Source organism: Scyliorhinus torazame, chromosome 2, assembly GCF_047496885.1.
Source record: "Scyliorhinus torazame isolate Kashiwa2021f chromosome 2, sScyTor2.1, whole genome shotgun sequence".
In the NCBI taxonomy this organism is placed as follows: domain Eukaryota; kingdom Metazoa; phylum Chordata; class Chondrichthyes; order Carcharhiniformes; family Scyliorhinidae; genus Scyliorhinus; species Scyliorhinus torazame.
This window is the reverse complement of record NC_092708.1, coordinates 182046837-182191015: the sequence shown is the minus strand read 5'-3', so window position 1 is coordinate 182191015 and position 144179 is coordinate 182046837. Positions and strand designations below refer to the sequence as shown.

Here is a 144179-nt window from a genome sequence, read left to right as displayed (position 1 = left end):
TTTGGGTTGTGGGGGTGAGACGCAAGCAGACATGGGGGAATGTGCAAACTCCACACGGATAGTGACCCGGAGCCGGGATTGAACCTTGTCTTTGGTGGCATAAGGCAGTAGTGTTAACTACTGTGCCACCATGCTGCCCCTATGAACACAGTTTAAGCTTTGCTTAACATTGCATCTGAAAAATGGCACTCCTGACAGTGCAGCATTCCCTCAGTACTGCAGTGGAGTAACAGTCTGGGCTATTGTGCTTAAGGTCTGGAGTTGGACTTGAACCCAGAACCTTGCGACTGGAGTCAGGAGTTCTACCAGTTGAGCCACACTGGCACACAGTTGCCGGTCAATTAACTGCTTCATCAAAATGTCATCAATACTGTAATGTTCACTCTGCAACTTTACTCTGATTCCAGTGTCAGGGACCCATACTATGAGGAAACACTGAAGACAGCGGATCCTATCAGCCTGGAAAGAAGACTTTGAGAGGTGACTTTAAAGAGGATGGAAGATTGTTAAGGGACTGGGAAAATTATAAGCCCAGAATATTACCTGAAATTTAACTGCAGGAAGAGAATGGGTGGTTGGGGGGTGGGGGGCACACAGTTTCAAACTAGATAAAGTCATCTCAGAACTTAGGTCAGGAAATGAATCCAATGCATGAGAGAACTCTGTGGAACAAATTTCCAGATTCAGCACTGGAGGCAGGGAAACCCAGGAAGGGTTTGAAGTGTTGGGTACTCTGATACACAGACGAACCAACACGGTTGCGTATGGTACAACGCAGTTTTATTTCATCGAACTATAAACATAGTAAACTCTGGTATTCTGCACATGGGGAACCTCTGAGTGGCTGGCAATGAGGTCTGTGCCCTGAGCTCTCTCCTGCTCGAGTGCCCAGGATGTGTCGTGTTTCCTGTTTTGTACTGTGTATGCTCTTGTCCGTGATTGACTGTCGTGTTGTGTGTGTTGATTGGTCCATTGATCTGTCCATCATTATGTGTGTATGTATGTGCTGTGATGTTCACCTGAATATCATGACAGGGTTGAAGACTGTGAATGAGAATGTGCATGGTAGCATGGTGGTTAGCACAATTGCTTCACAGCTCCAGGATCCCAGGTTCGATTCACGGCTTGGGTCACTGTGCGGAGTCTGCACGTTCTCCTCGTGTGTGTGTGGGTTTCCTCCGGGTGCTCCGGTTTCCTCCCACAGTCCAAAGATGTGCAGGTTAGGTGGATTGGCCATGCTAAGTTGCCCTTAGTGTCCAAAATTGCCGTTAGTGTTGAGTGGGGTTACTGGGTTATGGGGATGGGGTGGAGGTGTGGACTTGGGTAGGGTGCTCTTTCAAAGAGCTGGTGCAGACTCGATGGGCCGAATGGCCTCCTTCTGCACTGTAAATTCTATGAGAGAGGGGGGATTTTATTATCTCTCCCAGAGGGATGAGTGACAGTGGTTCATGATCTCCCTGATCCTTAATTATTTTTGTTCAGAGAATACTAAAGTGCGGTTCTTTTTGTGCATGTGTTGAATGCCTTCCAAAGTGCTGGAAAGAACACTAATTAAAATGTCAAAAAATTGCAATTGAAACTTCCCAAGGGCACATCCTTAAAAAATATACCCAATGCTCGCTGTATAACATGCCTCACTTGGAATATTCACCACTTATCCGACTGCCGTCGACTCCCCTCCCCCTCCTCCCCAATTGGATGTGAAAATACAATCAATAAGGACTGATTCCGGATTCAACCCATGTCCTAAAGGCAGTGCCACCCTACTGTTACAATAATAGCTTTCAGGTTGAGCGGTAGCTTTGATATTTTCCTCTCTCTATTTCTGCAGTACTGTAAGCCCCTTCTATTCATTAGGCAATTATTTTAACTGGTATTAGCTGCCGTTGCTCATATCCTTTCAGTGCTGCAACCAAACTGGGACACAATGAGAAACAGGAGTGTATTTTCATACATATTAGTGCCTTGCACAGGAAGCTTGGGTATTTTTGTTTTTTATGGGCAGCATTTCACCTCGGGTGGATAAAACCCCTGAGCTCCTGTTTTTTGCTGATTTTGCACAGAGAATGGTTGGAATTCCCTCGGAGGACTGTGAAGAAAGATCAGGAAATTCTGTTGGAATGATGCCTCAGCCCTGGGTCTGCTTGCCATTTACTCACAGGCTGCCAAAATCTCCGAATGTAAGAGTGGGAAAATCGCAGTGTAGCGGCTGTGAGCGGGAGAGGTTCATGAAACCTATTTCTTCCTGATCAGTGGACTGCCAGGCCAGGGAGGGAGGAAGTGGTCCTGGGCCCGATTCCAGTGAGTGATTTGGGACAAATGGAGTACAGCACAATAAGACAAGAATTAAGAGCAGGTGGAGGCCATTCAGCCCCTCGAGCCTGCTCTACCTTTCGATACGATCATGGCTGATCTCATTGTGGGCTCAACTCCACTTTCCCATCTGCTCCCCCATAACCATTAACTCCCTTCTCAAAGAACAGTGGAGAATTCCACAGACTGTCAACCCTTTAAGAGCAAAAGTTTATCTTTATCTTAGTCTTAAATGGGAGACCCCTAATTTTGAAACTGTGTCCCTAGTTCTAGACTCCCCCACGGGAAACATCCTCTCAGCACCCACCCTGTCAAACTTTCCCAGAATCTTCCATCTTTCTGAAAGGTCACCTCTTATTCATCTAAACTCGAATGGATACAGGTCCAATCTTTCTAATTTTCATAAGATAACCCTTAGTCCGAGGATACAGTCAAGTGAATCTTCCCTGATCTACTTCTAATGCAATTATGTCCTTTTTTAAGTAAGGGGATTGTGAGGTGTCAGGGCGGCGTGGTGGTTAGCACTGCTATCTCACAGTACCAGAGGCCTGGTTTCAATTCTGGCCTTGGGTGACTGTGTGGAGTTTACGCTTTCTCCCTGTGTCTGCGTGGGTTTCCTCCGGGTGCTCTGGTTTCCTCCCACAGTCCAAAGATGTGCAGGTTAGGGGGATTGGCCATGCTGAATTGACCCTTAGTGTCCAAAGGTTAGGTGGGGTTACTGGGTTATGGGGATAGGGTGGAGGCATGGGCTTAAGTAGGGTGCTCTTTCCAAGGGGTGGTGTAGACTCAATGGGCCGAATGGCCTCCATCTGCACTGTAAATTCTATGATAAAGAGCCAACGTACAGCGACGCGAGCCCCCAAACGCCAGCCCGGGACACCCCGGAGCACATTTCCGGGGAACGACACAGACTTCCTGTCGCAGCCGTCTCCAACACCCTCCACCACACCAGAGAAACTCACTCAATTGGGCATGTTAGTGAGCAGGCTCCTGGGCACTATCTGGTGTTCATCACACACATACTGCGGTACATCAGGTGGAGGTAGGAACCCGGCCGGAGGACGACCGACCTCAGGGACTGCCTGCCGTCCCGACAGGTCTCGGACTTCTGTAAAAGCTGTTCCCATCAATTATGGAGATGCAGACACAGAGCCGGAGATTACATGTGGGGCTGTCAGCAACTGTCCAGTGCCTGCAGGTGCAATTGGAGGAGTCCAACACCTGCAGGGGCAGGAGATGAATAAAGTACAGCACAGGAACAGACCCTTCAGGCCTCCAAGCCCGTGCCGACCATGCTGCCCGTCTAAACTACAATCTTCTACACTTCCTGGGTCCATATCCCTCTATTCCCATCCTATTCATGTATTTGTCAAGATGCCCCTTAAATGTCACTATCGCCCTGCTTCCACCACCTCCTCCGGCAGCGAGTTCCTACCCTCTGTGTAAAAAACTTGCCTCGTACATCTCCTCTAAACCTTGCCCCTCGCATCTTAAACCTATGCCTCATAGTAATTGACCCCTCTACCTTGCGGAAAAGCCTCTGAATATCCACTCTGTCTATGCCCCTCATAATTTTATAGACCTCTTTCAAGTCGCCCCTCAACCTCCGTCGTTCCAGTGAGAACAAACCAAGTTTATTCAACCGCTCCTCATAGCTAATGCCCTCCATACCAGGCAACACTCTGGTAAATCTCTTCTGCACCCTCTCTAAAGCCTCCACATCCTTCTGGTAGTGTGGTGACCAGAATTGAACACTATACTCCAAGTGTGGCCTAACGAAGGTTCTATACAGCTGCAACATGACTTGCCAATTCTTATACTCAATGCCCCTGCCAATGAAGGCAAGCATGCTGTATGTCTTCTTGACTACCTTCTCCACCTGTGTTGCCCCTTTCAGTGACCTGTGGACCTGTACACCTAGATCTCTCTGACTTTCAATACTCTTGAGGGTTCTACCATTCACTGTATATTCGCTACCTGCATTAGACCTTCCAAAATGCATGACCTCACATTTGTCTGGATTAAACTCCATCTGCCATCTCTCCGCCCAAGTCTCCAGACAATCTAAATCCTGCTGTATCCTCTGACAGTCCTCATCGCTATCCGCAATTCCACCAACCTTTGTGTCGTCTGCAAACTTACTAATCAGACCGGTTACATTTTCCTCCAAATCATTTATGTATACTACGAACAGCAAAGGTCCCAGCACTGATCCCTGCGGAGCACTACAAGTCACAGCCCTCCAATTAGAAAAGCACCCTTCCATTGCTACTCTCTGCCTTCTATGACCTAGCCAGTTCTGTATCCACCTTGCCAGCTCACCCCTGACCCCGTGTGACTTCACCTTTTGTACCAGTCTACCATGAGGGACCTTGTCAAAGGCCTTACTGAAGTCCATATAGACAACATCCACTGCCCTACCTGCATCAATCCTCTTTGTGACCTCTTCGAAAAACTCTATCAAGTTAGTGAGACACGACCTCACCTTCACAAAACCATGCTGCCTCTCACTAATACGTCCATTTGCTTCCAAATGGGAGTAGATCCTGTCTCGAAGAATTCTCTCTAGTAATTTCCCTACCACTGATGTAAGGCTCACCGGCCTGTAGTTCCCTGGATTATCCTTGCTACCCTTCTTAAACAAAGGAACAACATTGGGTATTCTCCAGTCCTCCAGAACATCACCTGAAGACAGTGAGGATCCAAAGATTTCTGTCAAGGCCTTAGCAATTTCCTCTCTCGCCTCCTTCAGTATTCTGGGGTAGATCCCATCCGGCCCTGGGGACTTATCTATCTTAATATTTTTCAAGACGCCCAACACCTCGTCTTTTTGGATCTCAATGTGACCCAGGCTATCTCCAAACCCTTCTCCAGACTCAACATCCACCAATTCCTTCTCTTTGGTGAATACTGCTGCAAAGTATTCATTTAGTACCTTGCCCATTTCCTCTAGCTCCACACATAGATTCCCTTGCCTATCCTTCAGTGGGCCAACACTTTCCCTGGCTACCCTCTTGCTTTTTATGTATGTATAAAAAGCCTTGGGATTTTCCTTAACCCTATTTGCCAATGACTTTTCACGACCTCTTCTAGCCCTCCTGACTCCTTGCTTAAGTTCCTTCCTACTTTCCTTATATTCCACACAGGCTTCGTCTGTTCCCAGCCTTCTAGCCCTGACAAATGCCTTCTTTTTCCTCGTGGATTCCTGGATCCTCCGACACTCCGAAAATCGCCACCTCTGGACTCGGTGCCCCCCTTGTTTTTACACCTTGGACATGACATCCGCAAACCCCTGTCAGAATCCCCTAAGCTTCGGGCATGCCCAGAACATATGGACATGGTTCGCTGACCCTCCCGCACACCTTGCGCACCTGTCTTCTACCCCAAAGAACCTGCTCATCCGGGCCACTGTCATGTGAGCCAGAACGACCTTAAACTGTATCAGGCTGAGCCTGGCACATGTTGTGGACGTATTGACTCTACTCAATGCATCCGCCCAGAGACCATCCTCTATCTCTTCTCCCAGCTCCTCCTCCCATTTGTGTTTCAGCTCCTCGGTCTGCGTTTCCTCTGACCCCATGAGTTCCTTGTAAATGTCCGAAACACTCCCTTCCCCCACCCACATTCTGGAAACTATCCTGTCCTGTATCCCCCTTGGCAGTGGGAGCTGGAGTTGAGATCTGCCTGCGTAGGAAGTCCCGCGCCTGCAGGTACCTAAACTCATTTCCACCCGTCAGTTCAAATTTCTTCTCCAATTCCCTCAGACTGGGAAAGCTCCCTCTGTAAACATATCTCCCAACCTCTCAATCCCTGCTCTCTGCCATCTCCGGAACCCTCCATCCAGCCTCCCCGGGGCAAACTGATGGTTATTGTAGATTGGATACCAGACCGATGCTCCCTCTGCTCCCACATGTCTCCTCTATTGCCCCCAGACTCTCAGGGCCGCCACCACCACGGGGCTGGTGGAGTACCGTGCCGGCGGGGATGGCAGAGGTGCCATTACCAATGCCCCCAAACTCATGCTCTTACATGATGCCGCCTCTACTCGCTCCCACATCGACCCCCCCCCCCCCCCCCCCCCCCCCACCACCTACTTCCTCATCATGGCTATATTTGCCGCCCAATAATATTTACCAAAGTTCAGCAGCGCCAGCCCGCGCTCCCCCCGGCTCCGCTCCAGCATCCCCATTTTTACTCGTGGGGTCTTACTCGCCCATACAAAGCCAGAGATCACCTTGTTGATCCGTTTAAAGAAGGACCGTGGAATAAATATGGGGAGACACTGAGACACAAACAGGAATCTCGGGAGGACCATAATCTTCACGGTCTGTACCCTCCCAGCCAGTGATAGCGGGAGTATGTCCCACCTTCGAAAATCCTCCTTCATTTGGTCTACTAGTCGGGTCAAACTTAACTTATGGAGCCGTTCCCATTCCCATGCCACCTGGATGCCTAAATACCAAAATCTTTCCCCTACCCCTCTAAACGGCAGCTCCCCCAAGCGCCTCTCCTGCCCCCTTGCCTGGATTGCGAACATTTAACTTTTCCCCATGTTCAATTTGTAACCCGAAGACCGGCTAAAATCCCCCAGAATCCCCATAATTTCTTCCATCCCTTGTAGTGGGTCCGAAACATATAGGAGCAGGACATTTGTGTATAGCGAGACCCTGTGTTCCACCCCTCCCCGAAGCAGCCCCTTCCAGACTCTTGAAGCTCTCAGCGCAATTGCCAGCAGCTCTATGGCCAGCGCAAACAGCAGTGGGGAAAGAGGGCATCCCTGCTTCATTCCTCGGTGCAGCCTAAAATAGCCCGATGTCAACCATTTTTTCCGTACACTCACCACGGGCACCTGATATAGCAGCCTAACCCAGTCGATGAAGCCCCGTCCAAACCCAAACTGCCCCAGCACCTCCCACAGATAGGTCCATTCCACCCGATCAAAGGCCTTCTCCCCATCCATTGCGACCACTACCTCTACGTCCCTACCCTCTGGTGGCATCATGATCACATTCAGCAACCTTCTTACGTTGGCCGCCAACTGGTACTCCCCAATCACGTCCGGAACGCAGTCTTCGATCCGAGAGGACAAGGTTTTGGCCAACAGTTTGTCGTCCACAGTTAATAAGGAGATCGGACTGTAGGACCCATATAGCTCCGGGTCCTTGTCCCGCTTCAGGATCAGCAACGTCGGGGGAAGCGCCTCTCTCTCCCTTGCCTCATTAAATGTCCTCATCAGCAGCGACCCCAGCATCCCAGAGAACTTTTTATAGAACTCCACTGGGTACCCGTCCAGTCCCGGGGCTTTACCCAACTGCATGGCCTTCAGCCCATCTGCTGTTTCTTCCAACCCGATCGAGGCCCCCAGCCCTTCTACCAACCCTTTGTCCATCTTTGGGAACCTCAGCCCCCCTAAGAATTGCCTCATCCCCTCTGACCCAGCTGGGGGTTCCGACTCATTCAGCGTGCTGTAGAATTCCTTAAACGCCTTATTAACCCCTGCTGAATCTCTGACCAGGTTCCCATCCTTATCCCATACTTTCCCAATCTCCCTGGCTGCCTCCCTCTTTCTAAGCTGCTGTGCAAGCATTCTGCTGGCCTTCTCTCCATACTCATAAATCGCCCCCCTCGCCTTCCTCAGCTGCTCCACCGCCTTCCCTGTAGCTAGCAAGCCAAACTCCGCCTGTAAGCTCCATCGTTCCCTTAAAAGCCCTGCCTCTGGGGTCTCCGCATAACTCCTGTCAACCTGCAGTATTTCCCTTATCAATCGGTCCGTTTCTGCTCTGTCTACGTTTTCGCTGTGGGTCCGTATCGAGATCAGCTCCCCTCTGACCACTGTCTTCAACGCCTCCCAGACCATTGAAGCCGAGACTTTCCCCGTATCATTAACTCCCTGATAGTTCTGAATACATTTCCTCACTCGCCCGCATACCTCATCATCCGCTAACAGTCCGACATCCAATCTCCAATGCGGGCGTTGTCCACACTCCTTGCTCACCTGTAAGTCCACCCAGTGCGTGGCATGATCCAAGACCGTGATCACTGAGTACTCAGTGTCCACGACCCCCGTCAGTAAAGCCCTGTTCAAGATGAAAAAGTCAATCCGGGAGTACACTTTATGCACGTGTGAGTAGAAAGAGAACTCCTTCACTCTCGGCCGCCCAAACCTCCATGGGTCCACCCCCCCATCTGCTCCATAAAATCCCATTAGCTCCTTTGCCATTGCTGGCACCCTACCTGTCCTTGAGCTCGACCAGTCTAGCCTTGGGTCAATGACTGTGTTGAAGTCCCCCACTATGACCAACTTATGCGAATCCAGGTCCGGGATCTTCCCCAACATCCTCCTTATAAATTCCACATCATCACAATTTGGCGCGTACATATTCATGAGTACCACCGGCAGCCCTTCCAGCTTCCCACTAACCATGATGTAACGGCCTCCCACATCCGCAACTATTCTTCCCGCCTCGAATGATACTCGCTTATTAATCAGGATCGAGGCCCCTCCAGTCTTAGAGTCCAGCCCCAAGTGAGATACCTGTCTAACCCATCCCTTCCTTAATCTAATCTGATCGGTTACCCTAAGGTGCGTCTCCTGTAACATTGCCACGTCCGCCTTCAACCCCTTCAAATGCGCAAACACGCATTAACTGGCCTATTTAGCCCTCTGACGTTCCATGTGATCAGCCTGGTTGGGAGATTTCTCCCCCCCCCCCCCCTCCCTCTGCCAATCAGCCATCACCTTTCTTGGGCCAGTCACTAGCTCGCGCTGCATCCGCAGGCCCGCCCCCAGGCAGCCTCCGTTCCCGACCTCCCTTTTGTCCCCCAGCAAAAGTCCCTCCCCCATCAGCAGAAGAGTTCCCCCCCCCCCCCCCCCAGTAACAGCGCAGTACACACATCCCCCATCAACAAACATAACATCTGCTCACCCCCCCCACTGTGCTTCTGTGAGCCAGTCCTCTCAGCTAGCTTGGTAGCCCCCGCCCATGGCGCCAGACATGTTCCCACCTCTTGTTTTCCCCCCCTCCCCCGCTCAGCCACACATATGCAAAAGAAAACAATCCCAGCCCAGTTGACCGAAAGAAACACAAAGAAAAGCAAAAACCCCACATCGGAAATTCACACTTCCATCCCCCATCAGTACAAATGCAAACTTTAACTCACACAAATATGCGGCAGCCCCAGGATCAATACAGAAGGCATTACAGATATAGCCCAAAAACAAAAACTTTTTTAACGTGAACGCTGCAGCAAAGTTCAAACATCTCAGCCCTTTCCTTCTGGCAAAGTCCATCGCTTCCTCGGGCGACTCAAAGTAGAAATGTTGCTCCTCATAAGTGACCCAAAGACGGGCCGGATACAGCAGTCCAAACGTCACATTCTTCTTGAAAAGGGTCGACTTTATCTGATTGAACCCTGCTCTTCTCCTGGCTACATCTGCGCTCAGATCTTGGTATATACGCAGGATGCTATTTTCCCACTTACAGCTCTGTGTCTGCCTGGTCCACCGTAAAATACATTCCTTGCCCAGGTACCTGTGGAATCTCACCACCATCGCCCTCGGCTTCCTCACATGCCCTCTGTGAGCCCTGTCCATCTCCAAAGGCCGTGTGAACGTCCCATCCCCCATTAGCTTCTCGAGCATACCCACTACATATGCCCCTGCGTCCGCTCCTTCGGACACCTCCGGGAGACCAACAATTCTCAAGTTCTGCCGGCGGGACCTATTCTCCAGGTCCTCCACCTTCTCCTGGAGCATTTCTGCTGGTCTCTCAGCTTCCCACCTCCAACTTCTTTGCTGTTTGGTGTCCCTCCTGCTCAGTCAGTGCCTTCTCCACTTTCTGGACTGCCCAATCTTGAGCATCCAGTCTATGTTCCAGCGGAGCGATCGATTCCTTAATTGGGTCCAAGCATTCCTGTTTCTGCTTGGCGAAGCTCTCTTGTATGAACTGCATCAGCTGCTCCGTCGACCGCTGGGTCGTCGAGCCAGGACTCCGGTCGTCCGTCGTGTTTTCTCCCGCTGCAGCTTCATCCCAGGCCTTCTCTGTTCTCCTATTTCTTCCTTTGCGAGCACTCCTGGTCCGCCTCTCCATGCATGGATGTACGATTCTTCCTCACAATTACGTCCACCATCAATTTTCCAAGTAAAATCCGAGAACAAAAATCAGGGAAAAGGTCCAAAGATCCGACCTGAGCGGGAGCCGCCAAATGTGCGACCTGCTCCTTCATGGCCTCCACCGGAAGTCAACCTTTCAACTGATTGGAAATTGTGCAATTTGAAATGACGCAGAACAAACTACTTAAAAATGCACGGCCACTTTCCAAGGTGAAGGGACAAGACACCCTCAGGGGAGTGTGGAGAGGCATGTTCTATAATTCAAAGACCCATCAAAACTCATCACTGTCTAAGGACCAGACATTAAAATGAAAAGTGCTGGATATTGAAACAATGGTTGTCACAGACAGACCCATCCAAGGCCACTTGAAATACACAATGGGTGAAGTATAACAGGCTTGTCTGCAGCAACTGCAAGGAGATTGCAAGAAAGCCTTCAGCTGAGGAAACAGGCTGAAAACTGCTCTCTCCTGGTGAACAAGTGAATTACCCCATTGAAAGTCAATTTTACTAGAAATCTACCAATGAACCAAGATCCCATAATAATTGCAGTAACTTCTACATAGGGCTGCATCGAAGAAACCAGCTAATCCAGATCGGCAACAACATTTAAAAATCCAGACCTCAAGGACAATTAAAGGACATTTAACCGTATATTCTTTTAACTTTTTTTATTGGGCTCTAAATTCCCTTATTTCTGATACTTGTGTGTGTCAGACGTTATGTTTATATTATTTTTTCTCTTGGGTTTAATGGTAAATAAATTGATCTCTCTTCAACTCAAGAAAACCTTCTTGAGTTGAAGGAACAGGCTTCCATTTTTAATATTAATTTACCCAATTCATTTTTTCCAATTAAGGGGCAATTTAGTCTGGCCAATCCACCTGCCCTGCACATCTTTGGGTTGTGGAGGCGAAACCCACGCAAACACGGGGAGAATGTGCAAACTCCACACGGATTGTGACCCAGAGCCGGGATCGAAACTGGGACCTCGGCACCGTGAGGCAGCAATGCTAACCTTTTGATTGCCGTCTTATTACTTAACTGTCTAAATAGTTTAAAATATTTGGATTTGGAAAAGGCATATCTTTGTGAAAAATAAACTTCGACCTTTCTTTTGACCAACTGAGGAGGTTGAATAGACCTCACCTGGTCATACCAGAGGGAAGATGAAAGGGAACCCAGAAGTCTTTTATAACCATTAAACTAGCAAAAGGTAAAACAGAGATAGACAGGGCTGCCTAAGGATCAAAACAGATCTTCCTGTGAAGGCAGCGAATATGAGCTGGGGTACCGGTACATCACTCTCACAGCAAAAGAGGTAGTAGAGGGACTGGATCGATGAAAAATTGATATACAAGGAGGTATTTAAAAAGTCGTCAGCATTCAAATTAGGTATTTGCTGCTTGGGTTGGTGGTGGAGGCAGAGACCCAAACTCTTAAAAGGTACCTGGATCTGAACCTCAAGTGCAGTAAGCTACAGGGCTTTGGACAGGGTGTAGAAATGGCATCTGGGTGTCCTCGGGCTGGCATGGACAAGCTGGGTTGTGAAATGGGAAATGATTCAGAAGGGCACTTGGCACAGAAGATGGCTGCCTGACACACAAGATGGCGACACAGAGAATAAAGCAGACATAACTGATGCCTGGAGTCCAGCGGGGTGCCAGTAGGACAGATAGGAACAGATCCAGGACAAAGGGAGCCAGACAGGAAGATTAAGAAATACATAAATGCAGGACACCACTTGAATAAAGCTGACTTCAGCCAAGGTGTACACAATGATATGCTAATACAAATGTCTTGGGCCATTACCTAAAACAAAGGGATAATCGATACTGCTTTCCTGCTGCTACCTGTAACCTGTTAAACCTCTTTAACTATAACCATGTGTAAATGGCAAAACGCTTATAAAATGGCGATGTACAATCTATAAAATGTTTAAAGATAACAAGGTGATAATTGTTTTGTATCTGGGCTCATTGTGAACCCGAAGTATAAAATGAATGACTGCCATTCAAACCACGAGAAAGGTTGGCTACCGTACCGCGGGGTACATACGCTTTCTCCCAAAGCTTCGTGTAGCAATAAACTGCACTGATTTGAACACAGCAAGTCTGACTCCTGAAGTGGTTGATTTTTCCCACAACAGGTTGAATGGCCTCCTTTTGTTCTGCAATATTTCTATGATTCTATGAAAATCACCTTGAGTGGACTGTAGCGTTCCGATGGAAGTAAGGGTGGTGATTGCGGGTACTCTTTCAAAGAGCCGGTGCAAACTCGATGGGCCGAATGGCCTCCTATTGCACTGTAAATTCTATGATTCTCTGATTCAAAAAAGTGAAGAGGTGTAAAGCTGGCACCTACAGGCCTCTGTCTATGTAAATGGCAGAGGAACATTTAGATATGGTATTCTGGGACAATATTCGTTGTCATTTGGAAAGAAAATACCTGTTAATAAATGAAAACCGAGAGGATTTGTTCAAGAAAAATTATGTTTGAGTAATTTAGAACATAGAACATAGAACAGTACAGCACAGTACAGGCCCTTCGGCCCATGATGTTGTGCCGTCCATTTATCCTAATCTAAGATCAACCTAACCTACACCCCTTCAATTTACTGCTGTGCATGTGCCCGTCCAAGAGTCGTTTAAATATCCCTAATGACTCTGACTCCACCACCTCTACTGGGAGTGCATTCCACACACCCACCACTCTCTGTGTAAAGAACCTACCTCTGACATCTCCCCTAAACCTTCCTCCAATCATCTTAAAATTATGTCCCCTCGTGACATAATTGATATACAAGGAGCGGCCAGTAGGCGAACGTACGGCCAGTGGGCGCTGCCATCTTCCTCTCCTCAGACTACGTGCGGCCTGTGGACGCCGCCATCTTGCTCCACTCACAACACGTGTGGCCCGTGGGCGCCGCCATCTTGCTTGCTTCAGAACCAATGGGTGCCGCCATCTTGCCTGCCCCAGGACACATGCGGCCTGTGGGCGCCGCCATCTTACCCGCCTCAGGACCCCTACCCGTCGGGCACCTCATCGGGCCGCTCATTGCCTGCAACCGCCGACGACCAGCCGCGCCTCGCCTCGGTCACGATCGACAACCTCGCGACCGCTTCGACAAAGGTGAAGGTCGATGGGCACGAGATATCCTGCCTTCTGGACTCCGGGAGCACTGAGAAGTTCATCCATCCCAATACGGTAAGGCGCTGCTTCCTCGCGGTACACCCCGCTAACCAAAGAATCTCCCTGGCCTCCAGATCCCACTCCGTGGCAATCCGGGGGTACTGCATCGCCACCTTCACTGTCCAGGGCGTAGAGTTCAGCAGCTTCCGGCTCTACGTCCTCCCCAACCTCTGTGCTGACTTGTTACTCAACTTGGACTTCCAGTGCAACCTCCAGAGCCTAACCCTGAAATTTGGCGGGCCCCTACCACCCCTTACTGTTTGCGGCCTCACGGCCCTTAAGGTCGACCCGCCTTCCCTTTTTGCAAACCTCACCCCGGATTGCAAACCCGTCGCCACCAGGAGCAGATGGTACAGCGCCTAGGACAGGACCTTCATCAGGTCTGAGGTCCAGCGGCTGCTGCGGGAAGGTATCATCGAGGCCAGCAACAGTCCCTGGAGAGCCCAAGTGGTAGTGGTGAAAACCAGGGAGAAAAACAAGATGGTCGTTGACTACAGTCAGACCATCAATCGGTACACGCAGCTCGACGCGTACCCCCTCCCACGCATATCTGATATGGTCAATCAGATTGCACAGTACCGGGTCTTCTCGACAGTGGACCTGAAATCTGCCTACCGCCAGATCCCCAATCCGTAAGGCCTGTACACCGCGTTTGAAGCAGACGGCCGCCTTTACCATTTCCTTAGGGTTCCCTTCGGCGTCACCAACGGGGTCTCGGTCTTCCAACGGGAGATGGATCGAATGGTTGACCAGTACAGGCTGCGGGCCACTTTCCCGTATCTCGATAACGTCATCATCTGCGGCCATGACCAGCAGGACCGCGGCGCTAACCGTTCCAAATTTCTCCACACCGCCACACTCCTCAACCTAACTTACAACAAGGAGAAGTGTATGTTCAGCATGAACCGATTAGCCATCCTCGGCTATGTGGTTCAGAACGGAGTTCTAGGGCCCGACTCCGACTGCAGTGCTGGTGGCGACTCAGGTGCCGGCTTGGTCTTCGGTGACTCCGGGTGCGTGTCAAAATCCTCTTCATCCCCGGGTGGGAGCAAGGGGAGGACGGGTTGTCCTGGAGCGGGGGATGCGGTGGGGTGCGCTGGGGGGAGGGAGGGTGGTGCCGGGGCAGTGTGTGGGGACCCAGCTGGTGCCAGGTCCCTGAGGGAGACTGTGTCTTGGCGGCCGTCGGGGTACGTTACGTAGGCGTACTGCGGGTTTGCGTGGAGTAGCTGTACACTCTCAACCAACGGGTCCACCTTGTGCAGCCGCACGTGCTTGCGGAGGAGAACGGGTCCTGGAGCTGCCAGTCACGTTGGGAGCGAAACCCCGGAGATGGACTTCCTGGGGAAGGCAAAGAGACGTTCATGGGGAGTTTCGTTAGCCGCGGTGCACAGGAGTGACCGAATGGAGTGAAGTACATTGGGGAGGACCTCCTGCCAGCTGCCCCGATATGACGTCCGCCACCGTCATCAAAGCCCTCAACACCATCTTCGCTCTGTTCGGTTTCCCCGCCTACGTCCACAGCGACCGGGGATCCTCATTTATGAGCGATGAGCTGCGCCAGTACCTGCTCAACAGGGGCACTGCCTCGAGCAGGACGACCAGCTGCAACCCCCGGGGAAATGGGCAGGTGGAGCAGGAGAATGGCACGGTCTGGAGGGCCATCCAGCTGGCCCAACGGTCCAGAAATCTCCCATCCTCCCGCTGGCAGGAGGTCCTCCCCAATGCACTTCACTCCATTCGGTCACTCCTGTGCACCGCAACTAATGAAACCGCCCATTGACGTCTCTTTGCCTTCCCCAGGAGGTCCACCTCCGGGGTTTCGCTCCCAACATGGCTGGCAGCTCCAGGACCCGTTCTCCTCCGCAAGCACGTGCGGCTCCACAAGGTGGACCCATTGGTTGAGAGGCTACAGCTACTCCACGCAAACCTGCAGTACGCCTACGTAACGTACCTTGATGGCCGCCAAGACACAGTCTCCCTCAGGGACCTGGCACCAGGTCCCCACACACTGCCACGGCGCCACCCTCCCTCCCCCTAGCACACCCCACCGCAGCCCCCACTCCAGGACAACCCGTCCTCCCCTTGCTCCCACCCGGGGATGAAGAGGATTTCGACACGCTCCCGGAGTCACCGAAGACCAAGCCGATGCCTCAGTCGCCACCAGCACTGCGGCGCTCTCAATGACAGATCATGCGCCCAATCTCTAAATTTGTAACCTTCTCTGTAATTTTAAAACCAATCTGTACGTATATAGTTTTCCACCACCCCCGCTGGACTCATTTTTAACAGGGGGTGAATGTGGTAGTCACCACTGTTGTGTTATACTGTATATATGGGTATTACGGTAAGGCCCCTAGACTACAGGTACGGGGGTAGATCCCTGCCTGCTGGCTCCGCCCAGTAGGTGGAGTATAAATGTGTGTGCTCTCCGAACAGCACCCATTTAGTCAGCTGCTGTAGGAGGCCACACATCTCTGTGTAATAAAGCCTTGATTACATTCTACTCGCGTCTCGTCATAATTGATAGTGCATCATCTGCTAACTTAGATGATTGCAGTGCACAGCCAGTGTTCTTGATTTGATGCTTGTCTGAACAACGGACACAAAGTCATGAGACGTTCAGGCTGGTCTGCACCTTTTAATAAGTAGGGATTTACATTGCGACTGCCCCCCCCCCCCTTTTTGTTCATCGATGTGAGAAATTCAGGCACCTCAGTCAGTGAAACACTGGTCTATCCATTTCCCTGACTGATGCCACATGACTAGGTGACATTGCACTCGCTATTGGTTATTGGAAGTCATTCTGCAACTGATTCTAAACTAATAAACATTCGCCAACGGACAGCATTGAAGATTTTGCAATGTTGGACTGGAAGCCCTGGTCAAGGAAGTGCAGGGGAGGGGAGGAGAGGAGTGCACAGAGGCTACCATTATACCCAGTGGGATAGAGGGAGGATGGAGGAAAGAATCCAGAAAGGGTGGAATCCAGAGAGTGGGGGGGGGGGTACTTAGAGAGGAGTGGGGGGGGGGGAGCCAGAGAGAGGGGGGAGCCAGGGGAAGGGGGGGGGGGAAGCCAGGGAGAGGAGGGGAGCCAAAGAGAGGGGGGAGCCAGAAAGAGGGGGGGTGGGACTCAGAGAGAGAGGGGGGGGGGAGCCGGAGAGAGGGAGGGGGCAGAGAGAGGTAGGGGGGAGCAGAGAGAGTTGTGGGAGCTAGAGAGAGGGGCAGCCAGAGAGAGGGTGGGGGGTACAGAGAGAGAGGGGGGGAGCCAGAGAGAGGGGCAAGGTGAATCCAGAGAGCGGGGGGGGGGGGGGGGGGGGGGGGAGGAGGAGGAGGAGGAGAGGATGGGGAGCCAGAGAGAGGGGGATCCAGAGACGGGGGGTTGAGCCACAGAGAGGGGAGGGAGCCAGAGAGAGGGGTGGGATCCAGAGCTTAGCAGAGCCAGCAATGTGAGAGCTATGTAAGTTGGGAATGCACAGAGGCTAACATTTTGCAGCTGAAACCATTAGCATTTATTGTAATCCATTTACTTTCACTGATAAAACTACAGAGGAGTATGGAAGAACTGCGTTCCTACAACTTCCTTGCCCTTACCTGGAGGGGTACATGTGCATCTGTATTAAATGAGTGCCTTGAATGAACAGCGAGTGCTATGTTACCTGGCCATGTGGCATCAGTCAGGGAGATGGACAGACCAGTGTTTCACTGACTGAGATGTCTGAATTACTCACATCGACGAACAAAAGATCCAAAGTATAATTCAAACATGAACAAAACAGATGTTCGCATTTGATAAGGGGTTGGGAGGAAATTGAGTGTTCACAATCTGCTCAATGGCTTACATTTGTTTTCACTATTATGCAGTAGTAGTCGCCTGACCAGCTGTGAGCAAATCACCCCAGTGATACACAGGGAAGATGAGAATTTGCTTTACTTTAGATCCATAATTATCACTTCACACAACACAATACAGCCAGCAGGGGCTCAGGGTTTCAAAACCTTATTTAAAAGGAGTCCTGCTGTGAGACGTTTGTCCCACTTCCAGTGACTCAATTTGTTTTGCGATTCGAATGAATGAGCTCTTCAGGATTCGAAGAGAGAGAAATTACATTTCTTATCTCATCTTCCGTGACCTCGGGACATCGCAGAGTGCTTTTTATCTTCACAATCCTATTTAATAAAACCAATGACCAGCTACAAATTTTAACAGGGCAACCGGATGATGCAACAGACAAGGCGGGGGTGGGGTGGGTGGGGTCATTTGTAAAAAGTGTGAGTTCCAATCCAGCTCACATTGATGAGATGACATGTCTTGGGGCCCACTATTCGGCTCCGAATGGCTATTGCTCCGGAAAATTGTTGGTGCCGGAAAACAAGAATATCACTGAAAGAACAGCAGCTCATATTTCTAAGGTCTTTGCACTGTTGCCTCACAGCGCCAAGGACCTGGGTTCGATTCCCGGCGTGGGTCACTGTCTGTGTGGTGTTTGCACATTCTCCCCGTGTCTGCGTGGGTTTCCTCCGGGTGCTCCGGTTTCTTCCCACAGTCCAAAGATGTGCAGGTTAGGTGGATTGGCCGTTCTAAATTGCCCTTAGCATCCAAAATGATTAGGTGGGGTTCTTTGGTTTCAGGGATCGGGGTGGAGGTGTGGGCTTAAGTGGGGGAGCTCATTCCAAGGGCCGGTGCAGACTCAATGGGCCGAATGGCCTCCTTCTGCACTGTAAGTTCTATTAGCGAAGTGAACAAAGATTTGTATTTATATCGTGATTTTCCAAATCACTGGATGTCTCAAAGCTCTTACAGCAGTATTCACTGTGGTAATGTAGGAAACACAGCAGCCAATCTGTCTGCAGCAAGATCCCACCCACAGTCTTGTGGAGATGACCAGATCATTTGGTTTGTGTGATGTTGATGGAAGGATAAATATTAGCCCCATGACACCAGGGTGTACTCTCCCACTCCTCTTCAAAATAGCCTTGGGAGATCTTTAACGTCTGCCCAAGTGGGCAGGCAGGACTTCAATCTAACAGCTCATCTGAAAGTCAGCACCTCTGACAGTGCAGCACTCCCTCAATTCTGCACTGGATTGTCAACCTTGGTTTTTGTGCTTCAGACCTGGAAGGGGATTTGAACCCAGCAGCTTAGTATTCAGAGGCAAGGGCTCTGCCAACTGACAGTGCCATACTCCTCCAATACTTATAGGGCTGGAGATTGCAGAGATCTGGGGCGGGATGCTCCGTTGCCCGACACCGATATCGTAACCGGCGATCGGGCGGAGAATCCCTTCCAGTGCCCAAATTGGGGGCGGCGGCGGATTGGCGCTGGTTTTCGAGTCACCACCTCCTCCAAAATGGCATCTTCGCGTCACACGCCGCACACTGTTGGAACGGTGTTGACACGTCATCAAAAGGCCCCCCCTGGTAGCACGATGGCGCAGTGGGTTAGCATTGCTGCCTCACGGCGCCGAGGTCCCAGGTTCGATCCCGGCTCTGGGTCACTGTCCGTGCGGAGTTTGCACATTCTCCCCGTGTCTGCGTGGGTTTCACCCCCACAACCCAAAGATGTGCAGGGTAGGTGGATTGGTCACGCTAAATTGCCCCTTAATTGGAAAAAATGAATTGGGTACTCTAAATTTTTAAAAAAACGCCCTCCCTGATGGGCTGAGTTCCCGCCCGCATGGTTGACGTGTGGTCTGAGCGGTCGGGAACCCGACGTGGCGTCCGCGGACTGTGGATCCAGCGCTGTCACAGCTGGCCGGGAGCCATGCCACTGGCCAGGTAGCTACCGCGAGGGCTGGAGGGATTGGTGAGGGGTGCCATATTTGGCAGGTCGATTCCGCGCACGGGCGGCTCCATGTTTTATGGCGCGACTGCTGCAGGTCATCGCCGTGCGCATGCGCGGCCACGGACCCAGCCATTCTCCGGCCATTTTTGGCACAGGTGCCGGGAGTTTTACCCGGCTCCGCTGCTAGCCCCTCACCAGTCCCAGAATTGGTGGGGGTTCAGCGCCGATTTTGCCGTCGTAAAACGCCCAGGAATTCTCCAATTCAGTCGGCACTTAGCCGCTGAAACGGAGAATCCAGCCCAGGGACTACAGCGCACAGCATATTCACACATATTTACAATTATGGATTTCATCTAATGTGCAATTATTGTTGTTATGTTTATCAAAGCCCAGGCAGGATCCCAAAAACAAGTAATGAGATGAATGACACATTCTGGTGAAAGGTCACTGACCTGCAAACGTAACTCAGTTTCTCTCTCTGCAGAAGCTGTCTTATTTGCTGAGTATTTCCAGTATTTCCTTTTTGTATTTCAGATTTCCAGTATCTGCATATTTTGATTTTGTATTAAAGCAGACACTGAATTGGAACAGATAGCTAACAAGTTTAGCCATGAATCCCCACAAAGTTATTATCGGGTTTCTATTCAACCTTTGGGCTCACTGCAGTTGCTCCGATATTGAATGTGTAAAGGCAGATTTCGCTGTGTAGGGTGTAAGGGCAGACATGTATAGTGATGTTTAGAAATTAGCACAAGGAAAGTTGAACATTGTAACATCTTGCTGGTATTAAATGTAAGAAACTTATTGACCTCTTTGTCTCTAACATCTGAGCTCCCTGTTCTACTGCCTCTATCCCCACTGCTCTTTTTTTCACTTTTTAAAAATTCATTCACGAGATGTTGGCATTGCTGGCTCGGCCAGCATTTATTCTCCATCCCCAATTGCCCTTTGAGAAGGTGGTGCTGAGCTGCCTTCTTGAACCACTATAGTCTGTCTGGTGTAGGTATGCCCACAGTGTGGTTAGTGAGGGAGATCCAGGATTTTGACCCAGCGATAGTAAAAGAACAACCAATATATTTCCAAGTCAAATTACCTAACAGCATGTCTTTCGAGACTTGTGGGAGGAAACCGGAGCACCCGGAGGAAACCCACGCAGACACAAGGAGAACGTGCAGATTCCACACAGACAGTGACCCAAGCCGGGAATCGAACCTGGGACCCTGGAGTTGTGAAGCAACAGTACTGACCACTGTGCTACCGTGCTGCCCCAGTTTGGGCTTATACTCGCTGGAGTTTAGAAGGATGAGGGGGGATCTGATCGAGGTGTATAAAATACTAAAAGGGAATGATACAGTAAACTTAGACCAAATGTTCCCCCTTGTCGGGCAATCTAGAATGAGAGGTCAGAGATATAGGTTGAGATGCGGTAGATTTAGAACTGAGGGGGAGGAACTACTTCTCACAGAGGGTGGTGAATTTGTGGATCTTGCTACCTATCGTGCGGTGGAATCTGAGTCATTAAATGGTTTCAAGAAAGAGATAGATATATTTCTGATTTTTAAAATGGGTTAAGGGGATATGGGGTACAGGTAGGGAGGTGGATTTGAGACCAGGAAGAGATCAGCCATGAGCTAACTGAATGGCGGAGCATGCCGAATTGCCTATTTCTGCTCCTAATTCCTAAGTTCATATGAGGGTATTCCATCACACTGCTGTCTTGTGCCTTGTGGATGGTGAATAGGCTCTGGGGAGTCAGGAGATGAGTTACTCTCTGCAGGAATCCCAGTCTCTGGCCTGGTCTTGTAGCCACAGTATTTATATGGCTGGTCCAGTTCAGTTTTTACATTCCATACGAGTCATCTGGCAATATTCTTTGTTTAAATAGCACACAGCAGCACATGGCATAGAGCTAAGCTCTCCACCCATCAATTTATTTTCACAAGTGTCTTGTTTTAAACATAAAAGCTACAGCTGTGGAATAACTTAAACATGTGCCATGCATAGTAGATCATTTTCCTTGCAATGAAGTAAAATTCCTCCACTCACACCTTTGGGATTCATAGCTCTTCCATACTTGCCAAACATCCAGTTCCTCCCTCTTTGCTGTAACGTCTGTTATTATTTAATTGAACTTCAGCTGTAAAATGAAAGAATAAGATACATCCTACAGTGCTGCACTACATTGTCATCAACAACAACTTGCATTTATTTAGTACCTCGCACATAGTAAAATGTCCCAATTAAGACACTTCAAAGGAGCATTATAAAACAAAAAACAACACCAAGCTACATATAGAGATATTAGATCAGATAACCAAAAGCTTGGTCAAAGCAGTAGCTTTTTAGAAAAAGAGATGGGAGAAGTTTATGGAGGGAGTTCCTGGGTGAAGGGACTAAAATCAGGGAATTAGAGGAACAGAGATATCTCGGAGGGGTGGAGGAGATTGAAGACACCTGCTTCCCATCCATTGCCTCCATCTACACCTACCGCTGCCTGGGGAAAGCGGGCAGCATAATCAAAGACCCCTCCCACCCAGCTTACAATCTCTTCCAACTTCTTCCATTGGGCAGGAGATACAAAAGTCTGAGAAACAGCTTCTTCCCCTCTCAAATGACCCTCTTATGGACTAACCTCATTAACACTACACCCCTGTATGCTTTCGGTGTTCATGTAGTTACATTGTGTACCTTGTGTTGCCCTATTATGTATTTTCTTTTATTTCCTTTTCTTTTCATGTACTTAATGATCTGTTGAGCTGCTCGCAGAAAAATACTTTTCACTGTACCTCGGTACACGTGACAATAAACAAAATCCAATCCAATCCAGATAGGGAGGGGCAGGGTCATGAAGGCATTGGAAATCAAGGGTGAGAATTTTAATTGTTTAGCTGGGAACCAATGGTGATGAGTGAGCACAGGAGTGACAGGGGGATAGGGTGGTGCAAGTTAAGAGACGGGCAGTCAAGTTTTGGAAGACCACAAGTTTACGGAGGTTAGAATATGGAAGAACAGCCAGGGGTGTGTTGGAACACTCGAGTCTGGAGGCAGTGAAGGCACGATTGAGGGTTTCAGCAGCAGATGAACTGAGACAAGGGCAAAGCTGGGTGATATTACAGAGGTGGGATTGCACAGTATTAGAGATGGCACAAATATGAAGCCAGAGGCTTACCTTGGAGTCCAATATGATGCCACGGTTGTGAACTGCCTGCTTTGACCTGAGACCTTTTCCTGAGGGTGGGATGAAGACAATAGCTAGAGAATGGAGTTTGGAGTGAGGATTCCAAGGAGTCAGTCTTTCCAGTCCTTAATTAGAAGAGATTTCTGCTCATCCACCACTGGCGATAAGAGTGGAGGAATTGAGGGAGATCATGGTGGTGGTGAGCTGGGTGTTGCCAGTGTACATGTGAAAACGAATATAGCACTTTCAGAGGATGTCACCGAGGGACAGCGTGTAGACAAGACATAGGAGGGGGAAGGGGGCAAGTTTACATTCTTGGGGGATACCAGAGGTGACAGAACAGAAGCTGGAAGACAAGACACTGCAGCTCACACTGTTTTGATTCAAGGTCGAGGGGAGTTGGGTGATCTCTCAAATAAAAATTTAGAGTGCCCAATTCTTTTTTTCCTAGTTAAGGGGCAATTTAGCGTGGCCTATCCACCTACCCTGCACATCTTTGGGTTATGTGAGTGAGACCCCACGGAGACATGGGGAGAATGTGTAAACTCCACAGGGGCAGTGACCTGGGCCTGGGATGGAAACCGGGTCCTCAGCGCCGTGAGGCAGCAGTGCTAAACACTGCGCCACCCTGCCACCCGATAGATCAGAAATAATCTTGTTTTTGAAAATGTCGAATCGTGTTATCAACAAATGTTCAGGAAAACAAACCAAGCAAAATAACATCTGAGTGAGCTTGGCCTAGAACAGGCAACGCTTTAAAATAAGCCCCAAATTGTATCCTTGCACACTATGCATTAACATACCTGCATAGTGCATTACATGTTTTATTTTGGAATGAGGTTTTGTTTTGAAAAGTTAGTGAATGACACTGTAGATCTTAAGGACAATTATATACTTAAAATAATGTGATCTGAGGTCCAAACTAAAAGCTCCTCTCGTATCTCAGGGTGAAGCATTGAAAGGGAGGTGTTAACCTAACACACCATTAAATCCAGCATCATTCACTTCAATCCTGCCCCTAGGCATAGCTGGCACTTCCTTGAACAGTGCGCAGTGCACGCCTAATAGCTGAGGTTTAATGATGGGTCACAAACAAAGAGTTGTGACATTAATATGCTGTGGGTGAAGCTTTCCTGAACAGAACCTAAGATGTTTAGTGCAAAATTATTGCATGATTGATGGATTCTGGAAATTCCTCCAATTCGGGAGCAAAGAACTCATTCACTTTGCCTGGTACTTAAACAAACACTTCTTTGATAATAATAATATTTATTTATGTCACAAGTAGACTTACATTAACACTGCAATGAAGTTACTGTGAAAAGCCCCTAGTCGCCACATTCCGGTGCCTGTTCGGGTACACTGAGGGAGAATTCAGAATGTCCAATTCACCCAACAAGCACGTCTTTTGGATTTTGTTTATTGTCACGTGTACCGAGGTACAGTGAAAAGTATTTTTCTGCGAGCTGTTCAAAAGATCATTAAGTACATGAAAAGAAAAGAAATACATAATAAGGCACAATAAGGTACACAATGTAACTACATAAACACCGGCATCGGGTGAAGCATACAGGGGTGTGGTGTTAATCAGGCCAGTCCATAAGACGGTCATTTAGGAGTCTGGTGACAGCGGGGAGGAAGCTGTTTTTGAGTCTGTTCGTGTGAATTCTCAGACTTTTGTATCTCCTGCCCACTGGAAGAAGTTGTAAGAGTGAGTAAACCGGATTTAGGACTTGTGGGAGGAAACCGGAGCACCCGGAGGAAACCCACGCAGGCACGAGGAGAACATGCAGCTCTGCAGTGACCCAAGCTGGGAATCGAACCGGGCTCCCTGGCGCTGTGAAGCAACAGTGCTAGCCACTGTGCTACCGTGCCACCTTAGCCTCAGTGGCAGGTTATGCTGTGGCCCTGGTTCTTGAACCAGCACTTTTATTTGTCAGGAAAATGGAGGATCCCCTGCTCATTTTTAGAAAGACTTTCTTTGTAGATTTTCTTCGAAGATTGTGTTCATAGTGGCACGCTACGAACACAATGTTGGAGGGTTGCGTTACATTCAGAACAATACTCTCATTTTTCCAAATGCACCTTACACCCGCAATGCTGCAGGCGCTCCCAATTTCTTAGAATCCCTACAATGTAGGAGGCCATTCAGCCCATCAAGTCTGTACCGACCCTCTGAAACAGCACTCCACCCAGGTCCACTCAAGACATGTTCCAGGGAGAAGGACTGTGATAAAATTAAAGAGATTAATATAGGCAGAGAGGAGGTTCTCAGTGGTCTAGCACACTTAAAAGTAGACCAATCCCCAGGGTCAGATGAAATGTATCCCAGGCTGTTGAGTGAGGCAAGGGAGGAAATAACAGGAGTACTGGCAATAATTTTCAATTCCTTGCTGGCCACAGGAGAGGTCCCATAGGACTGGAGGATAGCCAATGTGGTACCATTATTCAAGAAGGGAGGAAGGGATAAACTAGGAAACTATAGACCAGTCAGTCTAACCTTAGTGGTAGGAAAATTATTGGAAGCAATTCTGAGAGACAGAATTAGCCTGCATTTGGAGAGACAGGGATTAATCAAGTACAGTCAGCATGGTTTAGTTAAGGGAAGGTCATGTCTGAACACCTTGATTGAATTTTTCAAAGAGGTGACTAGGTGTGTAGATGAGGGAAATGTATTTGACATAATCAATTTTGACTTCTGCCAAGGCTTTTGATGAGGTCCCACATGGAGACTGATAGCGAAGATAAGAGCCCATGGAATCCAAGGAAATTTGGCAAATTGGATTCAGAATTGGCTGAGTGGCAGGAAGCAGAGGATGATGGTTGAGCGGTGTTTTTCTGACTGGAAGCCTGTGTCCAATGGGGTCCTGCAGGGATCAGTGTTGGGGCCCTTGCTTTTGGCTTTTATAAATGATTTTTTTTAAATTAAGGGACAATTTAGCATGTAGGATTTAGTAGGATTTCGCACTACTTGCCTTCAAACAACCGCGCAACCTCAACCAAACCATTGTTTGCAGCAAACTACCCAGCCTTCAGAACAGTGACCACGACACCACACAACCCTGCCATGGCAATCGCTGTAAGATGTGCCAGATCATCGACATGGGTACCACCATTACACGTGAGAACACCACTCACCAGGTACGCGGTACATACTCGTGCGACTCGGCCAACGTTGTCTACCTCATACGCTGCAGGAAAGGATGTCCCGAAGCGTGGTACATTGGCGAGACCAGCCAGACGCTGCGACAACGAATGGACGGACATCGCGCGACAATCACCAGGCAGGAATGTTCCCTTCCAGTCGGGGAACACTCCAGCAGTCAAGGGCATTCAGCCTCTGATGTCCGGGTAAGCGTTCTCCAAGGCGGCCTTCAGGACGCACGACAACGCAGTATCGCCGAGCAGAAACTTATAGCCAAGTTCCGCACACATGAGTGCGGCCTCAACCGGGACCTGGGATTCATGGCGCATTACATTCATCCCCCACCATCTGGCCTGCAAAATCCTACCAACTGTCCTTGCTTGACATAATTCACACCTCTTTAACCTGGGGTTACCCCATCTCTGGATCTGTAACGATTGAATCACCTGCTAATGCTCGCATTCCAAGCATTGTCTGGCATCTTTGAATCTGTATATATGTATGTTTCTGGAACATACCTCTTCATTCACCTGAGGAAGGAGCAGCGCTCCGAAAGCTAGTGACATCGAAACAAACCTGTTGGACTTTAACCTGGCGTTGTAAGACTTCTTACTGTGCTCACCCCAGTCCAACGCCGGCATCTCCATATCATTTATTAACCAAGGCATAGAGTTTAGAAGTTGGGAGGTTATGCTGGAACTGTGTGGAGTTCTGGAATCCTCTTTATAGGAAGGGTGTAATAGCACTTGGAAAGGGTACAGAGGTGATTTACCAGGGCTGGACGGTTTGAGCTTTGAAAGACTGGGGTTGTTTTCCTTGGAGCAGAGCAGAGGACAGGAAACTTGGGGGGTGGGTGGGGGTGATTGAGATGTATAAAGATATGAGCATAGATAGACAGGAAGAAACCTTTACCCGAGGTGCAGAGATTGATGACCAGGGGCGATTGATTTAAGGTAAGGAGCAGGTTTAGAGAGGATGTGAGGAAAACCTTTTTCACCCAGAGGGTGCTGGGAGTCTGGAACTCACTACCTGAAAGGGTGGTGGAGGTAGGGGCAGCACGGTGGGACAGTGGTTAGCACTGCAGCCTCATGGCGCCGAGGTCCCAGGTTCGATCCCGACTCTGGGTCACTGTCTGTGTGGAGTTTGCACATTCTCCCCGTGTTTGCGTGGGTTTCGCCCCCACAACACAAAGATGTGCAGGGTAGGTGGATTGGCCACGCTAAATTGCCCCTTAATTGGAAACAATTAAGTGATTAATCTAAATGTATTTTAAAAAAGAAAGGGTGCTGGAGGCAGAGACCTCTATAACCTTTAAGAAGTATTTAGATGACTTCTGGTGGCGGCTATGAAGGAGTAGGTCGCACATTTGGTGGCTCCTGCTTCGGTCGGACTTTTGGACCTTTTCCCCCGACATTTTTACGCTTTTGAGCGCGGAACTGGAAAGCAATAGCACTCAGGCACAGGACCCATACAGAATTGCATGGACCAAAGAAGCCGGCGGGACCGTAAACAGCAGAAGTGGTCGAGTAAGGGCACAGTGGAGGGTGTGAGAGAGACGAGCATGGCTGATGTGCAGAGCAAGGCGTCGACAGTCCAGCCCACAATGGAGCAGCTGCTGCAGACTATGCAGGAGGGCTTGTTGGCTCTGAAGCGTGACAACATGGAGCCGCTACAGAAGTCGATTGACCGGATGGGAAAAAGGCTGGATGATCAGGCTGAGAAGCTCCAGCAGTTGGAGAAGTCAGTGGAGGAGCAGGCTGACTTTCAAACGGTGGTGGATATGGAGATTCAGAGGTTGAGGGACCAGCAAGAAATGCTTCTGGAAAGGCTGGAAGACCTGGACAACAGATCTCGCCGGCAGAATGTGAGAATCGTGGGCCTCCCGGAGGGATCAGAGGGGCTGGACGCTGTTGTGTATGTGGAGGGTATGTTTCAGAAGTTGCTGGGGAACGAGGTGTTCCTATGCCCGTCGGTGGTGGACAGGTGAGGCAGCCACGACGAGGGGGTCCCCCACGAGCAATGGTGGTACACTTTCACAGGTACCCGGACAAGGAACGGGTGCTGCAATGGGCAAAGAGCACACAAAGCTGTATTTGGGACAATACCACCCTGCGTGTTTACCAAGATCTGAGCACTAAGGTGGCCAGGAGGAGGGGAGGCTACAGACCGGTGAAGGAGATACTGTATAAAAACAAGGTGAAATTCGGGCTGCTTTTTCCGGCGCGACTGTGGGTTACGTATGAGGGTCAGCACCACTATTTCGAGGAACCCGGAGAGGCGATGGACTTCGTGAAGAAGCAAGGGCTGGCCCTGAGCTGAGGAGGTTTTGACTCATGTCAGAACTTTTAAGTATATGTGGTGTCTCTCCCGTTTTGCAAATTGCTGCATGTCTGGGTCCGTTTTTGTCGTTCTTTTTTTCGACCTTTTTAGGGTGTTGGAAGGTGGTAGAGATGTGTTTTGTTTTTATGTGTTTTTTGCGTGGTTTACCTGAATGTTTCCTTTTTGGGCTCTTTGATTAGTTGGAGTTTGGCTGGGAGGAAAATAATAAAGAAAACAGTTAAAAGGGTTGGGTTAAGATGGATGCTTCAGGGGAACTTTGTACCTTTTTCTGTGTCTGTATGGGAAGGACTGAGAGTGTCTGTTATTTATCTCCTTTTTTTTTCTTGTTTAACTTGAATTGTGCTATTATGGGAGTTGCTTATGACTTGTATCGCGTGTTTGCTCAAGTAGGGCTGATCTGGGGAAGTGGCATGGATGGGCCGGGGGGAGGGGTGACTAGGAACAATGGGTGGGAGACATGCTGCCGCCGAGGCTGGGAGCCCCAGGCTAGTTGAGTGGGGCTAGTCAACGGAGGCTGAAGTGGGGGGGGTGTACATATAGTTAGATTAGAGCAGGGGTTAGGTGATAGGATGGTGTTGCTAGGGGGGCGGGGGAGGGGGGGGGGGGGGAGTCGTTCTGCTGACGGGGATGGAAACTGGGCATGGCAGCAGTGAGGGGTCATGGGTGGAGCCGGCCAGGAGGCGGGCCAGGTGAAGCGCGACACATGGCTGGGGGACTGGCCAAAGGGGATGGCTGATCGGCAAAGAGAGGGGGGGCGAAGTGCCGCCCAACCAGGCTGATCACCTGGAATGTGAGAGGGTTAAAAGGGCCAGTGAAGAGGGCATGTGTGTTTGCGCATCTGTGGGTTCTGAAGGCGGACATAGTCTTGCTACAGGAGACGCACCTGAAAGTGGCAGACCAGGTTAGGTTAAGGAAGGGCTGGGTCAGTCAGGTCTTTCATTCGGGGCTTGATTCTAAGATGAGGGGGGGTTGCGATCCTGATTAATAAAAGGGTACAATTTGAGGCGGACGGCACAGTCGTGGATGGGGGTGGCAGGTTCGTTATGGTGAGGGGTAAGCTCGAAGGGGTGAGAGTAGTCCTGGTCAGTGTGTATGCCCCTAATTGGGACGATGTGGATTTTATTAGGACAATGCTAGGGAAGATCCGCGACTTGGACTCACGTAAGCTGATCATGGGCGGGTAGTTTAATACAGTCCTGGACCCGAGACTGGACCGGTCATGTTCAAGAACGGGCAGGTTGCCAGCGATGGCAAAGGAACTGAGAGGGTTCCTGGAGCAAACGGGGGGAGCAGATCCGTGGAGATTTAGCCGGCCGACGGCGAGGGAGTTCTCGTACTACTCCCACGTCCACAAGGTGTATTCCCGAATTGACTACTTTATTGTGAGTAGGAACCTGCTGGCCGGAATGGTGGGAGCAGAATATTCGGCAATTGCCATATCGGACCATGCTTCGCACTGGGTAGACCTGCAGTTTTGTAAGGACAGCTTTCAGCGCCCACCATGGAGGCTGGAAGTTAGATTACTCGCGGACGAGGCGGTGTGCGCGAGGCTGAGGAAGTGCATGCAGAATTACCTGCAGGTGAACGATACTGGAGAAGTCTCGGCAGCGGTGCTCCGGGAGGCACTGAAGGCAGGGGTGAAAGGTGAGCTGATTTCAATCCGGGCGTACAGGGACAGGGCAGATAGGGCAGAGACGGACAGGCTGATTATGGAAATTCTACGGACGGACAGGAGTTACGTGGAATCCCCGAGGCCAGAGTTACTCAGGAAACGACAAAGGCTGCAGGCCGAATTTGGGATGCTGACTACAGGCAAGGCTGTAGAGCAGCTTAGAAAGGTAAAAGGTGCGATTTATGAGCATGGGGAGAAGGCCAGTAGAATGCTTGCGCAACAACTAAGGAAGAGGGAAGCGGCTAGGGAAATAGGGAGGGTAGTGGATGGGAAGGTAATCGAGTGGGTGACCCAACAGGGCTGAACAAGGTCTTTAGGGACTTTTATAGGAAGTTGTACACTTCGGAAGCCCCCCGGGGGACCGGGGGGGATGAGGCGATTCCTGGACGGACTGACCTTCCCAAGAGTGGGGAGTGGGGTTGGTGGACGGACTGGGGGCCCTGACAGGATCAAAGAGGTATTGGTGGGGCCAGTGCTGGTCGGGGTCTTTAGCGAGGCAAAAGACAGAGGGCGTTTACCCCCGACAATATCGCAGGCCACCATCTCGTTTATTCTGAAACGGGATAAGGACCCTGTGGCTTGTGGGTCATACAGGCCGATCTCTTTGATCAACGGAGACGCCAAGTTACTGGCCAAGATTTGGGCGACCAGACTCGAGGACCGTGTACCGGATGTAATTGGGGAGGACCAAACCGGGTTTGTAAAGGGGAGGCAGCTGGTGGCCAACATAAGAAGGCTGCTTAACGTGATTATGTTGCCCCCGGAGAGTAGGGAGGTAGAGATAGTGGTAGCCATGCATGCTGAAAAGGCTTTTGGCCGGGTCGAGTGGGATTATCTGTTGGAGGTACCAGGACGGTTCGGGTTCGGGGCGGGGTTCATCGACTGGGTTAGGCTATTATATCAGGCCCCGGAGGCGAGTGTAAGGACGAACAGGACATCGGACTACTTTAGATTGCACCATGGGACAAGACAGGGCTGCCCTCTCTCCCCACTGCTGTTTGCACTGGCAATAGAGCCGCTGGCAATTGCACAGAGCTTCTAGGGGCTGGAAAGGGCTGATCCGCTGGGGGCGGAGGGGGGGGGGGGGGGGGGGGGGGGTGGAGAGGAACATAGAGTCTTCTTATACGCAGACAATCTGCTGTTATATGTATCGGGCCCAATGGTGGGGATGGACGGTATCATGGCAACCCTGAGGGACTTTGGCCGGTTCTCCGGATACAAACTGAACATGGCTAAGAGCGAGTTGTTTGTAATTCAGGCGAGGGGGCAGGAGAGTAGGCTGAAGGGGTTGCCGCTCAGGCTAGTGGGGGAGAGTTTCCGATATTTGGGGATTCAGGTGGCACGGGACTGGGGCACGTTGCATAAGCTCAACCTGTCCCGACGAGTGAGGGAGAAGGTCTGGAGGTGGGATGCACTCCCGCTGTCATTGGCGGGGAGGGTGCAGACTGTTAAGATGACGGTTCTGGTTTGTTTTTCAGTGTCTCCCCTTCTTTATCCCCGCTCATACAAATCCCAGAATAATTTTATTCAGCCTCTTAAAGAGGCTGAATAAAATTATTCTGGGATTTGTATGGGTGGGGAAGTCCCCGTGGGTGAAGAGGGTGATGCTTGAAAGGAACAGAGAAGGGGGGCTGGCGTTGCCGAACTTCAGCAACTATTACTGGGCAGCCAGCATAGCGATGATAAGGAAATGGATGGTGGGTGCGGGGTCGGTTTGGGAGCGGGTGGAGGCTGCTTCGTGCAGGGGCATTAGCTTAGCAGCCCTGGTCACGGCGCCTCTGCCGCTTCAGCCGGCACGGTACTCCACCAGCCTGATAGTGGTGGCGGCTCTTCGGATCTGGAGCCAGTGGAGGAGGCATGTAAGGGAGGCAAGAGCATCGGTGTGGACCCCAATCTGCAGCAACCATCGATTTGCCCCGGGGGACATGAACGGGGGATATCGACTGTGGAGGATGGCAGGGATTGGGAGGATGGGGGATCTGTTCCTGGAAGGGTGCTTTCCGAGCATGAGGACGCTGGAGAAGTTTGGGCTGGTGAGGGGGAACAAATTTAGATACTTGAGCGGGATTTTGTACGAGACTTTCCGTCCTTTGTATGCTGTCCTTCCCACGTCTCCCGCTGAAGGGGAGGCAGGACAGGGTAGTTTCTATGGGAGAGGGTAGAGGCTCAGACGTCTACAAGGAACTAATGGGAGCTGAGGATACACAGACAGAGGACCTGAAGCTTAAGTGGGAAGAGGAGCTCGGCTGGGGGGGGGGGGGGGGGGGCGGGTAAGAAGGACGGTATCTGGGCAGAAGCCCTGAGTAGAGTAAACACGACCGCAACATGCGCCAGGCTCAGCTTGATCCAGTTCAAGGTCGTGCATCGGGCCCATATGGCGGTGGCCCGGATGAGCAAATTCTTCGGGCTGGAGGACAAGTGTGCTAGATGCGCCGGCTAACCATGTACACATGTTCTGGTCGTGCCCTAAACTCAGGGGGTATTGACAGGGATTCGCAGATGTCATGTCCCGGGTATTCAAAACTGGGGTGGTAATGAGCCCCGAGGTGGCAATCTTTGGGGTTCCGGAAGACCTGGGAGTCCAGGGAGAGGCCGACGTTCTGGCCTTTGCTTCCCTGGTAGCCCGGCGACGAATACTGTTAGCATGGAGGGACTCAAAGCCCCCGAGGGCTGAGATATGGCTATCGGACATGGCGAGCTTTCTTGGCTTAGAGAAAGCCAAGTTCACCTCGAGAGGTTCGCTATTAGGGTTTGCCCGAAGGTGGCAGCCATTTATTGACTTCTTCGCAGAGGAGTAAGCGTCAGCAGGGGGGGGGGGCTAGCGTAGAGTAGAGTAGGGGGATATTGAGGCAGGTCCTTGCATGAACAGAGCCGTGGTTTGCACTATGTTTAATTTGTGTCTTGACTTTTTTTTGTATTGTACAATGTCACTTTTTCTATATGCCTAAAATACCTCAATAAAATTGTATGTTAAAAAAAAAAGTATTTAGATGTGCACTTGCGATCCCAAGTCAATGGGCCAAGTGCTGAAAAATGGGATTAGAATAGTTTGGTGGTTGTGTTTGATTGGCGCAGATGCAATAGGCCTTTCCTCCTCTGTAGGACTCTAGAACACTCCCCGCCCACTCCACCCTATCCCCGTAACCTAACCTATACCTTCTGGACACTAAGGGGCAATTCATTATGGCCAATCCACCTAACCTTGCCCACCTTTTGGGAGGAAATTGGAGCACCCGGAGGAAACCCACACAGACACGGGCAAAACGTACAAACTCCACAGTTACCCAAGGCCAGACTCAAACTCAGGTCCCTGCCATTGAGGCAGCAATGCTAATCACTGTGCCACCTGAAGGTAGTGAAAGCAGAGTCTTTATTGTATTATTTCAGTAGGTAAAGTGGACATTTCGTAGTTGTGGGTCTGAGCAATGTTGTTTTTTGATAATGATCCTGACTATAGGTATAACTTACAGTATCATTGGCAGTAATAACTGTTGTTGTGATCTTCCAGATATTTACCAACATCTGCAGTCGAGCGGCAGCTCTCCAGCACAAAGTGGGAAAGTCACCTGTAAAAGTTTATTGCCCATTAATCCCCAGTGCCTTCCGTTGTTAATAGTTTTTCAGCAACCTGCTCACTGGGCTTGTCCTGAGGAAGTTGTAAAAAGTAAATCATGCTGCAAAATGTAATGAGGAGCTTCCCAGCCAGAATGAAAGCAAGCTTCCCAGCCGGAATGGTCCCTCAGTAGGTCATCGCAGAGCCTGCGGGGGCAGCCCTGCTACTCATCAAGTCTGTTATACCATGCAGCTGCAGCCGTGTGGCAGTGCGATGTGACTGGAAATGGTCACCTCAAAAATACAAAGAGCGCTTCTGGTAACCCTTCTTGACGGCAGTGCATAGTTAAAAATAGAGAAGACTAGTCCATCCTTTATTTTATAAGATAACCCAAGATGCAAGTTAATTCTGAACAAATAGCCGTTTGGTAGCACAGAACCTGAGCAGTGCTGAAAAAGAGAGACATGTTGTCAAAGCTTTTCATCTTGGACTCATCAGGACAGACGCAAGAATACCAAATTTCAAAGGGAACAACAATTTATACTGCATAAGAAAAAGGGTGCTGATTGGTTGGGAAGTGCACTCTTAATTGGTCAAAGTGTTGCTATGGTGAATGCTCAAGCCATCAATTATTGAAATGGTTGGGTTTTCTGACAGCGATATTTTCCAGAAAACACAAATGCATGAATGCCTGTTGTGAGCAAGATTAGAAAGCATAAATATGTCGCAATAGGGAAGACCACATGGAGTCAGTCACTATTAGACTACCACTGGATTCTAGAACAATAGAATTTAGAATACCCAATTCTTTTTTTCCAATTAAGGGGCAATATTAGCGTGGCCAATTCACCGACCGTGCACATCTTTGGCTGTGGGGGTGAGACCCACACAGACATGGGGAGAATGTGCAAACTCCACACAGACAGTGACCCGGGGCCGGGATCGAACCCGGTCCTCGGCGCAGTGAGGTAGGAATCTAACCACTGCGCCACTGTGTTGCCCTCGACACACTCTTCTCTTAAGCTTGGCATTCAGTGGCACACTGGTGTTCCAACTGCCCCACATTTGGAATCTTTGTCCCAGGTCCGCTACATGTTGTCACGTTTTGCTTCATTTAAATCAACAGGACACAGCAAGTTCAATATCGAGTTTTATTAGATACATACAGCCGATTAGTAAAGTGCTCAAAATTCTACACAGGTGGAGGGTAACTCCAGACAGATTTATCACACCCAAGCTTGATGGGAAGCCTGCCATTTCACCTCAAGAACACAGTTCACTTTCCCTTCTTTTTACATCAATTTCCATTGTTCTTCTGGAAGTCATACGGTTATTTTAACCAGATCCACTTATCCCCAACATCGGCATTGAAACCGTCCGCATACTTTCGACCCGGGAGCTGAAAGGAGACAGAACGCAGAGCCCTGATAAGTTCAGATTGCAAGCAGACCTGAAATTCTTTCATGTCGCTTGGCATCAACATGCACTCAAGTTCCCAGTTAACGAGCACAAAGATAATTGTTATTCATTAAGTACTGCACCCCATATGGTTCTGGTTAGAACAGTTGTTCATTTAAAAAAAATATTCAATCCTGTAAAAATCTTTCACTAAGATGCAATCCATTCGCTCACAACTCTGAAAGCAGATCACCAATTCACATTAATATTGTGTCCTTCACAGAAGTAAAAGTGCCAAAGAACTGTAAGGGTTCGAACCAGGCAGGAAATGGGAGAAAATGTGTTAAAATGTTTTAAGGCAGAACGAGGTAATGAGTGAGGCAACAAGGGCGAAACGGAACAGGGTACAGGGAGCGAGTGATGTCTACTGCACCATTGCGAAAAAGTTGCCCACAAAATTTATCCTCCAAATTGCAATCTTACTTTGACAACTTTCAAAGATTAACTGGGGCAACAATTCACTGCAGCATTAACTAATTTGGACCAAATCACCAGAGCTATCAAGCAATCCAGGCACCAGGCCAGGTATAGAATGGTTACTTAAAGAAAAGCTATCTCTACTAGTCCCCAAACAGTTTCCTCAGCCCCCACCCTTAAAGGTACATTGACTCCCACACACCCCCACCCTATTACCCACAGCAACCACAAGGCAGCTTGAAGCTAAATCACTTGTTTCAATGTTTATGAGCAATATCCGGTGCCCACAAGGAACTGATTTGAGTTTGAGCAAAGACACTGCACATGGGATTATTTACAGCCAGGGACTAGTCCAAACCATTTTAAGCACAGATTTTTATTATGACAAGAGTCCTGAGGAGAAAGCTTTGGGAGGTGAGAGGCAGAAAGGGCAAGAGGGTTCATAGCAATAAGCTCAGAGCTCCCTTCATGACTAAGATAGCTGATTTAACCAGACAAAGAGCCTTGTGTAAAATACATATGGAGGGTGAGAAGGTAAAATCAAACACGAGTGTTTTGTGCTTAAACAAAGGAGATGACAATGGGATGAGAGAAGAGCTGGCTAAGGTAGGCTGGGAGCAAAGACTTTATGGTGAAACAGTTGTGGAACAGTGGAGAACCATCCATTTTTCACAGTGCTCAGCAAAAGTTTATATCAACAAAATGGAAGGACGGTAGAAAGAGGGAAAATCGACCGTGGATATCTAAGGAAATAAGGGAGAGTACCAAATTGAAGGAAAAAGGATACAAAGTGGCAAAGATTAGTGGAAGACTAGAGGATCCTTTTTTAAAATAAATTTAGAGTACCCAATTAATTTTTTCCAATTAAGGGGCAATTTAGTGTGTTCAATCCATCTACCCTGCACATCTTTTGGGTTGTGGGGGCGAAACTCACGCAAACACGGGGAGAATGTGCAAACTCCACACGGACAGTGACCCAGAGCCGGGATCGAACCTGGGACCTCGGCACCAGGATTGGGAAATCTTTAGGGGGCAACAGAAAGCTACTAAAAAAGCTATAATAATAATAATCGCTTATTGTCACAAGTAGGCTTCAATGGAGTTACTGTGAAAAGCCCCTAGTCACCACATTCCGGCACCTGCTCGGGGAGACCGGTACGGGGATTGAACCCACGCTGCTGGCCTTGTTCTGCATTACAAGTCAGCTGTTTAGCTCACTGTGCTAAACCAGTCCCACCAGCCACCAGAAGAGCAAGATAGATTATGAGAGTAAACTTACTCAGAATAAAACAGATAGTAAAAGTTTCTACAAATATATAAAACAAAAAAGAGTGGCTAAGGTAAATATTGGTCCTTTAGAGGATGAGAAGGAAGATTTAATAATGGGAGATGAGGAAATGGCTGAGGAACTGAACAGGTTTTTGGGGTCGGTCTTCACAGTGGAAGACACAAATAACTTGCCAGTGACTGATAGAAATTAGGTTATGACAGGTGAGGACCTTGAGACGATTGAAGGAGTTAGTGATGGGCAAGCTAATGGGGCTAAAGGTAGACAAGTCTCCTGGCCCTAATGGAATGCATCCCAGTGTACTAAAAGGGATGGCTAAGGAAATTGCAAATGCACTAGTGATAATTTACCAAAATTCACTAGACTCTGGGGTGGTCGCGTCGGATTGAAAATTAGCAAATGTGACACCACTGTTTAAAAAGGAGGTAGGCAGAAAGCGGGTAATTATAGGTCAGTTAGCTTAACTTCGGTAGTAGGGAAGATGCTGGAATCTATCATCAAGGAAGAAATAGCGAGGTATCTGGATGGAAATTGTCCCATTGGGCAGACGCAGCATGGGTTCATAAAGGGCAGGTCGTGCCTAACTAATTTAGTGGAATTTTTTGAGGACATTACCAGTGCAGTAGACAACGGGAAGCTAATGGATGTGGTATATCTGGATTTCCAGAAAACTTTTGACAAGGTGCCACACAAAAGGTTGCTGCATAAGATAAAGACACATGGCGTTAAGCATAAAGTAGTGGCATGGATAGAGGATTGGTTAATTAATAGAAAGCAGAGTGGGGATTAATGGGTGTTTCTCTGGTTGGCAATCAGTAGCTAGTGGTGTCCCTCGGGGATCAGTGTTGGCCCATAATTGTTCACAATTTACAGAGATGATTTGGAATTGGGGACCAAGGGCAATGTGTTCAAGTTTGCAGACGACACTCAGATAAGTGGTAAAGCAAAAAGTGTAGAGGATACTGGAAGCCTGCAGAGGGATTTGGATAGATTAAGTGAATGGGCTAGGGTCCGCCAGATGAAATACAATGTTGACAAATGTGAGGTTATCCATTTTGGTAGTAATAACAGCAAAAGGGATTATTATTTAAATGATAAAATATTAAAACATGCTGCTATGCAGAGGGACCTGGGTGTCCTAGTGCGTGAATCTCAAAAAGTTGGTTTACAGGTGCAACAGGAGATTAAGAAGGCGAATGGAGTTTTGTCCTTCATTGCTAGAGGGATGGAATTTAAAATTAGGGAGGTTATGCTGCAACTGTACAAGGTATTAGTGAGGCCACACCTGGAGTATCGTGTTCAGTTTTGGTCTCCTTACCTGAGACAGGACGTACTGGCGCTGGAGGGTGTGAAGAGGAGATTCACTAGGTTAATCCCAGATCTGAAGGGGTTGGATTATGAGGAGAGGTTGAGTAGACTGGGACTGTACTCGTTGGAATTTAGAAGGATGTGGGGGGACCTTATAGAAACATATAAAATTATGAAGGGACTAGATAGGATAGATGCGGGAGTTTGTTTCCACTGGCGGGTGAAAGCAGAACTAGGGGACATAGCCTCAAAATAAGGGGAAGTAGATTTAGGACTGAGCTTAGGAGGAACTTCTTCACCCAAAGGGTTGTGAATCTATGGAATTCTCTGCCCAGTGAAGTAATTGAGGCTCCTTCATTAAATGTTTTCAAGGTAAAGATAGATAGTTTTTTGAAGAATAAAGGAATAAAGGGTTATGGTGTTCGGGTGGGAAAGTGAAGCCGAGTCCACAAAAGATCAGCCATGATCTCAATGAATGGCGGAGCAGGCTCGAAGGGCCAGATGGTCTCCTCCTGCTCCTAGTTCTTATGTGTACCTCGTAGGTACATTCTCTGGGAAAGTTGAGAGGGAAGGCCCACCCTCATGGCACATCAGAGTTCAGAAGTTAAAGGTGCAACAAGCCCCTCTGACCCTTTTACTCCACAATAGCCTTACTTAGTTCATCAAGCCTTTGTCTTCCAAGTAGAGCATTTCACCAACTTGGGTCACCAGCTGCATAAACTAAATCCACAATAGACAGTTCTGACCCAAAGCCAGGCAAGACTGGATTTGAAATTTGCAGTGGCTCAGTGGGCAATACTCTCACCTCTGGTCACAAAGCTCTGGGTTCCAGTGGTATTGATATTCCAGTGCTGCACTGCGAGTCATTCCCTCTTTTGGACAAGACATTAAACCAAAACCCCACCTGCTTTGGCGGATGGATATAAAAGATCACATGGCGCTCCGTTGAAGAGCAGCAGGGAAATTCTCCCTGGTGTCCTGGTCAATATTTTTCCCTCAACTATCATAAAGTGGATATTCTGGTTATCACATTGGGAGCTTGCTGTGAGCAAATCAGCAAACGGGTTTCCAACTTTTCGACAGTGAATGCACTTCACAAAGTAATTAACTGGCTGTAACCCAGTGGTTGTGAATTATCAATGAAATTTGCTCCCTTTTTAAAAAACATTTGAGTTCCCAATTCATTTTCTTTCCAATTAAGGCGCAATTTATGGTGGCCAATTCACCTACCCCGCACATCTTTTTGGGTTGTGGGGCGAGACCCATGCAAACCCCACACAGAGTGATCCAGGCCGGGATCAAACCTGGGTCCTCAGCGCCGTGAGGCAGCAGCACTCCCTTTTTATTTATTGGTAACAGGATCGGAATAATCAGGTTATCATTACCAAGTTTTTCATCTTTTGAAGGATCCTTAACACAAACGTCTTACTAGTGTCATGCCACTCATGTGGAAGCGAAATGAAAGCCGCCACAGTTTCTAAGGATCAGAGGCTGATTTCCCCTTTGAGGGGGGGGGTTATTTAACCCGAAGGTCACCACACCTCAGACAGGGGGCAAGGTTGAGAAGGCCGGCCCTTCATGGATAACCTCAGCCGGTATGGGAATTGAGACACCAAACGCGGACTGTGTGATTGCTTTGCTGAGCATCTTCGGTCTGTGCGCATTCAGGACCCTGACCTTCGCGTTGCTTGCCATTTTAACAAAAGACCCTGCTTCCATGCCCATATGTCTGTCCTTGGCCTGCTGCAATGTTCCAGTGAAGCTCAACGCAAACTGGAGGAACAACATCTCATCTTCCAGTTAGGCACGCTACAGAATTCCGGCCTGAACATCGAATTCAACAACTTCAGATGATTAGCTCTACCCAACTCGACCCATTTGTTTTCATTTCATTTTAACTGTCTTTTACCATTTTCTTCTTTCTTAATATATATTTAATTCAACCCCCTCCCAATCTTATCCACCTTTCCTTAACCTTTCTCCTCTTTGCTTCCCCCTTCCCCCACATCTACAGTTCATCCTCTGATGTTAGTTTCCCTGCAGTTTGACCTTTCACATCTTTTGTCCTCTCTGGGGACTGCCATTAGCACTCTTTCCCCTTGTTTCTGTGGCCATTAGCAGCTGGTTTTCCTGGGTTTCTGTGGCAATGACTCCTCTTTCGTTCTCACTCCACAGAGTAAATATTTCCCACTTTCTCTGTCTGTTAGCTTTGACAGAGTCATCGGACTCGAAACATTAGCTCTTTTCTCTCCCCACAGATGCTGCCAGACTTGCTGAGATTTTCCAGCATTTTCTCTTTCGGCATGGGAATTCTACCGTGCTGTTGGTGTCGCTCTGCATCGCAAACCAGCCAACTGAGCTAAACCGGCCCCCATAACTATAGTGGCAAAGGTAGTTTCAAAATATAAGTAACAGCAGCATGATGAGACTGCTAATGGAGGATATTCTGTGGCATTTTGCTTCATCTTCATTGTTGATGTTCCTGCAATGCTTCGCAGTGCTGGTTAGGGAATCTAAAACACTCTCAGAATAGGGTGATCATTTAGGACTGAGATGAGGAGAAAATACTTCACTCAAAGGAATGTGAATCTTTGGAATTTTCTACTCGAGGGTTGTGGATGCTCCATCGTTCAATACATTTAAGGCTATGGGGACAGGCAGATTTTTGGTCTCTCAGGGAATTAAGGGATATGGGTAGCGGGTGGGAAAATGGAGCTGAAGCCCAAGGTCAGCCATAACCATATTGAATGGAGGAGCAGGGTCAATGGGTCGAGTGGTCTACTCCAGCTCCTATTTCGTATGTTGTAACTGTAACTCCTCAGTTTAAGGCCAAACTATATACAGTAAACTTTGAACAGCATCACCAAATTAAATTGACTTGCTTGAACTCGAGAGGCTGACCTTGTGAAACAGTTGTGGTTTGCAGCCAGGACTGAAACATGCACAGATCCTGTCCGTCCCGCACATTGTGACTGACTCAAAATATTATTTTCCATGCAAGCTTTTCATTACATCCATCCTGATAACTCATCCCTAACCGAGCCCGTTTGTGTTCACTGCACTGATCCAGTGTACTTTTTGGCAATGGTTCTTTCAACTGAGACCTTCAGCAGCTTCAGGATACTTTTTTTTAAATCAACAGAAATTTATATTCGTGCTTGGAACAGTTTTACAATAGAGTCATAGAACCATTTGTGGCGCAGGCAGTGGCCATTTGGCCCATTGACTCCATGCCGACTCTGTGAAGCAATCCGGTTAGTTAGTGCCACAAACAGAAAGCTCCTGAAACAGGAACCCACTGTACAATTGGTGCATGATTCAACATTCACTGCACAATTAAATTAACCAAAGTTTATTGCGTCTTGCATTCAACTGCCAAAGTGAAGTTGTTTGTAAACAGCAGTAAGCTCACACTTGTGTATAAACGTGCACGTAGCAAGGTCTGGAGGGCCTAGGTCATGCATTGAGCTGTGGGAGCAGCTCTGGAACCTGCTGCTGAACCCAGCACAGACTGATGGCCCAAGAGGGGAAAACCAGCCAACCTGCCATTTTCCCCAGGAGCACAGTCTTAACCAGGCTTTCTGGTGGCCACAGCCACACAACATAAGCCCGAGACCCAAATGAAAGGGTCAGGATTGTGAAGTGGAAATTCGACATTCAGCTTTGGCAAAGAGTCATCCAGATTTGAAACGTTAGCTCCCTTCTCTCTCTCCACAGATACTGATGATGTGGAGATGCCGGCGTTGGACTGGGGTGAGCACAGTAAGAAGTCTTACAACACCAGGTTAAAGTCCAACAGGTTCGTTCCGTTGTCACGCGCCTGAATGAATGGACATCGTGCGACAATCACCAGGCAGGAATGTTCCCTTCCAGTCGGGGAATACTTCAGCAGTCAAGGGCATTCAGCCTCTGATCTCCGGGTAAGCGTTCTCCAAGGCGGCCTTCGGGACTCGCGACAACGCAGAATCGCCGAGCAGAAACTTATAGCCAAGTTCCGCACACATGAGTGCGGCCTCAACCGGGACCTGGGATTCATGTCGCATTACATTCATCCCCCACCATCTGGCCTGCAAAATCCTACCAACTGTCCTGGCTGGACACAATTCACACCTCTTTAACCTGGGGGTTACCCCATCTCTGGATCTGTAAAGATTTAATCACCTGCTAATGCTTGTATTCCAAGCATTGTCTGGCATCTTTGAATCTGTCTATATACATGTTTCTGGAACATACCTCTTCATTCACCTGAGGAAGGAGCAGCGCTCCGAAAGCTAGTGATATCGAAACAAACCTGTTGGACTTTAACCTGGTGTTGTAAGACTTCTTACTGTCCACAGATACTGTCAGACCTGCTGAAATTGTCCAGCTGTTCCTGTTCCACATTCAGGTTGGGAGCTTACAGGTGCTGGCATGCACTTTCCTAACCAACACTTATTACTGACCAGAGGTGCTTGACGTTAGATGTCCCACTTTCAAGAAATATATCAATAAATATGAAGTCACCAGGAGTTTTTTAAAAATCCCTCCACCCCCAAAATCTTAAATGCTCACAAATTTGAATTGCTGCAGTGAAAAATCAACAAGTTGTGATTCTAAAGGGCAGAAAGATGCTAACTGTATACGGCACAACAGTGACTTCGCCAACACTCGCTCCCCACGCACACATGTCTGGTTTTGCTCACTGCTAACGTCACTATGGGCGGACAATATGCAAACAGAAGCTTCACGCAGTCCACTGAAGGCTGTTAGGTGATTTGGGGGGGGGGGGGGGGGGGGGGGGGGGGGGGGGGGGGAGTGGAAAGAGTGGAGAGAGTGAAGAGAGAGAGAGTGGGGAGAGAGAGAGAGAGAGAAGGGCATCCCCTGATAACTCGTGAGCAATAGCGATTTGATGGAGCCAAGATGCTGGAAAGGTTCCAGAAACAACATGATGCATTACAGGGTGACACAGAGGGAAGCAGCACGATAAGATCAAACCTACTCTGCAGATTTTAGGATCAGCAGTGTGGAAATGGACTTAACATATCACCTGTGCTGACCCTGATCTGGGAGTGCTTCACACTGCCTATACAAGGAAGGAAAAAACACTGCGATTCACAGAAAAAGCACCTGATCAGACACTATTAAGCCTGCAAATGATCTCTAAATCCATCAATATTTAAAAACATAAACACAGAACGCAGAGAAGTGAAACACTGCAAATGCTGAAAATCAAACAAAGGCAGAAAATGCGGAGTAGCCTTGCTCAGTATGTCCAGCATTTTGTGTTTTTAATGTAGAATGTTGGCTGGTTTCCAGTTCCTTACCAGTCTGTAGGCATGAGAGATTTGATCAAGCTCGTGAGCGCCAACTGTGATTTCTGGAAGGAATCTGGGGAACGATGTCATGTCAGCTACACGCTGCTTGTCCTCAACCCTACACAAGGAAAAAAGTTAATTTGAGTTGGTATTGTTCCATTGACCGATCAATACATTAGTAAAGGCACTTTTCTAAAATACATTGAACCTGGGTCACGTTCACTTTAGTGCTATAGTCGGAATCGTACTGAGGAACTACTACTGGACTAGAAACCATCACAGGAGTTTTCACGTCTTGCCGAATTATAACATCCATTAATTTCCCCAGAAGCAACATTGCTATGCATTAGCGAGTAATGGTACACACAACAATCTGGTATAGCAATGGGGTAACTTTGCACTCAACTTATTCAGTGTAACAATAGCACCCTCTACTGCTTTTCTCTGGTGCAGCAAACAATTCACTGATAATAGCAGAGGTCAAACCTTTACAATTCATCATGGGCAATGAATTTTCTGGCAGCTGGTGTCTTCTCAATCAAAACCTATAGTTAAAAGGTTTCAATTGCCTTGACACATCCTGCACAGTTGTCTGTCAGACTTGTGCGTTTGTTCTTCTTTCAAGTGAAACTGTTCCACTGGGCCCTGCCTCAACACAGAGGTGATCCAAGATTGACAGCACTAATGTAATAAGAGATCACAAACTGGGTGGGATGATTGAAAGGGGCATTTTTCACTCTCGATGAAATTCAAGTGCAGAGCAAGATTTATGGTTGTCCTGACTCGTTCCGTACTCTGCGGCACACAAATATTTCATAAAAAGACACAAATGAATAAAAGACCGATAATTTGACATGGTTTTGCTGCAAATTTTATGATACAACAAATTCAGAATTAGCCTACACACATCAAATTCCCCTCTTTTCTTTTTAAAAGAACTCCTATATTAACCCACTTACTTCAATATATGTTGTGAAAATGAGGCTAACCTTCGGTAAAAAGCAGAGGTCAGGAACTACCAGGTCCCGACAGACCGGAGTTTTTGCGCATGCGTAATCTGCACTTGCACAATGCCGCACTTTTAAGTTCTTTGGGCCGAGGAGTAGCCCAGCATGCGTGCACATGAAGAAAAACTCTCAAAAAACCAGGAGCCGAGTGCCATTGAAAGCAAGTGAGATGGGCAGAGGACAGGAAGAGGTCCTTAAAGAAGAGTTCCAGGCAGGGGACAGGGACAGGACGAGATCCCAGTTCTGTTGAGTTGAAAAGCAGGAAAAGGACTGCGGACTTCAAGTGAAGAGGGCTCAGGAGGAGTCCTGAAGATCCAAGGTGATAGAAGGTCGGTGACTCCATGCTGTGGGACTTTGAGCAGCATTGTACTGCTCAGTGCAGCTGAAGAAGTGAAGTTGTGTTTGTGTGTTGGTGATCCAGTGCAGATTGAGGAATCCAGGTGAACAGCTCACCCATGGAGACTAGATTAAAACCCTGCTATGTGGGCAATGATTGAGGCTGTCCAAGTTGGGTCAACCTTTGGAGAGAATTCGAAGGTGAAATTTTCAACAGTGAAGACAGGAATCCCTTGTGAGGGAGACAGAGTTTCAGTGAGATTGGTTAACTGAATGTTTACTGACGGCTGCATGCGTTGTTGAGAAATCTGTGGACTGTTTTGGTCGCATTTGCCATTTAGTGTGCAGAGTATGTTCGACCACAGTTTGTCGGTTTGTTATCAGGAGCGTCATTCTCCGACCACCCAGCGGGTCGGAGAATGGCCGTTGGCCGCTGTGAATCCCGCCCCCGCTGGTTGCCGAAGTCTCCGGTACCGGAGATTGGGCGGGGGCGGGAATCGGGCCGCGCCGGTTGGCGCCCCCCCCCCCCGCTCAATTCTCCGGCCCGGATGGGCCGAAGTCCCGCCGAGAAATTGCCTGTCCCGCCGGCATAAATTAAAGCACCTATTTACCGGCGGACAAGGCGGCGCGGGCGGGCTCCGGGGTCCTGGGGGGGGGCGCGGGGCGATCTGGCCCCGGGGGGTGCCCCCACGGCGGCCGGGCCCACGATCGGGGCCCACCGATCCGCGGGTGGGCCTGTGCCATGGGGGCACTCTTTCCCTTCCGCCTCCGCCACAGTCTCCACCATGGCGGAGGCGGAAGAGACTCTCCCCACTGCGCATGCGCGGGAAACTGTCAGCGGCCGCTGACACTCCCGCGCATGCGCCGCCCGGGGATGTCATTTCCGCGCCAGATTGCGGGGCGCCAAAGGCCGTTTCCGCCAGCTGGCGGGGCGGAAATCCCTCCGGCGTCGGCCTAGCCCCTCAATGTCGGGGCTCGGCCCCCAAAGATGCGGAGCATTCCGCACCTTTGGGGCGGCGCGATGCCCATCTGATTGGCGCCATTTTGGGCGCCAGTCGACGGACATCGCGCCGTTGGGGGAGAATTTCGCCCCAGGTATCACATATTAACCCTGAATGTTAAGAATATAACATAGATATTGTAAATTGTTTTATCTTCCCGATCTTCGATATTGTAAATTGCTTTATCTTTCTGATCGTGTACACTGAACTTTATTTTTGTTTATCCCTAACAGCGACTTATTCACTGAGCAAGTGTCTTAAATCTTAAACTTTGCCTATTTTAAACAAAACATTATTCGGCCTTAATCAGATCCTACCAAGAGATTGGGGATCTGGTCTAACATCATAACATGCATCATTAAAATAGAGAGAAATACCAGCACGTGAAGATTTTGTACAATAGCATCACCAACATCAATATCTAACCATATGGCTGGACAGTTTCACAATAGACCCATTAGCTTTTAAAATTCTGCATTACTAATAAATCTTGGCTGATTTGAATTTCCTTAACTCATTTCAACCACTTCTCCAGATACCAGTGGCTCCTGAAGTTAGCTATTTCAATGCAGCCCGATAATCTGACTGCCAATGCCCACGGCTTTCTGGGCAATGCCTAAAAGACTTAAAGACATTTGTTTAAAGTTAGGCAAAAGAGTGACTGATCATGTAAACCCCTCGCAAATGAGTGGCACTATTGTATTTTAATATAAGTGCCCTGCTGTTTATCAGACTCTAAAGTCTTTGATGCTTCTGCCCATTAAAGCAACATAGAGTCTTTGAAAGCAGAAAAATCACAGAACAACAGCAACATTTCTTACAGAGCAGAAAACGATTCAAACAAAGGACATACTGGTGCCATTTCCAATGAGTTGACATCACATTATTACTAACAACAGATTACCCCAGCACAAGGCAAAACTTTCTGATCAAGAGAAAACACACTGCCAAGCATGCAACCCATTTTGTAATTTAATTAAATAGGCCAGAATTTGCTGGCAAAATAACAGAGAGGTCACACACAGTTATTAACATACAAAACATTTTTAACTGTTATCACAAAAACAAGGGATTATTAATAACACCGAGAGTTTCAAAAACTCGCTGGATCCGTATTATAATTATGAATTAGAGCAGAGAAGGCAGAGAAGACATGCACAAAATTAGGAGAGACAGGTCGGGTAGACAGGAAGGAAAGCAGGGGTAGCGGGGTCATTAACCAGGGGGCACAGATTTAAGATAAAGGGCAGGAGATTGAGAGGGGATTTGAGAAAAAACATTTTGCTCAACATTTAAGAAGCATTTAGATGAGCACAAGAAACATAATAGCATACAAGGTTAGGGACCAAGTGCTGGAGAATGGGATTACAATAGATTGATGGCCAGCGCAGACAGGATGGGTCAAAAGGCCTTTCTGTGCTGTAAAACATTTGACTCTAATTAAACATGCTGCACAAAGTTAGGGCTGGTACTTAACATATGGACTCTTTCAATGAGTTTAGTGTTCCCAGGAAGGAAACATTCAAACTGCGGAGTGTCATTGCTGCAATTCGCTCTTGGGAGGTTTAATATTTAATTATCTTCTCACTTTTCCTTTATCTCTCTCTCTCTGTGGTGGAAACAAATGGGTTAACTTAATTTGAATCTAATTCACTTTATTTCCTTTTCATTGTTCATATGGTACTCATTCTCCAAGATAGATTGCTGGTCCCGCTGTTCTCCCCAATGCCATTATCAGCTCACATTTCCAATAATTTGAGGCACTAAAAGTTTTGAACTGAAGACTGCGACATTAACAAACATTCCAGCCTGCAGTGCACACGGATAAGAGTACAAACAGCAAATGCAGAACATAGGCTATTCAGCCCAACAGGCCAGTGTCTATATGCCACCCTGTAGGATATTCCACATGCTAACCCCCCTTCAAGTAAAGAACGGTCCCACAGCACAATTGTTAAGAAGAGCAAGGGAGTTTGCCCCAGTGCCTTGACCAATATTTCTCCCTCAAGCTCCCTGACTAAACAAAAAATTCATTATCACATTGCTGAGTGGGATCTTGCTGGGCACACATCCGCTGCTGCATTTCCTACATGACAGCAGTCACTGCTCCGAAAATTCTGGTCCAATGAGTCCAGCAACCACGAAACCTACAGACGAGATGTTGCAGTCGCAAGATTGGTTATTTTAATATTGCAGGCTGCCTTTACTTTGCCTATCCTGCCACTGGTGAGGAATGATGTTAACACTGACCGATTAAATGACCATGATGGCATTTCTATTAACGGAATTCCCATTTAGTGCTAAATTAAGGTAAGTGCAAGTTAATTTCAAACTGGTGATGGGTTGTAAGCAAGCCAGCCATTGCTGTAACTTGCAATGGATAACACAATGCTAAATCCCGTACACAAAAATATTCAGGGAAGAGCAGAGATCAGAAATCGAGACTGGTCTTGTAAAACTCCAAGTAAACGGAGAATCATAAAACAGTGAACCTTTGAACTCGGATTGCCAACAAATCATTGGGAATAGACCATAAGACATAGGAGCAGAATTAGGCCACTCAGCCCATCGAGTTCTCCGCCATTTAATCATGGCTGATATTTTTCTTATCCCCATTCTCCTGCCTTCCCCCATAACCCGATCCCCTTATTAATCAAGAACCCATCTATCTCTGTCTTAAAGACACTCAGTGATTTGGCCTCCACAGCCTTCTGCAGCAAAGAATTCCACAGCTTCACCACCCTCTGGCTGAAGAAATTCCTCCTCATCGCTGTTTTAAAGGATCGTCCCTTTAGTCTGAGATGGTGTCCTCTGGTTCTAGTTTGTCCTACAAATGGAACATCTCTCCACATCCACTCTATCCAGGCCTCAGTATCCTGTACATTTTAGTAAGATTCCCCCCTCATCCTTCTGAACTCCGAGTACAGACCCAGAGTCCTCAACCATTCCTCATACGACAAGCTCCTCATTCCAGGGATCATTCTTGTGAACCTCCTCTGGACCCTTTCGGAGGCCAGCACATCTTTCCTTAGATACGGGCCCAAAACTGCTCATTATACTCCAAATGGGGTCTGACCAGAGCCTTATACAGCCTCAGAAGTACATCCCTGGTCTTGTACTCCAGCCCTCTTGACATGAATGCTGACATTGCATTTGCCTTCCTAACTACCGGCTGAACCTGCACATTAACCTGAAGTGAATCATGTACAAGGATTCCCAAGTCCCTTCGTGCTTCTGATTTCCCAAGTATTTCCCCATTTAGAAAATAGTCTATACCCCCATTCCTCCTTCCGAAGTGCATAACCTCACACTTTTCTACATTGTATTCCACCTGCCACTTCTCCTCTCCAAATCCTTCTGCAGCCACCCGCTTCCTCAATACTACCTGTCCCTCTACAGATCTTTGTATCACCTGCAAACTTAGCAACAGTGCCTTCAGTTCCTTCCTCCAGATCATTAATGTATATTGTGAAATGTTGTGGTCCCAGCACAGACCCATGAGGCACACCACTAGTCACCGGCTGCCATCCTGAAAAAGTCCCCTTTATCCCCACACTCCCTTCTGCCAGCCAGCCAATTCTCTATCCATGCCTTGGGCTCTTAATTTATTTAACAGTCTCCTATGTGGCACCTTGTCAAAGGCCTTCTGGAAACCCAAATAAATCATGTCCACTAGTTTTCCTTTGTCTAACCTCCTTGTTACCGCCTCAAACAACTAACAGATTTGTCAGGCATTACCTCCCTTTGACAAAGCTGTGCTGACTCAATCCTATTTTATCATGCACTTCCAAGTACTCCGCGATCTCATCTTTAATAATGGACTCTAAAATCTTACCAATGACCAAAGTCAGGCTAACTGGCCTATAATGTCCCGTCTTCAGTCTCCCTTCTTCAACAGTCCTCTGGGACCCTTCCTGCCTCCAGTGATTCCTGAAAGAACACCACCAATGCTTCCACAATCTCCTACGCCATCTCTTTCAGAACCCTGGGGTGCAGTCCATCCAGTCCGGGTGCTTAATTCACCTTCAGACCTTTCAGTTTCCCCAGATCCTTCTCCTCAGTAATGGTCACTGCACTCACCTCTGCCCCCGGATTCTCCTGGAGCTCTGGCATCCCACTGGTGTCTTCCATCGTGAAGACTGATGCAAAGTAACTATTCAGTTCCTCTGCCATTTCTTTGTTTCCTATTATTACTTCTCCAGCCACATTTTCCAGTGGCCCAATATTTATTTTTGCCTCTGTCTTACCTTTCATATATTGAAAAAACTCTTCCTATTTTCTTTTATATGACTAGCTAGCTTGCACTCATATTTCATCTTCTCCCCCCCTTATTGCTTTTTTAGTTGTCCTCTGCTCGCTTTTAAAGGCTTCCAATCCTCTGGCTTCCCACTAATACTCGCCACTTTGTATGCTTTTTCTTTTGCTTTTATGCTGTCCTCGATTTCCCTCGTCAGCCATGGATGTCTTGTCCTCCACTTAGCATGTTTCCTCCTCCTTGGGATGAATTTCTGTTCTGCCTCCCTAATAACCCCCAAAAACTCCTGCCATTGCTGTTCCACTGTCTTCCCTGCTAGGCTCCTTTTCCAATTAACTCTGGCCAGCTCCTCCCTCATGTCTTTGTAGTTACCCTTATTTAATTGTAATACAGTTACATCTGATTCCAGCGTCCCCCTCTCAAACTGCAGGGTAAATTCTATCATATTGTGGTCACTGCTCCCCAAGGGTTCCTTCACCTGATGTTCCCTAATCAAGTCTGTCTCATTACGCATCACCAAATCCAGAATTGACTGTTCCCCAGTAGCTCTGTCACAAGCTGATCTAAAAAAACATCTTTGCAATTCCACAAATTCCTTTTCTTGGGGATCCACTACCAACCTGATTTTCCCAGCCCTCCTGCATATTGAAGTCCCTCATGATTGCCTTTTTCACAAGCCTTTTCAATCTCCTGATTTATTTTCTGCCCCACATCCTGACTACCGCTAAGGAGCCTATACATAACTCCCATCAGCGTCTTTTTACCATTGTGATTCCTCAACTCTACCCACAGAGATTCAATGCCTTCTGATCCTATATCGTTCCTTGCTATCGATTTAACTTCACTCCTAACTAACAATGCAACCCCACCCCCTTTGCCCGTCTGCCTGTCCTTTCGATAAGACACATATCCTTGTGTATTTAGATCCCAGCCCTGATCCCCTTGCAGCCACGTCTCTGTGATGCCCACAACATCGTACCAACCAATTTCTATGTGTGCATCAAGCTCATTTACCTTGTTCCATATACTGCGCGGATTTAGGTACAACACCTTCAGTCCTGGATTGACCATCTCCCTTCTCACACTTATCACCTTTTTTGTTCTGCCGGAGGGTGATGGTGTTCTTTTATTTTGGTTCTCTATTTCCCTATCAGTTCTTATCTCTTTTAACCGAACGCTCTGGTTCCCACCCCCGCCATACTAAAATCCTTCTGAGTGACTCTAGCAAACCTCCCAGCCAGGATATTGATGCCCCTCCATTTAGATGCAACCCATCCTTCTTGTACAGGTCCCACCTGCCCCGGAAGAGATCCCTATGGTCCAGAAATCTATAACCATCCCTCCTACCACCTGTTTAGCCATGTGTTTAGCTGCACTATCCTCCTCTTTCTAGCCTCATTGGCACGTGGCACAGGGAGCAATCTGGAGATTGCAACCCTCGAGGTCCTGCTTTTTAGTTTACTGCCCAATTCCCTGAATTCCTTCTGCAGGACCTCATCACTCTTCCTACCTATGTTATCAGTTCCCATGTGTACTACGACCTCTGGCTGTTCACCCTCTCCCTTCAGGGTGGCCTGTGTTCGTTTAGAGACATCCTTGACCCTGGCACCAGGGAGGCAACACACCATCCTGGAGTCTCTTTCACGCCCTCAGGAGCGTCTCTCTGTGCCTTACTGTTGAGTCCCCTATAACTATCGCTCTCCTGCACAATTGTGGTGCCACTGTTCTGGCCGCTGTTGTTTCCCCCGATAGGCTATCCCAACAGTAGCCAAAACGGAATACCTGTTAGAGAGGGGGACAGCCACAGAGGATTCCTGCACTGACTGCCTGCCCTTTCTAGCGGTCATCCATCTGTCTGCGTGGGAATGGGGAAACAACTTTTTTTGGTTGTTGAAGCTTTTCATATAGCGTTCACTGGGACAATTTACAAGAATACCAAATGCAAATGGAACAAAAACCTATAGTGCACGAGTATAGCTTGGCAGTTATCCGTCAGTCACCATCAACTACGGCATCTCCATGGCAACTCCTCTACCAACCATAGTCCACTTGCCAACCGATCAGCACACTCTCCTCATGAAGTGTAAATTCCCTTCATATTTGACATGCTTGCAAATTGTCTCAACTTGTGTGCTAGGACGAAAAGCTTCAGAAAAAAGGACCCTTCTACTTAAGTTCTACAAAACAACTATTAATTTGTTTTCTAGTAAACATCAGAAATATTCAGCCTATTCTTTCCTCAAAATGGACCAGGCTGTGAAATCACAGCTTGAGCTCTCACCCTGACTCTCACTAAGAGTAGCCATTGAACATTTGCAGGGAAATTGTACACAAACTCTCAATACCATAGCTTTACCGAAGTAAAATGCAACAGATGCTGAAGATCTGAAATGAAAACAGAGAATGCTGGAAAAACCCAGCAGGTCTGACAATGTCTGTGGAGAAACAGCCAGTCTCGAGCTGTGCTTTCAGTCTGTTCCATTTTAAAGAAAGAATAGGTTATTTCTAAAGTTTGCTAAAAATAAGACCTTTTTTCCCCCCCACTCCCGATGATTTGAAGAAAAAAGAAAATCCTTTCCCCAATCCCGATGATTTGCTGGCACAGAGAGTTCAACGGTTCTTTGTTTTATGGTTCTCAGTTTTCCTGGAGGTTCACAAGACTAGCACAGATTTCTGATCACTGTTCTGCCCGGAATATCTTGGAGCGTGGAAAGTAACATTGTGCTGTCCATTGCAAGTTGCGACCATGGCAACCTCACTTACAGCCCATCACCAATTATAATGTTTCAGGTTTGTGATCTGTCATCACAACTCCTGATCTTCTGATGCTCACATCACATCAACGAATAAAAAGAACATTGTTGCAGAGAAGTGAACCTTGGTGCCAAGAGCCTCATGCACGCAGCGGAGTTGGGGATGAGGGGGAGAACTGGCACTGTGGTAAAACTTCATATGGGAGGCTACACGCACTTCTGCCTGTCTGCACTTTCACCTGCTCACAATCTGCCAAACCAGTCCTCCAGTGACAGCAAGGTGCAGAATGAATAATATCTCAATTATTCCACCTTGTCAACATTATGCGCCAATTTAACAAAAGCAGGGATACAGTGTTGCTAACTTTCCCGTTGCTTCAATTGCTCTGTTTTATTACCTTTGTTCTCGAGTCGCCAGGTATCTTTATACCGCCATGAGGTTCAAGTCCAAGTAATGATCAATAATCCAATACACCGATTAGTAAGATTCAAATCAAAGCACATTTATTATACACAGTAATCGCTACTCATGCACAAATTCTACGCCTAAGCTACTTCTACAACTAACAGGCCTATACTTAACTTCGGACTGGCCCACCAGGTCAGGGGAACAAATGGCCTTTCGTTCGGGTTCTGAGTCTGCGGGATTCAAAGTTGGTATGGATTGGTAGCTAGGAGCGCCTATCTTGTAGCGAGCGTTGAATTAAGACTTACTTCTGTCGGCGGTCACTGCACCGGTCACGGTCAATGTTGGTTCGTGTTGCTGGGTGACCCGGGCAGGACGAATAGAGCGAGATTTGAACTTGGGGCTTGACTCTTATAGTCCCCAGGGGCTTCCCGCCTTTCGGGGCGGACCCTGTACCTGGTCCCAAGTGATTGGACTTTGTCCCAATCGCTTAGTTCGATTTCTCCAATACTGGAGCGGTTCCCTGATCGATGGGCGGTCTTGAGGTTTTCGTTCACCTCCTTTGTGTTGGCTCCTGCTGGCGCCGGGGAGTTTGGCTTTGCTTTGTGTGTCCCAAATGTTACTTATTGTTTCCGGGGATTGCTCATCAGTATGTAGATGGCTGCTACATTGTTATGCTGATGGTCGCTGGTATCGATGTTGTCTGGACTTTTGCAGAGTTAAATACACAGCAAACCTGCACCTGCTGGTTTCTGTCTGTGCTGGCTGACTTTCCCATCAGCCTTTGCCGTGCGCCATTTTAAATCGGGAGTTGGCCAATTTAGGTGCTCCACTCTCTCCTTGTGATCCTAACGCGAAGCGCGAAGGATCACATAACTACGTTGCTTTCATTCCCTGACGCGGTGAGCACTTCTTTCATGGCCTCTACACTGACCATAACTATGCAAACATTTTTTAACTGACAATTCTAAGGGGCGCTATGCCAAACAGGGACATGGATTACAAAACAAGAAAATGGGAACCTCTAACTATCCTTAATACACTACGCTCACTTAAACATTTCATCACTCTAACTTCTTCAACCATACAAACAAAATCATAGCAGTTTTATACACATTATTCCTGGCTTGGCAGTCAAGCTTAGAATCATACAATTGCTCATGAACATTTCTTTATTTACAACAAAATCGCAAACGAATGCTCTTTATTATAGATCGCGGGGGTCGGGGATCTGGTCGTATCCGAAAATAGGGGAACTGATCCTATATACCGGGGTGCGAGCGCGGTAGGCTCTCCTTCTCCATTTTCTCAGACGCATAGTCTGCACGATGCAGCAGAGTAGCGCCAATACTAGTCGGGATTCTGTCAAGTAGGACAGGGAGTACCAGGTTATAAACCTGGCACACCAAGATGGTGTGGTGTCGCTGGTGACTGGGCTCTGGGTACTGTGGGGAAGTGAGTCATTAATGGCTGGGGGGCTTGAGATCATGGGATTCGCATTCACGCGCAACCAAATGTCCATTATCACGATGAACCACGCGGAGGATGTCCTCATGGTTCTTCTTCTTTCACTTCTCTTCTCTACTCTTCCCTTCTCTTCTCTGGTCCTGGAGCTTCTGGAGTTTTGTGGAAACAAGCATAGTGTCTGTTACTATCTTGGTTTAATATCTCGTATGATAGCCTGTCTTTCCTTTAGTGCCAATTACTCCCTTTATAATTGGTCACTATGTGTGACTCCGTCATTTTTTTCAAAAAACGAATTTTAGGACAAGACACTTTCAAATAATGAACCAGTGCGAGCCGTCTCGCAGACTGTGCGGTTTACCATCCAAATGTTTCAGGATGTAAATAGCATATGGTTGGCAACCTAAGGGTTACCTGAAACAAAACAAAACTTTTTGAACTGAAAGTGCCAAAATGAGGTGCGTATGGGCCGCGACGCGTAAGAGTTGGATGGAGTCCCCGGGTAGGACGGCTACCAATGCCGTGTCTCTCCTACCCGAGCGTAGCTGACCAGAGGGGGGTTCCCAGGTAGGGCGGGTCCCAAGCCGTTTCTCCACTGCCTGAGCAACCGACAAGAATGGGCAAGAAATGTAGTCATTGTGGTGGGGGGCTGCCGTATTGGTTCTACCTTCGAACCAGAAGGGCAGTTACGAACGGGTGTCTGGTATCTGTCGACAGACGAGTTCCGCTGAACTGGCGTCTGGGACCTTAACAAGTCTCTGCAGACAAACTAGTTCCTCTGAACTAGCGTCTGGCGAATAGCAAGTCTCTGTGGGTAAGTCCTCAGAGGTTTCGGCCGAAAAGGTGTGGGGCCGTGAAAATTTTTTTCCCCCGGTCTGACATACAACATTTAACAAAACACTACAAACAACATAAAACATGCTGCAGGTTCCATCAGAAAGGACACCGTTTCTCCTTTAAAAAGCGGTTCCTTTAAAATATCATCTGGACACCTCAGTTATCGGTTGCGAACAGGGTCGCAAAGGGGTTCTCGTTTTCGGAGTCAGACTCAAGGTCGTTATCTTCTCCCGGATGCCAAACTCTCAAGTGTATCAGGGCTGAAAGGGCTGCTTGGTATGATTTCGGATCGCTCTCGTCATTCCGGACAAGTCTGTATGAGTTATCTCTGTGCCAATAGGTGGTGTCTAGTTGTGTGGGGACGGAATCGGGGTTGTCATTGTGGGTCGGTGGTGGGGTTTGATTAGGAAAGTGATCATGAAGGGATCACTTGAATAGTGGTCAGATGCGCTGGGTGTGGGTCCTGTTGAATGGGGATAGTAGGGAGGCGTGCTGTGGCTATCGTCCGAGTCACAGTCGCTGTCTCTGCTGCTGCAGTCTGTGGGCGTTCCGGGGCGGAGTGTATATTTTGGGGGTGGAGTCGAGGTTGAGTCCTGGCTGGGCTGGACGTGTTGGGGGAGGGTAGGGTTACGTTGGCTGTGGGCAGGGCGTGGTGTGCTGCGTCGAGCATGACGTGGTCTGAGTGGTTAGACTGTGTTCCATATGCCTTCAGCTGGTTGATATGGAACCACGCAGTCTTTCCGTTGGGATACTTTATCTTGTAGGCGGAAGGGCTTACTTTGTCCGCAATGGAGTACGGACTCGAGTACTTTGGTGACAGGAATGTGCTGGAGACAAATATATGGAGAGCATGACTTGCTGTCCTACACTGTACTCAGTCGCATGCACTGTCTTGTCGAAACAAGCCTTGCTCTGTTTCTTCCTTGTGCCCAATTTCACTGCGGCTGCGAGCTGAGCCGTTTTAACATTATCCGCTAATTGCTCTACTGCTTTCTCGTGTGTGAGGGCCGTCACTTCGGGGCTGGTCAAGTCTAAACCTAATAAAAATTCTGTGCCTTTCATGGGGCGTCCGGTCATGAGAGTGTGTGGGGTGTAATCTGTGGAAGTTGAAACTGTATTACGCAGAAACATCAGCGCAAAAGGGAGGACTGAGTCCCAAGTGGTGTTGTTTTGCTGGACCATTTTTCGGAGGGTGGATTTTAGGGTCCGATTCATGCGCTCCACGATACCACCCGACTGTGGGTGGTATGCCATGTGGAATTTTTGGGTGATGCCAAATATCGTGAGGACGTTCTTCATGACACGTCCCGTAAAATGGGAACCTTGGTCGGATTCAATGCTGCGGGGAGTGCCCATCTTGTAAAGATGTGGTGGGTCAAAATCTTGGCTGTGGTCTTTGCCGTGTTAGTTCTGGATGGGACTGCTTCCACCCATTTTGTAAACGTGTCTATCACCACGAGTACATATTTATAACCATTCCTGCAAGGGGGCAATGGGCCTATAAAATCAATCTGGAGGTTAGTCCAGGGGCCATTAACGGGTCGGGTGTGACTAAGCTCAGCCTTTTTGGCATATCTGTCTGGATTATTCTGGGCACAGATAAGACAATTCTCGATGTAGTGATTTACATCGTCCTTTAAATTCGGCCACCAACAAAGCTGCTTGAGGGAGGCTGTAGTGGGATTGATTCCCTGATGTCCATGACCGTCATGGAACAAACAAATCAGTTGATTCCTGTCCTGTTCAGGAACTACATAAAGGGTGTTTTTTAACACCACACCGTCATGTGTGGTCAGAGCATTTTTAAATCTCTCGTAGGGTGTTGGATAGTTTCCTTTTAAAATCTCCCTGAGATTGCTGTACTGCTTCTGGGCCTGCACTAGATTCTCGATCCTAGTCTGTGAGACCTGAACTGCAGTCACTGGTGCGCTTTCGGTGGGGGGGGGGGGGGGGGGGGGGGGGGGGGGGGGGGGGGGGGGGGGCTGGAACCTGCTTTAGCCAGTGCGTCGGCTTTTACGTTTCCAGGGAGGGAGGAACGATGGTGACTTCGAACTTTGACTATCCCAAAAGTCCTGTTCTGTGCTCTCTCTAAAATGTGACGGAGCAATGGGGCTGAGGGGAGGGGTTTTCCGTCTACGGAAACAAATTCTCTTGCTTTCCACAGGGGCAGGAATTCCGTAAGGCTGTTGCAGACATAGAGACTGTCCGAGTATATGTCTGCTGGGCTGGGGAAGGAATCTGGGTGTTCCACTATATATGCGATGGCCGCAAGCTCTGCTGCCTGCGCGCCCAAGTGTCCTGGAAGTTTTATTGCTATTTCTTCTAGGGCGCGTCCCTGACATATATACAGCAACCTGTTATGCGCTTCCCATCCAATACTGTGGAAGATCAAGTGAAGGCAAATTTGCATTGGCACGCCTTTGCCAATGGAATGGACCAGAATCCATTACTGACATCCAAAACCGTAAAGAATCGGGAATGGAGTCCCTGCTTGAGCATGGTCTCGGGACTTGTGGCTACTGTGGGGGCTGCTGCGGGGTGATTTTGTTGAGTTCCCGGTAATCGATGGTCAGTCGCCATGATCCATCGGGCTTTCTCACTGGCCAAATCGGGGCATTATTAGTGGAGGCTACTGATCTCAGTACGCCCTGCTCTAATAAGCTTTCGATTACTTTAGCGATTTCGCCCTCTGCCACTTGGGGAAATCCATATTGTTTTTGGGGTCTAGGGTCAGGTCCTGTGATCTGTCCGGAGACAGTCATCCGGCCACAGTCATGTTTGTGGGTCGCGAATGCTGCCTTGTTCTTTTGCAGAACTGCCCTAACCTGCTTGTCCTCACTAAGCGTGGTCGGGTTGAACCAAAATTCGCCTACTGCGCTAATTTTGTTTGCGTATTCTCCTATGTTGAGTGTTGCGGGGGCTCTTGCGGATTTTGCCATTTTCCAGACACACTGGTTGACTGGATCAAATGATAAGTTGTGGGAATTCATAAAATCGATTCCCAGAATGTGTTCTGCTGTGTGGGGCAGATCGACTAAAACCACGGGGTGCTTCGTGGTGATGTTGCCGATTTGAATGGGTACAGGGGCTGTGATGTGTCCCTGCTGTGAGTGGCCTGTAAAGCCGCTGAGGGTGATGGTGGCTGTAGTGGGCCACGTGTCTTTTTGAAACAGGGTGGAGGAATTTATTGTGGTGTGGGACCCTCCTGTGTCCCATAGAAATTCGATGGGTTGTCCCCGAACTTTCGCTGCAACTACCGGTCGTCTGGACGTAACCCAAAGGGTCGCAGACCCAACTGGGGGAGCCTGTATACCGTCAGTCCATTCTGGTCAGGTCTGTCTGATCTGAACAGGCGCCAACACTATGAATGGGCTCTGTCTTTTTCTTACTCAGAGTGCCCGTCTGCTGGGCTCTCTGTGGCTTTCTAGGGGCATTGCACTCTCTTGCTAAGTGTCCCAACTGTCCACAGTTGTAACACTAATGTGACTTGGGTGGGGGGGCTGTTCTTTCCTTCATTTTCCCATGCGGGGTTCTGGTGTGTTGTAACTGCCTGTATATCTGCGTCGGCCTGCTTTCCCTCAGGAATTTTAACTGCGGGTTTGCTTTGTACAGACTGCTCCCAGGCGCAGGACAATCTTTTTACTACCCACTCCTCGTTATGAGCCTCCTCTGAGGGATCATAATTTTCGCACGCTTTCTGTCCTGTTTCTGTGGCATGGGAGATAAGGGTGCAGGTCCATTTGGCCATATTGTCTGGGGACAAATGGGCACGGTCTAAGTCTCCAAAGACTGCTGCAAATTGGATCCACAGGCGTTCAGCGAACGCTGTGGGGTGCTCGGCTTTCTTTTGCCTGCATTTGTTGAGGCCATCTACGGGGTCACCCCGGTTATACCCGATCGCATCCAGGATCGCGGTATGCATTTCTGCAAGGGTGCCTCCTCCTACATTCTGTGGGTCGGGAAGGGCTGCTGCTACTGAAGGGTCTAAACTTAAAACTGTGATCTTTACATGCTCTCGCTCATCCAGCCCGTACATGGTCGCCTGCTGCTTTACTCTGGCAAAGAAATGGTGGGGGTCTGAGGTGGGGAGGAACGGTGTGATCTTATCGCACGCGTCCCGTAATTGGGTCACTGTTAAGGGGGTGGAATATAGAAATCCTGCATCGTCAGATGTGGCTGTGCGGTGGGTGGTTACTGGGTTCATTGGAGCCTGAACTATCTGCTCTGTGGGGCGTTGGGGCGCTTTTCTCTTTTGCGGCCTTCCCGGCGCACATGTTACCTGAACATATCTCTGCGCTGTCTCGTTTAATTCTTCCCAATCAGGGCCGTCTTCCTCATCTAATTTTGCTCCAAAGGTTTCCTGGAATCCTTTTTGAACTGAAAGCAGAGATTGCAGCTCTGCAATCTGCTTCCGGCACTTTGCGTGGTCTAGTGAGCTTTGTCTTTGCTCTGTGGTGGCAGCATGGAGTGCTCTTAACGCTGCCTTCAGGTCACCACACTGTCTCTGCAATGCTTCTACCTGCTTCTCTGTTTCTTCACGTACCAGGACTGCACGTTGCGTGTCCTAATAGGCCTTTTCATATTGGGACTGGAAGCTGCTTAAGTGCGCCAGACAAGACTGGTGTGCCCTTTTGGCATCCTCCACCTCTCCATCTTTTGCTGCCAACTTCCTTCTCAATTCTAAGTTCTCTCTTTCTACCTCGCTTACATCAACCTTACTCATTTGATGTATGCCTTCTACTTCTTTCCGGAGCGTCCTAACGACCTCCTCTGTGCCTCGCAATTGTGCCAAGCAGGACATGATTGCCATCGGCTTTCGAGCTTTCCCTAAGCTCTTTTTGTGGATCTCGCTCAGCGTCTCCCACCAAGTATGTCCTATACTCCCGGGGCCTGATTCCTCGTTGTCACAGAATTCACTCCAAAGGGGCCATCCTTTCCCTTTGAGGCACTTCCTGATTTCTTCCTCCCAAATGGGACATTGTCCCACTCTACTGCTGCTGGTCGCTGCGACCGCAAATTCCTCGGGGTTCATGAGGCGTTGCATTGCCTGCATTGCCATCTTTCCTATCCGAATGCTACTCTTCAAATTTGGGACAGGGGTATTAAGGTGGTGCTGTAAATACGGGTACGGCTTTCGCTACTTTCCGAAGTACAAACCCCCGACAGTTTTGTCGCAACAAAAAATCTATCAGTTTTACCTTATCGCCCTGTTAGTTACGCATGCATACGCACACTTCCGAATTATGAGTATTGATCAGAACTGCTTGAACACTTGTGGTTTTCTGTTCCCAATTGGGTCTCTCATTCAAATTCTTGGGTTCTCCCGGAGTGGTTATGCCACTTCTAGATCGGGTCCCATCAGGATGTCGCCAAATAAGGTTGGTAACTTTCCCGTTGGTTCAATTACTCTGTTTTATTACCTTTGTTCTCGAGTCGCCAGGTATCTTTATGATACCGCCACGAGGTTCAAGTCCAAGTAATGATCAATAACCCAATACACCGATTAGTAAGATTCAAATCAAAGCACATTTATTATACACAGTAATCTATACTCATGCACAAATTCTACGTCTAAGCTACTTCTACAACTAACAGGCCTATACTTAACTTCGGACTGGCCCACCAGGTCAGGGGAACAAATGGCCTTTCGTTCGGGTTCTGAGTCTGCGGGATTCGAAGTTGGTACGGATTGGTAGCAAGGAGCGCCTATCTCGTAGCGAGCGTTGAATTAAGACTTACGGCGGTCACTGCACCGGTCACGGTCAAAGTTGGTTCGTGTTGCTGGGTGACCCAGGCAGGACGAAGAGAGAGAGATTTGAACTTGGGGCTTAACTCTTATAGTCCCCAAGGGCTTCCCGCCTTTCGGGGCGGACCCTGTACCTGGTCCCAAGTGATTGGACTTTGTCCCAATCGCTTGGTTCGATTTCTCCAATACTGGAGCGGTTCCCTGATCGATGGGCGGTCTGGAGGTGTTCGTTCACCTCCTTTGTGTTGGCTTCTGCTGGCGCCGGGGAGTCTGGCTTTGCTTTGTGTGTCCCAAATGTTACTTATTGTTCCTGGGGATTGCTCATCAGTATGTAGATGGCTGCTACATTGTTATGCTGGTATCAATGTTGTCTGGCATTTTGCGGAGTTAAATACACAGCAAACCTGCACCTGCTGGTTTCTGTCTGTGTTGGCTGACTTTCCCATCAGCCTTTGCCGTCCGCCATCTTAAATCGGGAGTTGGCCAATTTAGGTGGCTACAACAGTCCCTTCAATGCTCCCCCAGATGGAACTGGTCTGAAGCCACGGGTAGCATTTCCAATTTTATCAGCTTTGCTGGTATTATAAGCTAGATTTGATCTTTAGAGGGGCCCATTACACAGCAGTTGACCTTTTCGCTTGAAAAAGTTACTCCTTAATATCTGCTTTCAGTACATTCGCAACATGGAATTCAGAAAAAAAAAAACAGAGACGTGGTTTATGTTGGAACAACAGAATCCTGCAAAAGCCAACAAAGAATACCAGACTGACATTTATGTTGTGCTGGATTTACTAGTTTCTAAAGGGCACTTTGCTGATTTTCTTTTATATCGACATTTTTTGGAGTGCCTTGGACCATTCCCAAACCAAAAGAAGCAAAGCAGCCTGCTGCTGATGCTTTGACAATGGCAGCCTGCTCTCAGACAGGCTGAGCGAGGAACAATACTCCCCCTAAGCATATAGCAAAAATAAATTTCCTTCATGCAGAACAGAGGGACAGTAATGACTGGAATATAAAAATATATGAAAAGACAGACAGGGAAAGGCAGGCTGATTTAACGGGTTTGCCTCAGCCACAATGCACCAAGCATCATAACATTCAACACAGAAAAGGTCACCAAGGTGACTCACTGAGGCCATGTCTTTTTCCTCAGGTTGTTGTAAAAGATCCTGAGACACTATTTTGAAGAACGAGACTCTATTTTGAAGAAGAGCGGGGTGGGGGTGTTCCCTGTCATTTGGCATTCATCCCTCAATCAATAACACAAAAAATAAACCTGGTCAGAATTACATTGCTGTTTAACTGTGCAGAAAGTGGCTTCTGTGTTGCCTACATTATAACAGTGACTGTCCATCACTAGTATCAGGTATTCTGATGAAAGCTTATCAACATTGAACATTAACTCACTTTCTACACAAAAATGCTGCCTTATTTGTTCTTTATACTTGCTAATATATTAACCCCAAACCCATAAACCTTTACGCTGTGCAGAAAAATAATCACATGGCACCTAACCAAATGCCTTTGTAAATCCAAACAAACTATATCCACCAGTTTCCTTTCATTGACCCTGCTAGTTACACCTCAAAAATCTCTTACGATAACATCCTCCAGCAGACAGCCTACGTAGCAGGATAAGAGCCATGCTCGCATTAGCCTGATCTTCACCGCACCGGATAACATGACCACTTGTGGGACTGTCAATTCCAACTGAACGGCAGCGGCAAGCATACCAGCACCCCTCATACACTGAACACAAGCTTTACAGCACTCCCACAACAGAATGTCAAGAGGCTGTTGCAAAAGTATACAGTGCATCTAGCAGGCCAGTGTCCATAACACATGACTGGAACCTGAGCATCTACATCAAAGCACAAAAATCTGTAAATGCATAACATCAGTAACTATGCAGAGAAAAGACAGGGTTAATATCTCAGGTGTATACTCTTGGCTAGGATTTCAACAAACAGGAACCTGTCTTTCTCTTTACAGATGCTGACAGGCTTGTTGTACATTTGCTGCATTTTTATTGAATTTTCTTTCAGTCATTTGATTTTATCTACATCTTTGTACTGGTCTTGAGGTTAACTTCACAGTTTAGACAACTTATTCCGAAAGTATTATCCAATAATTAAGTGCGACCCATATACTCACAGCAGCCTGAGTAAATGGAAGGAAACGTCACTTTGTTCCAGCCACGGTCCTTTGTCCCATTTCAAGAGCCCAAAGTCCTCAGCAACCTGTAATTACAGTAGTTTGGTCAGAGACTGCATATCAAAGTTTATTTTTCTACTGGGAAGAGATGGGGAGGTTTGATCAGGGTACATTTACTGGCATGAACACATACACTAAATGGCCTGCTCCAAGGTAGCAGTGTTATCCCAACAATAACTTGCACCTCAAAGGTGGCAAAATGTCTAAAGATGCTCCACAGGAGTGGTTTCAAAGATAGGTTTTAAAGGGAGTCTTAAAAAGAGAACGGTGGATAGTTTTTTTTTATTAAGGGGCAATTTAACGTGGCCAATCCACCGAGCCTGCACATCTTTGGGTTGTGGGGGCGAAACCCACGCAAACACAGGGAGAACGTGCACACTCCACAAGGACAGTGACCCAGAGCCGGGATCGAACCTGGGACCTCGGCGCCAAGAGGCCACAATGCTAACCAGGGTGCCACCGTGCTGCCCGAACGGTGGATGGGTTTAGAGACGGAATTCCTGAGCCAAGGAATCAAGGATCTGACAGTACAGCCACCAACGGTGGAGCAATTAGCAAAATTCACGCTGGTGTTCTGACCACTCATTAAACCGCACAAAAACAAATCTCTTGACTATACATTACATTGCAGCTTGTGGGATCTTACTATGTGTAAATGTCTACCACACAACGGTGGCGTCAACTCACAAGCCATTGGCATAAAGCACTTTGAGGTGTCTAGAGGATGTAATAGGTGCTACATAAAGGCAAGCCTTTTCCTTTCTTCTGTACAGTGGCTAGGATGCCACTGGAGGAAGGACAAATGGTCAAAGTGTGTCACAGCTGAACTCAAGACCCAGTCTGAGACAGTGCTTCAAATCAGATTAAATTTCTCACCTGCACATTGCTCAATAAAGGAACAAGGATAACACTGAAAGATCTGAGCAAACCCAACCAGCCATCTTAAAAAAAGTCACTCGTTTAGTAAAGGTGTTATGGCTCAGATCTGTGGATCACCATTATAATGAGACTTCTGTACTTTATGAATCCAATATCACCAAGCGATTAAAGTAAAGTAACTTAGTAAGTTAATAACTTATTTATAGGGGTCTGGAGAACTGTGTACAGTTTTGGTCTCCTCATTTAAGGAAACATATACCTGCCTTAGACGGGATGAACAATAAATTAACTCTTGGGGTAAGGGAGATTGAGTACCAGAGTCCCGACAGTGCAGAAGGAGGCTATTTGATCCATCGAGTCTGCATTGACCCTCTGAAAGAGCACCCCATCTAGCCCTATCCCCGTAACCCTACCTAACTTGCACATGATCGGACACTAAGGGGCAATTTAGCATGGCCAATCCACCTAACCTGCACATCTTTGGCCTGTGGGAGGAAACCGGAGAACCCAGAGGAAACCCACGCACACACGGGCAAATGTGCAAACACTACATGGTCACCGAAGGTCGGAATTGAATCCATATCCCTGGCTCTGTAAGGCAGCAGTGCTAACCACCATGCTGCCAAGGGAGTAGAACAGGGCTCACCCTTCCTACCATTTAGAAGGGCAAGAGGTGATTTCATTGACACATCAAATTCTTCTGGGAATGAAATAGTTTGAGCTGGATGGAGTGTCTACAGCATGGGCCCACAGTCTCAGAATAAGGGGTCAGCCATCTTGGAGTGAGATAAGCAGAAACATCTTCATTCAGGGAGTAGTAAACCTGTGAAATTCTCTACCCCAGCGAGCTATGGATGTTCAGTCACTGAATATATTCAAGACCGAAGACATTCCTTTATTTGGATATGAAGGATATTAAGGGATAGTACAAGATGCAGTTGATGTAGAATATCATCCATGATCTTACTGAATAGCAGACAGACTGGAGAGATCATATGGTCTATTCTTGCTTTTATTTCGTATGGTTCTTATGTAGCCAGCTAATATATTACAGGGAGCAACAACAGTTAACCTGCAGATTCCATTTAACAGCCAAAGAATAAAGCATGCTGCTTGAACATTACAAGCTTCTCTTCAACAGGTTATCGCCACTGATTAGCATTGCAGAGACTAACAGACTAACCATACATTGAGCAAAAAGAGAGAGAGATGCCCTTCAACACTAGAGCAGTTTAAGTTTGCAAACACAAAGTTTAATATCAGTGTATTAATCATAAATTAAAATATTTTTAAGGCTCACCTGCCTTAATGTTAAAATCTAGCTTCTTCTACATTCAAATTGGAAAGGAAATTCCTATTTTATAACTCAGTGCGCACAAATATTGAACTGCCATGGTGGTCCACGAATCTTTAAGTGGCCGAGTTGATGGGAGGAGAAAGGAAAATGTTCACTAACAGCTTGCAGATGACATCCGAGCTGGCTGCTAAGTACAGACACTGAAGTAAAGCATTAGAGATCACGCAATTCATGGCTTGGCTCTGCTTAAAAGTGGATCTGTCAGCACTCTAGATTCCGAATGGAAACTATGACACCGACATTGTATTTAACACGCAAGCTTGGACTTTTGATAGGGGATTCGCACACGGGGGTAACTACATGATGAGTAACTCCATCCAATCCAACACCTATAATTAAATGATAGAATAGCTATAACTACACCATTAGACAGCTGTATCAATTAGACAGTTAACACTATATCCACACATTGTGACCATATGCTTTTAATAATGGAGTTGGCAAATTTCAGAACAATTACTTCCAAAATCAACAGAATTATTATTTTTTGGGGGGGGGGGGGGGGGGGAAACGTGAAAAAGAGTGTGGGGTGGGGTGATGGTTATATACATCAATGATGTATATCACTGAGCACATCACTGAGAAATCTGCACAGGTGGTGTCCCTAAAACCTGGATTCAAATCCTGCAGATTTCTCCCTTCACTGTAAAGGTTGGACACAAAATATGTTTGGCTGTTCATAGCCTAGTTCTGGGACTTGCCACCTAAAATTGACCAAAACTGAGGGAAAAGTTGGCAGCTTCATTTCACAGGATCATAGAATGGTTACAACACAGAGGGAGACCTTTCAATACATTGTGTCTGTGCCGGTTCTGCAAGAGCTACCGCCTGAGACACACCCCCTGCCCTTTTCCTACAGCCTTGCAAATTCTTTCTCCTCAAACAATTATCCAATTCCCTTTTGCAAGCCTGAAATGAATCTGCATCCACCGCATTCTCAGGCAGAACAGAGGAGACAGTGGCGTAGTGGTATTGACACTGGACTAGGAATCCAGGTTCTGGGAACCCAGGTTCGAATTCAATAAAAAATCTGCAGTTCAAAGTAATTATGACCATGAAACCATCTGGTCCACTAATGTTCTTTAGGGAAGGGAATCTGCTGCTTTATTAAAAATTGTATTTTATTATAAACATGTATCAAAGCAGGTTACAGCCAATAAACACACCGGGAAACATATTTCTCACCGACGAACAGCTCCTCAAACACGGTCACAAACATACCCCACCTTTTCTCAAACTCCCCTGTTGAGTCCCTTAACTTGTACCTTACCTGCTCCAACCGTAGGAAGTCGTACAGGTCACCCAACCATGCCGCTATCGCCCTTGCTGACCGCCACTCCTGCAAAATTCGCCACAACATCGGCCTTCCTCTTCTCCAGGAGCTCCGGCTTCTCTGAGACCCCAAATATTGCCACCAAAGGGTCCAGGTCCACCTCCTCCTCCACTATCCTGGCTAAGACCGCGAATACTCCCGCCCAGAATCTTCCCAATTTTTCACAACCCCAAAACATGTGCGCATGATTCGCTGGCCCCACCTCTCACACTCATCTGCTCCCCCCTGAAAGAACCCACTCATTCTCGCCCGAGTCATATGCACCCTGTGCACCACCTCAAACTGCATCAGGCTCATCCTTGCACAAGAGAAGGTCCCGTTTTCCCTTCGCAGTGCCTCACTCCATACTCCCCAATTGCTCTCCCCTCCCAACTGATGTTCCCATTTCTCCTTGATCTTCACCTTCCTGCTCCCCGAGCCACTGTATATATCCCAATTCTTCCCAGACTTTCCACATCCGGAAGAAGCAGTCGCTCCAGCAGGGTGTATCTGGCAACCTAGGGAAACCCCTCCAGATCTTTCGCGCAAAGTCCCTTATCTGCAGACACCTGAACTCACTCCCCCTCGCAGCTCTACCCTCTCCCTTAGCTCCTCCATCCTAACCCACTCTACCCCTTCGCCTTCCCACCACCGCCGCACCTTGTCCACACTTGCCGTCCAATAATAATGAAGCAAGTTCAGCAAAGCCAAATCTTCCTGCTGCCTCTGCCTTTATCGCAGGGTCCTCCCCGCCCTCGGCACCTTCCCCGCCCATACAAAGTCAGAGATGATCGTGTCCACTTTCCGAAAAAAGGCCTTTGATATAAAGATCGGGAGAGCCTGAAAGATAAACAAGAACCTGAGCAGAATATTCATTTTCACTACTTGGACCCTCCCCGCCTACATTAAGTGCTGGGTATTCCACCTCCTAAGATCCTTCCTAGCCTCCCCCACCAGCTTCATCAAGTTCCACTTATGGAGCCACGTCCATTCCCTCGCTACCTGAATCCCCAATTACCTAAACCTATCCCTCGCTACCGTAAATGGCATCCCCCCTTGATTAGCCCGCTATGCCAGCTCATTTACCAGGAATACCTCACTTTTCCCCGCATTCAGCTTGTATCCCGAAAACCCTCCAAACCTCCCCAGCAGGCCCATAATCCTTCCCATACTCTCCAACGGATCAGAAACATGCAGCAAGAGGTGATCAGCATAGAGCGATACCGTGCTTCCTCTGTCCCCCTCATAATCCCTTGCCACTCCGCCGACCCAGAGAATCACCGCCAACGGCTCTATAGCCAGCGCAAACAGCAACGGCGACCGTGGGCACCCCTGCCTCGTACCCCTGTGTAAGTCAAAGCTTTGTGAGTTCATATCATTCGCCCTCGCCCTTGGTGCCACATACAGCAACCGCACCCATGCCACAAATCTCAGCTCAAACCCAAATGTAAACCTTCCCAAAACCTTCGAACAAGTACCACCACTCCACCCGATCAAACGCCTTCTCCGCGTCCATGGACACCACCACCTCCCGTACCAGAGCCCCCGATGGATTCATCACCACATTCAACAGCCGTCTTATATTACTCGCAAGCTGCCTGCCCTTCACAAAGCTAGTTTGATCTTCCGCAACCACCCCCAAGTTACAGTCCTCCATTCTCCCCGCCAACAACTTAGCCAATACTTTCACATCAGTGTTCAGTAGTGATATGGGTTTATACGACCCACATTCCACCGGGTCCATCCCCTTTTTCGGAATTAGTGTGATTACTGCCTGCGTCATTGTCTCCGGCAACTCCCTCTTCTCCAGTGCTTCATTAAACGCCCCCAACAGATGTGGTGCCAGGTCCGTCACGCATTCCTTACAAAATTCCACCGGGTGCCCATCCGACCCAGGGGCCTTTCCCCACTTCATACCCCTGATACTATCCAGCACCTCCCTCAGCCCCAGGGGCTCCTCCAACACCTGCCTCTTTGATTCCTCCACCCGGGGAAATTCCAGCTCGTCCAGAAACCGCCCCATGTCCCCTTGCTCTCCCCCCCGGGTCCGCCTCGCAATGTCTGCGTGGGTTTCCGCCCACAGTCCAAAGATGTGCAGGTTAGGTGGATTGGCCATGCTAAATTGCCCTTACTGTCCAAAATTGAGGTTAGGTGGGATTACTAGGTTACGGGGATCGGGTGGAGGTGTGGGGTGATCTTTCCAATGGCCAGTGCAGGCTCGATGGGCCGAATCATAGAATTTACAGTGCAGAAGGAGGCCATTCGGCTCATCGAGTGTGTACTGGCCCTTGGAAAGAGCACCCCACATCTCCACCCTATCCCTGTAACCCCACATAACCTTTTTTTTTGGATACTAAGGGCAATTTAGCATGGCCAAACCACCTAATCCGCATATCTTTGGACTGTGGGAGGAAACCAGAGCACCCGGAGGAAACCCACGCAGACACGGGGAGAACGTGCAGACTCCGCACAGACAGTGACGCAAGCCGGGAATCGAAGCCGGGCCCGGACGGGGTACCTGGTTGCACTCAAGAGCCTGTGCGGACCAACTGGCAGATGTGTTCACAGACATCTTTAACCTGTCCCTACTCCACTCCGAGATCCCCACCTGCTTCAAGAAGACCACCATCATACCAGTGCTGATGAAGAACCAGGCAATGTGCCTCAACGACTACCGTCCGGTGGCCCTGACTTCAGTCGTAATGAAGTGCTTCGAAAAGTTGGTCACGAAGTCCATCACCTCCATACTCCCAGAACGCCTTGATCCATTGCAATTCGCATACCGTCGCAACCGGTCCACAGCAGACACCATTTCCCTGGACCTACACTCATCCCCAGAGCATCTTGACAACAGAGACTCCTACATCAGACTCCTATTTATTGACTACAGCTCCACCTTCAACGCCATAATCCCAGCTAAGTTCATATCAAAGCTCCAAAACCCAGGACTTGGCTCCTCACTCTGCAACTGGATCCTCAACTTACTGACCCACAGACTACAATCAGTAAGAATAAACAACAACACTTCCTCCACAATAGTCCTCAATACTGGGGCCCCGCAAGGCTGCGTACTTAGCCCCCTACTCTACTTCCTGTACACACATGACTGCGTGGCAAAATTTGGTTCCAACTCCATCTACAGGTTTGCTGACGATATGACCATAGTGGGCCAGATCGCGAATAACGACGAGTCAGAATACAGGAGGGTGAATGAAAACCTAGTGGAATAGTGCTGCGACAACAATTCCTCCCTCAATGTCAGCAAAACTAAAGAGCTGGTCACTGACTTCAGGAGACAAAGTGCACACCCCTGTCAGCATCAATGTGGCTGAGGTGGAGATGGTTAGCAGTTTCAAATTCCTTGGGGGCGCACATTACCAAAAATCTGTCCTGGTCCACCCACATCGGCGCTACCACCAAGAAAGCACAACAGTGCCTATACTTCCTCAGGAAACTAAGGAAATTCGGCATGTCCACATTAACTCTTACCAACTTTTAAAGATGCACCATAGAAAGCATCCTATCTGGCTGCATCACAGCCTGGTATGGCAACTGCTCAGCCCAGGACCGCAAGAAACTCCAGAGTCGTGAACACAGCCCAGTCCATCACACAAACCTGCCTCCCATCCATTGACTCCATCTACACCTCCCACTGTCTGGGGAAAGCGGGCAGCATAATCAAATACCCCTCCCACCTGGCTTACTCACTCTGCCAACTTCTTCCATCGGGCAGGACATACAGAAGTCTGAGAACACGCACGAACAGACTCAAAAACAGCTTCTTCCCCACTGTTACCAGTGACCCTCTTATGGACTGACCTCGTTAACACTACACCCTGTATGCTTCATCCGATGCCGATGCTTATGTAGTTACATTGTATATGTTGTGTTGCCCTATTATGTATTTTCTTTTATTTCCTTTTCTTTTCATGTACTTAATGATCTGTTGAGCTGCTCGCAGAAAAATACTTTTCACTGTACCTCGGTACACGTGACAATAAACAATCCAATCCAATCTGGGACCCTGGCACCGTGAAGCTACCATGCTAACCACTGTGCTACCGTGCTGCCCCACTGGCCTCCTTCTGCACTGTAAATTGCAGAAATAGCCTCCTGCTGAACTGTAAATTCTATGATTTTATGATCTGGCCCCTCGAGCTCCGCCATTCAATAAGATCATGGCTGAACATTTTATGGACTCAGCTCCACTTGCCCGCCTGCTCATAACCCTTAATTCCTTTTCTGTTCAAAAATCTTTTGCCTTAAAAATATTCAACGAGATAGCCTCAACTGCTTCACCTGGCAGGGAATTCCACAGATTCGTGACCACCTTTGGGTGAAGAAGTTCCTCCTCAACTCAGTCCTAAACCTGATTAAATGCGAGAATATTAATTTCAGCTACGTTTGAATTCGCCACAGGTACAAAACAGAATCAAAAATATGATATTGATGCAAACTAAAACATTTTTGGTCTCCCAAAAATGGTGGTGATCCAGTCTCGAACAGTTGCAGTTTTAGATTATTACAAGATGCCTGAATATTGATTAGCTGGAAATGGTTAAAGAGGACAGCAGCGCAGTGGTTAGCATTGGGACTGCGGCGCCGAGGACCCGGGTTCGAAACCCGGCTCTGGATCACTGGAGTTTGCACATTCTCCCAGTGTCTGCGTGGGTTTCACCCCCACAACCCAAAGATGTGCAGGGTAGGTGGATTGGCCACATTAAATTGCCCGGAAAAAAATAATTGGGTACTCTAAAAATTTTTTTTTTTTTTTTTTTTTTTTTAAAAAGAGGATGGCAGGTGCCAGAAACAGAAATTTGTTAATTTTATCTGATCTTTTTGGTTAAAAGGCGAGGTGTAAATGGAGGACCTTCACTGAGATAATAACGAAACACTGAGTAAAATCAGCGGAATATTCCAGAAGAGGTGAGCTGGTGGTCATTAAACCCATTTCAGTGAAGCAGTCACATTCTCCTCAGGTGTTCCGATTTCAATTTCAGGAGGCAGTGGGGAAGGATCCAGGAGTCACAGGGAGAGGGGAAAAGGGATCCTAGGAAGCAGTCTTGCCCATGGTGGTAAAGGAGGAAGGACAACACATTTCTGCCTGGGACTTAAGTCACAAATATGAATGCTGCTGCAAGTGTAACCTCTTCCTGTCCACCATCGCACAGAAACATATTCTGCAAGAGAGAGCAACAGGATGGGTGAACACATCAATGAAGAAAATTCTGAGCAGCTGGGTAATATGGACAAAGCAGTTTGCAGGAACATTTAACAACTCTTATAACTCTTCATACCTTCTCAGCGTCAGGAACTTGGATTGTGTCGTACTGCAACACTTCAGATGTCTCACTACAAGACAAAAAACAGAAGAGATTATGGTGCAGACTAGCCAGTGTCATGGAGATGGAAATTTTGGAAATAAGATGAAACTGCAAGAAAGATATGAGCAGCTTCTCCAGAGAATAACACACAACAAAATTCATTAGGTGCTTCACAGAAATGTGATCAAACAAAAATTAACAACAGACCAGGTATTAAGGAATTATTTGATGCAACTAAGAGCTTGGTTGAAGAACTAAGTTTTAAGGAAGGTCTTAGAGATAGCATGTGCGAGTGTGTGTGAAGAGAGAGCGCGCGAGAGAAAGAGAGTGCGAAAGCGAGGGAGCGTGCGAGGGAGAGCTGGATTCTTCCACCTCGCCCACCACAAGAAAGCCACGGGCAAGACGCGAACAATGGAGAAGTCCATTGATCTCCGGCGGGATTCTCCAGTAACCGGGCAGAGAGAGAGTGAGTGTCATTGTCATAGAATTTACAGTGCAGAAGGAGGCCATTCGACCCATCGAGTTTGCACCGGCTCTTGGAAAGAGCACCCCACCCAAGGTCAACACCTCCACCCTATCCCCATAACCCAGCAACCGCACCCAACACTGAAGGCAATTTTGGACACTAAGGGCAATTTATCATGGCCAATCCACCTAACCTGCACATCTTTGGACTGTGGGAGGAAACCGGAGCACCCGGAGGAAACCCACGCACACACGGGGAGGATGTGCAGACTCCGCACAGACAGTGACCCAAACCGGAATCGAACCTGGGACCCTGGAGCTGTGAAGCAATTGTGCTATCCACAATGTTACCGTGCTGCCCTTTTGGAAAATCATGCTTGACAAATCTGTTGGAATTCTTTGAAGAGGTAACCAGTACAGTCTTTTATAAATTTAGAGTTCCCAATTCATTTTTTCCAATTAAGGGACAATTTAGCGTGTCCAATCCACCTACCCGACACATCTTTGGCTTGTGGAGGCAAAACCCACGCTAACACGAGGAGAATGTGCAATCTCCACATGGACAGTCACCCAGAGCCGGGATTGAACCTGGGACCTCGGCGCCGTGAGGCAACAGGGCCAGACCACTGCGCCACCGTGCTGCCCACCGAGAGAGAGAGAGAACGCGAGAGAGAGCACGTAAAGGAGTGGATCAGAGGTTTCAGGAGAGAATTCCACAGCTTAAGCACCTATATGGTTGAAGGCACATTGCCAACCGCGGAGTAAAGGGTGAGAGATGGACAAGAATGCACAAGAGTATTAAAAACATGGAATTTCTGAAGAGTTGTAGAACTGCAAGAGATAAAAGTCAGAGAGGACCAAGACAGAAGGGATATGGTCAGACAGTTGAGAATTTTACACTGGAGGTGCTGGTGGAACAGGAGACAAGGTGGGACAGCGAGAATTAGGATGACAAGAGCACTTTTGTTGCAGGTTGGGTGTGAACAGAGGAACTCAGGTTAATGGAGGTTCAGGTGAGCATTGGGTGACCACCGAATTTCCTTTGCTACCTCCACGTTAGCTTCCCTCCCCTCAAGTACTGTTCTATTTCCCTTTCAAAAATATCATCCTCTCCTCAAATAACCCATAAACAGACTCGTCCAAAATTCTGTATTCATCCTGTAAACATTCATTCAGTTGCTCGTCATTCGCGGTTTCACTGATCTATAATGGGACCCCCATATCCCAACATTATATTAAACTCCTGACCATTGCCCATAAACCCTCTCCAAATCTTCTACCCAATATAACACTGCAATATTATGAAACTCAAGTCTCTCAACTCGCTCAATGCACCATTCCGCTAATCCCAGCCGATTGCTTATCCCTGCGCTCCACTACTAGAGGCAAGTCCGTCAACTGTCTAAGTCTTACTCTCCGGAGCATTCTCCCTAACCTTTTCCTCCTCTCTACACCTTTAGAATGTTTTTGATAACTGACCAAACCTGTGTTTACATCCCTTTTCTGGTTCAGTGCCTTCTCAGTTATGCCTGCGCTACTGACCCACATTGGCTCCCGGTCAAGCAATTGCCTCAAATTTAAAATTTTCCTCCTGGTTGTCACATCCCTCCATAACCTCACCCCTTCCCAGTCTCTATAATCCCCTCTAGCCCCATACCCTCCGACATCCCGGTGTTACAACTCGCTGCTCATTTACAGAGTAAAGGAAGAATCTGGAGCCAGTCTTTCCTTAACATATGGACAGCATGGTAGCACAGTGGTTAGCACAATTGCTTCTCAACCCGCCAGGGTCCCAGATTCGATTCCTGGTTTGGGTCACTGTCTGTGTGGAGTCTGCTGGTTATCCCTGTGTGAGCGTGGGTTTCCTCCGGGTACTCCGGTTTCCTCCCACAGTCCAAAGATGTGAAGGTTAGGTGGATTGGCCATGCTAAATTGCCCTTAGTGTCCAAACAAAAGGTTGGGTGGGGTGACTGGGTTACGGAGATACGGTAGAAGTGTGGGCTTAGCTGGAATGCTCTTTCCAAGGGCCGGTGCAGACATGATGGGCCGAGTGGCCTCCTTCTGCACTGTAAATACTATGATTCTATGAACATAGATTTATTCACAGAACTCAGGCACAGACTCCCTCTTCTTCCCCACACAGGTAAAAACCAGTTCTTATATATACTTATTAATGCCCCAATTTTTCCCAAATTAGCAACAGCTGCTCTCACTTGCAATTAGAGTTTGCACTTCATCGTAACAGTCTGCATTCCTCCAATTCTGGTCCCTTGAGAATCCCCATTTTTAATTGTCAACCAGTGGTGGCCGTGCCTTCAGATGCCTGGGATTCTGGAGTTCCGCTTAAATTTTGTCACCTCTCTTTTCTCCATTAAGACCCTCCTTAAAAACCTACCTCTTTGATCAAGCTCTTGATCATCTGCCCTAACATTTCCTATGTGGCTTGATGTCTAATTCTGTTCGTAACTCTCTAGTGAAGTGCCTTAAGAAATTATATTATGTTAAAGATGCAATATAAATACAAGCTGTCATTTGTGACCATTCTTTTTACATGAAAAGTGCTGTGTAATTGCAAATTGAAAAAGTTCAGTGAAACGCTCCCTGATGGCAAATACCCATAATGTACCAAGCGTTTTTATTTCACTGAATGTAACGAGGCTAAGTGCACCGTAAGAGTACAATATAGTGTAAACTTTACTCAACAGATGAGATTAATTATGAGCTGACAACACATTAAAAAAAGAGCTTTGGGAAAAATGGTTCAATGCAAATCCCAGTTCATAAGAAAACTCCTTTGGCAAAACGTACCGACAAACATGGCTTAAACAGCAACTTACGAGCATAGCCACCCAATATGTTACGAATTACGTAACAAAGGTCAGTGGATTTTATTTAAAACAGTCCTTCTCCTGCGTTCCTGCATTTCTGTGCACACTCTCAGCAATGTATAATGCCTACATAAAATATTACTGTTTCCATTTATGAAATCCTCATCATTTTTTCCAGAACAAAAGCATCAATATCTGGTGTTTTTGGCTTTGGTACAGGAGCAAATTTATTTGATGTATCCTGCCCAATGTTTTACAAATGTCACAAAAACAAACATAACTGATGCTATCTTAATGGCTTTCTGTATCTGGAAAGGCCAGCTTTCACCCTCGGTTAAGCAAAAGCTATCCAATTTTACAAGCACCGTATATTAAAACTGACAAACCAGGAACACATTTGAAAGGGGTCAGATTGGTAATTTTACACAGCTAACCAGGGCCTGAACAAGCAGGTTGTTCTCGAAGGTGGAGGACAAAGGTGAACAGTGCCACGGAGGCCCAGCCAACCACACGTTTTGGGAATGCCCCAGACTTGTAGAGTTCTGGACAACTTTCTTTCGGCAATGTCTAAGGCTGTGGGGATGAGAGTGGAGCCAAGCCCGAAAGTGGCAGTCTTTGAGGTATCAGACCAGCCAGAACTCTTTATGGAGAGGTGTCCGATGCCCTTGCCTTGGCCTCCCTAATCACCTCCCAAAGAATCCTGATGATCACAGCACCACCCAAAGCTGCAGAGTGGCTGTCGAAACTATCGGAATTTGTCCAACTGGGGAAAATCAAATTCGCCATTCAGAGGTTGGAAGAGGGCTTCCACAAAACGTGGAAGCCATTCACCAACTTTTTCCAGGACCTGTTGCAGCCAACAGGCAATAAGAGCGGGTGGGTAAGGGGAGGGGGTGCCTGATGAGCCACAGATCATCATAAAGGAAAGGGAGGAGGGGGAACTGAAACATGTAACAAACAAATGTGAAAACCAATAAAAACATTTATAAAAAAAGATTAGTAATTTACTTTGAGAAAACATGGGCGTCATTCTCCGACCCCCCGCCGGGTCGGAGAATCGCCGGGGGCTTGCGTGAATCCCGCCCCCGCCGGTTGCCGAAGTCTCAGGCACAGGATATTTGGCGGGGGCGGGAATCGGGCCGCGCCGGTTGGCGGGACCCCCCGCTCGATTCTCCGGCCCGGATGTGCCGAAGTCCAGCCGATAAATTGCCTGTCCCGCCGGCGTGGATTAAACCACCTTTTGAACGGCGGGACAAGGCGGCGTGGACGGGCTCCGCGGTCCTGGGGGGGGGGGCGGGGCGATCTGGCGCCGGGGGGTGCCCCCACGGTGGCCTGGCCCGCGATCGGGGCCCACCGATCCGCGGGTGAGCCTGTGCCGTGGGGGCACTCTTTCCCTTCCGCCTCTGCCACGGTCTCCACCATGGCAGAGGCGGAAGAGACTCCCTCCACTGCGCATGCGTGAGAAACTGTCAGCAGCCGCTGATGCTCCCGCGCATGCGCCGCCCGGGGATGTCATTTCCGCGCCAGCTGGAAGGGCAACAAAGGCCGTTTCCGCCAGCTGGCGGGGCGGAAATTCCTCCGGCGCCGGCCTAACCCCTCAATGTTGGGGCTCGGCCCCCAAAGATGTGGAGCATTCCGCACCTTTGGGGCGGTGCGATGCCCGTCTGATTGGCACCGTTTTGAGCGCCAGTCGGCGGACATCGCGCCGTTTCGGGAGAATTTGACCCCATGTTTCTTTGGTTGTTGAGCCACATGTATTATTCAATTGAAAAAGCAGGGAAAGTCAACTGACCTTAGTCAAAACTGTACCTAGGCTAATTTTCCTAGATGGTCAGGTAGCGAGAAGATCAGTTGGACATCCGAAGCCCCACTTTGGGGATGCTTGCAAGTGAGACATGAAGGCCCTAAACATCGACTTTTGCATCCAGGAGACAGTAGTCGATGACAGAGGAAAATGGCGACATCACCTGTGTGTCAGTGTGCACCACCAATGATTACTGCGGCCTTGCAACAGGCATCAGCACCGAAAACAACACATAATGACGCCTCATAACCACCTCATCTTCAGCACTTGAGCCAGGACTTCCCTCTCACAGATTGGTTGCTTCAGCCATCAATATATAAATCTATCCCATCCCCAAAGGATTTGATTTGCTGGAAGTCTATCATCTTATGCAGATGGCAGGATGGCAACAATGTCCGACACTGCTTCAAAGCTGAGAGTGGTTGGGTAGGGTGTGTGAATGGGGGAAACACAATTCCTCCTCCCTATACAAACACCAAACTGCATCCTCGGACACTATTGGCTGCACAGTCCATTTGTTTTCATTGATAAAGAGGAACTCCACTTGAGTTAAGATATGTGGAGTCAGGGGACAAGTAGGAGAATGGAGAGTGAGCTTGCTACAAAATACAAAACAGAAAGTAGGGGTTAAAGGTATTTATTTGGATTGGCTAATGATGGGAAATAAAGTTCCACATGGACTGGCATTGGGACCACGGTTGTTCATCATTCGTACAAACAATTTAAACTTGAACATCCAATGTACAATTTCAAATTTGTGACACAAAATTGAGCAGTGTAGTTAATAGAGAGCAGACTGTGACAGGAGGACGTGAATAAATCTGAAGAATTACTGTGTGTTTAGCAAATGAACTCCAATACAAATGCACGTTAATACCTTAATCTGGGAGGAATAACAAAGTGAAATACTTCATGGAAAATAAAAATGTCTAAATCAAGAGGAGGAGCGGAAGAATCTGGGCGGTACAGATACACAAATCATAATTTAATGATGCGATGAATACCTTTAGAAACAAAAACAAACAAACATTGCGGGTTCATTTCTAGAAGGAAAGAATTGAAAGTCAGAGAAATTATGTTAAACACGTAGTGAACTTTGGTTAGGCCACAGCTGTGGAACACTTTGAACAGTTCTGGCCTCCCTATCACAAAAAAGGATACGAGATGCTGAAGAAGGTGCAAGAAGTATTTACCAGAATATTACCACAGCTGAAAGACTATACCTATCAGGAAAGATTAAACAGGCGGGGGCTCTTTTCTCTAGACTAGAGAAGTCAGAGGGGTGACCTGACAGAGGCATTTAAGATTATGCAAGGATTTGATTGCTTAAGCATAGAGGTGTAACCGCTTTCAGACGAGACCAGAAATAGGAACCAGAACCCAAGACAGTTCCTAATAAATCCAATGGGGAACTCAAGAGAGTGGTGAGAATGTGAACCTCTCCAGAACGGAGTAGTAGTAGAAAGGTATCGCCTTTGCATTCAAGCTAACCATAAGAGGGAGAAATGAATAGAAGGATAAGATGATAGGAAAGATGAAGAGGGGAGGAAGGAGGCTCATGTGAAACTAAAACAGCGGCATAAACCAGTGAGCCGAATAGCTTGTTTGTCCTGTCAATTCTTTGGAAAGGCTATTGTGCGATGATATCACGGATGTGTAAAATTTATTTGCATCACGCAACAAAAAGTAAAAAAGATTCTCGGCACACCTACCCGACCTCCGGAAGAAAAGACTTCTTGTACACCTCCTCGATGCGTTGTAGATAAGCTGAGGAAATGTTCTGTTCGTAAGTCTAGAAAGCAACAGATAATTCATTTAGATGGTGCACCTCGATAATACCACTCTATAGGCCATTAAAAAAATTGTGAAGTCAATTAAAGGAGAACAAAATCAGCCAGATGCCAAATAAGGGAGACGATTGAGCCCATCATTCTCTCACTGTAATTTCAATTGTTCCTCAAGAAACCAAAATACACCAACACATGAATAAATCTGCAGAACTGCTGTGTGCTTAGCGAATGAACTTCAAGATAAATGGGAGGTGATACCTCTCACTCAGAGGAATAAGGAAGCCCTGGAACATAAGTGTCCAAATCAAGGCGGGAGGAGCAGAATCTGGGGGTACAGATACATAATTTAACTAAGCCGTATATAAGAGCAGTAAAAACAAACAAAAGTTCAAAAGGCAGTAGTATTATAAACTTCTTATTATAAACGGTCATGGTTGTGCACGGACTATCATTAATGAGCGACTGACTGTAAGGGAGTGGCCATTTCCTCGTTGAACTGTGCAGTTGAAGGGAGCACTGACCGATGCTTCCTTCATATAAACTGCTTCACATACCCACCATCAGATGGGAAGATAAATGTTATTGTTTATTCCAAGTCCTTTTCAGTAGTTGAACTTACCTTTTGTCTTGACCAGGGCATGATTTCCTATACATCCTTAATGCTGTCATCAGCAGTATCGTAGAAGAATTGGCACCGGATAGCAGCACAAAGTGTTCCCAGTCAGGAAGGTGCAGGATGCTGGTATCAGAGAGTGAGAGAGTTCAATTTCCTCAGGAAGGGGACTATAGAGAGGAAATGTAATAGACATTTTCACCTCTTGGCCATTTGTTAAAGGCAGATTGTAGCTACAACCAAGTCCAAAAGGCTGGGGAGCCTCTTTTCAAAAATAAAAATCTGAATTAGTTCAAATTTTCTTTAGAATCAGCTGCTGGTTGAAGACAAAAGGAATCTTGAAACACCTGATGGGCTGGTTTTTCCTTCTTCCTATCCACCGACCACCCACCTACTTTGCAGAACGTGACACTCCTTGTTAGACACTCTATGTGGCAATCTGGCTAGGGGCTGACACACTCAGCCGCAGGACAGAATTAAACACAACCTTCTGGATTATGTTAGTGGAGAGCTGCACAACAATTTGGATTACACTGATTCATGCCAAGCACGCCTTCAGTGTTTTTTCTGCTCCTTGCAGTTTGTTACATTTACTGATCGTACACCAGCTTTTCCATAGTAATCCATTTGTTGCAACGAGAGCAGGTTGTCTAGTCCATTCATTGGAAAATACTTTTTTATATATTCACTCATGGGATGTGGGCATCACCGGCAGGGCCAGCATTATTATCCATCTCTAATTGCCCTCTAGAAGGTAGTGGTGAGCAGCCCTTTTGAACCGCTGCAGACCATGTGGTGTACGTACACCCACAGTGCTGTTGGGGAGGGAGTTCCAGGGTTCAGACCCAGCGACCATGAACGAACATCGGTATGTTTCTAAGTTGGGAGCTGAATGTGTGCGACATTAATTGTCTAGGTGCAAGCTACTTTCGAATACTATTGGTGCCAAAAACCTGGAGAAATTTATGAAGTAGTGGTATGTTTGTTAGGGTTTATTGTCCTTCATGGGATGTTAAATACCTCCCACTACTTTTTTCCCCAAATGTGCCTCACTTAGTTCTCATCAAGTATCTACCTGTAAGTTCCAGTAAACCAAATTTATTCAACACAGCTGTTCCAAGCCTGCTGCAATGCATTACATTTTGGCCAACAAATAGCAGCTTAAAAAAACAAGCCATGCCAAGCAAACCATGTTCAAATCTTAATCCACCTGCCACAAGCAGCAACAGAGAATAGTTCATGGATGCAGTTAAGCTGTTCTGTTAATACAGAGGGTGGAGCTGTTTATTTGAAATGAAAATGAAATGAAAATCGCTTGTCACAAGTAGGCTTCAATTAAGTTACTGTGAAAAGCCCCTAGTCACCACATTCCGGCGCCTGTTCGGGGAGGCTGTTACGGGAATTGAGCCGTGCTGCTGGTCTGCCTTGGTCTGCTTTCAAAGCCAGCGATTTAGCCCTGTGCTAACTGTTTCACTTAATAAGTATCATCACTGAGTCTTTTGCGATGTACCATGAAGAGTTGTTTAGACTGTATAATGTCAAGCAATGAAGGATATAAATCCGTGGCCTGCAAATAACCAACCATAACTGCCCAGCTAACATGCATTTATACCTTGCCTTTAACAGGGTAAAACAAATATTAGGGGAGTCCAAAGGCATGGTCAAAGGGATAGACTTAGAGAATGGAGTGAGATAGCACAGTGGGGAGCAGTCCGAAAGGCAGGGCCAAGACACTGGAGAGCTCTGCCATCCAACATGGAGATGGGGCAGAATTATAATGGAGGCAGAAAGAGTGCAATGGGACTGATTGTCATCAACTGATTTAGAATTCAATGCATTGGCAGGAACAAAGATGACGGGGTCAAATCTTGTCTGATGGCAATCCTGTAAAGCTTCTTGGGGTATTTTACTATATCAAAGTGCTATATAATGGAATAGAACGGAGGATGCCAGAAGGAAATGGAGTCTTTGGTTAAAAGCTGTGATGGAAGTTATTGTACAGCAGACAGGAGAGGCAGAAAGAGAGGGTGCTGGTGATGACCAGGTTTAAAATTCACCTCGGGTTTAGAGGACACATTGGGTGGTGTCAGGCTAAATGAATTGCCAATTAGGGTGATTGAAATGCAAGTGTGTTGGCGGCTGGCATGGGGTTGGGAGGGATGTTAGTGGGAGATGAACATGATCAGAATATGATAACAGGAGGTTAGAGCTAAATGTTACCAGCAAACAGAAAAAGCAAAACAGATATCTGGGCACATTGTCACTGAGGGATATTGTGCAGACGAGGAAGGCTGGGAGTGGAGGGGAGCCCAAGGGAACCTGACCAGAGCCCAGAGAGAGAGGTGCCAGGAGATACCATTGAGAGTTATGAACGTTACAGTGCTGCAGGGAGTGTCATGAAGGTGGATCAGGGAGCAGAGATAATAAGGGAGGATGGTGTGATAGAGTGTAAATAAAAGGGTGTCATTCATAGCAATTTTTCAGCAAGAGACTGAAGGCAGTGAAATAAGGAAAGATTGAGAAATGTATCGAACGCACTTTCAAGAACCAGAAAGCTGTGTTAAGAGGAAATGGGAGGGGGAGCTGGGCCAGGTGTTTGAGAGGGGTGCAGAGCAAGGCTCTACACAGAGTCAACTTCACCTCCTCATGCGCGAGGTTCAGCCTGATTCAGTTTAAAGTGGCTCATAGGGTACATCTGGATGCACGGATGAGTGGGTTCTTCTTGGAAGTAGATGATAAGTGCAAGCAGTGTTCTAAGGGTCCTGTGCACCATTCACGCATGTTCTGGTCTTGTTCTGAGTTTGTGGATCTCATTCTTCAGCACCAATTCAGGAATTCTCGGGGTTGAGTTGGAGCCTTGCCCTTTGCTGGTTATCTTTGGGGTTTCAGATTTACCGGAGCTGCAGACAGGGGTGAAGGAAGATGCTCTGGCCTTTGCCTCGCGAATAGCCCGAAGGCGACTGCTGTTTGGATAGAAGTCTTCGGTCTTGCCCAGTGCCCCGGCGTGGTTAAGTGACCTGTCGGAGTTCTTACACTCAGAAAATAATTACGTCTATACTCAGAGGGTCGATGGAAAAGGTTCTGAGGTGGCAGCCCTTCATTTCCCACCTCAGGGAGCTGGTCACGATCAGATGTGCGGGGGAGGGGGAGGCGGAGGGGGAAAGAGGGAGAGAGGAGGAGATTGGTTTTGAAATATTGTAATTGCTGTTTGAATGTGGTTGTGATGGTGTTATATTTGATAAAACCTTTCTTAACAAAAATATTTAAAAAGAACTATAACTAGGCCACTCGAACCTGCTCCACTATTCAATAAGATCATGGCTGATCTGCTTGCAACCTCAGCCCCACATATTCTTACCTACCCCAGATAACCTTTCACCCCTTGTTAATCGAGAATTTATCTACCTCTGCCTTAAAAATATTCAAAGATTCTGCTTCCACTGCCTTTTGAGGAAGAGAGTTCCAGAGACTCACGACACTAATATGTCAGTCATAAATGGGTGATATTATGTTTTAATACTGTTAGATTAATCAATACACGTTGGCATGGAGGTGATCAAACATTGCCACTACAGTTTGTTTAACATCAGAAACTGAACTAGCAAACAACATGGATCCTGCGATCCCCTCAGAAACTGAACTAGCAAACAACATGGATCCTGCGATCCCCTCAGAAACTGAACTAGCAAACAGCATGGATCCTGCGATCGCCTCAGAAACTGAACTAGCAAACAGCATGGATCCTGCAATCCCCTCAGAAACTGAACTAGCAAACAGCATGGATCCTGCGATCGCCTCAGAAACTGAACTAGCAAACAGCATGGATCCTGCGATCGCCTCAGAAACTGAACTAGTAAACAGCATGGATCCTGCGATCCCCTCAGAAACTGAACTAGCAAACAGCATGGATCCTGCGATCGCCTCAGAAACTGAACTAGCAAACAACATGGACCCTGCGATCCCCTCAGAAACTGAACTAGCAAACAGCATGGATCCTGCGATCGCCTCAGAAACTGAACTAGCAAACAGCATGGATCCTGCGATCCCCTCAGAAACTGAACTAGCAAACAGCATGGACCCTGCGATCGCCTCAGAAACTGAACTAGCAAACAGCATGGATCCTGCGATCCCCTCAGAAACTGAACTAGCAAACAGCATGGATCCTGCGATCGCCTCAGAAACTGAACTAGCAAACAGCATGGATCCTGCGATCCCCTCAGAAACTGAACTAGCAAACAACATGGATCCTGCGATCGCCTCAGAAACTGAACTAGCAAACAGCATGGATCCTGCGATCCCCTCAGAAACTGAACTAGCAAACAGCATGGATCCTGCGATCGCCTCAGAAACTGAACTAGCAAACAGCATGGATCCTGCGATCCCCTCAGAAACTGAACTAGCAAACAGCATGGATCCTGCGATCCCCTCAGAAACTGAACTAGCAAACAGCATGGATCCTGCGATCGCCTCAGAAACTGAACTAGCAAACAGCATGGATCCTGCGATCCCCTCAGAAACTGAACTAGCAAACAGCATGGATCCTGCGGTCCCCTCAGAAACTGAACTAGCAAACAGCATGGATCCTGCGATCGCCTCAGAAACTGAACTAGCAAACAGCATGGATCCTGCGATCCCCTCAGAAACTGAACTAGCAAACAGCATGGATCCTGCGATCCCCTCAGAAACTGAACTAGCAAACAACATGGATCCTGCGATCGCCTCAGAAACTGAACTAGCAAACAGCATGGATCCTGCGATCGCCTCAGAAACTGAACTAGCAAACAGCATGGATCCTGCGATCGCCTCAGAAACTGAACTAGCTAACAACATGGACCCTGCGATCCCCTCAGAAACTGAACTAGCAAACAGCATGGATCCTGCGATCGCCTCAGAAACTGAACTAGCAAACAGCATGGATCCTGCGATCGCCTCAGAAACTGAACTAGCAAACAGCATGGATCCTGCGATCCCCTCAGAAACTGAACTAGCAAACAGCATGGATCCTGCGATCGCCTCAGAAACTGAACTAGCAAACAGCATGGATCCTGCGATCGCCTCAGAAACTGAACTAGTAAACAGCATGGATCCTGCGATCGCCTCAGAAACTGAACTAGCAAACAGCATGGATCCTGCGATCCCCTCAGAAACTGAACTAGCAAACAGCATGGATCCTGCGATCCCCTCAGAAACTGAACTAACAAACAGCATGGATCCTGCGATCGCCTCAGAAACTGAACTAGCAAACAGCATGGATCCTGCGATCGCCTCAGAAACTGAACTAGCAAACAGCATGGATCTTGCGATCGCCTCAGAAACTGAACTAGCAAACAGCATGGATCCTGCGATCCCCTCAGAAACTGAACTAGCAAACAACATGGACCCTGCGATCCCCTCAGAAACTGAACTAGCAAACAACATGGACCCTGCGATCCCCTCAGAAACTGAACTAGCAAACAGCATGGATCCTGCGATCGCCTCAGAAACTGAACTAGCAAACAGCATGGATCCTGCGATCCCCTCAGAAACTGAACTAGCAAACAGCATGGATCCTGCGGTCCCCTCAGAAACTGAACTAGCAAACAGCATGGATCCTGCGATCCCCTCAGAAACTGAACTAGCAAACAGCATGGATCCTGCGATCCCCTCAGAAACTGAACTAACAAACAGCATGGATCCTGCGATCGCCTCAGAAACTGAACTAGCAAACAGCATGGATCCTGCGATCGCCTCAGAAACTGAACTAGCAAACAGCATGGATCCTGCGATCGCCTCAGAAACTGAACTAGCAAACAGCATGGATCCTGCGATCGCCTCAGAAACTGAACTAGCAAACAGCATGGATCCTGCGATCGCCTCAGAAACTGAACTAGCAAACAGCATGGATCCTGCGATCGCCTCAGAAACTGAACTAGCAAACAGCATGGATCCTGCGATCGCCTCAGAAACTGAACTAGCAAACAGCATGGATCCTGCGATCGCCTCAGAAACTGAACTAGCAAACAGCATGGATCCTGCGATCGCCTCAGAAACTGAACTAGCAAACAGCATGGATCCTGCGGTCCCCTCAGAAACTGAACTAGCAAACAGCATGGATCCTGCGATCGCCTCAGAAACTGAACTAGCAAACAGCATGGATCCTGCGGTCCCCTCAGAAACTGAACTAGCAAACAGCATGGATCCTGCGATCGCCTCAGAAACTGAACTAGCAAACAGCATGGATCCTGCGATCGCCTCAGAAACTGAACTAGCAAACAGCATGGATCCTGCGATCGCCTCAGAAACTGAACTAGCAAACAGCATGGATCCTGCGATCGCCTCAGAAACTGAACTAGCAAACAGCATGGATCCTGCGATCGCCTCAGAAACTGAACTAGCAAACAGCATGGATCCTGCGGTCCCCTCAGAAACTGAACTAGCAAACAGCATGGATCCTGCGATCGCCTCAGAAACTGAACTAGCAAACAGCATGGATCCTGCGGTCCCCTCAGAAACTGAACTAGCAAACAGCATGGATCCTGCGATCGCCTCAGAAACTGAACTAGCAAACAGCATGGATCCTGCGATCGCCTCAGAAACTGAACTAGCAAACAGCATGGATCCTGCGATCGCCTCAGAAACTGAACTAGCAAACAGCATGGATCCTGCGATCGCCTCAGAAACTGAACTAGCAAACAGCATGGATCCTGCGATCGCCTCAGAAACTGAACTAGCAAACAACATGGACCCTGCGATCCCCTCAGAAACTGAACTAGCAAACAGCATGGATCCTGCGATCGCCTCAGAAACTGAACTAGCAAACAGCATGGATCCTGCGATCCTCTCAGAAACTGAACTAGCAAACAGCATGGATCCTACGATCGCCTCAGAAACTGAACTAGCAAACAGCATGGATCCTGCGATCGCCTCAGAAACTGAACTAGCAAACAGCATGGATCCTGCGGTCCCCTCAGAAACTGAACTAGCAAACAGCATGGATCCTGCGATCGCCTCAGAAACTGAACTAGCAAACAGCATGGATCCTGCGATCCCCTCAGAAACTGAACTAGCAAACAGCATGAATCCTGCGATCGTCTCAGAAACTGAACTAGCAAACAGCATGGATCCTGCGATCGCCTCAGAAACTGAACTAGCAAACAGCATGGATCCTGCGATCCCCTCAGAAACTGAACTAGCAAACAGCATGGATCCTGCGATCCCCTCAGAAACTGAACTAGCAAACAGCATGGATCCTGCGATCCCCTCAGAAACTGAACTAGCAAACAGCATGGATCCTGCGATCGCCTCAGAAACTGAACTAGCAAACAGCATGGATCCTGCGATCGCCTCAGAAACTGAACTAGCAAACAGCATGGATCCTGCGATCCCCTCAGAAACTGAACTAGCAAACAGCATGAATCCTGCGATCGTCTCAGAAACTGAACTAGCAAACAGCATGGATCCTGCGATCGCCTCAGAAACTGAACTAGCAAACAGCATGGATCCTGCGATCCCCTCAGAAACTGAACTAGCAAACAGCATGGATCCTGCGATCCCCTCAGAAACTGAACTAGCAAACAGCATGGATCCTGCGATCCCCTCAGAAACTGAACTAGCAAACAGCATGGATCCTGCGATCGCCTCAGAAACTGAACTAGCAAACAGCATGGATCCTGCGATCCCATAATGCACTGGCGTGCAGCGTATGGGAAGTCAAACAAGACATACAGGCGACCCTTTAATTTTAAACAGTGATCTCTAGTTCTAGATTCTCCCACAAAAAGAAACATCCTTTCCATATCCACCCCAACAAGACGCCTCAGAGTCTTAGATAGTTGGGAGTGGTCAAGGGATTGGGGATAGGGTTTTGGAGGAAGGATTACGTGTTTTTAAAAAAATCTATATTGTTCAAATTGTCTATCAGCTTACCCCATTCCTGGATCAGTGACATGCCTAATGAGTGCCAGCAATTACATTACTGCAGGCAAGTGGTGAGAGGCTTCAGACTTAAGTGTCACGAGGCAGTTTCAGATATCACTCCCTCCCTCATCATTAATGACAAGAGCTGTGTGTGGGACCAAACCTTTCCGAGAGGTCAGAAAGATGCAAGCTGGCTAGGGAAGGCTAGATTATAACATAGGAATTGTTTCCAGGCTATTTTCTGAATTCCAACATTGAGGAGTGGAGATGCAGATATCTCTTGCGGAGGTCTGCCGATGCAAGGAAAGGTTGTCTTCCCGGTCCTACAATTGGGAATCACTTGCTTCCAATAATGAAAGCTCAGAAAATAAAAACATTATGCGCAGTGAGTTTCAGTGTTAAAGTGATGGAAACTACCGAGCTACAGTAATGTGTTATTGCTACATTATGCGGAATGGCGTTAAATCTGCTGCACTGCTCGACTTGCTGAATTTTAAAGTCTTCAGACAAAAGGGAAAACCAGCTCCTTGCCCCACCAGCCTATTATTCCAGAAAATTTAACTACTTAAACCTTGATTGCCTTCAGGGAAGTAAGCAGTTGGCCATCAGTAGATTACTGAGATGATTACTCGGCATCAGCCGCAGATCCTTCTGATCATTAAACTGCAAATGATTGTAACAGAAGCTAGGTGATGTCGCAACCATTGGTCTTTTCAACTTAACGATTAGGAATCGATACGTTTGAATCCATTTAACAGAGTTCCAATTCATTTAATGTGCATCTTTTCAGTTAAAATACCCCTATAAAACGTCATCACCTGCATTTCAGTGAACATTAATTGTGGATTTGTGAAGATGTTCTTCTAATTGTCTTTGAAAAATACGCTCTGTACAACTAGATATTATGAATTTTATAACATTTGGTAGTCGAACTGATGGTGGGAACAATTTATAATAGTTGGTATGCATTGCTCAATATGGCTCATACTGATTATTTTTGTTTCATGGTACAGTTAGAATTTGGCTATCTCTCAATATTTCTCATCTGTCCTCTAGCTGAAAATCAGATTCTGTAAGCAGATCTATATCTTCTTTCAGGTGAAACTTCCAACCTGATGCCCAAGCTTATCACAGTATTTTGTAGCAAAGATTGTGCGCTCTGGTCACCCAATGTTCTCCTGACTACTTCAAAATGGGGACAGAGTTTACAATCGCAAATTGTTGAACTAAACGCCTGCAAGGTGCCTAGTTGAAAGATAAGGGGCGCGATTCTCCACTCCCACGCCGGTTGGGAGAATCGCCTGGGCCGCCAAAATTTCCCGGGACGGCGGTCCGACGCCCTCCCGTGATTCTCCCAAGCGGCGGGAATGGCCTGGTCGAGTTTCGCGGGCCAGAGAATCGCCGGAGACACCGGAAATGGTGTCCCGCTTTTCTGAGGCCCGGATGGGCCGAGCGGCCAGGCCAAAACAGCGCCGGCGCCGTCCACACCTGGTCGCTGCAGTCGTGAGCGGTGCGTGAATGCTGGGGGGGCGGCCTGCGGGGGGTGCTCCTGCATCAGGGGGTACCTCAGATGTGGGGTGGCCCGCGATCGGTGCCCACCGATCGCCGGGCTGTCCTCTCTGAAGGAGGACCTCCTTCCTACCGCGGCGCCGCAAGATCCCCACCGATCGTCGGGCCGTCCTCTCTGAAGGAGGACCTCCTTCCTTCCGCGGCCAACCCGTGCATGCGTGGGTGACGCCCGTTATGCGGCGCCGGCCGCGTCATCTATGCAGCGCCGCTTTTACACGGGCGACAAGGCCTGGCGCGTGTAGATGACGCGGCCCTGATCCTGGCCCATTGTCAGGGTCGGAACCGGGGCCATTTCGCACCGTCGTGAACCTCAACGGCGTTCATGACGGCGCGGCCACTTCGGCGCGGGAGTGGAGAATCCCACCCAAGGTGCTGTTCCTTAAGCTTGGGTTGACCTTCACCGGAACACTGCAGGCGTCGGAGGGCAGTCAGGTCACAGTGCGAGCAAGGTGGAGAATTAAAAAATGATAGACAACTGAAGGAGGTCACGCTTGCAGACTAAATGGGGTTGCTCCACAAATATCCAGCCGACATTTGGTATCCCCAATGTAAAGGAGACCACCTGCAGATTATTTCCAGAGATTTCTGCTTTTATTATAGTAGTAAAATACGTGACTGAATATTTAAATTATTCAAAGCACGTTGAAGAGGAACTTTTTGCACAACAGCAGATAGCGTTGGGAAACTATTGGAAGCAATTCTGAGGGGCAGAATTACTCTGCATTTGGAGAGGCAGGGATTAATCAAGAACAGTCAGTATGGTTTTGTTAAGGGAAGTTATATCTGACCAACCTGATTGAATTTTTCAAAGAGGTGACCAGGTATGTCTGACGAATGTGATATAAAATAGTAAGTTTAAATATTAGTTACAGTAATGTAGATAGAGGCCAGTTTAATTCTAGTGAGTTCACAGACAAAGGATTTCAGAAAGCATGGCAAGGAAGGGGGGAGGGGTGTCTGGTAGAGGAGGAGAAAAGGATGCTGGTTAACAAGAGGCCCAGGGTTAAGGAATGAGAAGTGAGCCAATTAGGATGTATGGCCAGGTCAGGAGGGGTATAGGATGACCTATGGGAATCGTGTATGTGAAACTTGATGCCATTTGAATGTATTTGCAGAGATCCCTTTGTCTCGGACCTCATTCGTTTCCAAGGGGTCCAGGAGACTGGTTCTGTGTCCCTGAGAAGCGAGTCAGACTTCCAAGTTGGTTAAAAATAAATAATACTATGCCTACAAATCCATCTCGAGTTTTATTGAGGCTAGACTGACGGGTAAAGAATTCAATGTTTTGTCATTTGGTGCCGGAAACCCAGGATTTCTCCAGACGGTTATCGACCAACTGCGAAATCAAATTAGACTGATTTTGGACAAGGAAAGTGGAAATTTGCCCACAATGTGTGTAGCTGGAAAATGACACACATTGGTTTTCCCTTCTCATGGTCTGGTCACTCTCGGTTGGTACGGAAAGATAGTCTCGACGAAATCAAAGGTCAGTCTGGGGATTAGAAAATTGAATTGATGGGACATCTGGCAAGATGGTTTAGTTCTACGAGTGTTTTTGATGAACTGATGGGACATCTGGCAAGATGGTTTAGTTCCACGAGAGTGTTTTTAAAACTATAGTTGATTAAGCTAAAATTGTATCCTTGGACTGTAGTGGCGAGAAACGATAAATTTTAAAACAAACTGGATGCTGCATGTTAGTTAAAGCAGAAGTCTCTCAAAGGGTTACAGCAGCTTGAGATAACAGGCAGCTTGTGGTATAATTGGATACCTTTCTTTCGAGTCAGTGAAACTCCAGCAAAGTTACGTTTTGAATTAATTAAAGGAAACCAGTGGATTTCTCCACCTCTTTGATAAAAGTTAATTATTTTAGCACACAATTGATTGAAATTGCCAGAATCTTAAGTTTGAATTACTTGAAATAATGTTTATCTCATTTTATTTGTGAATTAATAGAAACTTAAAGAAACTCACTGACACCATTTTAAAAAGTGTAAATCTGGAGATGACAGTTGACTTTGCTCCGGTATAAATCACCGCAGCTAACTGCTCCCTCATTGATAGCAGCCAGCTGCTAAGAAAAACTTGTTAACAGAAAAATTGTTAAGATAAAGAATTAATTAAGTTGTAAAAGTTATACAAGTTTGTGTTAAGCAAATCGTAAATTCAGTTCTGAGTTGAGATCAGAGCTAAGCTTGCAGGTTGCAGTAATTCAATTTGAATTTTCAAACATTTTAAGTATTAAAAGAACACTGTCAAAACCTTTTAAATAATTTTGCCAAGTAGCAAAAATTGCCATTGGTTATAAATAGGCAATTTTTTTTTTAAATTAAAAAAAGAGAGCCAAAGTATGAAAGCTAAAGAGTTAATTAGATTATGGAGACAATATTGTCAACATGAGAGGGATAAGATCATGTTATTAAGTTGGCAAGAAAATGCCCTTAAAATGGGGATTCCAATTAGTGAAAGGGGGAACCAGAAAACTCTGGAGATCTTGAAAAAGGAGTGTGCATTCAAAAAACACACAAGTAAAGAGAGGGTGGACTCGAGAAAAAAAAAAGAGCTACATAGTTCAATGGCTGGCTTTGCATTGACAGAAGCAGATGAGGACCTAGAAAATTGGACCATGTTGGGTAGAGCCCCGACTGCACCAGTAGCATTGTCTGCACTAATTCCGGAACCACCAGGGTATCATAATTTATAACTAGTCACTGCTCCCCAGATTCAAATCATGCCAGCCTCTCCAGCCCCTTCGGTTGATAGATTGGGTCCTATTTCAGCATCTTCACCGTCTGTTAGAGAAGGGGAGCTCTGTTCAACAAGCCCAGTTAACTCTAGGACCCGATCTCGGACAATGAGAAAGGGGCCTGATCCTATCCAGAAACAATCACTCATACCACCCAGATCCCTTCAGACCAATATTGTAGGGCAGAAAAGTATGAGAACAAAGAAAGAGGGTGGGAATGGTTCTGAGGAGCTGGAGCTCTCCCTAGTCGCAGGGAAGGACGTCGAAGTCTTTGAAGAGCCAAAGGAATCCGTTAGAACGCCCCCTAGTGAGACTCTGAGACAGTTGGCGATTAGGAAAATACCAAACTGTAACGGTGGCCGCCCAGCCCAAGATAGACGTTTATTTCCAATGGAGACCCAGTGCGATGATGGCTATTCTGGCTGCAATCCCAGACAGGAAGAAGTCTCTTGCTGTTTTCGTGGATTATCTGAGAGCTACCATCGCAGTTTATCAAGCTGATTCTAGGGACCTCTGGGCCCTAGTCCAGCAGGTTTTAAGCCCAGCAGAGTACCGTCATCATCTAAATCACTTGAATTATGCTAGCCACGCCGCACTTCAGCAAGCCTATGCTTTGGACGATGATAGACGGGGACAAATCCTGAATGCGTTGAATGTCACATTTCGAAAGCCCATAAACATTTCTGCTATCTTAGACCTCAAACCTAAAAAGACTGAAGAGCCTGAGGAATTTCTGGAACGTTTTAATGAAATCTACCGTGGGCAGTCAGGCAACTTGCCGTACCAAAATGGTCAGAATTCCCCTCAATATTGTGCTATGTTAATGCATTTCCTACCACCTTCCGTGGCTACTGCCATGAAATGTAATAACATGAATTGGACAGAGAACGACCCTTCTCTGATGTCCAGGGCAGTCACTGGACTACATTTTCTATGTTCTATGTTCTATGAATTGGACAGAGAACGACCCTTCTCTGATGTCCAGGGCAGTCAGATTTTATTGGAAGGAGGGTGTAGGCCAGGAAGGAGGCTCAGTTACAAAGATTAAGACTGAGTATGTAATAAAAAAGGATGATCTGAGACCCCAACCAGCAGCAGATACGGTGGCTTACCAGCTGGAACCCCAATATTGTGACCTTGGGTGGGTGGATCAACATGGGGTAGGATATCAAACCCACCCAAATAGACCCTCAGCTCCTCTTTATGGCCCACCGAATGCACCAACAGCTTCACAACTGCCGCCCCCTCTGAGGGGCCATTGGTCTACTGGGAAAAGAGGACGGGGCAGATATAGAGGGAACAATACATGTTTTAATTGCGACCGTGCAGATCACTGGCAACAGGAATGCCCCTTTAAAAGACGGGCAGCAGAAAGAGACTACCCGACCTAAAGGAGGGGTACCCACAAAGGGGAGGACAGACGAGGTACACTGACTACTCCCAGGCAAACCCTTTCCCAACACAAGATTGACTAGCTAATTTAGTCATAAGGACTCTCCAATCGGACAGGGAACCTATTATGTCTCTGCAGAAAGGAGATCAACACTGCCCATTTGTAATCGACACTGGAGGAGCCATGTCTTCGGTGCAATCAGAACTTCGACTACCACTATCCGACCACACCCAGCATTTGTCGGGGTTCCAAGGACAGGTGTGTGAGTATCCTATTTCTGAACCCGTGACAGTCACTTATGAGAATAGGTCTGCGGATCATCAGTTTGTGGTAACTACTGGATTGGACTAACTTGTTGGCCCGAGATTTACTGTGTATCTTCCAGCTACAGCTAGAGTGCAGAGACGAAGGGGTAACGGTTCAATCATGGAGGATGAGACAACAGTGCTATATTTCTATCACTCCCCAGTGGTGGACGTTAGACATTGAACAGTCACTGCACCACGTTACCCTGGCCTATGACAGAACCGGACAAAACAGGGAGTTGGAGGACAAATACCGGCCGTTAATTGGGACCGAATGCCCAGTCAAGGTTACAGCCACAGTCACGGGAAAAGAAGGTACAGCCACATTTATGGCCACAGTCAGCTTCTGTGGGCCCTCATATTACACGTCAGGTCCACAACCAGTACCATGCCAAGGATCTGGGGCCTATGGTAAGGAGGGCAGTGGATCATTCAGATCCAACAGAGTACGCACTTCAAGTCACGCCAGACGGCACTTCCATAAAATATTTTGAGGTCCCGGAAACGATTAACACTCGACTTCAGCCAACCCACAGCTCTGGAAGAATAGGGGATTCCTTATCTCGGCCGGCACGGAAATATCCCACCGGGGTTTAGTTAATGACCTACTGCAGGCCCTCCTTATGCCCATGCAGATTTCCGACCCCAGTTGACGTTGGTAATGAACAAGCAGATTGTGCAGCGCGGACAGCCGCGCAAATTCAGCAAATGATGGTGCCTAAAATGTTAAGTCAGACTTAACGATCTGCTATAAATAGGTCTGCTTCTGACAAGCCAATGCCAACCATCCAAGACGTCATAAGGTTATAGGAGGACGCTCCTGAGAGTGATAAACAAATGTGGAAACGGTTAGGTTGTACATATGATTCTGTTTCCTCTTTATGGACCACGCCAGCACATCAGACTTGTATGTCTGATGTACTGGCTTTATGGGTCATCGAATGTGTACACTTTGCAACTCATTGTGGGGCTCAGGGGACTAGTGATTTGTTGCTGGACACTTGGTGGCACCCTAAAATGCAGGGGTTGGCCCAGAGTATCAGTAATCGGTGTTTGATTTGTCAGCAAAATAACACCGGCAAAGGTATCCTTTGTGGTATGAGGCAAACCCCGTTGCCCAATGGTCCCTTTGAGACACTCCAAATGGATTACATTGAGTCGGAAAGGTGTCAATGTTGTCAATGTTATAAATACATTTTGGTCATTGTGGATGTGTTCAGCAGATGGGTCGAGGCATATCCGACTACCGATAATAAAGCTGCTACTGTGGTTAAAGTTCTGATGCGGGAAATCATTCCCCGGTACGGTATACCAGCTCAGTTAAGTTCTGATAACAGGCCTCATTTTATTGGACAGATTAATAGAGAGTTCTGCTCCCAGTTGGGCATACGCCAGCAGTTACACTGTGCGAACAGACCGCAGGCGGCCGGGTTGGTTGAGAGACACAATCAGACCCTCAAAACTAAATTGGCGAAATTAAGAGCAGACACGGGACTGACATGGCTTAAGTTGCTCCCCGTTGCCCTCTTCCAGCTGTGGGTTACACCTGCGGGACCGGCCCGGCTCTCTCCTGCCGAGATCCTTTATGGCAGGCCCCTTAGAACTCCCTGGAACCTGCATATTCCCAGGCTGGTTCAGTTTCACCATATGACTGAAGATATGACCCTAGCCCTCACTAAGGTCCTCAAGGAGCTCCATGGCCAGGTCCACGCGGCTCACCCGCCACCGCCCCCATTACCTAGCTCACTTTCAGTGCAGCCCGGTAGTTATGCCATGGTCAAAAATTGGACTCGGAAAGGGTCGGAGCTACGATGGGAGGGGCCCTTCCAAGTTCTCCTTACCACCCCCACTGCAGTTAAAGTGGAGGAGCGGAGTGCTTGGGTCCACCTCCACCACTGTAAATTGGGTCCACCTCTACCACCGTAAAAAGGTCGGTTACTAACCTGCCTCCCTTCCCCAGCGCTGTTTTACAGGTGTAAAGTATGATGGGGTGGCTGCACACCACCTGTGTAATCTTCCTTGGCGGTTAGCGATAGGAATTATTTTATTTATGGCCTTACCATCCTGGGAAACGAAACCTTGGGAGCCCTCGGGGCAATAACCAAGGAATTGTCTCAGCTGCGGTTGTTTGCAATGCAGAACCGGTATGCTCTTGACTATCTTCTGGCCCGTGAGGGTGGGGTATGCGCCATAGTGCAGGGCAAGTGTATCATGGGAGTTCAAGACCTAACCGCTAACATCACTAAATTTATTGATCGCATACAGGATCACCTGGACGGAATGCAGGACCCTGGCTCTTGGGGTAACTGGGGATTTGGAGGTTGGAAGGGCTGGTTGATAAATATGGCCATGTATTTAGCAGTGGCACTCGGCTGCATCTTTGTGGGCCTGGCCATCCTTAAATGCGTGATGGGTAGAATGCGGGGTGCACTGGAACAGATAGATGCCCCTAAAATCTTGGCTGTTAGGATCCACAAGGGTGCAATGGATGATGGAGTGCTGCAACAGGAATTGGAAATGCAGCGACGAATCTTCTTAGATGAGGGGCCGTAGCTATGGATTGAATAGATAGGTTATCATGAAATGATAAAAGGAGGGAATGACGAATGTGATATAAAATAGTAAATTCAAATATTAGTTACAGTAATGTAGATAGAGGCCAGTTTAATTCTAGTGAGTTCACAGACAAAGGATTTCAGAAAGCATGGCAAGGAAGGGGGAAGGGTGTCTGGTAGAGGAGGAGAAAACGATGCTGAGTAACAAGAGGCCCAGGGTTAAGGAATGAGAAGTGAGCCAATTAGGATGTATGGCCAGGTCAGGAGGGGTATAGGATGACCTATGGGAATCGTGTATGTGAAACTTGATGCCATTTGAATGTATTTGCAGAGATCCCTTTGTCTCGGACCTCATTCGTTTCCAAGGGGTCCAGGAGACTGGTTCTGTGTCCCTGAGAAGCGAGTCAGACTTCCAAGTTGGTTAAAAATAAATAATACTATGCCTACAAATCCATCTCGAGTTTTATTGAGGCCAGACTGACGGGTAAAGAATTCAATGTTTTGTCATGTCGATGAGGGAAATGCGTTTGAAGTAGTCCACTTGGACTTCAGCAAGGCTTTTGATAAGGTCACAGGTTTAGCACACTGGGCTAAATCGCTGGCTTTGAAAGCAGACCAAGGCAGGCCAGCAGCACGGTTCAATTCCCGTACCAGCCTCCCCGAACAGGCGCTGGAATGTGGCGACTAGGGGCTTTTCACAGTAACTTCATTTGAAGCCTACTTGGGACAATAAGCGATTTATATTTCATTTTCACATGGGAAACTGGAGCCCATGGGATCCAAGGAAATTTGGCTAATTGGAAGCAAAATTGGTTGAGAGGTAGGAAGCAGAGGGTGATGGTCGAGGGATGTTTCTCTGACTGGAAGCCTGTGTCCAATGGGCCCCGCAATGATCACTGATGGGGCCCTTGATGTTTGTGGTTTATATAAATGATTTAGATATGAATATAGGAGGGGTGATCAGTCAGTTTGCGGATGATATGAAAATTAGTGGGATGGTAAATAGTGAGGAGGATAGCTTTCAATTACAGGTGGACTGATCAGTGGCAAATGGAATTCAATCTGGAGAAGTGTGAGGTGATGTACTTGGGCAGGGCAAACAAGGCAAGGGAACACATGACTGAAAGCAGGACTCTGGGAAGCACCGAGGAACAGAGGGACCTTCGTGTGCCTGTACACCGGTCCCTTGCGTTAGCAGGGCAGGTGGATACAGTGGTTAAAAATGCATTTGTATGCTTCCTTTATTCGCCGAGGCATAGAGTTTAAGAGCAGGGATGTTATGCTGGAACTGTATAAACATTGGTTAGGCCACAGCTAGAGTATTGTGTACAATTCTGGAAACCTCATTACAGGAGGGATGTGAAAGCACTGGTAAGGGTACAGAGACGTTTTACCAGCATGTTGCCTGGGCTGGAGAGTTTTAGTTATGAAGAGATATGGGATAGACTGGGGTTGATTTCCTTGGAGTAGAGGAGACCGAGGTGGGGACATGATTGAGATGTATAAAATTATATGGGGCATAGATAGACAGGAATAAGCCTTTCCTCTTGGTGGAGGGATCAATGATCAGGGGGCATAGATTTAAGGTATGGAGCAGGAGGTTTAGGAGGGATGTGAGGTTTAGAGGGTGATGGGAGTTTGGAACGCGCAGCCTGAAAGGGTGGTGGAGGCAGAGATCCTCATAACATTTAAGAAGTATTTAGATGTGCAGTTGTGATCCCAAGGTAGACAAGGCTATGGGCTAAGTGCTGGGAAATGGGATTAGAATACTTAGTTGGTGGGAACTTCCGGTGGTGGCATGTAGGTAGAGGTCGCACATTCGGTGGCTCCTGGTTTTTGTACTGGTATGCCCGGTTTCAAGGGTAGTTTGTGGATGGGCTGGTGTGGGAAGTTATAAGGAAAGTGTGAAATGTCAAAGCCTCAGAAGAAAGGTGTTAGAAAGAAGGGGGTGAGCGAAAGTCTGCAGGCGAGTGTGGCTATGAGGAAAATGGCGGGGGCTGGGCTGTTGGGTGGGGCCGTTCCACTCACAGTGGAAACTCTTATCAAGGTGACGTTGATGGAGTCTGAAAGTTGGTTGCCAAGCAAATGGAGGTGCTACGGAGGGACATGCTGGATTGGCTGAAAGAGTGGGTGGAGGAGGTGACTGCCCCGGTAAAGGCAGTAGTGATAAGACGTCAGTCGAGGTGCGGGAGCAAGGAGAGAAGTTGAAGGGGGTGGAGGAGGCAGTGTCGCAGCACAGTGACCAGTTCATCTCGATGGGCGAGGAGCTGCGGAGGTCAACAAAGAGCTCAGAGCCACGGTGGAGGACCTGGAGAACAGGTCGAGGAGGCAAAACCGAGAATTGCGGGCCTGCCCGAGGGGGTGGAGGGCCCCGAACAAGTACTTTGCGAAGATGTTTGCGGTGTTGTTGGGGGAGGGAGAAGACCCCTCCCACTATGGGTTGGACAGGGCACATTAGTCGCTCAGGCCGAAGCCTAAAGCGAATGAGCCACCAAAGGCAGTCATAGTCTGCTTCCACAGCTGCCACGTAAAGAAGCAGAGACGAGATGTGAAGTGGGAAGGGGTTGGTATACCCATACACCAAGATCTGATGGCAGAGTTGGCGAGAACGCGGGCGGCTTTTGGACGGGTGAAGGCAGCACTGTATGGCAGCGGAGTGAGATTTGTAGTGGTCTACCCAGCGAAACTGAGAATGACTGATAATTCGAAAGATCTTATCTTGAGACGGTGGAGGCGGCAGAGGCATTCATTAAGGCTGAAGGACTGGAACTGAGATGAGACGTGTGATTTGGACTTGGTGGTGGGGACAGGAATTGTGTTTTCTTATTGAGGATCTTCTCTTTGACTGGGGTTTTGTTTCTGTCTCTTGAATGGGGAGGTTGGTTAACAGGTGTTCTGGGTTTTGGTTTTCATTTGTCCTTACGGGTGCGGTTCTGGATTGTTTCTTGGTTTATGGGAGATGGGTTTTGGGCACGTGGGGCCGGGTTACTGAGGGGGTGGGAAGGAGGGCGCGCTCTGGCAGCGGTCACCGCACCAGTAAACGCAGCTTGGATAGTAAACGGGGGTGTCACTGGGGGCTGCAGTCGTTGGAGGCTGGTCGAACAGGTTTTGATGGGCCTGGTAGGTCTGAGTGGGGGGTGGGGTTAAGTGACCCCATCGAACCTTTTTGGACACTAAGGGCAATTTATCATGGCCAATCCACTTAACCTGCACATCTTTGGACTGTGGGAGGAAACCGGAGCACCCGGAGGAAGCTCACGCACACACGGGGAGAACGCGCAGACTCCCTCCGCACAGTGACCCAAGCCGGGAATTGAACCTAGGACCCTGCATCTGTGAAGCAACTGTGCTGGTTCGGGGATGGAGCAGGGGGGGGTCCTTTGTGGGTGAGGATGGAGGTCTTGTCGGGGGTTGGGGTTGCGGGCGCTGTGGGCGCAGACATCGGCGCTGCTCCAGATAGCCTTAGGGAAGTATTCGGTGAATCCAGTGGTGGTGGCCATGTTGAAGATCTGGAGGCAGTTTAAGCAGCATTTTAGGTTGGGAGTTGCGCCGGGGGATGCCGAGATTTGGAGGAGCTATGGGAAGAGAGGGCGATTTTACCAGTTTGGAGGAGTTGGGCAATAAGTTCGGGTTGGCTTGGGGTGCAAGTTTCAGGTATATGCAGGTGCAGGACTTTGCGAGGAAGGTCATCCCCTTGCTGGATACGGCTCTGTGGGGGGGGGGGGTCATCTGGTTTATGGGAGGATTTGGAAGAGGATGGAGGAGGATTTTGGAGTGTCCATGGAGGGAGTGAGTGGCGCTGGAGGAGGGGCTATGGCGTGAGGTATTGCGGAGGATAAATGCGTCAACTCGTGTGCGAGACTGGGGCTGGTACAGCTAAAGGTACTGTACAGGGCGCACCTTACAAAGTCCAGGATGAGCCGGCTGTTTGAGGGGGTGGAGGATGTCTATGGGAGGGGCCAGCGAACCACGTGCATATGTTTTGGTCCTGCCCGAAGCTGGAAATGTTTTGGAGGACAGTGTTCAGTACCATCTCAGAGGTCTTACATGTGGACACAGAGTCCTGCCCCTTAGAAGTCATATTCAGGGTGTCAGGCAAGCTCGAGCTGTAGGCGGGTGCGGAGGCAGATGCCTCGTTGAATGCTCGGGTCTTGTTGGGGTGGAGGGGGACCTGACCCTGGAAAGAATCATTCAATTTAGTCGCCCATGTTACGTGAGTGTTGACTCCCACTAAGCCATTACTCCCAGGTTAGAAAGGAATAGGCAGCCAAAACATGCAACTAAAGTTCATCTCTTTTACAAATCTCAAGGATGACCCGCATCTTTCCTGTAACAATCATATACAGCCCACGTTATCCATGCTAGCCTGAGGACATGCAGGTGCCATTTCTAATCCCACCTTCCTGCAACCAGTCTATAGCCATGTAGCTTAAAGCACTTAAGGTGCAGATCCAGGTACCTTTCAAAAGAGTTTAGGGTCTCTGCCTCCACCACCAACTCGGACAGCTGGAAAAAGCAAGGTTAGGAAATAGCAAGTGCAGGCCCACAACAGAGCACAAGTCAACAAAAGTGATGCCGTTAGTCTCAGTGCTTACCAGTATAATAAATTACTACTGTGACCCCAACAGTTTTATGTTTTAACATAAAAGATACCCGTTGGTCAGAGTAATCAGTCTTGGGGTGAAGTATCCTTTCCTCACAGTCTTAAAATTTTTTAAAATTGTTTAGGGTTCTCATCCGGTATCCAAACAAATGTTGGGGTCTGGTCTGATATCTTAACAATATGCTAGGTTCTCCAACTGCGCAACACCACGACCAACTTGTCAAACCCTTAATGAATGAACTTAATATTTTTGTGTTAACCAATCCCTTATACATGGTTGGTGCCTTGATGTTTATCTATCAAATAAGGGCAAGAAGAAAAACACAACATAAACAAGGCCCAGAAAAAATGAATTTACATAATATTCTCTCTTTTACTCCCTCTTTATGCATGCAAGTTATGCATGCAAGTTAAAGTCTGAAGCCATCTAATTGCCATTTATGTATATCAAAGAATCACACACGACAGAAGAGGCCCTTTGGGATTATATTCATTGGCGTTTAGGAGGTTGAGGGGAGATCTAATAGAAACTTACAAGATAATGAATGGCTTAGATAGGGTGGACGTAGGTAAGTTGTTTCCATTAGCAGGGGAGACTAGGACCCAGGGGCACAGCCTTAGAATAAAAGGGAGTCACTTTAGAACAGAGATGAGGAGAAATTTCTTCAGCCAGAGAGTGGTGGGTCTGTGGAATTCATTGCCACAGAGGGCGGTGGAGGCTGGGACGTTGAATGTCTTTAAGACAGAGAGAGCGGGTAAATGGAGTTGAAATCAGCCATGATTGAATGGTGGAGTGGACTCGATGGGCCGAATGGCCTTACTTCCGCTCCTATGTCTTATAGTCTTATGGTCTTGGCCCATTTGGTCTGCACTGACAAAAAACTCCTCTAAATCTACACTAACCCCATTTCCCAGCTCTTGGCCCTTAGCCTTGAACGTTATGACATTTCCAGTGCTCATCCAAGTACTTTTTAAAGATAGTGAGGTTTCCTGGCTCAACTACCCTTCCAGATTCCCACCATCCTCTGGGTGAAAATTATTTTCTTCATATCCCCTCTAATGTTCCTGCCTTTCACCTTGGTATGCCCCTTGTTATTGACACTTCAACTAAGGGGAACAGGTACTTTCTATTCACGCTGTCCCTTCCCCTCAATCAGGTCCCCTCTCAGCCTTCGCTGTTCCAAAGAAAACGCAAGAAACACCCTTTCTTAATAGCTAAAATGCTCCATCCCAGGTAACATCCTGGTGAATCTCCTCCGCATCCTCTCTGGTGTAAATCACATCATTCCTGTAGTGCGGTGAGCTGACAGAGCACAGTACTCCAGCTGTGGCCGAACCAAAGTCCTGGACAGCACTAACATAAGCTCCCTGCTCTCCTAAACCTCCCTGCTCTTCTAATCTATGCCACAACTGCTTAGGGCCACAACTGATAAAGGCAAATGTCCCATATGCCTTCTTGACTGCCCTATTCACCAGTCCTGCCACCTTCAGGGATCTGTGGACAAGCACCCCAAGGTCCCTCTGTTCCTCTAAGCTTCCTAGTGTCCTGCTATTTATTAAATACTCCCTTGTTGTGTTACTTCCAAAGTGCATCACCTGACACTTTTCAGGATTAAATTTCACCTGCCACTGATCTGCCCATCTGACTAATCTGCCTATACCCTCCTGCACCCAAGACCTTCTTCTTCACAGTTAACCACCCGGTCAATCTTTGTGTCTATCCGTCGACTTGCAATAACCCACAAAACAATAGAAAAAGTTTGCAATGCCCCCATCTACCACTTCATGCTAATCTATTCAGCCCACACAAAGTATCACTCCCATCAAGGCGGATGTGGCAAAACCTTCCTGGTCAGGACTTCAACACAAATTCCACCTGGTCTAATGAATGGGAATCATTGGACATGGCAAACAAATACCGAGGACTGGATTCTTCATTATTGAGACTATGTCCCCAAGCCGGCATTAAAACAGTGGAGATTTACTCCTGAAATTCCGGCAAAAAAGTTAAACGAATTCCATGCCCTGCAGGGGGCTGGCAGGGACCCAGAGTGAATCTCGCAGCTTTTGCTGTAGATACGGGCCCCCGCACTTCCGGGTCAGAGGCTGCACATGCGCACAGCGGTGGCCTCCAGCGGCCGTGCCGTGCTCCGTGGCAGACTCGGACCACGGAGCCAAACCGAAGAAAGAGGCCCCCCCCCCCCCCGAACGGCCACGCGCCCGAGCCTCAACCCCCGCACATTAAATTCCCGGCCACCTATAAGGCCCCCTGGTCTCCAATCCGCCCGCCCCCGACCAGAGCGGCCGCAGATCGAGTCCGCAGCCGCCATGCGAGCATCCCGACTAGCAATTGGTGGTTAGTTCCACGCCGTCGGGAACTCGGCCGGTCGGGAGTGGAGGATTCCTGAGCAGGCCTCTGGCAATGGCCCTCCAGCGTACTCCGCGGGAACGCCGATTTTCTGTGCCCGGAGAATCGCCGAACCAGTGCCGGACCCGATTACAGCGGGCTGTTTAGCACTGGGCTAAATCGCTGGCTTTGAAAGCAGACCAAGGCAAGCCAGCAGCACGGTTCAATTCCCGTACCAGCCTCCCCAAACAGGCGTCGGAATGTGGCGACTCGGGGCTTTTCACAGTAACTTCATTTGAAGCCTACTTGTGACAATAAGCAATTTGCATTTCATTTCAAACTGGATTCTCCGTCCCGGCGCGGCTGCGATTTCAGCGTCAGCCTGCGGATAAGCCAGCCCCTGGTCTCAAACCAAACCAACCAGCTGCCTGGTTTCAAGCTTCCAAGGAAAGAGTGGACCTCCCTCAACAGGTTCAGGACCGGCCACGGCCCCTGCTTGACCAATCTCCACAGATGGTACATTTGTGCCAGCCCCCTATGTGCCTGTGGGAGAGAAAAATCTGCACCACATCATAATGTCCAATCCACAGACTCAGCAGAGGCCTATCCCGAATGTGAAGAAACTGCTTGGTTTCAGGACTTTGCATTTGCTAAATAAATTTATAAATAACTTTATAACTGAACTTTTGTCAGTTTGATTTGATGACAATGAGCTTGGGTAAAGCTCCACTCAAACATTTAGTTGATTTTTGATCTTCAAATCACATGACACTTTTGAAATATCTGGACCCCATGAAACAAACTCTAACTAGACCACCTTTCTGCTCACTGCCACAGGATTCAAGCACATCTTTTACCTCATCAGCTACTTCTTACTCCCATAGAATACCTAAAGTAGCGAAATATAAAAGTAGAGAAGTGTCGCTGCAATTGTATAGGGTGTTAGTGAGACCACATCTGGAGTAGTGTGTCCAGTTTGGTCTCCCTATTTGAGGAAGAATCTGGTGGCATTGGAAGCAGTTCAGAGGAGGTTCACCAGATTGATTCTGGGGATAAAAGGGTTGACGTATGAGGAGAGATTAAACAGTTTGGGCTTATACTCGCTGGAGTTTAGAAGGATGAGAGGGGATCTGATCGAGGTATATAAAAATATTATACGGGATTGATAAAGTAAACTTAGATCAAATGTTCCCCTTTGTAGGCAATCTAGAACGAGAGGTCACAGATATAGATTGAGAGATGATAGATTTAGAACTGAGATGGGGAGGAACTATTTCTCGCAGAGGGTGGTGAATTTGTGGAACTCGCTGCCCCATAGTGCGATGGAATCTGGAACATTAATTGTTTCCAAGAAGGAGGCAGATAAATTTCTGATAAAAATGGTTTGAAGCGATATAGGGAACAGGTAGAGAGGTGGATTTGCATAAGATTACAATACAGAAAGCTATCATTAAGCAGTATCAATATCCCTCACTAAATAGATATGAAAATGAATTCTCCACCAGCCCACAAATAAACGCTTTGATCATGTTTGCCCAACAATCTACCTGCCAGATCAGGTTACAAATGGAAAGGTACAAAAAACATTAACAAATATACAAATCTGCTGCATAGGAAACAGAATCTTATGCAGTATAAAGTGTCGCTCTTTGAAATTCCTTGAATCCCTTTGAAATTTGGTTTTCTTGTACCTGTCCTGATAAGTGCAGGATAAAAGCTTCAACAGCATGTCTCTTTTTTCAGCAATATTCAAGTTCTATGCCATCAAGCAATTATTTAAATGTACAAAGCTAATATTGGACATCAAACTATTCAACAACAAATGAACCGCATAGATGCAGTTCCTCCAGTGGTTAGGTAAGTTCATCCACTGAGCCACACAGACACGGGAAATGCCAAGTTCAATCCCTCGGATAGTTACAGTACGAATAAGCATCCTGAGATTACAAGCGGGGGAAGAGAGATGTTGCAAGGTTTTTGTTCCAGCTCCCAGCCTGTGCAGAAGCCCCCGGCTATCGGCTACTTTCCGCAGCACTGCAACTTCACCCGGAATTACCCACAGAATAACCCTCCTTGTCTGAGTAAAGTATTTTAATGCTTCCCCTCTCTTGTACACAAAAGGTCAAAAATTCATTTAAAAGTTGGCCTCTGAACCAACGTCTTCTTTATTAAAAATGCAATGGATGACCTGAGATTTGTTCACTCAATAGCCGTGTATATTGTTAGTTCACACAAATATGGGATACCAATATGAACACAAAGAAAGGAGTTTGAAAAGCCTTACCTCACCATGCCGCTTTAATCGCTTCTGTATTTCCACAACAGGTACATCCAGGTAGATGGCAAGGTGAGGGGGAAGGAATTCACAAATGCTGTTCCCTTTCAGTTCATTGTAGTGATCGATACCTGAAAATTGAGCAGGGAATTAGTACAATAACAGGGAAAAGGTCTGATTAAAAACAAAAAAAAACGCTGGGAATGTTCTGCAGGCCAGGCAGCATCGGTGGAGAGAGAAAATTCAGGTCAATGAACATATCCAGCCTCCGCAGTATTTTACTTTTGTAAAGGTCTGATAATGACTGGAGCAGAAGGAAATTAGTGGTTAGTGAACTTTAGATCAAAGTAAGTAAAGTGTTTGATCTACCATGCTAGCCAACTTGAATCATGAGCCAAAAATGGACATCAAATCATGGACATAAATGCGATGTATTAATTTGTAAATCCAATGCAACTGACTGGCTTCCCTCATTTAATAAGCGACGTTAACATTTACAAACGTACCCAGAATAAAATGAGCAACTTGCAAATGTAATTGTTGTTAAAATAAGATTATAATCATTATGGATTTCACTTTCAGCAGATTACACCAAACCGTAATAGCAGAGTGAAGAGGGAAATAACTACAGAAGCAAACAGATTGATGAACATGGGTCTGCGCTCATGGTTTTGTGGGTAACATTCTCACCTGAGCCAGAAGACCATGAGTTCAAGTCCCACTCCAGGACTTGAGCACACAAACTTTTAAGATGGCACACCAGCGCAGTCAGGAATGCCGCCTTTCGAGTGAAACGAGGTCCCTCAACCAATATTACAAAAAATATTTGGTAATTTCCACATTGGTGTTTGTGGGGGCTTGTTGAGTACAAATTGGCTGCTGTGTTTCCTTCAGGACAAGAGCAGCAACACTTTGGCTGGAGCGCATGTTGGGACACCCCAAGCTCATAAAAGGTGCCTTATCTTAGGTGCAAATCGTTCTTTCCTCACCCCCCCTTGCTAAGATAGCAATACCGATGTCCTGAGAAGCCCACAATCAACTCGATTCTTACAAAACATTAAATGGGATTGGCCAGGATCAGAAAGAAGTTGATCCAACATTTTTGGAAACAGGTGGAATATGCATAGCCAAGATAAATCTACTCTGGCGAGATGCAAAACACAATCGATCCTCCAGGACATTTGATTATTTCTTCTTTATTCTTTCATGGGAATTGGGTGCTGCTTGGGGTAAGGCTGTCAGTTGCTGTTCATCCCTAATTGTCCTTGAACTGAGTGGCTTGCTAGGCCATTTCAGTCAAGTGTCAACCTCATTGCTGTGGGTCTGGAGTCACATGTCGACCAGACCAGGTAAGGACAGCAGATTGCTTCCCTCAAGGACATTAGTGAACCACATGGGTTTTTGCAACATGATCAAGGTGGTAACATTGTGTATGGGAATCAAATTCCTTCATTTTACACCAATACAATGAAATTTGGATTTTGTTTATTGTCACGTGTACCGAGGTACAGTGAAAAGTACTTTTCTGCGAGCAGCTCAACAGATCATTAAGTACATGAAAAGAAAATGTTCCAAAAATGTTGGATCAACTACCTTCTGATCCTGGCCAATCCCATTTAATGTTTTGTAAGAATCGAGTTGATTGTGGGCTTCTCAGGACATCGGTATTACTATCTTAGCAAGGGGGGGTATTGTGGGCAGCACGGTAGCCTTGTGGATAGCACAATTGCTTCACAGCTCCAGGGTCCCAGGTTCGATTCCGGCTTGGGTCACTGTCTGTGCGGAGTCTGCACATCCTCCCAGTGTGCGCGTGGGTTTCCTCCGGGTGCTCCGGTTTCCTCCCACAGTCCAAAGATGTGCAGGTTAGGTGGATTGGCCATGATAAATTGCCCTTAGTGTCCAAAATTGCCCTTCGTGTTGGGTGGGGTTACTGGGTTATGGGGATAGGGTGGCGGTGTTGAACTTGGGTCGGGTGCTCTTTCAAAGAGCCGGTGCAGACTCGATGGGCTGAATGGCCTCCTTCTGCACTGTAAAAAAAAAAAAAAATTCTATGAAAAGGAAATAAAAGAAACATAATAAAAGAAAATACATAATAGGGCAACACAAGGTAACAACATAGCACCGGCATCGGGTGAAGCATAAAGGGGTGCAAGTATTAATCAGGTCAGCCCATAAGAGTTTAGGAGTCTGGTGACAGTGGGGAAGAAGCTGTTTTTGAGCCTGTTCGTGCGTGTTCTCAGACTTCTGTATCTCCTGCCCGATGGAAGAAGTTGGAAGAGTGAGTAAGCCGGGTGGGAGGGGTCTTTGATTATGCTGTCCGCTTTCCCCAGGCAGCGGGAGGTGTAGATGGAGTCAATGGATGGGAGGCAGGTTTGTGTGATGGATTGGGCTGTGTTCACGACTCTCTGAAGTTTCTTACGGTCTTGGGCCGAGCTGCTGCCATACCAGGCCGTGATGCAGCCAGATAGGATGTTTTCTATGGTGCATCAGTAAAAGTTGGTAAGAGTTAATGTGGACATGCCGACTTTCCTTAGTTTCCTGAGGAAGTATAGGCGCTGTTGTGCTTTCTTGGTGGTAGCGTCAACATGGGTGGACCAGGACAGATTTTTGGAGATGTGTACCCCATGGAATTTAAAACTGCTAACCATCGCCACCTCAGTCCCATTGATGCTGACAGGGTTGAACCTGTTAGACGTTTTGCTTGCTGTGATATGAAGAGTCTAAAATTCTGTTCCTTTTTCACAAACACATTTATTTCATTCCAACAGCCTTTGCACAAAACTCTAACGATACATCACCTCACAGAGGCCACCTGAAGCCCCTTTACATATCAGTGTCAATTAATGGATACTTAACATAAATGAGACAACTAATTGCAATGTCTCTTAACCCATTACTTAACAGTCTCCCCTTACTTGGAGAAAAAAAATAATTAGGCGAAAACAAAATTTCAAGAAACTCAAAAACAACACACATGATTTCTCCCCTCTTTTTGTTTTGGACGAGAAAGAAAAAAAAGTCACAGAAACAAGCGCCCTTCATTAACAATATCCAAAAGTTTCTGTGAACTCGCCCCTCTTTTCGTAAAACAGTCTGACAGTTGATAGCTCCTGTCGACCCATTTAAATTTTGTTATTTCCCCTCTGTCCAACATCTGCTTCAAACTTGCAATGTCTATCCGTAACCTCTTTTCATTGACACTTTTTGTAGAGTGCACATTTTCCCACAGGGATTTATTGTCAATGTGACAGTCAATAGGTATATTACCCAAACCCCAAAATTTCTGTCAATATCATACTTATATAAAAGGCCATATCCACCACCTCTACAAGGCTTAACGTCTCAGCAGTCAAAGTGCTTTTTACCACTCTCCTTATTTTCTTTGTTTCCCACACAAGCGGGCAACATTTACCATTGTTCCCCAAAAGGAAAATTATAAAACTTCCTGCGCTTGAAACCCCATCACATAAATTTGCAGAGGACGCATCACTATAAACTATGAGTTTCAAGTGCCTACGGTCACCGAAAACGGGGAACTTCAAAACACACTCCTGCGTTTTTAGTTTGGCCAACGCTTTATTTGCTCTTATTAGGTCTTCCACTTTGGGATCATTCATATTTGTACTCAACTCTAAGACATCAAAACTCACGTCCGGTCTAGCCCGTCTACCTAACCAGTTCAGTTGCCCAATTAAACTTCGCAGTTGCTCTTTTTCCATCTTTGAAACCATTGCGTCTTTTTGTGAAACTCGGCCACGACTAATTGCTATTGGGCTGATGCTTTCCAAATAAGATTGCTGACGTAAAGTTGCCCCTAACTCAGTCTGTCCAATTTCCAGTCCAATATATTTAAATGCACCGGAAGCCGGACTTCCAACCCTGAATTCTTTCCTCAAACCAGAGATTACAATAGCTTCAAAATCACTAGTCCCACCCCACAAAAAATCATTGACATGCATCATAAAAATGCCAGAAAGATTTCCTTTATAGTGCCAGTAAAACATTGCAGGATCTGCTTTCAACTGGCAACAGCCTAACTTTAACAAAACTGACCTTACCGAAAAATACCAGACTCTAGATGCATCATTTAATCCATATACACATTTGTTCAATTTCCAGAGTACCCCTTCTGCGTTAGCTGCTTCTTTAGGAGGACGGAGAAAAATGTCCCTATGGAGCTTATGCCCCTGCAAAAAGGCAGCTTTTATATCTACAGATTTGCATTCCCATGCCTTTGTGGTTAATAGAGCTTAGATCTTTAAAATAACCTTTCCTGCTGTAGGTGAATCTACCCTTAAATCCTGATCTTCGAAGTTTTCTTCAAATCCCCTTGCCACAAGCCTGGCCTTTTGCCTTATAAGTTCCATCCAGAAGAACCTTTTCTGTTCAAATCCATCTGTGGGATAGAGCTCTTTGTCCCCTATCCGGTACTTCCGTGTATACCCCAAATTCACTCCAACTATGCAATTCTTGCTGTTTAGCTTCTTTGATAACTTTTTCACCTAATTTATTTGAAGTCACCAAAATCTCACGTGCATGTGGGCTTCTACTCCTATTAGTATTCGTAGTCTTACTCATGTTCCGAGATCTTGACAAACTACGTCCCCTCTCCAGCCTGGTATCTCGTTCTGTACTGCTACTGCTTGATCTTTCCCATCTGCTGTGGGATGTCCTTTCAATAGTTCTCGACCTTTTCCTGCGAACCTGTTCACTATCCAATGTACTATCTGAACTGGCACTGCGTTTCTGTGCCCTCCATTTTTGAACTTCGTTTTCCCAATCCATTGTCTTGACTCTTTCCCCTGAATGCTGTACATTCAACCAATGTTTATACTTTCCAGTGGCCTTCCCTGCTCTACTAATAACAGTTGCATCCTTCCATTGACTAGACTCTTCAGGCAAGTATGTCACTTTTGTACCAACTTTTAGCAGTTGCCCTCTCGGAAAAATGGCCTGTTCTAATTCATCAGAAGTGTTGTGTTCCTCCACAGAAAACCGGTCTATATCAGTTAATTGGTCCTCATAGTTCTGTAACACGTGTACCAGATGACTCTGGTTCCTCATCATGTCTGTCTGCTCTGTCTAAATTTGAAAATTTGTAATCTGGACCCATTATCCTTGATGAATGTACCCTAACAGTTTGATTACCATGTTGCAAAATAATTGTTTTTCCATCTATGCCTATGATCTTCCCTGGGCCTTTCCATTCATTAGAATTGTCTCTCTTGTGGTATACCATGTCTCTTTGCTGAAAAACGGCATCTGATGGCCGCACGTTATGTCTTAAAGCTCTGCAAATTCTTTCAGAGACTTCTGCTTCCAAAAGAGCTTTTCTACTGCTATGTAATGCATTTAAATGTTCAGCAAAACCAGAGCTAATTGTAGTCCCCTCGCAAGCTGGAGGGTGGTCATCCAAAATGGACGGAATTTTAGGATTTCTACCAAACACTAATTGATAAGGACTATAGCCCCAACCATCTGCAATGAATTATTTGCATGTACTGCCCATGCTAAAGCTGAATTTAGCCTGCAATTTGGTCGATCTGCCAAAATTTTCCAAAGCATGTCATCGATGACAGCATGATTTCTTTCACAGACACCATTACTAAATGGGCTTTCTGCAGCCGTATTCATAACTCTGATATTCATGTTTTCACACATATCCCTAAACTCATCATTAGCAAATTCTCCCCCATTGTCCGTAAGGAATTTTGCCAGTGGACCCATTCCTGTCCCTATCCATTTTTCCACGATTTGATCCAGAATTACTCTCATTTCTTTATTTCGTACAATCGTTGATTGACTAAATCTGGTTGCTAAATCTACAAAATGCAAAATAAATATATTATTTGCTTTATCCCAGATCTTCAGGTCCACGGCCACAATGTTGTTAAAATCCCTGGCCAAAGGTAGGGTTACTATCGGTCATGCTGGTGTCCTTCTGTATTTCCTACAAACTTCACAGCGGTCACTAACCTGTTCTATCAGTTTAGTATAGTTGTCATCCCTTACCCCTGCATCCTTTAATAAATTTCTCAGCCTCCGAGGAGACGGATGTGCAAATTGCCTATGCAGTTTTAATACCACAAGCTTTTTTTCAGCTAAAGTCCCATTTTCAACTGCCATTAACACATCCTTAACCACTCTACTTGAAATATTATTTGTCAGTAATGGAATACAATAGTGTCCCGACTGTGTAAATTGTAAGTCCACCGTCTTTCCAAAAACTGTTGCCTTATCCTGTTCCATATCCAGTTTCACGTGTGCTTTCTTCATCGACGGTCTGCTCAGAAGCAAAGGTATCTCACTTGATACAACATCCGTGCTAATGAAATGATTCACTCCGGCAATATTGCAAGGGATCACCACTCTTTTCAGCGACTTCAGAGTATTATCATTACCAAACCTGGAACTTGTGGAACTTTCAAATTCCTTAACCTTATGATTTTCAGCAGTCCAGGTAACATTTTAACCAGTGAATTCCACACACAGTAGATGTGCAGCCACTGTCCAATACAGCACAGTTGAAGGATTCTGCAACCAACACCCTTATTACCAGCGTTAAACTGCTTGTTAATAGGACAATGCCTTCTTTCTGGTCACTATCTTTTTCCTCTTCTGACTCTTCCGTGTCATGTGTCGCTTCAAACACTCTATCATAACGAGTTGGACAGTTGAAAGCATAATGGTATTGAGAGTCACATCGAAAACATCGATTTATCATGCCCCGTGCATTTCTGGGGTTCATCTTCCTATTGTAGGTTCTAACTGGGTTTCTGTCTTCATAATTTCCTTGTCTCGGTCTCCTTCTATAGTCTTGAGCCCTGTTCGTAGCCAGATGATTTCACCGTCCTGTTAGTCGTGTATCTTCCATATTTTGCCTTATTGCAGGCTGACCTATTTGGGTCATCAGAGCCATCGGAATCAAATGTTTCCCCAGAAACTTTCGTGAAGCTTTTGTCATCTGTTCGAATAAGGTTTATCATCAGTAAACTGAACTCCTGTCAAAACCAGGAGCCTATCCATGTTGCTCACTCTAGCACAGTCAAGTAATTTAAAGGCCAACACAGACTGTGGAAATTCCAGATTGTGTTTCTGTAGCCTTTTATAGTCTGCCAAATTCCATTATATAGTCTTCCATGGAGATATCCTCCATTTTCCGGAACTTATCAAAATCTGACCATGCTTCATACACACTTAACAAGTCATCTTTCTTATAAATCTTATCCATATAATGTAATAAAGTCTCCAGACCTTCTTCTAAGTCTAACTCTTCCAATTCCAGCTCAGAAAGCACTTTGTTTCGGATTTTACTGCCATATGGTAAAGAAAGAGCCAATGCCATACCTTGTTTTCTCTTTCCCAAAGCAGTTACCTTAGTCCACATAACTACTGCACTTCTCCATTGGTCGTACGATTCCCTTTCAGAAAATAAGGGAGGATAGTCATATCCAGCCATCTTTATCCTCGGTTCAGCCATATATCCCTTTTTTTTCCCTCACTCACGCCTTGGTTTGATCTGGAAAATTTGTATCTTTTAACCCTTCACATTTACACAGCAACCATCCTCTGCTACCAATTGTTAGACATTTTAGTTGCTGTGACATGAAGAGTCTAAAGTTCTGTTCTTTGCACAAAACTCTAACGATACATCACCTCACAGAGGCCACCTGAAGCCCCTTTCCATATCAGTGTCAATTAATGGATACTTAACATAACTGAGACAACTAATTGCAATGTCTCTTAACCCATTACTTAACAGAACCTAGAGAATAACTGATCTGCCCCCAGCCTGTACGAGTGTCAGTTTCAGCTGGTGGTTAGGGGGCGCATAAAAATAAAGCTGCAAATTCATCCACTCTTCATCCCACCTCATCGTCACCATTTCCTCACAGTCGCATGGCCAAAACCAGGGATCAAAGCTGCCATTCCGCTGACATGGCTGTCCCTTCAACCAGTCATCTAAAGAGCTGAAAATTAACATCTTCTCACTCAGCCTTTGGTTTATGGAATAGACTATAATAAATAAGGAAAGATCTCCTTCAGGCCAACACATGTAATTCTAACAGCTTGCCATGTAACCAAAGATGGAAAGGAGACACTTTGAGAAAAATGATTACACCCATTTTTTATTTATTTTTTGCACATATTCCAGTGCCACCATGTCCATTTTACAAATATGGAAACCTGAACTGTTCACATTAATGGCAAAAGTGTAATTTAACCAAGGAATGGGGTTACTCAGATTAACAAATGGTGGCAAGTGGTATCCCACAAGAATGAATAATAATAATCTTTATTATTGTCACAAGTAGGCTTACATTAACACTGCAATGAAGTTACTGTGAAAATCCCCTAGTCGCCACATTCCAGCGTCTGTTCGGGTACACGGAGGGAGAATTCAGAATGTCCAAATTACGTAACAGCATGTCTTTCAGGACTGGTGGGAGGAAACTGGAGCACCGGGAGGAAATCCAAGCAGGCACGGAGAATGTGCAGACTCCGCACAGAGTGACCCAAGCGGGAAACGAACCCGCGCTGTGAAGCAACAGTGCTAACCACTGTACTACCGTGCTGCCCATTGTGCTACCGTGCGTTCGGATCGCTGTCATTCACCACTTACATAAACAATTTGGACTCAGGAATCAGAATACAATTTCAAAATTTGCAGATGACACCAAATTGAGGACTGCAACAAAATGCAGATGACTCCAATTGGGGGCTGCAATGAACACAGATGAGGACTGCAACAAAATACAGGAAGATCTTCGCAATCAGGCAGAATGAGAAAATAAATTTCAACATAGATGAGCTGTGAAGGAGAGGCGGTGCACCGTTTCCAGGGGCGGGAAGGAGGCTGTCACCCGCCGTCGTACACCGGATCTGGGTGCAGGTGGCAGAAGCCATAAGCGGCGTGGCCCCCACCGCCAGGACCGACCAGCAGTGTCGCAAGAAGCTGCATGATCACCTCAGGGCGGCCAGAGTAGCCAGCACAAAGCCCCTGGCACCGACCCCCATGCCACACACCTGCAACTGCCCCCCCCCCACCCGCCGGCAGTCTGCTCGCACCCCATCCTGCACCACATGCCAACACCCATATCGCTTGCCATGACCAGGAACTCATTCATAAAGGCAACCAGCTAATATTGGGTGCCCGGCGTCTTGCACCAGCCTTGATTGTCGGCTGGCGCGTGATTCTCTGCCCAAATGAGTTTCCCGATTCTGGGGTCGGCCGACGGAGAATCCGTTTATATATTTTGGTACAAGTAATAAGGATGTCAGATATGCTTGGGAAAATTAGTGTTGAAACAATTCAGAGAATACAGGTACACCATTTACTAGACGTTGCATTCAGGTGGTGGTTCAGGAGGAACAAGATGGCACAGTGGTTAGCACATTGCATCACAGCCCCAGGGACCCAAGTTCATTTCCAGCTTTGGGTGACTGTCAGTGTGGAGTTTGCACGTTCTCCCAGTGTCTACATGGGTTTCCTCCAGATGCTCTGGTTTCTTCCCACAATCCAAAGGTTAGGTGGAATGGCCATGCTAAAATGTCCCTTGGTGTCCAAAGACATGCAGGTTAGGTGGGGCTATGGGGATAGGGCGGTGAGTGGGCCTCGGTAGGGTGCTTTTTCAGAGGGTCAGTACAGACTCGATGGGCTGAATGCTTCCTTCTGCACTGTAGGGAATCTATACTCAAGATTGACGAGCATGTAAAATTATCACATGGATTAGAGGGCACGAATGGCAGAAATTCATGTAAGGGGAGCGACATAAGCACAAGGGAGAAAAGAGCACAGGGATGTGCTGATAGAGTTAAATGAAGAAGGGGAGGCTTATCTGAAGCATGGACACCACCATGGATCTATTGGACTGAAGGGCCTGCAAGTAGTTTTTAAAAATAAATTTAGAGTACCCAATTCCTTTTTCCAATTAAGGGGCAATTTAGAGTGGCCAATTCACCAACCCTGCACAGCTTTGGGTTGTAGGAGTGAAACCCATGCAGACACGTGGAGAATGTGCAAACTCCACACGGTTAGTGACCCAGGGCGGGGATCAAATCTGGGTACTCGGCGCCGTGAGGCCTGTATGTAGTTAATGATGTGCAGGACAGAAAGTAGTCAGCCAGGGTACATGCTGTTGATAATTATTCAACAGCCCTCGTTGCCTTTGGTCCTCCCATTTGACAACTGTAAAATATAGGTGTGAGGGGATACTCAGCATTGTGGGAGTGGTCGAGTAACCTGTTGATGGGGAGATTCACAGATGAAGTTGGCTCCTTGGGCAATGTTGCAGGTGCTGAAAGAATCATGGCCCAACAGCAATCACTGCCTTCAACAAAAGAGGGAGATTAAAAATCCAAACCACATCCAACTTCAAGACATCTTTCTTGGCTGTTGGGAAACACAGAGTATGCAGAACATTGCTGCTATCAAAGGTGCTACTTACACTGCTTCCGGATATAGCCTTGTTTGTACATTGCTTCGAGGAAAACAAAGTCACTGAAAGGCGACCGTTCCAACACAACACCTTGCCCTAGAAGTGCAAACACAAATAGATCAAATGCAATTCTGTTGTCAATTTGTATCCCAATTGTTGGCTACACCATGATAGAGCGGACAGAAGCCTTTTGATGCATGTTACTGAAACGTCAACTTGGAGAAAAGCTTTATGAAGAAACTGCCATATGAGGAAAGATCAAACAGGTTGGGTCTGTACTCCTTGGAGTTCAAAAGAATGGGAGGTAGTATGATTGAAACATATAGGATTCTTAAGGGGTTAGACAGGGTCAATATTAGGGGGATATTTCCACTCACGGGAGAGCATAGGGCCAGAAGGTATAGTTGCAGAATAAGGCGGTGCTAATTTTCTATGTATGTTTCTATAGGGATCAAGGGATATGAGTGGGGTATTGAATTTGATAAGCAGCCATGATCATAATGAATGCTGGAGCAGGCTCCAAGGGATGAATGGCCTACTCCTCCTATTTTCTATTCATGTTTCTGTATATAGTTTCATTGCTTTGATTTCAATTCTTAGATCTATCGTGTACAATTGTTGGTTCACAGCCTACGTCAATGTTAACACTTCAACAATGAGTAATTTAAGCTCTTTTGATGGGTAAGCGATTTCTTGATCAGCCAGGGGAACTTGGGCATTCCAGGTGTAGGAAGAAGTCAGAGGACTGCAAGTGCTGGCTGTGCACTTGTTTCCTACTGAGGTCTAGTGCTATGGTCTGTTCCATTTTGCTTCAGTATTTCATGCCATAGCACATTAATGCAGCACTGACATGTTTCGATTTGCACTGCCAGAAAAGTGAACAACTTCTTTTCAGATTCACACCTGTTTGCAGAAGGTGCTCCAGAGCGTCGGAGTACTGCAGTGTGCGAAGATGGTACATCCAGGTCTGCAGGCGGTAGGAATTGCCATCTGGGGATTTGGGATCAGTATAAAACTTTTCCACACTGCAGTTCCCATTGAATAAAGCACTTAACTTCTCTCCATTGCCTGTCTTCCAATCCCAGTAATGGATATCAACCTCGGGGATGTATAACATGCCTAAAGAAAGCAGAGTATTGATAAATTGCAGTGAGAACTCTATTTTAAAAGGAAGAAATAAAAAAAACTTGCATTTATTTAGCATGTTTCATATTTTTGCGACATTTCAAAGTACTTCAGAGTCAAGTAAATACTTTAAGTGGTTGTTTACAGTTACAGAATACGGCATGGTACAAAATACACTTGTGGACTGTGATGTGGACCGTCACTGGACTAGTAATCCAGGGGCCCATGCTCTGGGAACGCAGGTTCAAATCCCACAGCAGCGGATGGAATTTAAATTCATGCAATTAAATTAATTCAATTTGATGAAAGTTAGTTTAATGGTCGCTATTACTGTAACTATCACCAATTGTCATAAAAACTAATGTCCTTTAGGAAGGAAATCTGCCGTCTTTACTTGGTCTGGTCCACATGTGACTCCAGACCCACAGCAATGTGGTTGACTCTTAGCTGCTCTCAAAGGGCATTTTGGGATAGACAACAAATGCTAGCCTTGCTAGCGATGTACATATCTAATAATATTTTTAAATTTATTCACCCAATCTAATAAAAACAGAAAGAAAGAATGCCAAACTTAATAGAGCAGCATAGAAATGAGCCTCAAAGTATGGCATATTCATTCAATTCCTAATCTGCCTGTTGCCATCCAAACAAGGTGTAGCCATCTGGGATGGCCACTTCCCGGTTACAAAATGGACACTTTGCAAAGATTTGCAAAATGGACACTTTGCAGGGAAAATGGACAATACTGAGAAAACAAGCAGGTTCAGGGTTTGTCTGTTTATTGGAGCCGCTCCCAGACAAGACCAAAACTGCAGGCCCATTAGCATACTAATGGCCCATCTCCGGGAACAAAAGAGTAACCGATACTAAGGCAGACACCCCGACGCCAGAGCAGACCGAAACAAAGCAGGCCAACGGCCACCTAGGACACGCCCAGCCATCAGGGCACCCACCCCTTTATTGGACGAGATCAATATGAATGATCAAGAAACAGCCCAATTGATTGGGGCCATGTTCAAGGCCTGCCCAAAAGAGCGCGAAGCCCCTTTGGGTATAAGAAGGAGCCCCCAAGAGAGAATCGTTCTCTTGGGCCCGGCTCTCACCGAGGAGAGACCTGTCCGCCTGCTGCACCAGAAGCAAGTAAGTCCAAGGTCAATGCATGCTACCAGACCGACGACCTTAGCTGTTCCCCTTCACCACTTCGACCTCAGCAGCCTCAGGTCCGAACAACGGTCATTGTTCCTCTGACTGAGTGGGCGCCCGAAGCTAAGTATAGGCTTTAGCAGTAGTGATAGTTTAGTCTGTAGTATTTGTGCATGAGTATATTTAACTGTGTGTGCAAATAAATAAACATTTGACTTTGAACTAACTAACTGGTGTATCGAGTCTTTGGTCAGTATTCGGTTTGAACCTTGTGGCGGTATCGAAAGATACCTGGCGACTCTTGAGCAAACGTAATTAGAATTAAGGAAGGCGACCATATTGACCACCATATTCAGAGCCAAATAAGGAGAGCAACATTTACTGGCGACCTCTGATGGGACTCGACCTAGAAGTGGCCTAGTCACTTCGAGAGAACCCAAATTTGAATTGGAATCCAATTGGAAACAGAAAAAAGATAAGTGTGAGAACGGGACTGATCAAACCTCCAAGATTCTGAAGTTTGTTAATGCATGCGTACTAACAGGGATACAATGTAAACCTGAGGGATTTTGTTGCGTAAAACTGTCGGGAGTTTTGTAGGCCGGAAAATAACGTAAGCCATACCCGTGTTTACATCACTACTTTATCACCCCCTGTTCCAAATTCAGTAGAGAACCCAGAGTTAGAGAGAAAATGTCAATGAAGGCAATGGAACGCCTTATGAATCCCCAAGAATTGGAGGTCGCAGCGACCAGTAGAGTAGGACAGTGTCCCGTATGGGAAGAAGAGATCAGGAAATATCTCAAAGGGAAAGGATGGCCCCTTTGGAGTGAATTCTGCGCCAATGATGAAACAGGTCCCCGGAGTATAGGGTATACTTGGTGGGAGAACCTGTCAGCGATCCATAAGAAGAGCTTAGGGAAGGCTCGCAAGCTGATGGCAATTGTGTCCTGCTTGGCACAATTGCGAGGACAGAGGAGGTCGTTAGGACGCTCCGTAGAGAGATTGAGGGAGAGACAGAAATAGTGAGGGAGACAGGAGCAAATTTGAGAAGGAGAATAAGGAGTTAAGAGAACAGTTAGCAGCGAGGGACAGAGAGGTGGATGATGCCAAGAGGGCACACCAGTCTTGTCTCGCCCATTTGAGTAGTTTTCAGACCAAGTACGATAAGGCCTACCAGGACACGCAATGCGCGGTCTTGGTAAGACAAGAAACCGAGCAACAGGTACAGCAATTGCAGAAACAATGAAATGATTTAAAAGCAGCCCGATGAGCGCTCTACACTTCCACGACGGAACAAAGGCAGAGCTCCGTAGATCACGCAAAGTGCCTGAAGCAAATTGCAGAATTGCAATCGCTGCTTTCTGTCCAGAATGGGTTTCAGAGTACATTAGGACCCCAGTTAGATCAGGAAAACGGCCCAGATTGGCAGGAGTTAAATGAAACTGCCCACATATACGTATATGGGACATGTACGCAAGAAAAACCCCAGAAAAGGAAAGCACCCCAACCCCCGACTGCACAGGCAGAACACACCCCCATGAACCCTGTAACCACACACTGCAGAGCCGTAGCAGAAGGAAACGCAGATTTCCTACATACAACCCCGTTAACCGTGACCCAATTACAGGACGCATGTGGAAAAATTACACCGTTCCTTCCCACATCAGACCCCCTCCAGTTTTTCGCTAGAGTTAAACAGCAGGCTACCATGTACGGCCTGGACGAAAGGGAGCAAGTGAAGCTCACAGTTTTAAGCCTAAACCCTTCAGTCGTGGCAGCCCTTCCCGACCCACAGAATGTAGGAGGAGGCACACTCCAAGAAATGCACACAGCGATCCTGGATGCGATCGGCTATAACAGAGGAGACCCGGTAGAAGACCTAAACAAGTGTAGGCAAAAGAAGACAGAGCACCCCACGGCGTTTGCTGGACGCTTGTGGATACATTTCACAGCAGTATTCGGAAAGTTAGCCCGCGCCCATTTGACCGCGGATAATATGGCCAAATGGACTTGAATCCTAGTCTCTCATGCGACAGAGGCAGGACAGAGAACTTGCGCAAATTACGACCCCTCAGACGAGGCCCACATCGAGAAATGGGAACAAGCCGTCCAAGGCAAAACCGCAAAACTGCAAAACCCGAGGAAGAGCAGGCAGACATGAATCCAGTTAGGATGCATGGGTAAATGAGGGCAGGAACAGCCCATCGCAGCATAAATCCCAGTAATGCGACAACTATGGCCAATTAGGACATTATGCACGAGAGTGCAACGCGCCCCAGAAGCAGCAGAAAAACCAACAGACAGGCACCCTAAATAAGAATAGGGCAAAGCCAATCTATAGCGTTAGCGCCCGTTCAGAGAACGCAGACATGAACGGCACCGACTGACGGTGTTCGGGCTCTCCAACTTGGGTCTGCAACACCCTTTGGGACAAGTCCAGTAGACCGGTCGTAGCAGGCAAAGTCCAGGGACACCCCGTAGAATTTGATGTTTCAGCGAGACACATGGCCCACAACAGACACCATCACACTCAGCGGTTTTACTGGTCATTTACAACAAGGACACATCACAGCCCCTGTAGCGATACAAATAGGGAACATTACAACTAAATACCCGGTAGTTTTGGTTGATCTACCCCAGACAGCTGAACACATCCTAGGAATCGATTTTCTGAGCTCCCACAACTTCTCTTTTGATCCGGTTAATAAATGTGTTTGGAAAATGGCAAAGGCAGCACGCGCCCCTGCGACACTCACAGTTGGAGACTATGAAAACAGAATTAGCGCAGTAGGAGACTTCTGGTTCGACCATCAAACCTTCAGGACAAACAGGTTAGGGAAGTCCTGCAGAAACACAAAGCAGCATTTGCACAGCACAAGCACGACTGTGGCAAGATAGCTGGCTTGGTGAACATTACAGGTCCCGACCCAAGACCCCAAAGCAGTACGGTTTTCCCCAAGAGGCAGAGGAAGAAATCTCAAAGGTAATAGAGAGTCTGCCTGACCAAGGTGTACTCAGATCAGTAGCCTCTACAAATAACGCACCAATTTGGCCCGTCAGGAAACCAGATGGATCATGGCGACTGATCATTTATTACCGGGAACTGAACAAAGTAACACCAGCAGCAGCCCCCACCGTAGCCACGAGTCCCGAGACCATGCTCAAACAGGGACTCCAGTCAAAACATTTTTCGGTTTTGGACATTAGCAACGGCTTTTGGTCCATTCCATTGGATAAAGCGTGCCAATATAAATTCGCCTTTACATTCCAGGGACAACAATATACGTGGACATGCCTTCCACAAGGCTTCCACAATTCCCCCTCCATTTTCCACCGACAGCTGGCAAACGGACTAGCAAAATTTTCCCGACCCGATTGTCTGGTCCAGTATGTAGATGACTTGCTATTACAGACAGACACAAAGAGAGAGCAAATTTTGCTTGTCACCGAACTCCTAGGACTCCTAAAACAGGTTGGATGTAAAGTCAACCCCAAGGCGGCCCAAATTTTGCAGAAAAAAGTGATTTACTTGGGTACAGTAATCACTCATGGTAAATGCGAGATCGAGCAAAAGAGAATTGACTCGATCGTCAAATTGCCCCTTCCCCATAATGTCTCAGCCCTCCGGTCATTTCTAGGACTGGTTGGCTACTGCCAAAACCACATTGACGGTTTCGCCACAAAAGCAGCGCCCCTATCCGACCTTCTCAAGAAGCAGGCACCTTGGGAATGGCTTCCACAGCACACGGATACCGTGGATGCTTTAAAGAGAGCCCTCAGCACAGCCCCCGCATTACAGGTCCTAGACCCACTTTCCCAGTACGCAATCGAAGTAGCAAGCACCGACCGAACCCTTTCGGCCGTGCTCCTCTAGGAACACCATGACCAATTACGCCCTGTGGCATACGCCTCATGCGTGTTAGATCCTTTCGAGCAAGGATTTTATGCCTGCGAAAAGCACCTGCTCTCAGTTTTTTGGGCAGTACAGTACTTTGCCTAAATTACAGGACTCAATCCCATCACCATTCTCACTGAACACACCCCAACATAGCTGTTATTAGACGGTCGACTTAAAGATGGCACAGTCGACTTCCGGTGGCGGCAATGAGTGAGTGAGCTGCACATTCGGGGGCTCTCACTCTGGCGGAATTTGAGGACCTGATTCCCCGGTTTTGCGGGGCTGTGGAGCGCTGAAAGGACGGCCATGGGGGGCCAAGGAGCGAGCAGAGCTGGATGGAACTGCCAGAAAGCAGCGCAAACGGGAGAGGAAGGGACAAAGGCAAGGTGCAGGGGAAGCTGACCCGGGAGCAAAGATGGCGGACCTGCGGACCCGGCGATCCAGCAGGCGCTGGAAAACATGCTGCAGGTGATAAAGAGCAGTTTTGAGTCGTTGAAGCGGGATAACTTGGACCCACTTCAGAAGGCAGTGGATCAGCTGAACCAGAGACTGGATGCTCAGGACGAAAAAGTTAAGGAGCTGGGGGAGGCGGTGGAGGAGCAGGCGGACGCGCAGACGATTGCTGCGCTAGAAGTCGACGGGTTGAAGGAGAGACAGAGAAGACTGCTGGACAGAGTAGAGGAGCTGGAAAATAGAGCCCCGTAGACAAAATCTGAGGATCATCGGCCTCCCAGAGGGGCGGAGGGAGCTGATGCCACAGCGTTCGTGGCAGACCTGTTGATGCAGCTGATGGGGGCTGAAGCCTGTCCGCAACCGCCGGAGCTTGAGGGGGCACACAGAGTACAGGCGAGACAGGTGCACCCGGGGGCCCGTCCGATGGTGGTTAGGTTCCACAGGTTTGTGGCGAAGGAGCAGGTGCTGCAGTGGGCAAAGAGCACTCAGAGCAGCACGTGGAATAACAGTGTCCTTCGCATTTACCAGGATCTAAGCCAGGAGGTGGCCAGGCGGCGAGCAGCCTTTAAACAAGTTAAGGAGGTGTTGTTCAAAAAGCACGTGAAGCTTGGTCTGCTCTTCCCGGCCCGTCTTTGGGTTACGCATCAGGGCCAACGCCACTACTTCTCCGAGCCCAAAGAAGCTATGGACTTTGTGAGGGATTAGGGGCTGGTCTCGGAAAAAGGACCCACGGACGCAAGCTAGGGTCCGAGAATTACCGTTTGAAGGGACGCCTAATGAGCCTGGACTGCTGGTCGACTGTTTACTGCTTTAAAGGTGCCTTGTGGTGTATGTTTTGTGGGCAGCTTTTGCCTGTGGGGGATGTGGGGGGAGGGTATCCCCCCCTCTCTCGAATGGTCTTTTTCCTTTTTGCTGTTGTTTTTTTTTTCTCTCTCTTTTTGTTCTTCTGTTGTGGTGGGTACCTTTTGTTGGGCTCTCTGAGTGCGCTGGAGCCTGTATTGTAACAAAAGGGTGGCCGGTCAGCAATGGGGATTAAAGATGTTGGTTGGGGGCTTTTGTTTCATTTATGTCTATGGTTTTTATGTTTGTTTCGGATGGGGGATGTACGGGTACTGGGTTATTGCGGTGTTATATATATATTTTTTGGTGTTCAGAAAGGGACGTGGGTTAACACTTTTCTGTGTACACAGCTGGAACTGTATTGTACCTGGAGCAGCCTCGCGTTGCTGTTTGAGGTTTGCATCTTGTTTGATCTTTCCCATCTTAGTGAGACTGCTCCAGTGGGTCGGAGTGGGGGGTGGTGTGCTGGGGAGTGGGAGATGAGGTCGGGGAAACAATGGGAGTGAGACAAGGGGGCGCCGAAGCGGCGAGTCACCGGGCTAGCAGATTGGCTAGTCAAGGAAGTCAGGTGGGGGTGGGGGGGGGGGGGGGAGAGAATACAGCCAGTGGATGGCAGGGGGGGGGTTATTTCGCTGACGTGGGGGGGATCTGAAGTAGGTAATGGAAAGGAGGTCAGGGGTGGAGGCAGCCAAGAGGCGAGCCAGGAATGGCACGGCGCATGGGCCGGGGGCGGGCCCAAGAAAGGTTATGGCTGACCAGCAAAGGGGGGGGGGGGGGATACGGACGGCTGTGCCCCCCAACCAGGCTGATCACCTGGAATGTAAGGGGACTAACTGGGCCAGTTAAAAGGGCATGTGTGTTCGTACATTTGCGGGCTCCAAAGGCGGACATAATTATGTTGCAGGAGACACATCTGAAAGTGTCTGACCAGACTAGGCTAAGGAAGGGCTGGATCAGCCAGGTCTTCCACTCGGACTTGGATTCTAAGCCAGGGGGGTAGCAATTATGATCAATAAGCGGGTTCAATTTGAGGCGGAGGGCGTAGTCGCAGACAGCGGGGGCAGATTCCTTATGGTAAGGGGCAAGCTGGAGGGGAGAAGAGTGGTGCTGGTGAACATATATGCGCCGAACTGGGATGACATTGACTTTATCAAAAGGGTGCTGGGGAAGATCCCGGAAAGTTGATAATGGGGGGGGGGGGGGACTTTAATACGGTCCTTGACCCATGGCTGGCAGTCATGTCCCAGAATGGGCAGACTCCCAGCAATGGCAAGGGAGCTGAAAGGGTTCATGGAGCAAATGGGGGCTGTGGACCCATGGAGAGCCAGACAGCCGACGGGAAGGGCTACTCGTTTTATTCGCATGTTCATAAAGTATATTCTAGGATTGATTTTTTTTTTATCGTGAGCAGGGACTGTGTAGGGGAGGTAAAGAATACGGAATACTCAGCAATCGCTATCTCGGACCATGCCCCGCACTGGGTGGACCTGCAGGTCGGGTGGGGGGGGGGGGGAAATTACCAATGCCCGCAATGGAGGTTAGATGTAGGACTGTTGTCGGAGGAGGGGATATGTGAGAGACTTCAGAAGTGTATGCAAAATTACTTGCAGGTGAACGATACGGGGGAGGGTTCAGCAGCGATCCTGTGGGAGGCGCTGAAGGCAGTAGTGAGGGGGGAGCTGATCTCAATTCGGGCTCACAGGGTCAGGGCGGACAGAGCAGAAATAGACAGATTCACCGGATAGACGAGGAGCATGGGGGGTCCCCGGGAGAGGACCTACTCAGGGAGAGAAGGAAATTGCAGGTGGAACTGGGGGTGCTATCCACGAGTAGGGCCGTGGAACAACTTTGGAAGGCGAGGGGAGTGGTGTATGAGCATGGGGAGAAGGCCAGCGGATTGCTAGCGCAGCAACTCAGGAAGAGGGATGCGGCCAGGGAAATAAGTAGAGTGGTTGATGGGGAGGGGAGCAGAGTGGACCACCCGGCTGGACTGAATAAGGTATTTTGGGACTTCTATAGTAAGCTGTACACTTCCGAACCCCCGGAAGAGATGAAAAGGTTCCTGGATGGACTAACCTTCCCAAAGGTAGGCAGGGGACTAGTGGACGGGCTGGGGGCCCCGATTAGAGCGGAGGAGGTTTTGGGGGGGCCTAAAGGCCATGCAGTCAGGCAATGCCCCGGGACCGGATGGATACCCAGTAGAGTTTTACAAAAAGTTCTCGGAGATAGTGGGACCGGTCCGGACAAGGGTTTTTAATGAGGCAAGGGACAGAGGAACCCTGCCACCAACGATGTCGCAAGCCACCATCTCGCTGATATTGAAGCGGGACAAGGACCCGGAATCCTGCGGGGCATACAGGCCAATCTCTCTGATCAATGTGGATGCCAAGCTCCTGGCCAAGGTCCTGGTGATTAGAATTGAGGACTGTGTACCGGAGGTGATTGGGGACGATCAGACAGGGTTTGTGAAAGGCAGGCAGCTGACAGCTAATTTGAGAAAATTGCTTAATGTGATCATGATGCCCCGATGGGCAAGGAGGTGGAGGTAGTGGTGGCAATGGACGCTGAGAAGGCCTTCGACAGCGTGAAGTGGGGCTATTTGTGGGAGGTGCTTGGACGGTTTGGGTTCGGGAATGGACTGGTTAATTGGGTCAGACTATTGTACCAGGCCCCAAAAACTAGCGTTAGGACGAACAGGATGTCAGATTATTTCAGACTACACCGCAGGACCAGACAGGGGTGCCCACTCTCCCCGTTGCTGTTCGCACTGGCCATAGAGCCGTTGGCGATGACTTTGAGAGCTGCGAAGGGGTGGAAGGGAATGACATTGGGGGGGGGGGGGGCATTTAGGCTGGTGGAGGAAAGTTTCCGGTACTTGGGGATACAGGTGGAACAAATGAAGAGGGAGTTTCGGAGCTGGGATGCACTCCCGCTGTCACTGGCGGGGAGGGTGCAGACTGTAAAGATGACAATCCTCCCTAGTTTTCTGTTCATCTTCCAGTGCCTCCCGATCTATATCCCACGGTCCTTCTACAAAAGGACTGGCAAAATCATCATGAGCTTTGTCTGGGCGGGAAAATCCCCGCAGGTGAAAAAGGCGATGCTTGAAAGGAGCCACAGCGAGGGGGGACTGGTATTGCCGAGTCTGATCAACTACTACTGGGCGGCTAACATAGCCATGATAAGGAAGTGGATGGTGGGTACGGGGTCTATCTGGGAGCGAGTGGAGGCGGCTTCGTACAGGGGCACCAGTTTGGCAGTCCTGGTCACGGCTCCCCTAGCGCTGTCGCCGGCCAGGTACTCCACCAGCCCGGTAGTGGGGGGGGCTCTGCGGATATGGGGTCAGTGGAGGAGGCATGTAGGGGGGGGGGGTGCGTCTGTCTGGGCTCCAATATGTGATAACCATCGATTCGCCCTTGGGAACATGGATGGAGGGTTTCGAACATGGCGGGGGTGGGCGATATGTTCCTGGAGGGGAGCTTTGCAAGTTGGAGGGGCTTGGAGGAGAAATTTGGGCTGGTAAGGGGAAATGACTTTAGGTACTTACAGATGCGGGACTTTGGACGCGGACAGGTCCCATCCTTCCCATTCCTCCCGCCAATAGGGATCCAGGACAGAATTGTCTCTAGAGGAGAAGGAGGAGAGGGTGGAATCTCGGATATCTACAAGGTGCTCATGAAGGGGGAAGAGTCCCAGACGGAGGAACTGAAACTCAAATGGGAGGAGGAGCTTGGCGGGGAGATAGAGGACGGGCTGTGGGCGGAAGCCCTGACTAGGGCAAGCTCAACCGCAACATGTGCCAGGCTCAGCCTGATTCAATTTAAGGTTGTTCACCGGGCCCACATGATGGTAGCGCGGATGAGCAAATTCTTTGGGGTAGAGGACAAGTGCGCTCGATGCACGGGAGGACCAGCGAACCATGTTCAAATGTTTTGGGCATGTCCTGGGAGGGATTTGCGGGGGTCATGTCCCGGGTGCTGAAAACAAGGGTGGTGACGAGTCAAGGGGTGGCAATTTTCGGGGTTTCGGAAGACCCGGGAGTCCAGGGGGAGAAAGAGGCAGATGTTCAGGCCTTTGCTTCCCGAATAGCCCGGCGACGAATACTGCTGGCATGGAGGGACTCAAAACCCCCGAAGACCGAACTATGGCTTTCGGACATGTCAAGTTTTCTGGGTTTTCACCTTGAGGGGATCTGTACTGGGGTTCACCCGAAGGTGGCAACCATTCATCGACTTCTTCGCGGGAGAGTGAACGTCAGCAGGGGGGGGGGGGGGGGGATTAGAGTAGAGTAGGAGGGATAAATAGGCGGGTAGTGTCTAGGGGAGAGGAGCGGGCATGTGCAGTATGATTTGATTGAAGTATTGGTTTCATATTGATGTTTGCACATTTCTATTATCTGTAACTGTTTACAATGCCAAAAAATACCTTAATAAAATGGTTTGTTAAAAAATAAAAGATGGCACAGTCAGCCAAATCCGCGCAGCCCATTGGAGCCTTCTTTTACAGGGACGGGTCATTACAGTTCAAAGAACCAAGACCCACATTTTCCTAGTCGACAATTTGCAATATGCAGGCACCCACGAGTGTGAGATCATCACCACAAACCATAATTCAGGCCCATTTATACCCAAGTCAGCTCCCAGGAAAGTAGGTAATACACCCCAGAGACCCCAGCCCACAGACACGTGCGCACCCCTGAAAATGTATGTGGATGGCTCCTCCAGTTTTGAATGGAAAGAGAATCACCGGTTGCGGCATTTATGTAGAGGATGTGCAGGGCCGCCCTTGAAGAGATTTCATTAAAGTTGCCAGGACATCTAGGCTCGCAGGCAGAACTGGCAGCCATAGCTTATATTGTAGACCAGCCTGACTCATTTCCAACCCCAGCAGACGCCCCTACCCTCAGCCCCATTACTCCGGCATATCCTAGAGACAGCTAAAGATAGGAAATATGGTATCATTAAGGTTCAGTCATCACCGTTCTTCCCCCCCGGTAACGTTAAAGCAGACGCCCTAGCGAAGGCAGGTTCCAGACCCCAATTCGCCCCAAGCAGCTTTAGCCAAACTACTCCAGTCAAGAGTACGGCAGCCGGGAGATGATGACAGAGTCTGACTCCCACCAAACAAATCCCTTTGCTACCCTGTTCGCTACTGAGCAATGAGGTGTCCACATAACAGCAAAAAGGAACCGATGGAGTGATACGGTGTCTTTTCTGATGGAACCTGCGCCACGTTTGTCGTATGTTTATTCGTTTAACGTACATGTTAAATGTTGTTTGTGAATTTAAAAGTTTTCATGGCCCCATGCCACATCTTGATGCAGTCAGAACTACCCTTCTGATGCCCAATGGCTATTAGAGGAACAAGTTTGTCCGCAGACACCAATCATAGCTACTGTCCTGATTTGAAGGTAATCACGAGGCAGCCCCCACGACGACCACATCCTTACCCGTTCTTGCCGGTCACTCAGGTAGTGGAGCACTGGTGCCCGCTCTGCCTGAGGACCCCCCTCTGGTCAGCTACGCTCAGGTCGAGCACAAACGGCACTGATCACCGTCCTACCCGGGGATTCCACCCATTCTTACCCGCCGCAGTCCATACACACCCCATTTTGGCTCATTAAGTTCGAAATTCTTTAGTTTGTTTCTGGCGACCCTTAGATTGCTTCCATATGCTATTTATTTCCTCAAACACTAGGATGGTAGATCGCACAGGCTCCAAGACGGCTCGCACTGTGTCAGTATTTCTCTCGGATGTCTTGTCCAAATATTCAGATTTTTAAAAAAATTTTAAATGAGGGAGCCACAGGTGGTGACCAATTATAATGGGTAATTGGCAACAAAGGACAGAGAGACAGACATATGAGATCTTAAACAAGATAATAACAGATATTATGCTTGTGTCCACAGAACTCCGGAACCTCAGAGGAAGAAAAAGACCGACAAAAGGAAAGATGAAGACAACCTTCATGTTTTTCACCAGGATCTTAGCGGGATCCCTTCAGTTGCGCGCGGACGCTACCCCCCCCCCCCCCCCCGCCCCCCCCGACCCCTACCACATAGGCCGTGAATGATTCCCACCCCTGCCGTACACTGTACCCAGAGATAGTTAACCCCGAGATAGTTACCGACACCCCGACCTGGTGTGACACGTTTATCACCTGGTATTCACTATCTTACATCGTAGAAGCACTCTTAGTACTGGCGATACTCTGCAGTGTCGTGCAGACACTTAGACTCAGAAAATGGCGAAGGAGAGCCTCTTCCTCTCGTACCTCGGTATACACGTTTAGGTCCCCTATTTTCGGACTTCACCAAACCCCCCAACGCCTTGAGTGAATTAAAGTGCATCCGTTTTTCTTTGTGTGTGTTTTGTTCATTCAATAAAAGAAATGTAAACCTTCGTGCTTGACTGCCAAGCCAGAGAAACTTGTGTTGCTGCTATTTGTACAGTTTAAAGTGTTGTAGACTATTTTTGATTGTTTGAGTGAGGATAGTTTATTGAGGATAGTTAGAGGTTCCAGTTTTTTTATTTTGTAATGCATGCCTGAATGTCATAGCGCCCCGTAGAGTTTTATAATGATGTATGTATGTAAAATGATTTCAGGTAAAAATTGCGATTCATAGGATAGGGCAGTATAGAGCCCGTGAAGTGCTTATGGGTGTCCCGCTTGGTCAGAGAACGAAGGCAGTGCGGTAATGTGATCCTTCACGCTTCGCGTTGAGGATCACAAGGAGGGAGTATAGACATCTGGGATGGCCACTTCCCGATTACAAAATGGACACTTTGCAAAGATTGCAGGGAAAATGGACAATACTGAGAAAACAAGCAGGTTCAGGGTTTGTCTGTTTATTGGAGCTGCAGCTCCCAGCCAAGACCTAAACTGCAGGCCCATTAGCATACTAATGGCCCATCTCCGGGAACAAAACAGTAACATTTGAGTAACCGATACTAAGGCAGACACCCCGACGCCAGAGGAGACCGAAATAAAGCAGGCCAACGGCCACCTGGGACATGCCCAACCATCAGGGCACCCACCCCTTTATTGGACGAGATCAATATGAATGATCAACAAACAGCCCAATTGATTGGGGCCAAGTTCAAGGCCCGCCCAAAAGACCACGAAGCCCCTTTGGGTATAAGAAGGAGCCCCTAAGAGAGAATCGTTCTCTTGGACCCGGCTCTCACCAAGAAGAGACCTGTCCACCAGCTGCACCAGAAGCAAGTAAGTCCAAGGTCAACGCACGCTACCAGACAGGCAACCTTAGCTGTTCCCCTTCACCACCTTGACCCCAGCAGCCTCAAATCCGAACAACGGCCATTGTTCCTCTGACTGAGTGGGCGCCCGAAGCTAAGTATAGGCTTTAGCAGTAGTGATAGTTTAGTCTGTAGTATTTGTGCATGAGTATATTTAACTGTGTGTGCAAATAAATAAGCATTTGACTTTGAACTAACTAACTGGTGTATCGAGTCTTTGGTCAGTATTCGGTTTGAACCTTGTGGCGGTATCGAAAGATACCTGGCGACTCTAGAGCAAACGTAATTAGAATTAAGGAAGGCGACCATATTGACCACCATATTCAGAGTCAAATAAAGAAAGAGCAACAAAGGATTAATTGTAATGTGTTTTAGCATCCACAGATTGGGAAGATTCGATTCACCCTACATGTCATCAAGAAACGACTGAAGGCACTGGATACAACCAAGGGCTTCGGCCCTAACAACATCCTGATAGTAGCACTGAAGATGTATACTCAATCTATCCACACCTCTAGCCAAGCTCTTCCTGTAGAACTACAACACTGGCATTTTACCCCCTCACTAGTCTACTCTCAATTACCAAAATGATGGAAGGAGTCGTCAACAGTGCTATTAAGCAGCACTTAAATCAGCAATAGCCTGCTCAGCAATGCTCATTTTGGGTTCCATCAGGGACACTCAGCTCCTGACCTCATTACAGCCTTGGTTCAAACATGGACAAAAGAGCTGAACTCCAGAGGTGAGGTGAGAGTGACTGCCCTTGGCATCAAGGCAGCATTTGACCTAATATGGCATCAAGGAGCCCTAGCTAAATTGGAGTCAATGGGAATCAGAGGGGCAACTCTCTGCTGATTGGAATCAGACCTAGGAAAAAGGAAGATGGCTGTGGTTGTTGTAGGGCAATCATCTCAGTCCAAGGATATCACTGAGGAGTTCCTCAGGGTAGTGTCCAAGGTCCAATCATCTATATCCACTTCATCAATGACCTACCCTCCAGAATAAGATCAGAGGTTGGGACATTCATCCCATCCCTCTCCATGGCAACTGTCTGAGGCGGTACTAGACCATTCGCAATCTTACCGTCATGTTTGACCCCAAGATGAGATTTTGACCATAAAGCTGTGCCATCACCAAGACCGCTAGGGTAACACTGCCAACTCTGCCCTGCAACTCATATGCCACTGAAAACCTTGGTCCATGCTAGTGGTGCCTTTAGACTGGACCATCCTAACCCACCCCTGATCAAACACTAGAAGCTTCAACCTACTCTGCTGCCCAAATCTCACTATGTCCCATTCACCCATCAACTAATGACCTGAACTGGTTTCCAATCCAGCAATGTCACGAGTCTTTAAATTCTCAGGCGTATTCAACTTCTTCCATCGCTTGTTCCCCTCCCTCACTAACGTTCTCCAGCGCCACAATCACCCAAAATCTAATTCTGGCCTCCTGAGCATCCCTGATTTTAATCACTCCGCTATTCACTGCCATGCTTTCAGCTGCTAAGATCTTGAGCTCTGGAATCCCCACCCTAAATCCCTCCCCCACCATCCCCCACTCTCACTTTTATCCCTTAAGATGCTCCTTTTGGACTTTTGTCAAGGTTTTGATCATCTGCCCTAATATCGCATTATATCAGTGGAAAACATTGGTTAACAATGCTCCTGTGAAACATCTTGGGACTTTCCCTACATTGAAGGCACTATACAAACACAGAATTGCTGGTGTTGGTTCTTCAATGAAGATCATACACTTCACATAAGGGGCGATGAAGAGATTGGGTGCGACAGGTTTCGTCTCACATGCTCCCTCTATCACCATTTGTGTTATGATCATATCGAGGAATATGTAATAAAGCTTGTATTTTTTAATGCAACCAAACCTCAGCTCGGACACAAAATAGTATTGAACATACATCATGCTGGGCGACATGGTGTGAGCGGTCACATATTTGGAAGCTCCTGCTCGAGGCTGTTTTTTCAGACCTTTTCCCTATTTGGAGGGTGGATGTGTGGCTGAAGAAGGTATTGGTCTGGCCAGAGGGAGTCTGACTTCACCGGTGGATGGATCCACGGACCATAAGTGGGTCAAGAAGAAGGGGGCAGGAGAATGTTCGTGCACCACACATTAAGATGGCGGATGGTAAAGGGCCTGCGCTGCCTACCCAATGGTCGATGGATTAACTGGTGAACTTCTTAAATGAGAAGTTCAGCCAAGGCTGTAGATCTGCTTAAGTCGGGAATCGATCGAGTGGAGCAGAGGCTGGAGTCCCAGGGCCAGGCCATCCAGAAATTGGAGGAGGCGGTGGGGGGGGGGGGGGGGGGGGGTGGAGGGAGCACGAACATAGGAGAAGGTCGCTCCCAGAGGGTGAACTTGAGAATTGTAGGGATGTCTGAAGGCATTGAGGGAGCGGATGCTGCCACGTATGTGCCAGAACGCTGGAAAAGCTGATGGGAGAGGTGCCCTTTGACCGTCCCCTGGAGGTCAACCGAGCGCACAAGGTGCTGATGAGGGGGCCGCAGGCAAACGAGCTGCCGAGGGTAGTGGTGGTGCACCTTCACCGGTTCCTGGTCAATGGGTTGTGGGGGTCGGTATGGGAGCAGATGGAGGCAGCCTCATGTAAGGGCATTAGCCTGGGGGTACTGTTAACGGCACCTGTGCCGTTCTCGCCAGCCAGATATCCACAAGTCCGGTGGTGGTGGCGGCCCTGAGGGTGTGGGGACAATGGCGACAGCACACGAGGCTCGAGGAGGCCTCTGTTTGGGCTCCGATATGTGGGAATCACAAGTTTGTTCCGGGGGGGGGCAGGGGTGGCTGGACCCGGGGTATCAGGGATGGCGGCGGGCAGGGATTGAGAGTTTGGGGATCTATTCATGTGTGGCAGCTTTTCGGGTTTGGAGGGACTGGTAGAGGAATACGAGTTGCCCAACGGAAACAGGTTCCAATACTTACAGGTGTGAAACTATGTGAGAAAACAGATGCCGTCCTTTCCTGATCTGCCGCCCCAGGGTTGCAGGATAAAGTGCTGTGAAAACAGAGGTTGCTGAGGGCAGGGTGTCAGAGATTTATAAAGAGCTCATGGAGTGGGAGGGCGCCCCGATAGGAGTAGTTAAGCAGAGGTGGGAGGAGGAGCTGGGGGCAGAGTTGGAGGCTGGGTTATGGGAAGAAGCTTTGAGGCGGGTGAATGCATCCGCTTTGTGTGCCAAGCTGAGTCTTATTCAATTTAAAAGTTGTCCACAGTGTGCATATGACAGTGGCTAGAATCATTAGGTTCTTTGAGGGGCTGGAGGATAGGTGTGGGTGGCATGCGGAGGGGCCCGCGAACCATGTCCACATGTCAGCAGGGAGCTGGGGGGTTCTGGGGTTAATAAGAAAAGGTGAAGGCAGACAGGGTGGGGGGGGGGGACATGGCAGGGGGGGCGGGCTGTGGTTGTTGGTCACATATTTAATTATGTGATCTCCTGTTTGTTTGCTTTTTGGTCTTGGTTGTGTTGGATGTTTATTTATAAATGCTTCAATAAAAATATTTAGAATTAAAAAAGAACATACATCATGCTTTGCAAGGATGTGACCTGGAATACCAGTGCCATCCTGATAGACACCATGGCCACGGATTCCCATCTTATTTAAACACTTTGCTGGGAAAGCTTCTATGTTATAATATCGAATGGAGCAATGCATGGTAACACTAAGAAGAATGAAGCGCTGCACTTGTACTGCGTCTAATCACACCCCATTACAATCAGAGCATTCCTTTCTCACGTGCTGTCACTGTCGCTCTGTGGTGAACTGTGGAGCCATTTATCATGAGGGGGACTTAATACAAAAGTAGAGAGGTTATGCTTCATTTGTACAGGACACTGGTGAGATCACATTTGGAGTACCATGTACAGTATTGGTCCCCTTACTTAAGGAAGGATATAAATGCATTAGAAGCAGTTCAGAGAAATTATACTAGACTGTATACCTGGAATGGGTGGGTTGTCTTATGAGGAAAGGTTGGACCAGCACCGCTTGTACCTGCTGGAGTTTAGAAGAGTGAGAGGGGCCTTGATTGAAACATGCAAGATCCGGAGGGGTATTGACAGGGTGGATGTGGAGAGGATATATCCTCTTGTGGGAGAATCTGGAACTAGGGTTCACTGTTTAAAAATACGGGTCATCCATTTATAATGGAGAGGAATGAAAAGTTTTCTCTGAGGGGCTCGAGTCTTTGGAACTCTCTTCCTGAAAAAGCAGTGGAAGCAGAGTCTTTAAATATTATTAAGGTAGAGATGGATAGATTATTGGTAAGCAAGAGGGTGATAGGTTATTGGGGGTAGGCAGGATGCAGATTTGACGTCAATGTCAGATCAGCCATGATCTTATTAAATGGCAGAGCAGGCTCGAGAGGCCAAATGGTCATGGCTCCTTGTTCATATGTATGTACATACACACAATCCAGCAAACATCAAATTACTGCCTGACCAGAGTTTGATGTTCTTCCATTGAGTGGAGAACATCAAGCTCTTCAAATAGTGGCACAGGATCTTATATATCCACTTCAGGGAAGGGTTTGCTTCACCGCTTTATCAAAACAACAGCACGCCTGACCACACGGTGTGGTCAGTTTAAACGAATGGGGCGGCGCAGTGACACAGTGGTTAGCACTGCTGCCTACAGCACTGAGGACCAGGGTTCGATACGAGCCCTGGGTCACTATCTGTGTGGAGTTTGTACATTCTCCCAGTGTCTGCGTGGAGTTTACCCCCACAACCCAAATATGTGCAGGTTAGGTAGATTGGTCATGTTAAATTGCCCCTTTATTGGAAAAAATGATTTGGGTACTCAGGATTGCAACAAATTACGTACTCAAACCCAAAAGATCTTGTGCTCTGACTAGACTTGTGCTAGCAATTGAGGAACTGAACTGTGGTTCAATGAGTTAGCACTCTCGCCCTCCGAGTCAGAAGCTGTGGTATCAGGCCTCACTCTAGAGACTGGAATGCAAAACAATTCCAGGCTCACACTCCCAGTGCAGTGGCGAGGGAGTGCTGCGCTGTTGAAGGTGCTATCAGAAGTTTAGATAGATTAAGTTAGTGGGAAAAAAATTGGCAGATGAAATGTAATGTGGAAATATATGAATTTGCCCTCTTTGGCAGGAAGAATAGAAAAGCAGAATATTATTTAATGGAGAGAGACAGCAGAACTCAGTGGTGGAGAGAGATCTGGGTGACATGGTATGGGAATTACAAAGTTAGTTTGCCGGTACAGCAAATAGAATATTGGCCTTCATTGCATGGGGAATCGGGTATTGAAGGAGAGATGTTTTGCAACAGCTGGAGTACTATACACAGTTCTGGTCTCCTTATTTAAGAAAGGACACCACTGTGTTAGAAGCAGTTCAGCGAAGGGTCACTAGGCTGATTCCTGGGATGAATGGGTTGGCTTCTGAGTAAAGGTTGAGCAGGTTGGGCCCGTACTTATTAGAGTTTAGAAGAATGAGAGGTGATCTTAACTAAACCAGGAAGATTCTGAGGTGGCTCAACAGGGTGGATGCTGAGAGGATGTTTCCCCGTGTGGGAGTATCCAAAATGGGGGGCAGAGTTTATAAATTGGGGGTTTCCCATTAAAAACGGCAGTCAGGAGAATTTTCTTCTCCCAGAGGGTTGTTGGTCTGTGGATTTCTTTTCCCCAGAGAGCAATGGGGGCTGGCTCATTAAACAGATTTAAGGCTGAATTACCAATAGATTATTGGTTGCCAACGAAGTCTAGTTACAGAAAGCAGACAGAAGAGCAGAGCTGAGGCCACAATCAAACCAGCCATGATCTTATCCAGTGGTGCAGCTGATTCAAGGAGCCGAATGGCCTGCTCCTAATTCTTATGTCATTTGGATGAGACGTCAAACTGAAGCCTTGTTTCCTCTCTCATCTGGTTGCAAAGGACCCCATGATGCAGAGCAGCGAGGTTAGCCCTGGGGTTCTGGACAATATTTTCCCCTCAACCAACAGATTATCTGGTAATTCATTCATGGGAGCTTGTAAATTAGCTACCATACTTTCAACATTGCAACAGTGAATACACAGTGCAGTACTTTAGTAGGACCAGTCAAGGACAGGGATGGGAAGTTGTGTGTAGAGTCTGAAGAGATAGGTGAGATACTAAATGAATATTTTTCGTCAGTATTCACTCAGGAAAAAGATAATGTTGTGGAGGAGAATGCTGAGCTCCAGGTAAATAGATTAGATGGCATTGAGGTACGTAGGGAAGAGGTGTTGGCAATTCTGGATAGGCTGAAAATAGATAAGTCCCCGGGACCTGATGGGATTTATCCTAGGATTCTTTGGGAGGCCAGGGAAGAGATTGCTGGACCATTGGCTTTGATTTTTATGTCATCATTGGATACAGGAATAGTGCCAGAGGACTGGAGGATAGCAAATGTGGTCCCTTTGTTCAAAAAGGGGAGCAGAGACAACCCCGGCAACTATAGACCGGTGAGCCTCACGTCTGTAGTGGGTAAAGTCTTGGAGGGGATTATAAGAGACAAGATTTATAATCATCTAGATAGGAATAATATGATCAGGGATAGTCAGCATGGCTTTGTGAAGGGTAGGTCATGCCTCACAAACCTTATTGAGTTCTTTGAGAAGGGGACTGAACAGGTAGACGAGGGTAGAGCAGTTGATGTGGTGTATATGGATTTCAGCAAAGCGTTTGATAAGGTTCCCCACGGTAGGCTATTGCAGAAAATACGGAGGCTGGGGATTGAGGGTGATTTAGAGATGTGGATCAGAAATTGGCTAGCTGAAAGAAGACAGAGGGTGGTGGTTGATGGGAAATGTTCAGAATGGAGTTCTGTCACAAGTGGAGTACCACAAGGATCTGTTCTGGGGCCGTTGCTGTTTGTCATTTTTATCAATGACCTAGAGGAAGGCGCAGAAGGGTGGGTGAGTAAATTTGCAGACGATACTAAAGTCGGTGGTGTTGTCGATAGTGTGGAAGGAAGTAGCAGGTTACAGAGGGATATAGATAAGCTGCAGTGCTAGGCTGAGAGGTGGCAAATGGAGTTTAATGTAGAGAAGTGTGAGGTGATTCACTTTGGAAGGAAAAACAGGAATGTGGAATATTTGGCTAATGGAAAAGTTCTTGAAAGTGTGGATGAGCAGAGGGATCTAGGTGTCCATGTACATAGATCCCTGAAAGTTGCCGCCCAGGTTGATAGGGTGGTGAAGAAGGCCTATGGAGTGTTGGCCTTTATTGGTAGAGGGATTGAGTTCCGGAGTCGGGAGGTCATGTTGCAGCTGTACAGAACTCTGGTACGGCCGCATTTGGAGTATTGCGTACAGTTCTGGTCACCGCATTATAGGAAGGACGTGGAGGCTTTGGAGCGGGTGCAGAGGAGATTTACCAGGATGTTGCCTGGTATGGAGGGAAAATCTTATGAGGAAAGGCTGATGGACTTGAGGTTGTTTTCGTTGGAGAGAAGAAGGTTAAGAGGAGACTTAATAGAGGCATACAAAATGATCAGGGGGTTGGATAGGGTGGACAGTGAGAGCCTTCTCCCGCGGATGGATATGGCTGGCACGAGGGGACATAACTTTAAACTGAGGGGTAATAGATATAGGACAGAGGTCAGAGGTAGGTTCTTTACGCAAAGAGTAGTGAGGCCGTGGAATGCCCTACCTGCTACAGTAGTGAACTCGCCAGCATTGAGGGCATTTAAAAGTTTATTGGATAAACATATGGATGATAATGGCATAGTGTAGGTTAGATGGCTTTTGTTTTGGTGCAACATCGTGGGCCGAAGGGCCTGTACTGCGCTGTATTGTTCTATGTTCTATGAGGGGTAATAGATATAGGACAGATATCAGGGGTAGGTTCTTTACGCAAAGAGTAGTGAGGCCGTGGAATGCCCTACCTGCTACAGTAGTGAACTCGCCAACATTGAGGGCATTTAAAAGTTTATTGGATAAACATATGGATGATAATGGTATAGTGTAGGTTAGATGGCTTTTGTTTCGGTGCAACATCGTGGGCCGAAGGGCCTGTACTGCACTGTATTGTTCTATGTTCTATGTTCTACTTTCTTGGCTGGAAAATAGAGATCACAAAAGGCACTATATAAATCCAAGTGCTCTCATTCTTTCAAGCTGATGCTTAACGTAGTAATGTAGCAAGGACTACATTTGAAAACAGATGAAGCGTGGGAATCCATGCCAAGGTATGGAGGAGTGTTAGAACAGAACAACGTAGGCAGGTGCAGGGGCCATATTATAAGCCTCTAGTTCATGGCTCATATTAATGCTTTAGAGAGAACTTTTAGCTTTAGGAATTAAAGAGTTTAAATTGGACTTGTGTTTCTCCTACAAGGTCAGAGTCAGAAGTGCAAAAACAATGAACAATGGATAAATCATCTCTCACTAAAGCCAGAATCATAACATTTGTCTCAACAAAAGATTTAAATTGTTAATCTAGTTCCAAGATGAAAATAAGCTAGAGCCAGTTGGTAAACATGGACCCAGCAAGTCTCCCTTTGAGATATAAATTATTCATGTGGGTCACGGAATGAAAGAGTTGCATGGAGGGCAAAACATAATTAGTTTGCATTGTTTTGGAATAACCTAAAGCATGCCACTTGCCATGGAGATGGGTTGTGGGGTTCAGAAGGTCCTTTTGTATAATTTATCAGGGTGTTTCACAGAAGGCAATTACAGATTTGGTCTTGTGTAGGCCTTAAAGGAAAAGGAGGCTGGAAGATCTGCTTAGCTTGGAGCAACAGGAAGAAATCTATAGTAACCTTCCACGCCACAGTGAAAACATGCAGTTAGCTTGGAGATAATAGTGTGGCCCAAATCTGGTGCTAAAGAGTCCACAGTCGTAAGGGTCACTTAACCAAAGGCTAATGGAAAGATCCCCATAAAATGCTGTACCTCAGAAGAGTAGCTGAAACAGAGGAGAAATCAAATTGAATTCTGGAGAGCTGCGGCATACCTTTTGGTTGGTCCCTGAAAAAGTGAATGAACCTTCAGAGTTTTGTAAGCCAAGGGAACTCTTGAAAGGGGGGGGGGGGGGGCGTTGTTCTTTCAGTTAAGTCACTGGGGTGTTCAAATTTCTCTTTAAACATTAACAGTTCCTCCTACAATTGTAACACATAACACAAAGTTTCCTTGCAAACAGCATTAAAATAACTTCCATAAACCACATTTCCGAGTCTGAACCAGGAGTGTGTCAATGTAGCATATAGCCTCCTTTGAAGCAAGATTTGATTGATTGCATCCACGGTTCTGAGAGATATTTCATAGTTTTGCTTGGGAGTATTCACTATTTCAAGGAGGTGACATTAGTGTTAATATAAACTGTGGCTGGTCACTGCAACATATTTCAGCCCAAATTACCTTATTATCCTAGTGCACAATAACCACCATTATACATCAACAACTTAAATGATAGAACACAGTGCAAAACAGAAATCGTTAGCACAAATAATAGAGAAAGATTCAACATTAGCTGGGTGAAGAATATAACAGCCCCAGCACCTTACCTAGTTTGTCAGCCAAACTTTTCGCCAAGGCACTTTTTCCAGAAGCCAGATTTCCATCGATGGTGATGATTTTACTGTTGTTCTTGAACTTTTTCATTGTTCTTTCACCTAGCACGTAAGCCCACCAGCCATACTTCAGCTCTCTGTGGGAACTCGTGTGGATCCGAGCCTGGAGCACAATGCAGAAAAACACAGGTCGTAAGGCACGCAGGAAACCCCCCAAACTACTGCACACAGCTCTTTGAATAGCAAGCTTTTGAGACTGATTTGCGGTATATAAATGGTAAAAGATTGGCTGGGTTGGATTTATTCTACTCTTTTGTGGACATAATATACCTAGGTAATTTTATACATTGTCGGGTGGATGACAGTATTGCAGCAGCTGTACCAGAACAAATGGTTCTGGAGCAGAAGCCTTGTTTTGGCAGAATATTGCCAGCATCTGTGGCCTTCGCAGCGTCTAGCGCCTTCATCCATTCTATGACAACACGACGTGAATCGATTGGCTGATGACTAGCATCTATGATATTGGGGAACCTCAGGACGAGATGGATCATCCACTCTGCACTTCTGTTTGCAAATGCTTCAGCCGTATCTTTAGCTTCCTAGCATGCCCCACTGCACTTCTCATTGAAATAGAGTTGGACAGCACGGTAACATAGTGGTTAGCACAGTTGCTTCACAACTCCAGGGTCCCAGCTTGGGTCACTGTCTGCACGTTCTCACAGTGTCTGCGCGGGTTTCCTCCGGATGTTCCGATTTCTTCCCACAGTCCAAAGATGCGTGGGTTAGGTGGATTGGCCATGCCAAATTGCCCATAGTATTCAAAAAGGTTAAGTAGAGGTTACTGGGTTACGGGGATAGGGTAGAGACGTGGGCTTGAGTGGGGTGCTCTTTGCAAGGGCCAGTGCAGACTCAATGGATTCCTTCTGCACTGTAAATTCTATGATACCCTGGCTTGGTGGTAATGGTAGAGTGGAGGATATGGCGGGCCATGAGTTGCAGAATGTGGTTGAATACAATACTGCTGATGCCCTCATGGATGCCCAGTCTGGAGTTGTTACATCTGTTCTGAATAGAAACAGAAAATGCTGGATAAACTCAGCAGGTCTGGCAGCATCTGTGAACAGAGAAACAGAGTTAAGGTTTTGAGTCCAAATGATCCTTCAGTTTATCCAGAATTTTCTGTTTTTATTTCAGATTTCCGCAGTGACATTTCTGAATCAAGCCTGCTTAGACCCCGAGTACGAGCCTCAGGCTGGTGGATTTTATTTTAAAAAAACATTAGAAATAAAGCTCAAATCCTCTCACCCTGACCTCCCCATGACCGCAGTCACCGACCTTGTCCCTCAACCCGGCCTCCGACCGGGCCGGACCCCCTCCCCAGTGACTTCCCCCACGGCCGGGACCTCACCGCCTCCCCCGTGGGCCAGGCCGGACACTCACCGCGCTGCCCCCGGGTTTTAGGGGCTCTCGAACTCCCCGGGCCGCCGCCAGCAGCCTCCGCGACGCCATCTTGTCCAGGGTCCTTCCTCAAATGCTGGCGCGTCTAGAGCTGCAGAGGCGGCCAACCGCAGTGCCTAATACAGCTGCAAAAAGAAATCAATTAAAGCCCCTCCCTCAACTACCTCCCAAAACCACAATAACCCCCCAAATACAACTGCAATAACCAGTGACTACAATAACTCCGAAATAGAGTGCCCGACAGCAAGTTGCCCCTCATCCCACAAGGAAAACGCTAGGATTTCCGATATGCCAACCGCGGTCGGCTAATCCGAGTGCAGCTAGCCCTCGACCAGTGGTCAGACATGGCACAGCTCATCAAGTCTTACCGCACCGATGTTAAAAAGGCGGGAGACAAGGCAGCACAGTGACATAGTGGGTTTGCCATGTTGCCTCACGGCGCCGAGGTCCCAGATTCAATCCCGGCTCTGGGTCACTGGCCATGTGGAGTTTGTACATTCTCCCTGTGTTTGCGTGGGGTTCGCCCCCACAACCCAAAGATGTGCAGGGTAGGTGGATTGGCCACACTAAATTGCCCCTTAATTGGAAAAAATTAATTGGTTACTCAAAATTTATTTTTAAAAAATTAAAAAGGCGGGAGACGCGTACGTGACTGAGCAGCACTGGCAGAAATCTTTACTTGCTTGACTCCAGAGGAAGCGGAGGGACATTCGCTTCCCTGCAGCCTCTGAACACTGAAAAGGTGACGGTGAAAGTGGCACTTTACGACTGACATGGAGGTGACCATAGCCAGCCTCAACATCAACGGCAGCATGGACGCGCCTCGCAGGTTCCAGACCTGACGTGCCCGTTGATCTGGACCTGCATCATGGAGTTCCGCAGGTGCTTTGGCCACGATTGGTCGAGGGTGATCGCTCCCAGTTGCGGTTAGTCCGAGTTCTCAGCCAAGTAGGATTCACAAAATGGGCGCCGCCGTTGGTCGGGTCTACAAGATGGCCACCGCCAAAATGGCCGCCCCCATGACTCACACGAGGCCGATGATGCGTGAGAAAGGGGTGTGTCCGGCCGGTGCACAGCCGCGTTGTGGGGCCTGCGGGTCTGTGAGCTCGATTTTCGGACCTGGGGAGCTTTTTGTTTCTGGGCCTTGGGCCTGGCCAGGCAGACCCTCGTGAAATGCCCCTTCTTTCCACAGTCGCTGCAGATGGCAGAGCGGGCTGGGAAGCGTTGACATGGATGCTGGCCCTGCCCACAGAAATAGCACGGTGTGCCCCCGGTCTACATAGATCATAGAACATTACAGCGCAGTACAGGCCCTTCGGCCCTCGATGTTGCGCCTACCTGTGAAACCACTCTAAAGCCCATTTACACTATTCCCTTATCGTCCATATGTCTATCCAATGACCATTTGAATGCCCTTAGTGTTGGTGAGTCCACGACTGTTGCAGGCAGGGCATTCCACACCCTTACTACTCTCTGAGTAAAGAACCTACCTCTGACATCTGTCTTATATCTATCTCCCCTCAATTTAAAGCTATGTCCCCTCGTGCTAGACATCACCATCCGAGGAAAAAGGCTCTCACTGTCCACCCTATCCAATCCTCTGATCATCTTGTATGCCTCAATTAAGTCACCTCTTAACCTTCTTCTCTCTAATTAAAATAGCCTCAAGTCCCTCAGCCTTTCCTCATAAGATCTTCCCTCCATACCAGGCAACATTCTGGTAAATCTCCTCTGCACCCTTTCCAATGCTTCCACATCCTTCCTATAATGCGGTGACCAGAATTGCATGCAATACTCCAAATACAGCCGCACCAGTGTTTTGTACAGCTGCAACATGACCTCATGGCTCCGAAACTCAATCCCTCTACCAATAAAAGCTAACATACCGTACGCCTTCTTAACAACCCTCTCAAATTGAGCGGCCACTTTCAGGGATCTATGTACATGGACACCGAGAACTCTCTGCTCATCCACACTGCCAAGAATCTTACCATTAGCCCAGTACTCTGTCTTCCTGTTATTCCTTCCAAAATGAATCACCTCACACTTTTCTGCATTAAACTCTATTTGCCACCTCTCAGCCCAGCGCTGCAGCTTATTTATGTCCCTCTGTAACTTGTAACATCCTTCCGCACTGTCCACAACTCCACCGACTTTAGTGTCATCTGCAAATTTACTCACCCATCCTTCTACACCCTCCTCCAGGTCATTTATAAAAATGACAAACAGCAGTGGCCCCAAAACAGATCCTTGTAGTACACCACTAGTAACTGGACTCCAGCCTGAACACTTCCCATCAACCACCACACTTTGTCTTCTTCCAGCTAGCCAATTTCTGATCCAAACTGCTAAATCTCCCTGAATCCCATGTATTTTCTACAGTAGCCTACCGTGGGGAACCTTATCAAACGCTTTACTGAAGTCCATATACACCACATCAACTGCTTTACCCTCATCCACCTGTTTGGTCACCTTCTCAAAGAACTCAATAAGGTTTGTGAGGCACGACCTACCCTTCACGAAACCGTGTTGACTATGTCTAATCAAATTATTCCTTTCCAGATGATTATACACCCTATCTCTTATAAACCTTTCCAAGATTTTGCCAACAACAGACATAAGGCTCACTGGTCTATAGTTACCGGGGTTGTCTCTACTCCCCTTCTTGAACAAGGGGTAGAAGGAGGCCATTCGGCTTATCGAGTCTGCACCAGCTCTTGGAAAGAGCACCCTACCCAAGGTCAACACCTCCATCCTATCCCCATTACCCAGTAACACCACCCAACACTAAGGGCAATTTTGGACACGAAGGGCAATTTATCATAGCCAATCCACCTAACCTGCACATCTTTGGACTGTGGGAGGAAACCGGAGCACCCGGAGGAAACCCACGCACACAC

At 47.6% G+C, this 144179-nt stretch overlaps 1 protein-coding gene across 1 annotated transcript; it reads right to left on the bottom strand.

The window, feature by feature from the left end:
• Positions 1-34425: 34425 nt before the first annotated feature.
• ndufa10 (NADH:ubiquinone oxidoreductase subunit A10) lies at positions 34426-141406 on the bottom strand. Its single transcript, XM_072480987.1, has 10 exons — positions 141262-141406; positions 139816-139984; positions 116476-116691; positions 115582-115668; positions 105143-105264; positions 78754-78833; positions 71918-71972; positions 63013-63098; positions 43063-43171; positions 34426-34687 (listed from the first exon to the last, which is right to left on the bottom strand). Exons 1-10 carry the CDS (start codon positions 141328-141330, stop codon positions 34619-34621), a joined length of 1062 nt encoding a protein of 353 aa, XP_072337088.1. The 5' UTR covers positions 141331-141406; the 3' UTR covers positions 34426-34618.
• Between the last annotated feature and the right edge of the window lie 2773 nt (positions 141407-144179).

What these genes read in the sequence shown, in the direction of transcription:
- ndufa10 (XM_072480987.1), bottom strand. Translation starts at nt 141,330, where the DNA reads ATGGCGTCGCGGAGGCTGCTGGCGGCGGCCCGGGGAGTTCGAGAGCCC. An exon ending in GGAGCACCTTCTGCAAACAG is followed by an intron (nt 115,669 to 116,475) that starts GTGTGAATCTGA and finishes TTGCACTTCTAG; the next exon opens with GGCAAGGTGTTGTGTTGGAA. An exon ending in TCTTTTCTTCCGGAGGTCGG is followed by an intron (nt 71,973 to 78,753) that starts GTAGGTGTGCCG and finishes TTTGTCTTGTAG; the next exon opens with TGAGACATCTGAAGTGTTGC.